Below are 144,179 nucleotides of genomic sequence, written 5' to 3' on the forward strand. Positions count from 1 at the left end.
TCTTGCTTGTGGGAATGGGGGCAATCTACAGCTGCATCTTAAAAGTAGATCGTCACAGATAAATCCAATAAAATCTGCAGGAGACGTTTTGTTGGTCAGATCAGTCAGTTTGCAGAACGTGCTGTTATCAGGGGTTTTTGGGAAAGTTAGCACAGATGTACAGTATTTGAGGGAGCTTTAGATGTCAGAAAGGGCACAGAGATCATATTAAGAGTTTGAAGCAAGGGAGGCGAAGTGTAAACACCAGCATGGCCTGTTTTTGTTCTGCTGATTTGATGCAATTTACCTTGCAGCGCTCACAACCAGGTATCGGATGTACCAGGCTATGAAGATGTTGTTAACTTAGCTTTGATACAACAAACTATTTTGCCCCATTGATGCTGTTGTGTGACCATGTTGATGCGTACTCCTGCAAGCAGTCTCTTCATTCAGAAGCGGTCAGACATTTCCATCGGGTCTTCAAGTGGAAGGAAAGGATGGCCTCTTGGTTAAAGACCATAGCTTCGTAAATTGTTCAAACCTCTATCCTCCATACAACTCCCTACCACCAACCAAACACATCGAAATATCCCCTGTGTACTGAGAGCAATGGGGCCACTGACCATTAGGGTGATGGAGTGATGACAAAATTGGTCAGACTGAACTCTCCAATACATGCTGTAGCACTAAATCTTATGATAACCCTCAATTTCTGTAATATTCAGTCTGTTAACCTTTCTGAAGCATTCACAGGTTCACATTTTCGAACATTGTATTCCATCTGCCAACGTGTGCCCATTGCTGATCCATTTCCAGATTCTTTGTTGAAAGATGCAAAGGAGGAGTAGAAGACAGCTGGGAGAGTGAGTAAACTGTTTAAATTACTTACGTCAGGTGTCACGGCCTCCATTTGTTGAGAGTTGCGGAGGAGAAGCAGAGTATGGCTGGTAAGGTGTGTTCAAACATTTTTTTTTCCTGAGTGCTGAGTAGAGAGGGCGGAGAGAAACGAGGGCTGCCGGAAAATTTTTAATTGGGTGATATCTAATCAGTGACGACGGAGAGCTAGTTTGGAAACTGAAAAGCAGGACGAGTTGGGTAGTGATCTCGGATTTGTTACCAGTGCTTCGAATGCAGACTAACACGTGGTTGCGAGGCTGATGCAGGACGGAGGGCTTCAGATAACTAGACCTTTGAGATATCGACTGGGGAAGGTGGGACCTGTACATGAAGAACAAGTTGCAACTGAAATGGACCGGCACAAATTTCCTGTGTGGGAGATTTTTTCGTGTCATTCAGGGGGTTTAAATTAGCCAACTGAGGAGTGGGAATCAGAGCTCCATGTCTGAGGGGGGCTGGCAGTTGTAGATGGAGCAGTGACATAATGTAGTGAATGTATTGGAAAGTTTCTCACATGATGAAACAAACGGATTGGTTAAAGTATGTCTGCTTTAAAGCAACGAGTATCAGAAGTAAGAGTGACAAACTTAGAGCATGGACCAGTACTTGGGGCTACTGTACTGTGGCAATAACAGAGATGTAGGGTTCACAGGGGGAGGAATGGTTGCTTGATTTTGCGGTTTAGAACATTTAAAAAGAACAGAGTGGGTGGAAAAACAGTAGGGGGTGCAGCATTGCTAATCAGAGAGTGCATGACAGCTCTAGAAATGAAGGTTGTTGAGGAACGTTTGTCTACTGAGTCAGCACGGGTGGAAGTTAGGAACATCAAGGGAACAGGCATCTCACTGGAGTTTTTCTACAGAACCCCTAATAGCAGTAGAAAGATCGAATAACTTATACACCTGCAGATTTTGGAAAAATGCAGATGTAGCAGGGTTGTTGTTATGGGTGGTTTCAACTTTCCCAATATCGACTGGAATCTCCTCAGTGCAGATGGTTTGGATGGAACCGTTTTAATCAGGTATGTTCAAGGAGGGTCTCCTTACTCAGTATGTCGACAGGCTTACGAGGGGAGAGGCCACTTTGGATTTGGTGCTCGGCAATGAGCCAGGACAGGTGTTAGATGTCTTCGGTGAAAGTGATCGCAACTGCCTCACATTTACTAAAGCCTTGAAGAGGGAAATTAGTGAGGGAAGATATTTAATTGGGGAAAAGGAAATTATGGCGCTATCAGACAGGATTTGGGAAATACAGACTGGGAGGTATTGTTTCGCAGTGAGGTAACAGCAAACATGAGGAGACTGTTTAAGGAGCAGTTGTTCCGAGTGATGCACCATTTTTGTTCGTCTGAGACACTAAGAAGGAGTAGGATTAAGGAACATTGGATGACGAGAAAAAGAGGAGTTTCTGTGCAAAAGGAAGAAGGTGGAGGAAACAATGATCTAGCGCAGCTTTCGAGGATTACAGGCTAGCTATAAAGGAGCTCAGAAATGGTCTGAGGACAGCCAGGAGGGGGAATAAAAAAAGGCTTTTCAGGAAGGATTAGGAAAATCCCAATGCATTTTACTCATATGTGAGGAATAAGGGATTGATCAGGGAGAAGTTAGGGCCGACCAAGAATAGTGTAGGGATATGGGGAATGGAGTTGAATCAGATAGGGGAAGCCCTATATGTATTTTTTGCTTCAGTTTTCACGAAGGAAATGAACTTTGTTGTGAATTCGAATTTTGAGGAGCTGAGGTACAGTGTGGTCCAGATCAAGATTGATGAAGTTGATGTGCTGGAAAGTTTGGAAAACATTAACATGATAAGTCCCCATGGTCAGACCAGATTTTTCCGAGGCTGCTCCTGGAAGCAAGAAAGGAGGTTGCTAAGACAGTGGCAAAGATCTTTGCCGCCTTACTCTCCCTGGGAGTCGAACCAAAGGATTGGAAGGAGGCAAATGTTGTTCCTCTTTTCAAGAAGGGTAATAGGGAAATCCCTGGTAGCTACAAATCAGTCAGTCCCAGTCTCTGGTGAATAAGGTTTTACAGAGAATTTTGAGAGACAGGATTTATGAGTATTTGGCAAAACATTGTGTGATGAAAGGCAGTCAGTATGGTTTTGTGAGGGGCAGGTTATGTCTCATAAATCTTATTGAGTATTTTGAGGAGATGAAAAGACAGGTCGACAAAGGTGGAGCAGTGGATTTGGTGTATATGACTTGACCCAGACATTTGATAAGGTTTCCCATGGTAGGCTCATTCATAACGTCAGAATGTATAGGATACAGAGAGATTTGGCTATCTTGATTCAGATCTGGCTGACTGAAAGAAGGCAGACAGTGATTGTAGATGGAATATTTTCTGCCTGGAGGATCCCACAAGGTTCTATTGTTGGCCTTCTGCTGTTTGTAGTTTTTTATAAATGACTTGGATGAGGAGTTTGAGGGGCGGGTTAGTAAATTTGCAGATGACACAGAGTTAGGAGTTGCCGTTGATCGTATCGAGGGCAATTGCAGTCTGCAGAGTGACAAACAGGATGCAGAGCTGGGCTGAGAAATGTCAGATGGACTTATACCTGGATAAATGTTAAATGATGCATTTTGGAAGTTCGAACTCAAGTGGTAAATACAGGATAAAAAAACAGGATTCTTGACTGTGTGGAGGAACAGAGGGATCTTGGTGTGCAAATATATAGTTCCTTCAAAGTTGCCACCCAAGTGGATAGGATTGTGAAGAAAACATATGGCTTTCAATAACAGGGGGATCACGTTTAAGAGTTGCGAGATTTTGGTACAGGTCTACGAGTCCCTGGTGAGACCACACTTGGAATATCGTGTCAAGTTCTGACCGCCCTGCGAGAGGAAAGATACAGAGGCTTTGGAGATGGTACAAAGAAATTTTACCAGGCTGCTGTCCGGACTGTAGAGCTTGCCTTATGAAGAGAGGTTAAACAAACTCGGACTGTTCTCTCTGGAAAGGAGGAAGAGAGGAGACATGATCGAGGTATACAAGAGAATGAGGGGAATGCATAGAGTCAATAGCCATAGTGTTTTCCCCAGGGCAGGAATGATTAGCATGAGGTGTGATAGATTTAAGATATTAGGGTAAAGGTATAATGGGGACATCAGAAGAAGGTTCTTTATGCAGAGAGTTGTGAATGCCTGGAATGAGTTACCAGTGTTTGCTGGTGAAAGCAGAGTCATTAAGGACATTTAAGCCACTGCTGGACAGGCACATGAATCGCAGTGAGTTGTGGGGTGCGTAGTTTAAGTTATTTTATTTTACATTAGGATTACCCTTGGCACAACAGCATTGGCAAAGAGCCAGTTCTTTGCGGTAACTTTCTACGTTCTATATTCTAAAAGCACAGGAACTTGCCAATCGGCCCGTTGTGTCCATGCAGTTCTTGAAATGATCTTTCTGACCATGTGCCATTTTCTTACATTTCTTATCATCAAATAATCATTTAATGCCCTTGATTGAAACTGACAAAACCATTGTTTCCTGCAATGACTTCCAGATCTAATGACTCTAGTGTCTTTCTCACATTCATTTCCTTCTCTTGCAATGTATTTGCAATCGACCTTCTTATTCTCAACGCTTCTACTACTGGAAGGGATTTGGTTGAGCCCAGTTATCTGAGTCAATGTTTTGCAGAACAGGGCGGTTTCAACAGTGGGTTTAATGCCTATTGCTAGTTTCAGGTTCCCATGAATTCTTTCCTTCTCAACTTCTTCCCTTGCCTGAGGTTTGCTGAACCTCAGATTAAATCATCACCAGTTGCTTTTCTCTTGAATGAGACAAAAGTCCCTGTGGTGTGGTACGACTATGGCTTCAGCATGGAGTCTTCTCTGCTTACATTATCTACTCCGGGTAGGTTGTGAACGATCTTGAAAACTTCTTTCAAATATTCTGTCAGCCTTCTCCGATCTCACTTTCTGACTGCAATTTCTTACTGCTGGAACCATTGATGTGAAGGCGGTTTTTCCAAAACCCCTAGTATTCCTTCTGCTCCTTCTCTTCAGCTGAAACTAAATTAACCCCAGAGCAGTTTCGTGGTCCATTCTGGTGCTTGAGTCTTTTCATGCTGATATACGAACTCCAATTTAACACCAAGAGGAATGAAGCCGTTATTTCCAGTCCCTGGTCCAACTTACATTCCTGAGCTACCTCATCGATCCCTCTCTCTTGTAACTCAATGTGATTTAGCCAGTTTGTTCACAACTTCGTGCTGCATTTGATTCAGAGAGGAGCTGCTGATCTCACACCAAAGGAAAAAAAGGTTTTATATACTCAGAAACTTCAGAACAGCTCATTGGTTTGATGACATTCATAATGGTAAAACACAAATTCAATTGGATTTTAATATCTGGGGCATAATTTAGACTGATTGGTCAAATTTGAATTTGACGAGTACTATGGCAACGTAGCTCCAGCTATTTATTACACAACCAAATGTTACATTTTGAAAAAATTTTCAGCACACTCTGTGACAAGAAGAAGTTTCAACTTCCTTAAAGATACAGTACAGTTTCAGAAACAAGAAGTCATGCTTCAACTAGACAAGACGCTTGTAGGCCAAACCTGCAGCATTGCATGAAAGGGTGTGGAAGCTTTGGAAAGTATTCAGAATGGAGTTATTACGCTGTTGCCTCGTATTGAAGGAATGTCTTTCGAGGAAAGGCTGAGGGAACTCAGACTGTTTTCATTGGAGAGAAGACTCAGAGATGACTGAGGCTTGAAACTGAGGCTACGACAAATTTAAGTAGAATATCAGGGGAAGTTTCTTTGCTCAGAGATTTGTAGGGTTTTGGAACGACCTGCCTGCACGAGGAGTAGACTGAAAGGCACTTAAATGGGCATTAGACAGACACTGATAATGATGGAATTATCTAGGTTAGATGTGCATCAGATTATTTTCACGGATCGATATAGCATCAAGGGCCGAAGGACCTCTAACATTCTATGTACTTTGAGTCACAAGAACATGAAACCCGATCATGGAGATAGTCTTCGAGGAGAAAGTGAGGACTGCAGATGGTGGAGATCAGAACTGAAAATGTGTTGCTGGAAAAGCGCAGCAGGTCAGGCAGCATCAAAGGAGCAGGAGAATTTACGTTTCAGGCATGAGCCCTTCTTCAGGAATGAAGAAAATGTGCCAAGCAGGTGAAGATAAAAGGTAGGGAGGAGGGACTTAGGGGAGGGGCGTTGGAAATGCGATAGGGAAGGAGGTTAAGGTGAGGGTGGTAGGCCGGAGTAGGGGTGGGTGTGGAGAGTTCAGGAAGAAGATTTCAGTTTAGGAAGGTGATGCTGAGTTCGAGGGTTGGGGCTGAAACAAGGTGGGTGGAGAGGAAATGAGGAAACTGGAGAAATCTGAGTTCATCCCTTTTGGTTGGAGGGTTCTAAGGTGGAATTTGAGGCACTCTTCCTCCAGCCGTCGTGTTGCTATGATCTGGCGATGGAGGAACCCAAAGATCAACATGCCCTTGGTAGAGTGGGAGGGGGAGTTGAACTGTTGAGCCCCAGGGTTGTTGGGTTGGTTGGTCCGGGTGTCCCAAAGATGTTATCTGAAACGTTCCACAAGTAGGCGGTCTGTCTCCCCAATATCGAAGAGACCACATCAGGTGCATCGGATGCAGTCAATGATATATTGTCTCTGCCTGTTTTAATTCTGAATATCCTGTGCAGACATGAACAATCTTATCAACATGATACTCTGCGATGAAAAAGTGTGTCTGTTAAAATATATTGCCTGAATCACATTTACAATTTTCCTGTTCTATTCAGACTATCAATTGACGTTCCATGTCTCAAATGTAATCTGCCTCCTTGATCTGCATTATATTTCATTCTATCTGTCAGAAAGAGTGATGTTTGAATACTGGTGACTGGAGGATATCATTGTACTCCTCTCCAGTCTCCACAGTCAAAACACCGTTCATCTGCATGTCCAAGGCAATGTCAAATTCATTCTGTCCCTGATCCCTTAATAAGTCACGTTTTAATAAACAAGATGTATGTACATGTTACATTTAGCTTTGGTCTAAATGCAAAGAGTGTAAATATTGCTGATTTCAAGCAAATAAACTGCAATCGGGTATTTTTTTTCAAAAGCTGAAGCACATTTTGTGGTGAAATTACAAAGTTGCCTTATAAAACAGTGAAAGAAACATGTAGGCAAAACCATACTTCCTGCGCATGGTCAGGGAAATTATGCCCAGTGACAATCTGTTGGCTGTCGTTTGATCCGAGTGATCAGCACAGGAACAACCCCTTGACTGCTGTTTTTGAGGAGGGCTGTTGGACGTAGCATTTTATATGAACAATATAACAGAATCGTGAGCAAAAAGGAAACGTCCATCATTCTCCCTCCTCACTGAGTTCACAAGAAGAGGTGGTATTGGGGGAGAAGACCAACAACCAGCAATACCAACATACTGTCCAGTCCAATTATTGTTGTGAACCGGAAGTGTGTATTGAAAAGGGGTTAACTGGAAATGTTTATTCAGTGACTGTGATTAATGTAAATCTCCATGGAATCTAATTGTGTAACTGGAGGCTTTCCCTCTACTATTAGTAAGGGCTTCTTTCGATGCATTATCCCATTGTTTCTGTAACTGCATCACATTTACCACTGAGATCAGCTAGAGACAGGTAAAGGAGAGATCAGAATCTGAGAACAATGGACTGAAAATTTCCAACAATGGATCGGAATCTGATAACCTTTGATTGGAATGTTCCAACAATGGATCAGAATCTGAGAACAATACCCTCAAACGTTACAAAAATGGACAGGAGTTTATCCTTGGGGCTTAACTTTCTTTCCTGGTCTTTATTATCTTTTCGGATAGAAGGTGTACTGCTGATTATCCAGGCAGGTTACTATCCCATCCTCGCTATTGTTGGTGTTCCTGGTAAGTCTCTTTATGTCTATCAATTTATGGATTCCCTAAACCATGTTGAACTCCATTTCTATTTCTGTTGTCTGCATTTGACAAGGAAAGAAACTTTTAAATTCAGTTTCAACTGAAACCTACTTTCATTATCCACAAATTTCAGACCCCTGCCTCACAAGCATCTGATACCGAGACTGCTCAAAATGTCGAGGCCCCTTTTTGCCCTGAAACAATTTTTAACTTGGTATTGTGTCCATCATTAAAGCTGTCCATTGCTGGCTCCATCATATCACCAGACTCCACCCACTATTTCAGCACTGTTGCTGAATCAACAATTATCTAAGCCTTGGTAAAATTCAGATTTTACTGCTGCAATTCTCTTTTAGTCACACATCCAGTTACAAATATTTATATCACAAACTTGTTTATGTCACTGAAGTAAATCTATAATATGCACACTGTGCCAGAGTATTAAAGCCACTGGCAGGGTAATTCAGAGCCTCAAGCTAATTATCTGAAGACACTCATTCATATCAAACAACTGATAACAGACCTTAAATTGAAATGACTAGAATTGGAAAAAAAATTGAATTTCACTAATAACAATCATAAGTCCCTCAGGATTTCGTCTAAAAACCGAACTGTTTCGCTGATATCGTTTGGGAAAGAAATCGAACATTCTTATCGGGTTTGGGTTAAATATGCCTTCAGACCTATAACATTGTGCTTGGCTCTATTCTGCCTTGTGGAATGGCCTCAGAGTCAAGGTCAATCAGTGATGGTCATGAAATGCTGTCATTCCCAGTGATGCCGACATTCCGATGAAATTAAAAAAAAATATTAAGAGTTAAATCAAACAAAGGAAGATGCTGCCATTTGTAAATAAAAAGAAGTGGTGGGGAAAAAGATGACAATTGCCTGACTGTGTCAAGAGAAAAAAATGAGTTCGTATTTCAAGTCCACTGGCCATACGTGAGAACTGAAAGCAGCTGGGAAATATTGCGATTATTTTAGTGACAGAATTGTTTGTTGTCAAAGGGACAAGGAATAAGTTGAACAGAAGGAGAGTGGGTTGGGTGGAGAGGGAGAGAAAGAGAAGCAAACAAAGGGATTCTCGATCGGCTGGGATGGAAATAAAATGTATCTGGATCCCTGGATTAATAGACCACAGCCTGGACCATCGCCTCCCCATCTCCCTTAATCACTTCCCCTTGCAAAATTGGTGCTGCTGTCATCGTGACTGAGGTACAGAAAATGGTGCAATTCTACTTCTTTGGCGGGTGGAACTGCAAATATTTCAGGTCATGGCGACACTGCAGAGATGTAACAGTTCATCAGCAACAGACAAGAATCTGAGAATGAAGGCATTTTCAACACAGAGTGGGTATGCCATGTATACGTGTATATGACCTGTTCCTGTCACTGAACATCAGTGAAGATTCTTTAAACGGTTTCCTCAGGTTTGTGTACCAGCTGCTGCATTCATTCAGGGAGAACTGAGGGTCTGGTGACCCCACTCTGAACACGGTGTGGGCAGGGCATTCACTGTGTATCGGGTTCTTCAACACAGCTAAGAAATGGAGCAGAGACTGCATAGAAGGGAAGTTGCTTCAATCTCAACACATAAAGGAACATAAAATCTTGCAGAAGTATTAGGGAACAGGGTGACTGGTGAAGATAAGGAAGTGCAGGAAATTTGAATTATTAAAGAGCAATTACTTGAAACTGCTTGCATTGAAGTGTGACAATTACTGCACCAAATGAGTAATGAATTTCAAGGACTGCGGAGATGGGGCTGCAGACGGAGCATGCTGGGAAGCTCTTTTGGGAGCCGGTATGGAGATGATGTGTCAATGGCCTCTTTTGGTCCGGTAAATTCCTTGATTCTATGAGGCAGTTCCATGACTATTCGGAGAAGTCAAAGTTCTTCAAATGCCTTTCGATTCTGGGAAAGATCATGGACAGTAGTGACTAGATGCTATGGCTGTAAATATTTAAAACTTGATGCAGAGGGAATTATTTGATGTCAGTTGGTAAAAGATATGAGCACGTGTTGTGAGGAAGGTGGTAACTGGATAATTGGAGAGTAATGATATGATTAAACAAAGCCAGCATACATTCAGAAATTATCTTGAATAAATCTGCTGGCCTTTGTGGAAGACGTTGTTTCTGACATCAACAAATGAGAACAGTGGGACTGGAATATTTCAATTTTCAGATGAATTTTGATACACTTGCGCACCGGTGAGTGAAGAAGGTTAGATCCCAGGGGTAAGAGGAGAATATACCACATGAATTGATTTACAAAATCGAAAGACTGCATGGTCACTTTAAGAAAGACGATGCAGTAACCATGATTTCGATGTTTGGCTGAAGGAGCAGCGGGTGTGGAGCTGGCAGTACTGCCAGTGCCACAACTTCCACCTGGTCACGGATTGGCAGCGTATCATGGCAGTGCAGAGAAGGCTTCACAAATAGCAGCAGCGGGAGGAGGAAATTGGGATAACCAGCCCTGTTCTTGGGTGGCAGACGCCAGAAAAACTACCCTCCTGCCACGGGGCAAACAACAGGCCAGCTCCTCAGCCCAGTGTTGGAGGGAGACACCTCTGTCTCGGATAAGAATAGCCTCTCAAAGGGGCAGCAGGGTAAACGGGGCAGTGGCGACAGGAACAACAGTCCGTCTGCCCATTTGGTCCACACTTCTGACTCCTTTGATCCTCCTCCTCAATACCAGGAGGTTTGAACTCGGTTTATCAAACGCAACTCCCCACTCTAGACAACAAACCGTTTTAATACAGAGATCTAGGCTCTCTGCTAATTAAAACCAACACCGCCTCAACTCGTAATCTGGTTTAAAAAACTGAGGGAGTGAAAACAAACTCCTGATTTCCACTTTTTAAAGAAAAATAACAATTTCATTTCCCTAACTCTAACAGTGAACACTAAATAACAAATCTGAGCCCAATTTTTCTTAACTAATCACTACTTGACTCCAACTCTTAAAATTCTCCTCCAATAACACAATTATTACCCATTAAAATAACTTAACCTCTCAAAGTCCATACAGACCCTTACGCTGTCTTCCTTCTATCCTTCCAATTTCGCTGTCATCTCCCTGGGCCGTCTTCTTACACATTTTTTCTGTTTTCACTGGAAAAGGTATGTTTGCTAGATAGTGCCTTCGGAGAGAGTTCTTTGAGAGGGTTAAGAGCCCCTTCAGATGACATGTGCTCTGACTAATGTTCAAAATGTCCTTTCTTTTAAATGTCCAAGACTCATTTGTTCAGATGTTGTCAATACAATTAAATTCACATTTTTCTTTAGTATCCTGGGCATAATTTAAATTCATTGATTAAATTCAAATCTGATTGCCTTAACATCAAAACACAACCACAAGCTACCCGTTTCATTTTCTCAATTTTCAGCACTCTCTGAAATCACAGGCACAAGGGCTGCCCCAATCTCTCAGCTTAGAAACACACCCTCTCTTTTAAAGTAACCGTACACTCTTTCGACTTTGTAACTACTGAGAATTGGTTAATGTAGAGAATAGAGGGAATCGTGTTCTGCTCTGGACTGAAGGTCATCACTCATGGGGTATCATCTGTATCAGTGCTTGGAGCATCGGGACACACAAGGCAAAAGAATGATTTGGGTGCGGGCAATAAATATCATCCTTCTGGTTTTGTATTGATTAGAAGGTGTGAGGTTGGGAAGTGCTGTTGGTGAAAAGGAGCTGAATGCCTTGGTCATGAGTCACGGACAGAATTCATACGGGGCAGCAAGCAATCAGGAAAGTTAATAGCATGATGTCCTTTTTCACAAAATGATTCAAGTATAGGAGTAAAGACAGCTTCCTACTGTTGTCGAGTGTTGGTGAGGCAGCATATGGGGCACTGTTTACAGATTTTCTCTCCTTTATGAGGAATAATTTCCTAGCCACAGACAGTTTAAAGGGGGTCCACCAGAATAATCTGACTCTGAGGAGAATGTGAAGTAAATGAGTATATCATCTGTAGTGTTGCGAGACAATAAGAGGTGGAAGTGCTAAACTGGAGGGCTATGGCCTACCAGCCATTACGTCCAAACAAATGACAACGAAAGCGTGAAAAATTGCACATTAATTTCATCCATGGTATGTGTTTCCTGATAGTTTAAATACCTCTGCAAAACATCCATGTTGGTTGAGAGAGAGCTCCAGGTTCTGAATGATCTCTCACCACCTCAGTGTGTGCTGCTCTGTGACCCTGCATTGAAAGTCACGTTGTTCACAAATCTGTCAGTAGCCACAATGCTTAGACCTGAAAGAGTTAGCCTTCCCAACAGCTTCTGACCTCCATCGAGAATGCCAGTCTGCCTTCTTGGAGATGGAAGCTGTGTCCTTGAGACTTGGCACAAACCATCCCCTTTCCCTCCTCACTCTAGGCAAACCTCGGTAACGTAGCACGTGTGTACCATTGTCAATGGAGCCACATGGGACTATATGGCGAAGTCAGTCTGTGCAGTCTCTATTTCATTGGTCTGTCATGTTGGAGCATCAATCACTTTCTGAAATGTTTGTATAAGCAGCTTGAGGGGGGTAAATGGCCTCTTCCTGCTGCTGTGTTAGAAATTCATGCAGTGATTTGGGGATCGACAGTGTGGTGCTGGAAAAGCACAGCAGGTCAGGCAGGTCTGAGATACAGGAAAAGCGACGTGTCGGGCAGAAGTTCTCACTTTCTCCTCAAAATGTGAGTTGTCCTGGTCCCATGGAAGAGGCTCAATGAGCTGATTGGGAAATCACTGGTTCCAGTTTAACAGCTCGATGTGCAGTACAGTCGTCTTTTTCTGGCCCTCTTCTTCTCCAGTTGTTTCAATGTTATTTTCCTGTGAAACCAGCTGAATGAGATCCTCTTCCTCTTCACTGTGGAAATGGGTAGTGTCCAGCAGTCCTGTTGCATGAGTGTTACAGGCACTTTACCAGCACAAGCTGAAATGTTGTTCAGCTCTTTCTAAACATGGCCACAGGAGCTGAGGGCTGACAAATTGTTTTGAACTTTGTGTAGTCTTCAGCGAACTTCCCCACTTCTGATCTTATGATGGGGAAAGACATTGACGAAGCAGCTGAAGATGTGCCGAGGAAACTATCCTGAGGGTCTCCTGCACTCATGTACCAGGACTGAGTGGATTGATGTTCATAGATCACAAAAATGTTCATTTGTGCTCATAATGACTCCAAACAGTCGGGAATTTACAACTCCTATTAAGTTTAGCTTTGTTTGCTTTTCTTGCTGTCATCCCCATTCAATGCCCAGATACTTGATATTAACTCGTCGCCTATATTCTTAGGATCTGTATCCCTCTGCTCACTGCCCGATCATGTAACTGGCTAGATACATGTTAAATGGCACTATTCTTCCCATCTCGACCATCTCCACTGGCAACGCATTCTAGGCACACACAAACCTCTGTATAAAGACCTTTCCAAGTACATCCCCTCAAAAGCTTTCCCCACTCACTTTGAACTGGTGACACTGAGTAATTGGGTTCTGCACTCTGGGAAAAGCTGCTTTCTATCCACTGTCTGCACCTCTCATGATTTTGTAGGCCTCTGTCAATTGACCCCTCACCTCGATCTTTATAAAAGAGTCATAGATTCATAGAGATGTACAGCATGGTCACAAACCATTCAGGCAACCCAACCACGCTGACCAGATATCCCAACCCAATCTAGTCAGCCTAAACCTATGCCTTCTAGTTCTGGACTCGCCCGCCACAGACTTTGCCTATTTATCTTATCTATGCCCCTTTAATTTTGTAAACCTCTATAAGGTCACCCCTCAGCCTTTGACACTCCAGGGAACACAGCCACTGCCTGTTCAGCTTCTCCCAATAGCTGAAATTCTCCAACCCTGGCAACATCCTTGTAAACCTTTTCTGAACCATTTCACGTTTCACACATCTTTCCGATAGAAAGGAGAGCAGAATTGCAGGCAATATTCCAACAGTGGCCTAACCAATGTCCTGTTCAGCCAGAACATGACCTCCAAACTCCTGCACTCAATACTCTGACCAATAAAGGAAAGGATACCAAACGCGTTCTTCACTATCATATCTCCATGCGACTCCACTTTCAAGGAGTTTTGAACCTGTAATCCAAGGTCTGTTTGTTCAGGAACACTCCCTAAGACCTTACCATTAAGTGTATTCGTCATTCTAAGATTTGCTTTCCAAAAAAAGCAGCACCTCGCATTTATCTGAATAAAACTCCATCTGCTACTTCTCCGTCCATTGGCCCACCTGATCAAGATCTTGTTGTAATCTGAGGGAATCCTCTTCGTTGTCCACTACACACCTCCAATTTTGGGGGCATTTGCAAACTTACTAACTGCACCTCTTCTGCTCGCATCCAAATCATTTTTGTAAATGACAAAAAGTAGAGGACCCTGCACCGATCTTTGTGGCCCTCCACTGGTCACAGGCTTCCAGTCTGAAAGAGAACCCTCCACCACCACCCTCTGTCTTCTACCTTTGAGCCAGTTCTGTATCAAAATGGCTAGTTCTCCCTGTATTCCATGATATCTAACCTTGCTAACCAATCTCCCATGGGGAACCTTGTCGAACGCCTTACTGAAGTGCATATAGATCACATTTTCCGCTCAGCACTCATCAATCCTGTTTTTGCTACTACTTCAAAAAACTCAATCAAGTTTGTGAGACATGATTTCCCACGAACAAAGCCATGTTGGCTATTGCAAGGTTTGTGAAGGTTTGTAGCTCAAGTTGAGATTTAGAGTGTAGGTTTGCTCACTGAGCTGTAGATTTGATGTCCAGAACGTTTAATTACCTGGCTAGGTAACATCAAAAGTGGCGGCATCCAAGTGAAGCGAAGCTGTTGTCTCCTGCTTTCTATTTATATCTTTCTCCTGGGTGGGGTTCCTGGGGTTTGTGATGATGTCATTACCTGTTCTTTTTCTGAGGGGTTGATAGATGGCATTTAAATCTATGTGTTTGTTTGTGGCGTTGTGGTTGGTGTGCCATGCCTCTAGGAATTCACAGACATGCCTTTTCTTGTTTTTCAACTGGGACAACGCATCTATCCTGGGACAGGCTAAGAAAAGGCGGTTCAATTCCCGCGTCAGGAAACTGTCTGTGTGGAGTTTGCACTTCTCCCTGTGTCTGCATGGGTTTCCTGCGGGTGCTCCAGTTCCTCCCAGAATGCAAAAATGTGCAGTTTAGGTGAATTGGCCATGCTAATTTGCCCGTAGTGTTAGGTGAAGGGGTAAATGTAGGGGGATGGTACTGGGTGGGTTGCTTTTCGGAGGGTTGGTGTGGACTTGTTGGGGTGAAGGGCCTGTTACCACACTCTATGTAATCTAATCTAATGTTGATGTCATCTGAAAACTTGCTGTTCAGGCAACCTATACCTTGCTCCAAATCATTTATATATTTCACAAACAAGAGTCGTCCCAACACAGATCCCTGTGGAACACGACTGGTCACAGGTGATAGTGAGGCCTGCAGATGCTGGATATCAGAGCTGAGAGTGTGTTGCTGGAAAATCTGGAGCTCCCAGCATTATTCCTGATGAAGGGGTCTGGCTCGAAATTACGATTTTTCTGCTGCTCAGATGTTGCCTGACCTGCTTTCCTTTTCGAGCAACACACTCCCAACACTTGTCACAGGTCTCTATTTTGAGAAACTCCTTTCCCCTACTACACTATTGCCCAGCCCGTTCTCTATACGTGCAGCTCGAACGCCCAGGAGACCATGCGACTTTGCCTTCTCCATCAGCTTACCATGGGGAACCTTATTAAATGCTTTACTAAATTTCATCAATATAGCCCTTCCCCCAATGTTGGCACCTCCTCAAAGAATTATCTTTAGTTTGTAAGACATGACCTTTCCCACACAAAACCATGCTAATTATTACTGATAAACCCATTTTCTTCCAAACTGAAATAGAAACTATCACTCAATATCTTCTCCAGCAGCTTCCCTAACGCTGACATAAGGTCTATAATTGTCTGGAGTTTCCCTGCTTCACTGCTTAAACAATGGGACAGCATTAGCAATTTTCCAGCCTTCCGGGTCCTCACCCGTGTTCGAGGATGCTGCTAAAGCCCCAACTATTTCTTCTCTCGCTTCCCTGAGTAACCTAAGGTAGAAACCATCTGACCTATGGACTTGGCTACCTTTTAGAATACCTAGAAGTCCCTCCCTCCTTAAGCTGACTTGAATTAGAGTACTCAAAGATCTATCCCTAACCTCAGCATCCATCATATCATTCTCCTTGGTGAATTCCAATACAAAGTATTTATTCAGAATCTCACCCATTTTCTCTGACTCCACACGTGACTTTCCTCCTTTGTCCTTGAGTAGACCAACCCTTTCTCTTGTTACCCACTAGTTTCTTATATATGAAAAAAAAGACTTTGGGATGTTACTTAACCGTATTTGCTAAAAATATCTCATTACCCGTTTTAACGCTCATAATTTCTCGTTTCAGATTGGTCCTAGATTCCCAATGTTCTTCTAAAGCTTTGGCTCTGTTCAGCAGCCGAGGCCTTATGTCTGCATCCTTTTTTCTGTTAGCTAGTCTCACAACTTCACTTTATATGCACAGATCCTTAATCTTGCCATTTCTATCCCTCATTTTCACCGGATCATACCTCTTCTGAAATCTAATCAACCTCTCTTTAAAGACATATCTCATGTGGATTTACCTTCAAACAGCTGTTCCCCAGGCCCTGCTGAATTTTGGCCTTCCCACAACTTTGCATTCTTCCTTTAGGACCACTTTCATCTTTGTCCATGAGAGTTCTAAAACTTCCGAAATTGTCATCACTATTCCTAAAATAATACCCGATTGAACCTTCAACAACCTGGCCAGGTGCATTCCACAACACCAGGTCCAGTAGTCCCTTGCCTAGTTGGACTATATGCATACTGCTCTAAGGAAAAAAACTCGTGGATGCTCCTGACATGCTCTAACACGAAGTTAATCAGAGTCATTGTTGGGAAAATTAAAATCTACCATCAGCACGATCCTGTTACTCCTCCATCTTTCCAAGATCCTTTTAATATTTGGTCCTCTATCTCCCGCTTGCTGTTGTGAGGCATGTATGCAGCCCTAACACTGTTACTGTACTATTCCTGTCTCTGAACTTTGTCCATATTGCCTTCCTCGAGTCTTCCATAGTGTCCTCCTTCAGTCCAGCTGTGACATTCTCTCTGACCAGGAATGCAACTCCTCCACCCCTTTTACCTCCCTCTCTATCCTGCTTGAACCATCGATATCTTGGGATATTTCACTGCCAATCATGCTCTTTCCACAACCAAGATTCAGTGATACCAATAACGTCATACTCCCAGATTCGTATCCAAGTTCTTAGTTCATCTGCCTTTTCTATGACACTTCTTGTATTAAAACAAATGCACCTCTGACCACCAGTCCCTTTATATTCATCATCTGCTCTCTGCCTCCTCTTCTCCTTCATCGTGCTGACTTCATTATCCAGTTTATTACAGACTTTAGTTACTACCTCCTCACTGTCAGTTTAAACCCTCCCCAACAGAGTTACCAAAAGGACCCCCAACGACATTAGTTCCAGTCCAGCCCAGGTGGAGACGGTCCAATTTGTAATAGTCCCACCTCCCCCAGAACCAGTCCCAATGTTCCAAAAATCTAAACCCCTCCCTCCTGCACCATCTGTCAAGCCACTCACTCATCCTGTTTATTCTATCCCTCTGACGAGCGCGTGGCACCGGTAGCAATATTGAGATTACACCCTCTGAGGTCCAAATTTTTAACATGGCTGCAGACTCCCTGAATTCTGCTTGAAGGCCCTCATCCCGTTTTCTTTACCACTATTGTTTGTACCTTTATGCACCACGACAACTGGCTGTCCACCCTCCCCCTCGAGAATGTTTTGCAACCGATATGAGACATCCCTGACCTGTGCACCTTGAAGGCAAAATATCAGTCGGGAGTTTCGTTTCCAACCACAGAACTGCCCACCTACTTCTTTACAAATGAATCCCCCCTGACTAGAGCCCTTCCACTCTTTATGCTGCCCTTCTGTACAGCACAGCCAGCCACGGTGCCATGGACATGTCTACTGCTGCCTTCCCCTGGCGATCTCTCCCCGCTCCCATTCAGCTCCTCACTCTCCCAACACTCACTCAGCTCCTCACTCTCCCCACACTCACTCAGCTCCTCACTCTCCCCGCTCCCACTCAGCTCTTCTCTCCACACTCCCACTCAGTTCCTCGCTGACCACGCTCTCACTCAGCTCCTTACTCCCAGCGGACCAACTCAGCTCCTCTACCTTAATGTTCCCACTCAGCTCCTCTCTCTTCCTGCTCCAATTCAGCTCCTCACTCTCCCCGTTCCCACTCCGCTCCTCACTATCGCCGCTCCCACTCAGCTGCTCATTTTCCCCGCTACCACTCAGCTCCTCACTCTCCCCGCTCCCACTCAGCTCATCACTCTTCGTGTTCCCACTCAGCTTTCGCTCTCCCACTTCCACTCAGCTCCTCTCTCTCCCCGCTCCCGCTGTTGTGGAAGAAAGGCAGCTGATGGTCGAGGTAAGTCCCTTTTAAGTGTGAAATATACGCCGGTCTTCTCTCTCTATCTCGTCCTTCCTGAAAATGCTCTCCCAATCTCTGCCTTGCACGAGGACCGGTCCCTCCCAGTCACTGCCCAATGCAATTGCCCTAACCAGTTCCTTTCCAACATTACTGTCCTCCCAGTCACTGCTCATTTCAGTTCCCCCAATCATTCCCTTTCCATCATCACCATCGTCCCAGTCACTGCCCATTTCAATTGCCCTAATCATTCTCTTTCCAATATCACCATCCTCCCAGTCACTGCCCATTTCAATTGCCCTAACGATTCCCTTTCCAACATCACCATCCTCCTAGTTACTGTCCATTTCAATTGGACTAACCATTCCCTTTCCAATATCTCCATCCTCCCAGTCACTGCCCATTTCAATTCCCCAACCATTCCCTTTCCGACATTACCACCTCCAATTGCTCTGGTTTCGTTGAACAATCCAGACGTGTGAAGATTGAATGAATTGGCTGTGCTAAGGTGCCCATTGTGTTCAGGGATGTGAGGCATGGGACATTAGTCTGGGGCAAATGACAAGTAATTCGGGAGGGGGATAGGTTTGTGTGGGATCCTCTTCAGAGTGTTGGTGTGGACTTGTTGGGCCAAACGGCCTGTTCCCACACCGAAGAAATTCTATAAATGATACAGAAATGATCTGGAAAAGGGCACTGATGAATGATCAGCAAGGTTGCAGATGACAAGAAAATTGTTGGGGGTAGCTGGAAAAATAAGGGACTGTCAAAGAATAAAGGAGAATATGGATAAACTGGAGAGTTGGGCGGAAAAGTGGTAGGTGGAGTTCAATCCAGACCCGGGTTTCCTCCGGGTGCTCCGGTTTCCTCCCACAGTCCAAAGATGTGCGGGTCAGGTGAATTGGCCAAGCTAAATTGCCCGTAGTGTTAGGTAAGGGGTAAATGTAGGGGTATGGGTGGGTTGCGCTTCGGCGGGTCGGTGTGGACTTGTTGGGCCGAAGGGCCTGTTTCCACACTGTAAGTCTAATCTAAGTCTAATCTAATCTAATCTAAATGTGAGGTGATGCATTTAGGCAAGTCTAATTCTAGACCGAATTATACAATGAATGGAAGAGCCTTGGGAAAGGTTGATGGGCAGAGAGATCTGGGAGTGTAGGTCCATTGTTCCCTGAAAGTTGCTGCACAAGTGGATAGAGTGGTAAAGAAGGCATATAGTATGCTTGCCTTCATTGGACGGGGTATTACGTATAAGAGTTGGCAAGTCATGTTAAAATTATACAAGACATTTGTTCGGCCGCATTTAGAATATAGTGTACAGTTCTGGTCACCACATTACCAAAAGGATGTGGATTCTTTGGAGAGGGTGCAGAGAAGGTTGACGAGGGTGTTGCCTAGTATTTAAAGTGCTAGCTATGAAGAGACGTTGAGTAGGTTAAGATTGTTTTCCTTGGAAAAAAGGAGATTGGGGGAGTCCTGATTGAGGTCTATAAACTCATGAACGGTATAGACAGGGTTGATAGAAATAAGTTTTTTCCAGGGGTGAAGGATTCAATATCGAGAGGTCACACTTTCAAGGTGAGAGATGAAAAGCTCAAGAGGGATACACGCAGCAAGTACTTCACACAGAGGGTGGTGGGTGGCTGGAATGCGTTGGGGCAGAGATGGTAGAGGCAAGCACGGTAGATTCATTTAAGAAGCATCTGGACAGATGCACCAGTAGGTGAGGAGCAGAGGGAAACATATGCTTAGGAATTGAACGACAGGTTTTGACAGTAGATTTGGATCGTCTCACTCTTTGAGGGCTGAAGGGCATGTTCCTGGCCTGTAAATGTTCATTGTTCTTCGCGTCGTTCTTTATAACTATACCTAATATCTCATCTTCTGCCTGGGCAGCCGAGCGCCCAGAGGACTCACAATTGAGTTTTTCAATTCCAAACGCCCTTCCTCCCCATCCCTCGACTCCCTTCCCAACCCTCCCCATCCCTTCCACTGCACCCTGCCACCAACCGGATTTAGTCCTCCCATTGACCAATCAGGTTGTACCTTTGACCTGTCTTCAAATAGCTCCACTTCAGCACCTTATCCCCCTTTCTCTGCAGCTGCCCCTACATCCCACCCCCAGTTCTGAAGAAGGGATACACCAGAAAAATCGATTTCTCCACCTCCTGACGTTGTCCGGCTTGCTGAGTTCTACCAGCCTCCAGTTTGGTTGCCATCTTCTCCCAGCTTATGGTGCCTGGGCTGTTTCTGTCATGGAGACTCAGAATCCCATGGAATGAACTATTTCAGCTGATGCAATACATTTATTCAATTTTCTCATTGTTCTTCAGACTCTCACTCTTCCAGTTAGTCTCACTCCATTGTCTTCTTCTCCACGTTTCCACAACATGTTCTCAGTTAATTAATCAACTGTGTTTGTCTTTAACATGAATCATTGTTTCCCTCTGTATCTTTCCCTGGCCTTGGTTTTTTAGCTCCGTAGTCTATCGATTGCTGCCATTGAGAAGCTCAGAAACAAGAAAATGGTTTGTGTCGGGCTGTTGTTCACTTCCCGATGTGTCCCATGTGACGCTCCATGTGGGACAGGTTTTTACAGCAGCTTTGACACAAATCCTTGAAACTTGATCTGTGCCTGTCTGCTGAAAGCCTGTGTTTGTTCTTCTCAGCTGATCATGCAGTCAGTAACACGGGGAAACCCCGCGAGTATTATTGTGAAGGAGTAGGTGTCTGACTTGTAGCTGAGGGGCTTCTACTGACTCCTGTTATTGAAACGTTAGTGGAGGCGCTGGGGATGGTTTGCTGGAGGTTGTGCTTTGAGCTGCCTCAGTCATTCAGGGAGGCAGGAGGATTTGGTGACCAACTCTGGAAGGCGTATGGGGACTGTAGTTACAGCATCTAGGTCTGTAACATGATCAACAAATGGAGCAGGGGCTGGAGAGGGGGGAAGCTCTGAGTGCGTGTTGGTTGGGAAAATGATCTGCCATACCCACTCCAGGTTTTCCAAGAACAGTTTCCCAAGCGACACTTAACCCAGGAGCAGAGAGTGAGGGGACCCTGATTGATCACGGAGCTGGTCACAGAGCAATGTCACCTCTTTCAATACGACCTGCAGCTTTACACCAGGGAAGGACGGTGCTGATAGTGGCTGTTAGGGTCACAGCGCCATTCAGCCTCTGGGAGCCGGAACTTTTCAGGCAGGCCTGGGGACATATCCATCATCACCCAGTATGTCGAAATCACTGTCACCATTCGGTGACGGAGGAGAAATGTGGTGAATGAGGTGAATACAATCTTTCCTCCCTCAACAGGGAGCTGCCAGGTCTACACTTGTTTTCCCAGTATAGTGGGATTCCCGATGGTGTTTGTGTCTCTGCGGGGTCCCCCTGTCAATGGGGAGAGTTAGAGGAACTGAAGGACCTCTCACTCCATTAGTGGTGCAGAGTGACCATGCACAGTCCATCATGTTGGTGAATACCCACTGTTCTGGCAGCAGCCACAGCCTCTTCTTTCAGAAGCAGTCAACCATTCCTGTCGTCTTCAGGTGCCCGCATGGAAAGAAAGAATCGCCTCTCAGATGAGGCCACCCCCTTCGGACACGGTTCAAAACATCCTTCTCCTCACCATTTCCCAACGCCAACCAAACACATCAAAATATCCCCTGCGTACTGAGAGCAATTGCTCCACTGGGAACATCAGGGATCAGACCATCAGTGAGATGGAGCAACACTTCCGATGTTTGAACTAGGTCCTGCAATCTCGCTCCATTTATGGAATGTATGGCCTTGTATTCTTCCTGATAACTTCACAGGTTCACAGTTAGCCACGCTACATTCTATCTGCTAAATGGTTGTTTCCGGCTTATCCCTTTACAGATCCACCACCTCCTCTTGATGACTTTGTTTCCTTCCTATCTCAGCATCAATGCCGAATTTAGTGAGAATATATTTGTTCCATTTATCTAAACCGTTGATATAATTTGCAAATCGTTGAGGACCCAGCAGGTGTCTGTGCTGTTGTTATTTTCTTTTAAACTGGTAAAAGACTGATTTATCTCAGGGGATGGTGTCTTCAATATGGGGCTGAGCCTTTCTCTCCAGCAGAACTGTGTGCTGGCTGGTGTGGAGGTGGGAAATGTCCATCATCAGGTGCTTTCCTTGACCATCTGTAACCTGCCACCATGATCTTTCTTGACTGTACAGCATCGCGCCATCACTCTTGGTGAGTCTGTCCTGCCGTTGGGACAGGATATACTCAGGTATGGTGATGGGGCTTCGTGAAACATTAAACATCAGGTTTGAGTCTGTGTATAATGACAATGTCAGACTGTTTCCTGCTTGGTCAAAATGTGGAATAAAGGTGAGAATGGAGGAGGGAATAATGATTTAAAAAGCTGAATGAAAGACACTCTATCTGAATGGATATTGTCGTCTCAAAAATGATTGAGGAACTCAATGCACACATTGAGATAAATGGATACAATTTAATGACATGATAGAGTCCTTGCTACAGGGTGTCTGATTATAAAACATCAAGGACCTTTTATATTTGGGGACGTAATACAAAATATAAAACGAGGTGTGGTAGATCTCCAAGTAAAAGTTGACATCTGCATGATTGTTTACAGAGAATCGTATATCAAACCCTCAAGTTTTTGCCTTAATCTTATAATTTCTGTGCGGAAAGTGCCAGTTGAGTTGGGTTTGGAGAAAGATTTTCACCATGACGCTGAGTGGATTTCACCAAACTTAATGGACAGAAGGGACTTAGTGATGCGGCTTTTTATGACGCTATCACATTCTCAAACTGATATTCTCTGCAAAATTCTCTAACCAACATTCCTCCGGAACAGTCTATGACTGACATTCTCCAACACATTCTACAACTATCATTCTCCGGATCATTCTATAAATGGTATTTTCTGGAACATTCTACAAGTCACATTCTCTGAATATTCCATCACCAACATTTCCAGAATATTCTATTATTGACATTGTCTTAACACATTCTATAACCAACATTCTATGGAACATTCCATAAACAGCATTCTCCAGAACATTCTCTGACCCTCCTTCCCTGGAAAAATCTTTTTCCAGCATTCTTCAGAACATTCTTTTTACCAACATTTCTCGGAAAATTCTACAACCTACATTCCCCGGAACATTCTGTAACTGACCCCTGAAAATTTTATATCCAACATTCTCTTGATCATGCTATAAGCAAAATTCTCCACAACATTCTAAAACTGACATTATTTGTGAACATCCGGATGACATTAAATTGAAAGAAAATAAAATCCCAAGGGCAAAGATCCCATTCTATAGCGAAGAAAACAAAGTTTCGAAGTCTCCTCAGGCAGTTAAAGGGCTTTCCCATACATTTACATTTCTTCACCTCAGAGAATCGATCGACCACAATTTAGACTGAAAGACTGGCATTTCTAACGTCCGTTTGTCTTCAAAGAAGTGGAAGTGAATTCGTCAGGACGGCAATGTTTACTCTCTGCCTTAGGAACTGTAAGGAAGTGACCTGTCTGCTTTTGAGTGATCAAGTGTATGGGATTATTCTGGAAACCATTGTTCTGATAGATGCATGTCTGTGCGTTTCGGGAGGTAGGGTTTCTTCTATATTACATCACATTTCTGTCAGTAATTCAGAATTTACCATATGTTCTTCCATCTACAACTACAGCAATAAATCTCAGAACATTTCATCTTGAAAATCTCACTCCGATCTCAATCAATTGTAAAAAATTCTTCAGGTTGATGTCTAAATTGTTGGTTTTCCTTCCTCACAGTTAACGTCATGACGATCTTCGTTCTGCATTATAAAGATTGTGGATTGTCTCCATGTGTCAGACGTTACCTGGGGGCAATGGCAGTGACGGATCTACTGGTCATTATCCTCGACCTGATATTGAGACACATTCCCATTGTTTATTGGGAGCAGTTTTATTTCCTGGGGGAAATGCCCGTGTGTAATATCCACGCCGTCCTGCTTTATGCAGCTACTGACTGCTCTGTCTGGTTCACCGTCACTTTCACTTTTGATCGATTTGTAGCCATTTGTTGCCAGAAGCTGAAAAATAAATATTGCAGTGTGAAAACGGCGGTTGTGGTTCTGGGAACAGTGACTGTGCTGAGCTGTTTAAAGAACATTTTCTGGTATTTCATGCTCACAGGTCTTTATCGGTCAGCAAACGCTCCCTGGTTTTGTTACACAATGAACGGTGTTCTATCTTCTCGTGTCTGGGTCACAATCGAGTTCCTCCATCACGTTCTAACTCCAGCTCTCCCATTTCTCCTGGTTCTGTTGCTCAATGTTTTCACCATCAGACATATTTTAGTGACCAGCAGAGCCCGCAGGAGACTCCGGATTCACACCAATGGGGATATTCACCATGATACAGAAATGCAAAATCGAAAAACGTCTATCATTTTATTGTTTGTGATCTCGGCCAATTTCATCCTGTTATGGTCAACATTAATGCTGTATTCGATATGGAATCGGATGTATAATTTGGCATATGCCTCTGTGTATCTGCATCGCTTTGTGCAGGAATTGGGCTTCATGCTGCAGCTCCTCAGTTGCTGCACTAACACTGCGATTTACGCTGTTATCCAGACTAAGTTCAGACAACAGCTGAAGAATGTGCTGAAATATCCCTTTACCCAAATTCATCAATCGATCAAACTTACTCATTAGTCAATCCATCCTAGATTTTCTCATATCAGTTGAATGCTCCAGCAACGAAACAGCCTGTCACTTTGCTAACAGATTGAGGGCAGTGTTGGTTTTCCAAGCGTATACAATATTGGTTTACAGGGACACATTTCAATGTTTCTCTACTCGGGGATCAGTGATAAAAGGCACCATTCCACTGAATGTATCTATCACTTCTATCTGTAAAAATAAAATTCTTCATTAAGAATTACCAAGCAGCATAACAAACCATTTTGTTGTTTGTGTTGAAGCAGCTGAACTGGAGAGAGACAGACTCAGCCCCAGGTCTTGGTCATTAGGGAAGGGGAGCGAACCAGTGACCAGCTCAGGAGTTGGGTTTAAGAAACTCTGACCTTTAGTTTCACCTCAGGATCACTGACTCTGACCTGGCTTCAGCAGATTTCATCTCTGTCTCCATATCCAACTCTCATTCTCATAATGTCTCCCTCTTTCTCTCGACCTCTCATTTTTGTTTCTTTTTGCTCATATCTCGGATGCAACATCGGTCGGCCAAAAATGTTGTGTCACCAAAGAAATTGTTTGAAGAATAACATAATTGTGTAACATGAGAGATTCACAAGCTGTGATGCTCTCACCACAGAAAAGATCATCCACTCACTTAGTGGCACGTCGAGACCCAGCAGAGGGTGGCATTGTATCACATTAAATACAATCGGCTTGTGCCGGGGTGGGGAAGGGAGGGGATGTGCAAAAGAGACTCAGGCTTTGAGGTATACTTATTCATTAAAACTTCCCTCCAGTCCCATTGCAACAAGAGACAGATCCACAGGCACAAACGTATAGAGTCACACATTTGGAGATACAAACCAATAGGGAATTGTATCACTTTACACACAAGATAGACAGACCGAAGGAAAGAGGAAAGAGAGGTAAACACCATTTCAATGTATTCACCCCCAGAATAACAGAGATCCCACTGCACAGTGACACAGACTTAGGGACACACTGAGACAAAGAGATGCACATTAATACACAAACACATCTACAGCAGCTGATGTGCACACAGCAACAAAAAGAGTAAACATAGATCAGTGGAGACAGTTCAGCACAGATACGCACAGAGAGAGAGAGAGAGAGAGAGAGACAAATAACAAAGAATATTTACAGCCCAGGGACAGACCCTTCGGCACTCCAAACCTGAGTCGATCCAAATGTACTGTCTGAACCTGTCTGTCAATTCCTAAGCATTTGTATCCCTCTGCTCCCCACCTACTCATGCATGTGTCCATACGCATCTTAAATTAATCTACCGTGCCTACCTGTACCACCTCTGCCGGCAACGCGTTCCAAATGCCCACCATCTGCTGTGTGAGGTATCCCCTTAAACCTTCCAGATCTCCCGTTGAAAGCATGACCTCTCGTTATTGAATCCTTCACCCTTCGAAAAACCTTGTCTTTATCCACCCTGTCTATACCCTTCGAGATTTTGCAAAACCTCAATCAGGTCCCCCCGACTCACCTTTTTTCTAGTGAAAATAAACCTAACCTACTCACCCTCTCTTCATAGCTAGCACCTTCCATACCAGGCAACATCCCCATAAACCTTCTCTGCACCCCCTCCAAAGCGTCCAGATCATATTGGTAATGTGGCAACTAGAAATGTACGCAGTATTCTAAATGCGGCCAAAGCAAAGTCTTGTGTAAGTTTAACATGACTTGCCAGCTTTTATACTCAATACCCCGTCCAATGAAGGCAAGCATACCATATGCATTCTTGACCCCTCTGCACCTGTGCAGCAACCTTCAGGGTACAATGGACCTGCACTCCCAGATCTCTCTGCCTATCAACTTTTCCCAAGACACTTCCATTCGTTGTATAATTCGGTCTAGAATTAGACTTACCTAAATGCACGCATCACATTTGTTTCGATTGAAAGCCATCTGTCACATTTCCGCACAACTCTCCAGTCTATCTATATCCTCCTATATTCACTGACAGTCACTTATGCTTTCTGCTACTCCACCAATCTTTATGTCATCTACAAACTTGCTTATCATACCAACAGTGCCCTCTTCTAGATAATTTATGTATATTACAAACAACAGTGGCTCCAACACTGACCCCTGTGGAACAGCACTGGTCACCGTTCTCCATTTCGAGAAACTCCGTTCAACTACTACTCTCTGTCTCCTGTTGCTCTTTATTCACCTAGTGAGAACAGCCTGCGTACAATGTGACTTCACATTCTCCATTTGTCTACAATGGGGAACCTAACCAAACGCCTTATTAAAGTCCATGTCTATGACATCAACAGCCATCACCAAATAACTTGGTCGCTTCCTCGAAGAACTCTATTAAGTTGGTAATAGACATGAGCACCCTTCCAGTCCTGCAGCACTTCTCTGCCTATTCATCCCTTTATTAATGTTATCTTCATAATTCTTACAGTCTCCAGTGTCCACCTCGCTGTCTTCTTGTTTTCTCTTATGGTTCCCAGTCCACTGCCACATTAGTTTCAAACCTCCCCAACAGCGGGATCAAAAAGTCCCCCAAGGACTTAGGTACCGGTTTGATTCAGATGTAGACCGTCCCTTTTGTAATAGTCCCACCTTCCCCAGAACCGGTTCCAATGTCCACCAAATCTGAACTCTATCCTCCTACACCATCTCTCAAGCCACCTGTTCATCCTGCCTATTTTTTCATTTCTGCACTGCATAGCACTTGGCACCGGTAGTAATCCAGAGATCACTACCTTTGAGGTCCTCCACTTTAACCTCTCTCCTCGATCCCTGAATTCTTCTTTCAGGACCTCATCTAGCTTTCTACTTATATCGTTGGTGCCTGTATGCACCAAGACTACTGACTGGCCACCCTCACCTTTTAGAATGCTCTGCAGCCGATCAGTGACATCCCTGACCCGAGCACCTGGGAGGCACTATACCATCCGGGAGTCCTGTTTTCTGCCACAGAACCGCCTATCCACTCCCCTCACAGTAGAATCCTCTGTGACTATGGTCCTACGAGACTTCTTCCCGCCCTTCTGAACAGCAGTGCCCACCATGGTGCCATGATCCTGGCAACTGCTGCCCTCCCCTGGTGAACCATCTCCCCCAACAATATCTAAAACAGTATACCTGGTTTAGAGGGAGATGACTGCAGGGGACACCTACACTGCTTGTCTGCACATTTTCTGTCTTTTGGTCATCCATTCACTGCCTCCCTCAGTAATCCTAACCCGTGGTGTAACCAGTTCACTAAACGTGTTTTCCACGATCTCCTCAGCATCGCGGATGTTCCACAGTGAGTCCATCCACAGCTCCAGAGCCGTCATGCAGTCAAACAAGAGCTACAGCTGGACACACCTTTTGGAAGTGTAAGAGCCTGTTATGTTAGACACGATCCTAACCTCCCATATCAAGCAAGAGGCACATGCCACGGCTATGAAGTCCCCTGCCCTTGTAAGCTTTGCTTTACATGAACCAACTAAAACCAAACAATGCACTTAAGTAAATGGAATAGAAAAATAAGAAATAAAAGCCTTACCTTACAGGTTCTTTATCTTCTGGTTCGAGGAGGGGTTCGGGAGGCAGATATGATACATGTTTAGCCACTGCCCAAATATAAATTAAGCCCTTACCTTCCCTTCACTCCTCCTTCAGTCCTCGCCGCTCTGGCAAAATGGAGACCTGAATCCAACACAAACGCACACACACACACATACACAAACACACGGATACACACACATGCATATACACACATACACATGCATACATACACAGACACACACAGGTACATACATACACACACAGATACACACAAAAACACACACAAAATACACACACACAGATACACACACGCAAACATACACACAGATACACACACATACACACACATATATACACACACATATACATACATGCAAACACAGATACACACACATATACACAAACACGCAGATACACATACACACACAGACACACATACATAAACACGCCTGCACTCACAGATACACTCAAACACATACATACACACACACATACAGATATACACACCCACATATATACGAACACAGATACATTCACATATACACATACACACACACACATACGCACAGATACACACGCAAATATCCGTAGGCACACACATACATACACACAAATTCAGATACACACACACGCACACACAGATACATAAACACAGATACACACGCACATACACACACAAATGCACACGGACACACATGCGCATAGGTTCACACACAAGCACACAGATACACACAGACTTACACACACACCGATACAAACACACACGCACTCACACAGGTACACACACGTACACAGATACAAACATCCATGCATACACACACACGCACACAGATACACACACACGCACATACACAACATGCACATGCACCAACACAGATAAACACACACTCACAAATACACACCCCCACACACGCCTCCACACAGATGCACACACTCACACAGATGCACATATACACACACGCACACAGATACACACACAGATACAGACAAACACACACATCCATATACACTACCTCACAAACGCATCGCTACAAATATGCAGAGATAGTTCAATTGAGATAGACACGCAGACAGTTACATGGAGAGAATCAGATACAAAGAGACACACACAGGCACATTTATGCAAACAAACATACAGACCAACATAGATTCATACATACACAAAAACAGGAACAGACACAAATTGAGGTGCACAAGTGCAAACATACTTTTATACTGACACAGACAAACACACAGAACCATACAATACAAACGCACTCACACGCCGAAACATGCAGACATATATTGTTATGGACCATGCCAGACCATGTCAAAATATATTGAGAAGGTAGCGTAGATCTTAACGTTTTATTTTAAAGGCAGGTGGGAAATCAACATTCCAGCTGTGATGCAGCTGGTCAGACCACTCACCTTTCAGCAAAACAGAATTTATTACAACACAACAGTATAACAAAAGAAAATCGAATTTAAAATAACGTCGTTATTGGAAAACGTCACCACCCAGATACAGCAAATAAATGAAGGGACTGTTCCAATCCAGACATCCCAGAACACACACTTTACTAAAATAGTTAAACTGAAACAGATTCTTGAGGGCAGGAGGGAACAATACCGAACGCAATTGAGAGCGAAAGTAAGTTAGGATTCATCTGCTGAAGATTGGCATCTTTTCTGGGATCCAGCATCTTGTGACTGCCACAACTAAACCAAACTGGAAAGAAAACACTGAACTGGGAGAACTGGCCAATCCCCTGCCACTGTTAACCTCGGCTCTTTCAAGCCCCTTCAACACGTCTGACTTTACAACCTCTCTTATCCGTGTCGATGGAATTGAGGAACTGCATACCATAAACAAAATCATAGTTGAAGATATATACAGGTCTTCAAACAGTCGTCACGAGATGGGGCGCAAGATAAAACTGGTGATGCAAAAGATTTGCCGGAAATGCAAAGTTACAGTGATCATTGGGGATTTCAATATGCAGGGAAAATCAGGTTAGGCACAGATCGCAAGAAAGTGAATTTGTGGAATGTCTGAAATCGCTTTTTGGACCAACTTGTGGTGCAGCCCAGTAGGGAAAAGGCAATCCTGGATTTAGAGATGTGTAATGAAGCAGACTTGATCAGGGAGATTAAGGTGAAGGAATCCTCAGCAGACAGTGATCATAGTATGTCTGAAATTACTCTGCAATTTGAGAGGGAGATTTTGGAATCAATATTAACAGTATTACAGCTGAATAAAGCCAACTATAGAGGCATGAGAGAGGAGGTGGGTAGAATTGACCGGGAGAGGAATGTATCAGGAAAGGCAGTGGAACAGCAATGGCAGGAATTTCTGCGAGCAACTCAGGAGACACAGCAGAGATTCATCCCAAGGGAAAAGAAGCATGGTAGAGGGAGGATGAGGTAATCATGGCTGACCAGGGAATTCAGCGATATTGTAAAAGTAAGAGAAAACAGATCATTTGGGGAAGGACAGTGGGAAACCAAAGCATTAGGCACTTGCAAAGACCAATGGAGGGCAACAAAAGAAATAAGGAGGATCACAATGAAATATGAGGGTAAGCTAGCCAGTCATAACAAGCAATACCGTAAGAGTTTCTTTCGACAAATGTAGGGCAAAAGAGAGGAAGAAGTGGACATTGGGCCTCTGGCAAATAACGTGGAAAGATAGTGGTGGGGAAATGGAAATGGCTGAAGAATTGAATAATTATTCTGCGTCAGTCTTTATTGTGGAGGACATGATTAATATCCCAAAAAAAATCACGAGAGGATCGGGACAGAGCTAAATGTGATGGCCATCACCAAAGATATCAACTTCATCAATCTTGATCTGTTCAAGCCTGTTTTCCAGATCCTCAAAGTTCTCATTCACAACAAGGTCCCTTTTCTTAGTGAAAACTGAAGCAAAAAAAAACTGATTTAAGACCTACTCTATCTACTTAGATTCCACACACAAGTTCCGTACGCTATCCCTGACTGACCCGACATTCTCTTATTCCTCACAAATGAGTAAAATGCCTTTGGGTTCTCCATAACCCTTCCTGCGAAGCCTTTTTTATGTTCCTTCCTTGCTATCCTTCTGATCTCCTTTCCAGAAAGCCTGTAATCCTCTAAAGCTGTTCACGATCCTTACTTCCTCCACTTCACATAAGCTACCTTCTTCCTTTTAACTAGACGCTCCTCTGTTCTTTCATCCAAGGCTTCTTAATCTTACCTATTCTTGCCTGTGTCAGTGGACAAATTTGTACAACACTCGCATCAACTGCTCCTTAAACACTCTCCACATGTCTGTTATGCACTTTCTGTGGATCAATTGCTCCCAATCTGTCCTTCCCAACTCCTGTCTGATAGCATCATAATTTCCTCTTCCCGAGTTAAATATCTTCCCTTGGTAACTGCTCCTTTCCCTTTCGAAGGCAATGGTAAATGTGAGGCAGTTGTGGTCACTGTGGCCAAACTTTTCTCCCACCGCTAGATCTGACACCTGTCCTGGCTCATTACCGAGCACCAAATCCAAAATGGCCTTTCCCCTCGTCGACCTGTCCTCATACTGAGTAATGAAATCATCTTGAACACACCTGACAATAATAGCTCCATCCAAATCATCTGAACTAAGGAGGTTCCAGTCAATATTGGGAAAGTTGAAGTCACCCATAGTAACATCCCTGCTCCATCTGCATTTTTCCAAAATCTGCTAGCCTATGAGTATTTTGATCTCTCTTCTGCTATTAGGGTGTCCGTAGGAAACCCCCAATGAGGTGGATGCTCCTTTGCTGTTCATACTGACTCAGGAGACAAACCTCCCTCAACAGCCTTTCTTTCTTTTGCTGTGATGCACCCCCGGATTAGCAATGCTACAGCCGTCCTCTTTTTCCACCCACCCTGTTATTCTTAGACGTTCTAAACCCTGGAACATCTAGCAAACATCCGTACCCATGTGAAATCCACGTCTCTGTTATGGCCACAACAGCAGAATCCCAAGCGCTGATACACGCTGTCAGTTCATCACTCTTATCTCTGACGCTCCTGGATGGACTGGCCCTGGAGTCTGTTCAGAGAACGTTCACGAGAATGGCCCCAGGAATGAAAAGCTTAACGTATGAGGAATGTCTCAGAACTCTGGGTCCGCACTCGATGGGGTTCAGAAGAATGAGTAGGGATCTAATTGAAATCTGGAATACTGAATGTCCTGGGCAGAATGGATGTTGGGAAGATGTTTCCATTAGTAGGAAAGACTCGGACCTTGGGAACAGCTGTAGTGGAAAGGGAAGACATTTTTAAATGGAGTCAAGGAACAAATGAATCAGCCAAATAGTGATGCATCTATGGAATTCACTGCCTCAGAAAGCTGTGGAGGCCAGGATTTGAATATATTTAAGATGGAGTTAGATAATTTCTTAACTGTCAAGTGGATCAAGTGTTACAGGGAGAATAGGGATGAGAAACGTAGCAGCCTTGATTGAATAGTGGAGCAGGCTCGATGGGCTGAATGGTCTAACTTCTGATTTTATGTCTCATAGATGTTTTAAAAATATGAAGGACAAAATAAGCTTGTAAAAGTGACAGCATTGTCACATTCAGATGCACTGACAAAGACATACATACAGATACACAGAAACACACACCGACACACAGACAGACACAGAAACATGCACACATACAGACACACTGACTCGCATATCTATACAGATACAGAGAACATGCGCACACACAGACACACTGACTCACTCATATATGCAGACACACAGAAACATATACACACACAGACTGCGTGTGAGTAAATGACACTAGCCTAGGTTTAACCATTGAGTGAGTAAGACAGTGCTGTGATGTGCCTCAAGCGTTATCAGGGAGGCGGTGAATGCGTCTAACACACTCATGATCAGTTGTATAAAAAACAAACGCTCACTGTTACAATAGATTCATTAGTCCTTCGTGTTCATCTGTCAAATAGTTTGATGTTCACTCTCATAAACTCGCTAAATTTACTGGTTAAGTTTATTCCACTCACACATGTGTTCGTCTGTGTGGAAATACGATGTTTTCCTGTGGGACAAAATCTGTATTCCTTGACTGCAGAAGACTGTTCCCTTGTCTGAATAAAAGCGCTTTGTTCCTGGTTTGAAACGGCAGCCTTGTCTCTGTGTGGATCTCAGGTCTGGGGAGTGTGTGTGTGTGTGTGTGTGTGTGTGTGTGTGTGTGTGTGTGTGTGTGTGTGTGTGTGTGTGTGTGTGTGTGTGTGTGTGTGTGTGTGTGTGTGTGTGTGTGTGTGTGTGTGTGAGAGAGAGAGAGTACTGCTGGAAGCTCAGTTCCAGTTTTGAACCTTTGCCAACCCGTTCCTGAAACAGGCCCTGCCTGAAGTGAATCCCAGGAGCAGTGTCTATCCCTGATGGGAGCGAGGGAGTGTGAGAAATCAGCGAGAGAGAGAGAGAGCTGGGACCCACAGTAATTGTGAGCATCACCTTTTCCGACTGCGTCTTTCCTGATTCCATGCCTGTCTCTCAATGACTTCCTGTCTCTTTCTCACATTGTCACTTTATGTCTCATTGTTTCTCACTTTGTGTCCCTGTATCATTCTCTCTAAGTCTCTCCTCCTTTCTCTCTTTTGGTATTTCTGTCTTTCCCTCCTGCGTCGTTGTCTGGCACACTCTCAACTCTTTATTTCATTCTCCCTCTGCCTGTCCATGCCCTCCAGCTGTGTGTCACCCACCCCTCTCTGTCTGCATTTTTAATGTCCCCTATCTCCACCTTTCTGTCCCTCCCTCTCTGCATTTTTTCTGCGCCCCTCCAATTTTTACTCTGTCCAAAATTGCTGAACATGACTCCCTGGCAAATGTGACCTCTCGAACGTTGTGTCATCCAATTTTGAAACCCCATACACACCCCATTTCACACCCTCAACTTCTCCTTTTTGTCCCAGCAGATATTCCCTCAACACGTTTCACTACATCCCACTTTTGCCGTTGTCTTTACCCCACAACATTGCCCCACCATCACTGTAATTTCCCCATTCCAAAATCTTGAGTCAACACAAAAGAATATTACCCTTCCTCAGATGTTGCACACCCCCCACACAAATATTTCGCCCAACGTCTGCCAAATATTGTCTCCTCAAATGTGGTGTTGCCATCAATTCAGTTCGCCCCAAATATTATCCTAAAGTTTGTCCTACATCCCAATTTTGGATATTTTATGGGAAGACCCATGCTCTTTGTGGCAGGCTGCCCAAACCTCTCAACAGATACAACACTACCCCGACACAGGAGGCTTTGTTGGATTAGGGCCAAGCCCTCATTAACTTTCACCATGATTTGATAAAGGCAGCGAGGCCCACACCCATCAGGAGCCACCTCATCCGTTCCTACCTGGGCACTATATAGTGTTCAAATCACTGGGAAAAAGATTCTGTCTCTCCTCGGCGGAAAATTCCATATTTGGTGCCTCTGATAACCCCGACAGCTGACAAAATAAAGGCAAAACCTAATTGGACACACGGTACCTGCTGCAAACGAGCTCCGCCCCCAAAAGACAACAATCAAGAAGCACAGCAAACGACAGTTCCACACCCCGTGGAAAATCCAGCTAACCGCCACAGCCATCACCATCCTTATACTTCCCCCGAACATCCTGCCACGGGAGGACTGGACCCAGGCTCATGCAGTTAGACACCTTACCGTTCGCGAGTCACTGGTCAATACATTCCTTTATATGACTTGTGTGCATGCTCAGAGGGTCAGCCAGAGTGGCTATTGGCTTTGTGGTCATGTCCCTATGCACTCCCAAGGGGACATTCCCCTGAGAGCCATCCCCTTTAATGAATCAGGCATGGCTGAATGGTGGGTGGGACGGGACCGGGCCCCTGAAGTGACCTCTCTCAGCCTACCGTCGTGAATGGGATCTAACAGAGGTAATTCTCGAGCCTGCTGGATATCCGCAGAGTACCCGTTAAACAATTTTAAGGGATGGTTCTATCACTCATACAATCTTTCCCATGAACCCCGGCCCTACTCCTCACAGACACTCCCGGACAGGGAACACCTATCAGATCGATCTGCCTGAAAAACAGCCATCCATTCAGATGGAATGCTCGCGCCAACTTGTTGCTCCTGGTCCCCTCAGCAAGTCAGTCCACAGCAGAAGGCAGGACACTGAACCTTCGCAACCTCATCAGTAACAGGCAAAACCCCACTTTCACCACCACCTGAACAGGAACCCAAACCGACCGCCTGAGAACATATGATGGCACTTACTTTATTTACAATCACAAAGCTTCTCCTTGTTTCCTGTTATCCTGGACCAGGAGATGCTACGTTGTGTACGTGGACCCATTTGTATAACATTCCCAGTCTTCTCCCTTCACTAAGCCACCGTCTCCCAGGAAGTGAACCCTCAACACCCTTGAACAGATTCTCTGTCTTTTCACCCACCTGTGCAGCCAATCGATTGTAAATAGAAGCCCAGCTGCTGGCCATCCCCTTGGAAGAGGTAGCCAATGCTACATCCAAAAAGCATACCCAGATAAATGCGGAAGTTGTTGCCGTTCACACTGTGACCCAATATAACAGATCTGCCCTGGATTATCTGCTGGGGGAGAAAGGGGGCACATGTGCCCTCATCGGCTCTGATTGCTGCACTTACATACACGGGCCCAATGGGAATATTACTAACTCAGCCCAGCATATCCAACAGGCTCCCGCTGTACTGCACAACCAAAAACCAAAATGTAACCCATGGAACTGGGAAAGCTCCTGGCTGGGCTCCTGTGGCACGGCCTTGTTCCAGGGTCTCATAGTCCTCACTACTTTTATTGTCGTTATTGCAGTTCTTGTCATGGCTATTACAATGTGCTGTCTGAGCTTGTGCTCAATGCTGCTACCCTCCTGCCCTGACCTTACCACCCAACACGTGAAGGTCCACTGGTATAATAACTTTGTGACCGAGACAAAATATTTGGTTTCAGACTCGGACTCCGAATCAGACCCCACTGATTCCGATCCTGCACTGCCTCTGGATACATTCCACCCCGCCCGCCTTCACCTCTACGCCTAACTCAGCGCTTCCCTGACAAAAACAATAAAAGGTGAATTGTAGGAGAAAAAAATAAACCACTGCCTGCCCATACTTGTTCACAGAAACCATGTCTGTTCTTAACGAAACAGAGCATACCCATAATCCCTCAGCTTGACTACAACCAGCTCAGCAACTAATCAGCAAAACAAGACATTACCTAAACAGCTTCCAGACTGAAGGAATACACTCCTCTGATGATATGATAACAGACTTCCTACCTCTCAATAGCATCACTGCTCCTGCAGCCCTGAGGGCATCCATCGTGCTCTCAGGTACTGAAGCTCCACAAAGCCTCCCTAGACTGAGTGGCATTCAGATACCTGACAAGATTACGTATCACCCTGCAGACCCATTGGAACCAGACTACTGGACATTAGCACCTGCTCTGGCAGAGGAACGGCAAATGCTGTTACAGTTATTACCTGATTGCTACGACAGGCCAGCCGATTGTATTCCATTGAATGTAATTTAATTCATCTTGTCTTGTACTTAACACTACACTACTGTAACACTACTGTAACACGATAAAAACTGTATCTGCAGCTTGGGGAAGAGAATCCTTGACTTAACTGTGCAAAGTGTCAGTTTCGTATCAGTCTGGTCAATTACTCATTTCCACGATATCGTGAGAAATAAACTTGTGTTTGTCAATTTCACAATATCGGTGTGTGGCCTCTATAAATGTTTAGAAAGTGAGGACTGCAGATGCTGGAATACCAGAGTTGAAAAATGTGGTGCTGGAGAAACAGCAGGCCAGGAAGCATCCAAAGAGTAGGTGAATCGACGTTTCGGGCATAAGCCGATCTTCAGGAATGAGGCTGGTGTGCCATGCAGGCTGATATAAAAGGTAGGGGGAGGGAATTCAGGGGAGGAGTGCTGGGAATACGATAGGTTGAAGGAGGTGAGGGTGAGGTGATAGACCGGAGAAGGGGTGGGAGCAGAGAGGTCGGGAAGAAGATTGCAGGTCAAGAGGGCGCTGCTGAATCCGAGGGTTGGGACTGAGATAAAATGGGGGAGGGGAAATGTGGAAGCTGGAGAAATCTACTTTCATCCCGTGTGGTTGGAGGGTTCCTAGGCGGAAGAAGAGGCGCCCTTCCACCAGGTGTCGTATGGCCAAGGTCTGGCGATGGAGGAGGTCAAGGGCATGCATATCATTGGCTGAGTGGGAGGGGTAGCTAAAAAGTTTAGCCACGGGGCGGTTGGGTTGGTTAGTGCGAGTGTCGAAGAGGTGTTCCCTGTAACGGTCCGCAAGTAGGCGGCATGTCTCACCAATGTAGAGGAGACCACATCAGGTGCAGCAGATACAGTAAATGATGTGTGTGGAGGTGCAGGTGAAGTTGCGAATTTATAATTGGTCGAATCTCCAACAGTGCCCTATATTGCAACAAGTGGCTTAGGGTCAAAATGTCATTTACAGAGGCTGTGATTTTACATTTTCTTTCTCTCTGTGTCCTGCTGTGTCATTTTCCTTCTGTCTAGACTCCCTTAGTCGTGGGTCTTCCTCCCCTTCTCTCCAGGCTATGTGAGGACTGCAGATGATGGAAATTAGAGTCCAGATTAGAGTCATGCTGGAAATGAACAGCCGGTCAGGTAGCGTCCGAGGAGCCCTTCATCTTGATTTTCTGTTTCTCGGATGCTCCCTTTCTTTCTGTCCATCGTCTGACCATTTCTTTCTCTCTCCACATCTGTCTCTCGCTCTCTTCCTTTCTGCCTCTCCATCACAATTCCTTTGTCTGGCATCTTCACCCTCCTCCCCTATCAAATTCTCCAGACTGTTCCATCATTATAAGCTGTCAAGGCTGTAATGTTTCGGGTCAGGTTTACAAAATGACAGGAGCCCCAGCATTTCAGAAACAAAGGTTTAAATCGGAGAGTGTTTTTATTATTCATTTGTGGGACTTGGGCGACCGTGGCTGGCTAACATTGATAGCCCATCCCTCTTTGCCCTTGAGAAGGTAGTGGTGAGATGCCATCTTGAATGACTGCAGTCCCCTTGCTGTGGTTGACCCACCATACTGGAGGGAGGGAATTGCAAGATTTTCACCCAACAATCGTGAAGGAATGGCGGTATATTTCCTCGTCAGGGTGGTGAGTGGCTTGGAGGGGAACTGGAAGGTGGTGGTGTTCCCAAGTACCTGCTGCCCTTGTCCTTTTAGATGGAAGTGTTGGGGATTTGCAAGATGCTGTCTCAAGATCTTTGGTGAATTTATTCAGTGCATCTTGTAGGTAGCACACACTGAGCGCCGATGATGGAGCAATTGAATGTTTGTAGATGTGGTGCCAATCCAGCGGGTTGCTTTGTCCAGGATGGTGTGAAGCTTCTTGAGTATTGTTGGAGCTGCACGCATCAAGCCAAGTGGGGACTATTTCATCACACTCCTGACGTGTGCCTTGTGGAGAGTGGACAGATTTTGGGGTGTCAGGACATGAGGTACTTAGATTAAATTACGTACAGTGTGGAAACATGCCCTTCAGCCCAACAAGTCCACACCGACTATCCGAAGAGCAACCCATCCAGACGCATTCAACTATATTTACCCCTTAATCTAACACTACGTCCAATTTAGCATGGCCAATTCACCCAACCTGCACATCTTTGGACTGTGGGAGGAAACCGGAGCACCCAGCAGAAACCCATGCAGACACGGGGAAAATGTGCAAACTTCACACAGACATTTGTCTGAGGCACGAATCAAACCCGGGTCTCTGGCGCTGTGTGCCATCAGTGCTAACCACTGTACCACCACTTGCCTCATCTCTGACCTGCTCTTGAAGCTACTGTGGTCATGTGGTGAGTCCAGTTGAGTTTCTGGTCAATGGTAACCGAAGTAAATTGACAGTGGAGATTCTGTGATGGTAAAACTGTTGAATGTCAAGTAGTGGTGATTAGAGTGTCTTTTATTGGTGATGGTCATGGTCTGGCATTTGTGTGGCGTGCATGCCACTAGCCACTTGTTGACCCAAGTCTGGATATTGTCGAGATCTTGTTTCATTTGAACACAGATTGCTTCAGCATCTGAGGAGACATGAATGATGCTGAAAACTGTGCAAATATCAGGAAACATCCCCTCTTCTGACCTTATGAGAGAGGGAAGGTAATTGATGAAGCAGATGAAGATCATTGGGCCTAGGACACTACCCGAGGGACTCCTGCAGAAATGTTCTGGAACTGAGATGACTCACGCTGCACAACCGCAACCATCTTTCTTTGTGCGAAGTATGACTCTAACCAGTAGAATGATTGTCCCTGGTACCCATTGGTTCCAGTTTTGCCATGGTTCCTTGGCAACTACCCGTTCAAATGCAGCCTTGATATCAGTGTCTGTTACTCTCAACTAACCTCTGGAATTCAGCTCTTTTGTCCATGTTTGAACCGAGTCTGCAATGAGATCAGGAGCTGAATGACCCTGCTGAAACTCAAACTGGGCGTCACTGAGCAGGATATTGCTGTTTGATAGCCCTGTTGATGAACCCTTCCATCACCTTACTGATGCTGGAGAGTTAATTGACTGGCCGGGTTGGATTTGTCCTGTTTTGTGTACAGGATATTCCCTGGGCACTTTTCCACATTGTCCGGTAGATGTCAGTGTTGTAACAGTACTGGAAAAGCTTGGCTCGAGGAACGGTAAGTCCTGTAGCACGCTTCTTCAGTACTATTTCCAGAATGTTCTCATCCAATCTATACCATTCCATGATCATCCATACATTTATCCATTGAGTATTTAAATGCCCTTAAAGTAGGCAAGTTTGTTACTTTTCCAGGCAGGGCATTCCACACCCTTACCAATCTCTGAGCAAAGAAACTACCCTGACCTCTGTCCTCTATCTTTCACCCCTCAATTTAAAGTTATGTCGCCCCATGCTAGCCATCACCATCTGAGGTAAAAAGTCTCTCACTGTCCAACATATATAATCATCTCATCATCTTATATGTCTCTATTAAGTCACCTCTGAACATTCTTCTTTCTAATGAAAACAGCCTCAAATCCCTCAGTCTTTCCTCATAAGACCCTCCCTCCGTACCAGGCACCATCCTGGTGAATTTCCTCAGCACCCTTTCCAATGCTTCCATATCAATTTGTATAATGTGTTGCCCAGAACTGTACGCAATTCTCTCAAGTGCGTCACTACCAGAGTTTTGTACAGCTGCAACACGACCTCAACCTCAATCCCTCTAAAAGGTAGCATACCGTATGACTTCTTAACAACCCTATCAACCTGGGTGGTAACTTTCATGGATCTGTGTACATGGTCACCGAGATCTCTCTGCTCATCCACACAGCCAACAATCTTACCATTACCATAATCTGTATTCCTGTTACTCTTTCCAAAGTGAATCACGGCATATTTTCCCACATTAAACTCCATTTGTCACCTTTCAGGACAGGTCTGCAGCCTATCAATGTCACTCTGTAACCTGCAACATCGTTTGGCACTATTCATAACTCCACCTTCCTTAGTGTCATCCGCAATTTACGATCCCATACTTTCACGCCCTCATCCAGGCCGTTTTTATAAATGACAAAAAGCAATGACCCCAAAACAGATCCTTGTTGTACACCACTACCAACTAAACTCCAAGATGAGCATTTCGCATCAACCACCACTCTCTGTCTTTTTTCAGCGAGCCAATTTCTGATCCAAACCGCTAAATCACCTACTCCCGTGATTCATTCAACAGCCTTCTGGGGGAACCTTATCAAACACTTTACTGAAATCCATATCAAAAGCTTTATCTCATCCACCTGATTGGTCACGTTCTCAAAGAACTCAATGAGTTTTGTGAGGCATGACCTACCCTTCACAAAACCGTGTTGACTGTCCCTACTCAAATTATTCATTTCTAGATGATTATAATCTTATCGGTAATTATCTCTTGTAATCCTCTCCAACATTTTACCCACAACAGTATAAGTCTCACTGGTCAATTATGACCAAGATGTTCCCTTCTTTAACAAGGGGGCAACATTTGCTATCGTCCAGTCTTTTAGCACTATTCTTGAAGACAATGACAGCATAAAGATCAAAGCCATAGGCTCTGCCATCTCCTCTCTAGATTCCCAGACAATCCCAGGATAAATCCCATCTGGCCGAGTGCATTTATCTATTTTTAAGTTATTCAGAATTGCTAACACCTCCTCCTCATGACCGTCTTTATTAATTTCGTGTCTCTCCTATCTCCGTGGACTCCGTGCACAACTTATCACTGCTGTCCTTGACTGGCCTATAGAAAGCTGTTGTGTTCTCCTTGATCCTACCTGCCAAAGAATTCTCATGTCTCCTCTTGGCTCTTCTCAGCTCTCTCTTTAGGTCTTTCCTGGCTAACCTGCAATCCTCGAGACTCTCAAGCGAGCCTTTATGTCTCATCCTCACATAAGCCTCCTACTATATCTTGAAAAAAGATTCAACTTCTACAGTAAACCATGGTTCTCTAACTCGAACACTGCCTCATTGTCTGACAGGTACATACTTATCAAGGATACACAGTAGCTGTTCCTTGAACAAGGTCCACATTTCAGTCGTGCCCATCCCCTGCATCTTCCTTCCCCAAACTCTGCGTCCTAAATATTGCCTAATTGTACCACAATTGTCTTTCCCACAGCTATAACCCCTGCCTGCGGTACATTACTATCCCTTTCCATCACTGAAGTAAACATAACCAAATTGTGATCGATATCACTCAAGGGCTCACCTCCCTCCAGATCTAACACCTGGCCTGTTTCATTACCCAATACCAAATCTAAAGTGGCATCTCTTTTTATTGGCCTATCTACATGCTGTTCAACTCCTCTCCATTCTTATTACTCACCTTGCTAGCATGTGTTATGGTTAACAAACCAGAGATAACAACTCTATTTGTCTAGCTCTAAGCTTCCACCACAGTTCCCTGAATTTCTGCCTTAAATCCCCATCCGTTCTTCTAACTATGTTATTCGTGCCGGTAGGGATCAAAACTTGGGGCTGCTCCCCCTCCCACCAACACCCCCTACCCACGCCGCCCACCACCCCACACCACCGACCCCCCACCCTAGGATTCCGAAAAAAAAAATGCAAGACATCACTAACCACGGCACCTGGGAGGCAACACAACAAATGTGATTAAGTTGGCAAGATATGTCCTTCCCTGCACAAAGCTACGTTGCTTATCATTCATAAGCCCATTTTCTTCCAAATGGCAATATATCCAATGTCGTTGGTTCCAATGTGGACAATGACCTCCTGCTGGCCCCTCTCCCCCGTGAGAACATTCTGCACCCTCTCTGAGACATCCTTGATCCTGGCACAAGAGAAACAACACACCACTCTGATTTTTCTCAGTTGGCCACAGAAAGGTCTGTCTGTACCTCTGATTGCAGAATCCCCTAACACAATTGATCTCTTGGAAGCCGACGTACCCCTCGTTCCATACAGCCAGTCTCAATACCAGAAACTTGGCTGTTTGTGATACGTTCCCCTGAGAATCCATCACCTCCTACATTTTCCAAAACAGCATACCTGTTTGAAATGGGTATATCCACAAAAGACACCTGCTCTAGTTGCCTAACTTTCTTAATTTTCCTGGAGTGAAGGTCCATAGCTCCTTGAAAGTGGAGTCGCAGGTAGGTAGGATAGTGAAGAAGGGGTTTGGTATGCTTTCCTTTATTGGTTAGAGTATTGAGTACAGGAGTTCGGAGGTCATGTTACGGCTGTACAGGACATTGGTTAGGCCACTGTTGCAATATTGCGTGCAATTCTGGTCTCCTTCCTATCAGAAAGATATTGTGAAACTTGAAAGGGTTCAGAAAAGATGTACAAGGATGTTGCGAGGGTTGGAGGATCTGAGCTACAGGGAGAGGCTGAAAAGACTGGGGCTGTTTTCCCTGGAGCGTCCGAGGTGGAGGGCTGACCTTATAGAGGTTTACAAAATTATGAGTGGCATGGATAACATAAATAGGCTTATCCATGGAATGAGCTGCCAGAGGAAGTGGTGGAGGCTGGTACAATTGCAACATTTAAGAGGCATTTGGATGGGTATATGAATAGGAAATGATTGGAGGGATGTGCGCCGGGTGCCAGCAGGGGGACTAGATTGGTTTGGGATATCTGGTCGGCATGGACGGATTGGACAGAAGTGCCTGTTTCCATACTGCACAACTCTATGACACTATGACTCTATCCTATCCCGCAGTTTCTTTTCTAGTAACTTGCGACCACTGATTTCAGGCTCATCTGTCTATAATTATCTGAATAACTCCTGCTACCCTCTTTAAACAAGTGTCAACTTGAGCAATTCTGTAGTCCACTGGAACCTCTCCCATGCTTAATGATGCTTTTAAGGGTTTGGCTATTTTCTCTCTCGCTTCCTGCATTTACCATCTGGACCTGGGATTTGTACATCCTCATGGCCTTTAGAATATCCAACACTTCCTCCTTCCTGTTGATGCCTTGACCTAGAGTACTCATAGATATATCCCTAACCTCAATATCTGTCATGTCTCTCTCCTCGGTGAATACTGATGCAAAGTTCTCATTAAGAATGTCATCCATTTTCTCTGACTCCACGTATAACTTTCCTCCTTTGTCCTTAAGTGGGCCAACCCTTTGTCTAATCACCCTCTTGCGCCTTAAATATGAAAAAAAGTCTGTATTTTATAAAGATATCTTATAACCCCTTGTAACCCTCTTAATTCCTCATTTCAGATTTGTCATACAATCCTGATATTCTTCCAAAACTTTGTCTATCCCCTAGACCTTATGTATTCTTCATTTTCCCTCATAGCTAGTCTCACAATTTCACCTGTCATTCATGGTTCCCTAATCTTGGCATTTTTATCCCTCATTTTCACAGGAACATGTCTCTCCTGCAATCTAATCAACAACAACAATCTGCCATTCCTAGATGTCACTGTAGAGCTGACACTTATTTGGGAACTTCAAATGTGTATCGACAGGAAAACAACACACACGGACCAAATACTGAACAATGGAAGGAATCATCTGAAGACCCATAAGTGAAGCTGCATTCGGCCATTATTTTAACGAGCCGGCGCACGCTACAGCACCGAGGAACTACGAAGAGCAGAAGAGAAGTACCTATTCACCTGTATTCAAAAAAAGATTGGGTAGCCAATAAACACAGTCTGCCACTTCCTCAATATCAAACCCAAGCAAGCAGACACAACACGCCCAGAAAACCTCGCCAGTTTACACTACATAAAAGAGATGTCTGAAATGACTTCCAGATTATTCAAACCTCTTTTCATCATTGTACCCCACAAACCTACCAACACAGTTAAACAGTGGATAAGGAACTTAAAAGACTCTGTACAAACAATCAGCAAAATGAATGCGATTTACAAAATACCTTACAAGGACTGTAGTAAACACTATATTGGACAAACAAGCAGAAAATTAGCTTCAAATCTAAAGTTAACCTTGCTGACTCGATATTAAACTACTCCCGAAAAAAGCTCATATAAACTCTGCTGCTTCACCAGTAAACTAGTTTCGATCAAAAGTAAAAATAAACTTGCTGCCTCTGCAGCAAACTACTCTCGAACAAAAGGAATAATAACCCTGCTGCCTCATTCATAAATTTCTCCATAACAAAACTAATAATAAACCTGCCGCCTCGAGAGTAAATAGCACCCAAACAAAACTAATAATAAGCTGCCTGCTTGAATTGTAAACTGCTCCAAACAGAACTCATAACAATCAATAGACTTTTGGGGCAGGAGCAGGCCATTCTGCCCTTCGAGCCTGCACCACCATTCATTATGATCATGGCTGATCATCCTCAATCAGTATCCTGTTCCTGCCTTAGCTCCATAACCCTTGATTCCACTATCATTGAGAGGTCTATCCAACTCGTTCTGAAATGAATCCAGAGACTGGGCCTCTACTGCCTTCTGGGGTGGAGCATTCCACACACCCACCACTCTCTAGTTGAATAAGTTTCTCCTCATCTCTGTCCTAAATAGCCTACCCCTTATTTTTGAGCTGTGTCCTCTGGTTGGGGACTCGCCCATCAGCGGAAACATAGTTCTTGCCTTCAGAGTTTCCAATCCTTTAATAATCTTATACATCTCAATCAGATCCCCTCTCAGACTTCTATACTCAAGGGTATACAAGCCCAGTCGCTCCAATCTTTCAACATAAGATAGTCCCGCCATTCCAGGAATTGACCTCGTGAACCTACACTGCACTCCCTCAATAGCCAGAATGTATTTCCTCAAATTTGGAGACCAGACTGCACACAATTTCCAGGTGCGGTCTCACCAGGACCCTGTACAGCTGCAGAAGAACCTCTTTGCTTCGATACTCAATCTCTCTTGTTATGAAGGCCAGCATGCTATTAGCTTTCTTCATTACCTGCTGTACTTGCATGCTTGCCTTCATTGACTGATGTACAAGAACACACAGATTTCTTTGTACTGCCCCTTTATCTAGCTTGATTCCATTTAGGTAGTAATCTGCCTTCCTGTTCTTCCCACCAAAGTGGATAACCGTACGTTTATCCACATTAAACTGCATCTGCCATGCATCTGTCAACTCACCTAACCTGTCCAGGTCACCCTGTAATCTCCTAACACCCTCCTCACATTTCACCCTGCCACCAAGCTTCATATCATTAGCAAATTTGCTAATGTTACTATTAATATTAATATTAATAATATCCCTGCTGCTTCAACATGAATCTACTTCCTAACAAATCTAATAAGAATCCTGCTGCCTCTCCAATAAACTACTCCCCGACAAACTAATAAAAAACTTCCTGCCTCAACAGTAAACTACTCCCTCACGAAGTTAATAATAACTCTGCTGCCTCAACAGGAAAGTAGTCCATGGAAAATCTAATCATATCCCTACTGCCTCTGAAGTAAACTCCTCCCGACGAAAGCGAATAATAATCCTGCTGCTTCTCCAGTAAACTACTCACTAACAAAACTATTAATAACCCTGCTGCCTCGACAGTAAGCGACAGCCAAACAAAGCTAATAGTAACCCGGCTGCCTCAATAGTAAACCAAAGACAAAAAAAACTAATAATAACCCTGCTGCCTCATCAGTTAACTACTCTTCAGGAAATCTAATACCAGCCCTGCTGCCTGATAAGTATGCTACTCCCAAACAAAGCTATTAATAAAACTGCTGCCTCTCCACTAAACTCATTTCTAATAAAATGAATAATAAACTTGCTGCCTCAACAATAAACTAATCGCGAACAAAACTAATAACCATACTGCATCTATTGTAAACAACTTCCGAGCAACATTACAATGGCCCTGCTGCCACAACAGTAAAATACCCACGAACAAAGTGAATAATAAACTTGCTTCCCCTGTGGTAAACAACTCCCGAACAAAGCTAATCATAATCCCGCTGCCTCAGCAGTAAACTACTCCCTAATAAATATAATAATAACCCTGTTGCCACTATCAGATACAACTGCACAATAAAATTAATAATAACCCTGCTGCCTCATCAGTAAACTACTTCTGAACAAAGCTAATAATATCCTGATGTCTCAACAGTTAGCCTTTCCATAACAAAAGTAATAATAACCCTGCTAGCTCTGTCATAAACTACTCCTGAAGAAAACTGATAATAACCTACTACCTCGGCAGTAAACTAGTACCGATCAAAACAAATAATAACACTGCTGCCTCCTCAGTAAACGACTCTTGAACAAAACTCATACCAGCCCTGCTGCCTCATAAGTAAACTACTCCCAAAAGAAGCTCTTAATAATTCTGCAAGTCTCTCCAGAAGAATAATACTAATCCTGCTGCCTCGATCGCAATCTGCTCCCGAATAATGCTAAAAGTAACCCTACTGACTCTACAGTAAACTAATCCCAAAGAAAGCTAATATAAACACTGTTGCCTCTCCAGTAAACTACTCCCGAACAAACTTAATAATAACACGGTTGACGCTACAGTAAACTACTCCCGAACAAACTTAATAATAACACGGTTGACGCTACAGTAAACTACTGCTGAACAAAACTAATCCCTAATAAAATGAATAATTAGCTTGCTGCCTCCTCACTTACTACTCCCTGTCAAAAATTATAATAACCTCGCTGCCTCAGCAGTAAATGACTGCATAATGAAAGTAATAACAACCCTGCTGCCTCCTCCGTAAACTACACCTGAACAAAACTAATAATAAAGCTGCTGCCTCTATTGTAAAGTATTTCCAAAAAAATAATAATTCTGACGCCTATCTAGTAAACCAATCCATAGTAAAACTAACAATAACCCGGCTGCCGCTATCAAAAACTAAACACTACAAAACCTAATAATAACTCTGCTGCCTTTTTTGTAAACTACTCCCTAAAAACGTTCCCTCCTTTGTCCAGAGTCAACAATTCCATAAATTATTAGTTTTGTTTGGGTGTAGTTTACTATCGAGGCAACAGTGTAATTATTTGTTTTATTCGGCAGCACTCATAATAACCCAGCTGCATCAACAGTAAATTACTCCAGGACAGAGATAATAGTATCCCTGCCCTCTCAAACGTAAAGTACTCCCGAAAGAAACAAATAACCCTGCCAACAACGCCCAACCAAAACTATTAAAAAGCCTGCTGCCTGAACAAATCTAACAATAACCCTGCCACCTCAACAGTAACTTACTCCCAAACAAAACTAATACTAACCCTGGTGCCTCTATCGCAAACTGCTCCCGAATAAAGCTACAATTAACTCTTCTGACTGTACAGTAAACTAATCCCAAACAAAACCAACATAAACCCTGTTGCCTCTCCAGTAAACTACTCCCAAACAAACTTAATAATAATACGGCTGACTCGACAGTAAACTACGGCTGAACAAAACTAATAGTAACCCTGCTGCCTCATCAGTAACGGACTCCCGAAGAAAACTAATAATAACACTGTGGTCTAGATAGTAAACTACTCCCAAACAAAACGAACAATAACCCTGCAGCTTCTCCAGTAAACTAATCCTTAATAAAATGATTAATAATCCAGCTGTCCAAACAGCAAGCCACCCCTCAACAAATTTAACAATACTTAATTAAATTACTGAATTAATAACTAATTAAAGCTAACAATTGTCCTGCTTTCTCTCCAGTAAAATACTCCCTAATGAAACTAATAATAACTCCGCTACCTCAGCAGTAAACTACTCCCTAACAAATATAAGAATAAGCCTGTTTCCACTATCATAGAGTCATAGAGATGTACAGCATGGAAACAGATACTTCAGTCCAACCTGTCCAACCCGACCAGATATCCTAATCCAATCTAGTCCCACATGCCAACACCTGGCCCATATCCCTCTAAACCTTTCCTATTCATGTACCCATCCAAATGCCTCTTAAATGTTGTAATTGGACCAGGCTCCACCATATCCTCTGGCAGCTCATTCCATACAAGTACCGTCCTCTGCATGAAAAAGTTGCCCCTTAGGTCTCTTTTATATCTTTCCCCTCTCACCCTAAACCTATGTTCTCTAGTTCTGGACTCCCTGATCCCAGGGAAAATACTTTGTCTATTTATCCTGTTCATGCCCCTCACAATTTTGTAAACCTCTATAAGGTCACCCCTCTGCCTCCGACACTCCAGGGAAATCAGCCCGAGCCTGTTCAGCCTCTCCCTATAGCTCAAATCCTGGAAACACCCTCGTAAACCTTTTCTGAACCCTTTCATTTTCATAACACCTTTGCGATAGGAAGGAGACTAAAATTGCATGCAATATTCCATCAGTGGCCTAACCAATGTCCTGTATAGCTGCAGCATGATCTCCCAACTCCTGTACTCAGTATACTGACCAATAAAGGAAAGCATACCAAACGCATTCTTCACTATCCTATCTACCTGCGACTCCACTTTCAAGGAGCTATGAACCTGCACTAAAGTCTTTCTGATTAGATTAGTTTCCTTACAGTGTTGAAACAGACCGTTCGGACCAACAAGTCCACACTGACCTTCCGAAGCGCACCCACCCAGACTCATTCCCCTAAATTTATCCTTGCACCGCACACAACCGGCAATTTAACATTGCCAATTCACCTAACCTTCACATTTTGGACTGTGGGACGAAACCGGAGCACCCGAAGGAAACCCACGCAGACACGGGGAGAATGTGTGGGAAGTGAACCGGGGTCACATGGTGTTCTGAGGCAGCAGTGCTAACCACTGTGCCACTGTGCCGCCCTCAGCAACACTCCCTAGGACTTACTATTAAGTGTATAAGTCCTGCTAAGATTTGCTTTCCCAAAATGCAGCAATTCGCATTTAGCTGAATTAAACTCCATCTGCCACTTCTCAGCCCATTTGCCCATCTGGTCTAGATCCTGTTGTAATCTGAGGCAACCCTCTTCGCTGTCCACTACACCTCCAACTTTGGTGTCATCTGCAAACTTACGAGTTGTACCTCTCATGGTCGCATCGAAATCATTTATGTAAATGACAAAAAGTAGAGGGCCCAGCACCGATCCATATGGCACTCCACTGGTCACAGGCCTCCAGTCTGAAAATCTCCACCACTACCCTCTGTCTTCCACCTTTGAGCCACTTCTGTATTCAATTGGCAAGTTCTCCCTGTATTCTATGAGATCTAACCTTTCTAATCAGTGTCCCATGGGAAACCTTGTCGAACGCCTTACTGAAGTCCGTATATATCGCATCCACTGCTCTGCCCTCATCAATCTTCTTTGTTACATCTTTAAAAAACTCAATCAATTTTGTGAGACATGATTTCCCACACACACAGCCATGTAGACTATCCCGAATCAGTCCTTGCCTTTCCAAATACATGTACATCCTGTCTGTCAGGATTCCCTCAACCAACTTGCCCACCACTGAGGTTTGGCTCACTGGCCTATAGTTCCCTGGCATGTCCTTCCCACTCTTGTAAACCAGAGGCACCACGTTTGCCAACCTCCAGTCTTTTAGCACCTGTGACTATCGATGATACAAATATCTCAGCAATAGGCCCAGCAATCACTTCTCTAGCTTCCCACAAAGTTCTTGGGTACATCTGATTAGGTCCTGGGGATTTATCCACCTTTAACCATTTCAACTCCTCTGTAATCTGGACATTTTGCATGATGTCACCATCTATTTCCCTACGATCTATACCTTCAATATCCTTTTCCACAGTAAATACTGATGCAAAATATTCATTTAATATCTCCCCCGTTTTCTGTGGCTCCACACAAAGGCCACCTTGCTGATTATTGAGGGGACCTATTCTCTCCCTCGATACCCTTTTGTCCTTAATATATTTGTTAAAAACCCTTTGGATTCTCCTTAACTCTATTTGCCATGACCCCATTTTACCCTCCTGATTTCCCTGTTAATTATACACCTACTTTCTTTGTACTCTTCTAAGGATTCACTCGATCTATCCTGCCTGTACCTGACATATGCCTCCTTCTTTTTCTTAACCAAACACTCAATTTCTTTAGTCATCCAGCATTCCCTCTACCTCCCAGCCTTTCCTTTCACCCTGACAGGAATGTACTTTCTCTGGATTCTTGTTATCTCCTTTCTGAAGGCTTCCCGTTTTCCAGCCGTACTTTTACCTGTGACCAACTGCCACCAATCAGCTTTCGAATGTTGTTGCCTAATACCGTCAAAATTGGCCTTTCTCCAGTTTAGAGCTTCAACTTTTAGATCTGGTCTATCCTTTTCCATGACGATTTTAAAACGAATAGAATTATGGTCGCTGGCCCCAAAGTGCACCCCCACTGACACCTCAGTCACCTGCCCTGCCTTATTTCCAAAGAGTAGATCATGTTTTGCACCTTCTGTAGGAGGTATCTCCACATACTGAATCAGAAAATTGTCTTTTACGCACTTAAGAAATTCGTCTCCGTCTAAGCCATTAACACAATGGCAGCCCCAGTCGATGTTTTGAAAGTTAAAATCCCCGAAAATAACGTCCCTATTTTCTTACAAACAGCTGATATCTCCTTACAACTGAAACTACTTCACAATAGAGGTAATGATAACCCTGTTACCAAAACAGTAAACTACTCCGTAACAAAAGTAATGATAACCCATGCTGCCTCTCCAGTAAACTACTCCCGAGCAAAACTATTATGACCCTGCTGCCACAACAGCAATCTCCTCCCGAACAAAGCTAATAATAATACTGCGGCTTCAATAGTAGACTATTCCAGAACAAAACTAACAATAGCCCTGCTGCTTCGCCAGTTAAGTACTGCCTAAAAAAACTAATAATAATCCCGCTGCCTCAGCAGTAAACTAGTCCCTAACAAATGTAATAATGACCATTTTGCTACTATCAGAAAATACTCCATAATAAATATAATAATAACCCTGCTGCCTCTATAGTAAACTCCACCAAAATAAATCGATAATAACCCTGCTGCCTCTGTCGTAAACTACACCCTATCAAAACTGCTAATATCCCGTCTGCCTCTGCAGTGAACTACTCCCTATCAATTCTAATAATAACCCGACTGTCTCAACAGTTAACTGCTCCCTGCCAAAACTCATAATAACCTTGCCATCTCGAAAGGAAACTACTCCTGAACAAAGCGAATCATAACTCTGATACCTCAACTGTGAGGTACCCCCTAACAAAACTAATTGTAACCCTGCTGCCTCTACCGTAAACAACTTCCATACAAAACTAATAATTACCCTGCTACCTCCAGGAAACTACTTCGAAGCAAAACTAATAATAACCCTGCTACCTTTGCAGTAAACTATTAGCCTGTCTGCCTCATGAATAAACTACTCCCGAAGAAAACTAATACCAGCTCGGCTGCTTTTACAGGTAAGTACCCCATAAATTACCTGATGAAGGAGCGGCGTTCCGAAAGTTAGTCTGCTTCCAATTAAACCTGTTAGACTATAACCTGGTGTTGTTTGATTTTTAACTTAATAATAACCTTGCAACATCAACAGAAAAGTACCCGCTAACAAAACTATTAATAAGCCTGCTGCCTCAAAAGTAAGCTACTCCCTAAAAACACTAATAATCTTGTTGCCTCATCAGTAAACGACTCCTTAACAAAGCTAATAATAATCCTGCTGCCTGTATAGTAAACTACTCCAGAAAAAAACTCAATAATGACACTGCTGCCTCAAACGTAAACTGCTACCGAACAAAGCTAATAATAACCCTGCTGCCCCTCCAGTAAACTGCTCCCAAACAAAAATAATAATAACCCTGCTGCTTCGACCATCAGCTACTCCTGAGCAAAACTAATAAGAACCCTGCTGCCTCACATGTAAACTATGAAATAAAAAAGGGAATAATAATCCTGCTGCCTCAATAGTAAACTATTGCCGAGCAAAACTAATAATAACCGCCCTGCTTCATCATTAAAGTACTCCGGGAAAAATCTAGTAATAACACCGATGCCTCAATAGTAAACCATTCCCTCACAAAGCAAATAATAGACCTGATGCCCCGATAAAAATCTCCCGGAGAAAAAAAACTAAAATAACTCTGCTGCCTCTCCAACAAACTATTCCATAATAAAGTTACTAATGACTCTGCTGCCTCTATAGTTATGAACTTCCAAACAAAACTAATAATAACCCTGCTGCCTCAATAGTAAACTAATCCAAAACAAAAGTCAAAATTATCCTGCTGTTTCTATAGTATGCTACTCCAAAGCCAAAAAACCCTGCTGCCTCAAGAGTAAACTACTCCATAATAAAATTCTTAATAAACCTGCTGCCCCAACAGTAAACTACTCCTGAACAAAACTATTCATCACCCTGCTGACTTTAGCGTAAACTGCTCCCGAACAAAACTATTCATTTCCCTGCTGCCTCTGTAGTAAACTACTCCTGAACAAAATTATTAATAACCTTGCTGCCTCAACAGTAAACTACTCCCGAACAAAACTATTAATAACCCTGCTGCCTCAACAGTAAACTACTCTTGAACAGAGTGAATAATAACCCGCTGCCTCAAAACTAAACTACTCCTTAACAAAATTATTAATAACCCTGCTGCCTCTATAATAAATAATACCCGAACAAAACTATTAATCACCATGCTGACTTTATCGTAAACTGCTCCCGAACAAAACTATTAATAACCCTGCTACCTCTACAATAATTTACTCCCGAACAAAACTAATAATAACTCTGCTGACTTTATCGTAATATGTTCCTGAACAGAACTATTAAAAACCCCGCTGCCTCAACACTAAACTACACCTTAAGAAAGCTATTAATAACCCTGCAGCTTTGAGAGTAAGCAACACCCGGACAAAACTAATCATAACTGCCTCTCCAGTAAACTATTCCACAACAAAACTTATAATAACCCTGGTCCCTCTATCGTAAACTACCCCTGCACAGAAATATTAATAAATCTGCTACCTCTATCGTCAACTACTCCAGAACAAAACTAATAATAACCCTACTGCCTCCGAAGTAAATTGCTCCCGAACAAATTTAATAACATCTCTGTTGTCTCTCCAGTAAATTACTGTCTAAGAAAACTAATAATAATCCTGCTGTCTCAACAGTATCAAACCTAATCCAGCATTCACTGCATCAGCAGTCAGATCGATTTTCCTTCATGTGAATCCGCGGAAAGCGATGAGACCAGACGGAATACTAGGCCGTTCACTTAGAACATGAGCATATCAACTGGCAGCGGTGTTCTTCGACATCTTCAAACTCTCTCTGAAGCGGGCCACTTTCCCTGCCTGTTTCAGGAGGGTCAACCTCATCCCTGTACGTAAGAAGGTTCCCGCAGCATGTCTCAATGACTACTGCCCAGTGGCCCTAACTTCCGTGGTCATGAAGTGCTTTGAAAGGCTGATCGTGGCATTAATCAACTCCAGCCTCACCACTACTCTTGACCCACTCCAATTTGCCAATCGGACCAACAAATCCACGTCAGATGCCATATCAGTTGCCCTGCAATCCTCCTTAGAACATCTTGACACAAAGAACAGCTATGTAAGAATTCTACTTCGTGACTACAGTTCAGCCTTCATCACCACTATCCCCTCAAGACTGATTAGTAAACTTAGTGATCTAGGACTAAATCCCACTTTCTGCAACTGGATCCTTATTTTCCCGACCCACAGGCCAGTTAGTGAAGATTCGGTAAATATTTCATTCGCACTAACACTCAGCACTGGAGCCCCCAGGGATGTGTATTCAGCCCCTGAGTATACTCACTGTACACCCATGACTGTGTCGCCAAATACCAGACTAAAACCATTTACAAATTTGCTGATAACACCACCATAGTCGGTCGAATCTCAGATGGTGACGAAACAGACTACAGACAGGAGGTGGAAGATCGGTAAAAATGGTGCACTGAGAGCAACCTAGCTCTCAATGCCGGCAAAACCGACGAACTCATGATTGACTTTCAGCAGGATGTGACCCATGCCCTTCTACACATTAACAGCACAGAGATGGAACGAGTGGAGAGTGTCAAGCTCCTGGGTGTGGTCATCCCTGGACTCATCATTTGGACACCCCGGTTACAAAGGCCCAACAACGTCTCTCCTTCCTCAGGTAGCTGAGGAAATTTGGCATGACAGTGAATACCCTTGCCAATGTTTATGGGTGTGCCATCGAGTGCATTCTGTCTGGATGTATCACTACCTGGTATGGTGCCATACCATTCAAGATTAGAGACGGATACAGAGAGGGGTGAACTCAGCCTGGAAAATAATAAAGGCCAACCTCCCATCAATAGAATCCATCTGCCAAGTCCGCTGTCAAGGAAAGGCTGCCAGCATTCTCTAAGATCCATCCCACCCTGGCAATGTTTTTCTACATTAGGGAGAAGTTACAGAAGTCTGAACACACGCACCAGCTGGTTTCATAACTGTTTCTAGTCAACTGTTGTTCGGATACTGAATGGACTCACAAACTCTTAACATTCGCTTGTACCTGTGCGTTTGTTTTTGCCACTGTTTAACTATCAGTTACCTATCTCTGCTACTTTGTTGTGTGATCTGCCTTTGCTGCTAGCAAGGCAAAGATTTTCACTGTGCCTCGGTTCACGTGACAATAAATTCAATTCACTTCAATTCAATTACCAAACAAAACAAATATTATTTGCCTCTAGAGTCAACTACTCCCGACCAAAACGAATAATGACCCCGCAGCCTCTATTGTAAATTACTCCTAATCAAAACTAATACTAATCCTGCAGCCTCGTCAGTAAACTACGCCCAAACAAAACTGATAATAACCTGCTGTCTCTATAATACACTACTCCCTCACAAAATAATTGCGCTATTGCTTCTATCGTAATCTACTCCATAACAAAGATAATAATAATCCCACAGCCTCTGTCATAAATTATTCCTGACCAAATATAAGAAAGAAACTGCTGCCTCTCGAATGAACTATTCCCAAACAAAGCAAATAATTGCTTTGCTATCCACTCGCAAACAAAGCTTACAATAAACCTCCTGCCTCAAGAGTAAAGTACACTCGAACAAAAACAACACTAACCCTGCTGTCTCTATATTAAAATACTCCCTAACAAAACTAATAATAATCCTGCTGCTTCATCAGCAAATTACTCCTGAACAAAACGAAGAATAACCCTGATGTCTCGAATATAAAATAATCCCTAACGAAACTAACAATAACTCTGCTGCCTCTACAGTAAATCACTCCCTCATAAAACTAACAATAATCCTGCAGCCTCTGAAGTAAATTACTCCCTCATAAAACTAACAATAACCCTGCTGCTTCTATTGTAAACTACTCCCGACCAAAATGTAACAATAATCCTGCTGCCTCATGTGTAAACTATTCCAAATCAAAATGAATAATGAATCAGCGGCGTCTACAGTAAACTACTCAATGACGAGAATAATATTAACCCTGCTGCCTCAACAGCGCACTACTCCTCAATAAAACTGATAATACGCCTGCTGCCTCAATCGTAAACTACTCCCTAACAAAGCAAGTAATAGCCCTGCTGTCTCTACAGTACAGTACTGTCGAACAAAGCTAATAATAATCATGCTGCCTCTCCAGTAAGCTACTCCCAATCAAAACTAATAACAACCCTGATGCATCTACAGTAAACTACTCCCAAGCGAAACAAATAATATCACTGTTGCCTTGATAGTAAACTACACGCAAACAAAACTAATAATAGCCCTGCTGCCTCATCAGTAAATTACTCCAATACAAAACTAATTGTAACCCTGCTGACTCAACAATAAACTATTCCATTGCAAAACTAATTAAAATCCTGCTCCTTCGACAGTCCAGTACTCCCGAACAAAAACACATAATAACCCTGATAACCCTGCTGCCTCAACAGTGAACCACTCCCGACACATCGAATAATAACCCTGTTGCCTCAACAGTAAACTACTCCTTCACAAAATCAAGAATAACTTTGCTGTTTCATCAGTGAGCTCCTCCATAATAAAACTAATCACACCCCTGATGCCTCTATCGTAAACTGCTCCCGACCAAAACGTATAATCTTCCTGCTACCACTACAGTGAACTATTCCAGAACAAAACTAATAACAATCCCGCTGGCTCGATCGTAAATTACTTCCCAACAAAGCTCATGCAAAACCCTGCTGCCTTTATCGCAAACTACTCCCTAAGCAAACTAATAATATCCCTGCTGGCTCTATTGTAAACTAATTCCGAACAAAACTAATAATATCCCCGCTGGCTTTATCGTAAACTACTCAGAAACAAACCCAATAATAACCCTGCTGGCTTTCCAGTAAACTACTCATGAATAAAATTAATAATATCCATGCTGCCTCTATTGCAAACTACTCCCGAACAAAACTAATAATAACCCCGCTGCCTCTGTCATAAACTAATCCTTAACACAGCTAATCATCACCCTGCTACCTCTCCAGTAACCTACTCCCGAACGTAGCTAAGATAACTCTGTTGTCACAAGAGTAAATGACTCCTGAATAAAACTAATAATAACCCTGATGCCGCTATTGTCAACTACTCCTGAACAAAACTTATAATAACTCTGCTCCCTCTCCAGTAACCTACTCTCTAACAAAAGTAATAAAAGGATACTGGGAAATCCAAGATGGAGGATGGGAAAAATTTCTGGCTGTAAGAGCTGTGCCTTTTTTTGAGGTATTTTAGATGTTGGAGGTGATTTCCTGGAATTCCAGGAGCACCAATTAGTGTTTTATTTGATGTTGCATTGTTTTGGAACTTTGGGGAAAAAAGTCAAAACAACAACAGTTTAAAAGGAAGAAGAGCAGGCAAAGGAAGCACATGGTGAGGGCAGTGCAGGAGAGAGAGAAAACCGGCACTGTTAATGCCTTTGCTGTTTGAATTCGTGAATTACTGGACATCAGAGTGCATCTTGGAAAGTTAACAAACAGTGAAAATAACAACTTACCTTGTAGGAACTTTTGAGTGAAGTTCACAGCACAGAATCAGATAAGTTAATTGTTGTTTTAAGTCTGTTCAAGAGAAAGGCTGCAGTCGTGGGTACAGTGTATTCATTCTTGATTATATGTTTTTGGAGATAAGTCTCTTGATTAAAGTTAAAATATAAGCGATAGCTATTAACAACCTGGGGCAGTGTTTGCAGAGGAATAAGACGGTGTTATTTTCTGGGTCTGTAGATTGTGAAGGAGCAAAAATGGCCTTTGCAGTGATATGTAGTTCTTGTCAGATGTGGGAGTTTAAAGAGAGTTTAAGGGTTACTGCGGATTATATCTGCCATAAATGCTGTTGGACGACAATTTTATCAGATCGAGTGGATCAGTTGTAGAGACAAATAGAAGCGATGAGGAATTTGCAACAGCAACAGTATGTGATGGGTGGCAGTTATAGGAAGGGGGGAAAGTCTCAGATACAGTCACTTAGATGGGTAAACTCCAGGAAGGGTAATAGAGGTAGGCAACTAGAGTAGGAGTCTTTTGTGGATATACCCATTTCGAACAGATATGCTGTTTTGGAAAATATAGGGTGTCATGGATTCTCAGGGGAATGCAGCACAAACAACCAAGTTTCTGGGATTGAGACTGGCGCTAACGCAACGATGGGTATGTCGGCTTCCAATAGATCAATTGTGTTAGGGGATTCTGTAGTCCGAGGTACAGACAGACGTTTCTGTCGCCAGCAGAGGTCTCAGAGAGGGTGCAGAATGTTCTCACGGGGGAGAGGGACCAGCAGGAGGTCATTGTTCACATTGGAGCCAACGACATTGGAAGGGAAAAGGTTGAGATTCTGAAGGGATGTGACAGAGAGTTAGGTAGAAATTTAAAAAGAAGGTCCTCAAGGATGGGAATATTTCGATTACTCCCAGTGCTACGAGCTAGTGAGGGCAGGAATAGGAGGATAGAGCAGATGAATGCATGGCTGAGGAGCTGATGTAATGCAGAAGGATTCACATTTTTGGATCATTGGAATCTCTTTTGGGGTAGAAGTGGCCTGTACAAGAAGGACGGATTGCACCTAAATTGGAAGGGGACTAATATACTGGCAGAGGCATTTCCTGGAACTGCTTGGGAATATTTAAACTGGTAAGGTGGGGGTTGGGTGGGGCACCCAGGGAGATAGTGAAGAGAGAGATCGATCTGAGACGGGTACAGCTGAGAACAGAAATGAGTCAAACAGTCAGGGCACGCAGGGACAAGTTAGGACTAATAAATTAAACTGCATTTATTTCAATGCAAGGGGCCTAACAAGGAAGGCAGATGAACTCAGGGCATGGTTAGGAACATGGGACTGGGATATCTAAGCAATTAAGGTAACATGGCACAGGACTGGCAGCTTAATGTTCCAGGATACAAATACTACAGAAAGAATAGAAAGGGAGGCAAAAGAGAAGGGCGAGTGGCATTATTGTTAAGGGATCGCATTACAGCTGTGCTAAGGGAGGGTATTGCTGGAAATGCATTCCAGGAAGTTGTTTGGGTGAAACTGAGGGGATTTTAACTTTCTAAACATCGACTGGGACTGCCATAGCTTTACAGGATTAGATGGAGAAGGATTTCTTAAGTGCGCACAAGACAATTTTCTGATTCAGTATGTTGATGTACCTACTGGAGAAGGTGCAAAACTTGACCTACTCTTGGGAAATAAGGTAGGGCAGGTGACTGGAGTGTCAGTCGGGGAGCAGTTTGTGGCCAGCGATCATAATTCTATTCGTTTTAAAACCGTGATGGAAAAGGATAGAGCAGATCTAAAAGTTGAAGTTCTAAATTGGAGAAGGCCAATTTTGACGGTATTAGGCAAGAACTTTCAAAAGCTGATTGGAGACAGATGTTCGGAAGGTATGAAGGGTAGCTGGAAAATGGGAAGTCTTCAGAAATGAGATAACAAAAATCCAGAGAAAGTATGTTCATGTCAGGGTGAAAGGGAAGGCTGGTAGTTATACAGCAAGCTAGATGACTAAAGAAATTGAGGGTTTGGTTAAGAAAAAGAAGGAGGCATATATCAGGTATAGACAGGATTGATCGAGTGAATCCTTAGAAGAGTATCAAGAAAGTAGGTGTATCCTTGATAGGGAAACCAGGAGGGCAATTAGTGGGCGGCACGGTGGCATAGTGGTTAGCACTGCTACCTCACAGCGCCAGAGACCTGGGATCAATTCCCTACTCAGGCGACTGACTGTGTGGAGTTTGTACATTCTCTCTGTGTCTGCGTGGGTTTCCTCCAGATGCTCCGGTTTCCTCCCACAGTTCAAAAATGTGCAGGTTAGGTGAATTGGCCATGCTAAATTGCCCGTAGTGTTAGGTGAAGGGGTAAAGGTAGGGGTATGGGTGGGTTGCGCTTCGGCGGGCCAGTGTCGTCTTGTTGGGCCGAAGGGCCTGTTTCCACAATGTAAGTAATCTAATCTAAAAAAGGGGACATGAGATAGCTTTGGCAAATAGAGTTAAGGAGAATCCAATGGTTTATACAAATATATTAAGGATAAAAGGGTAGCTAGGGAGAAAATACGGCCCCTCAAAGATCAGCAAGGTGGCCTTTGTGTGGAGCCACAGAAAATGGGGGAGATACTAATTGAATATTTTTCCATCAGTATTTACTGTGGAAAAGGAAATGGAAGATATGGACCTTTGGGAAACAGATGGTGACATCTTGCAAAATGTCCAAATTACAGAGGAGGAAGTGCTGGATGACTTGAAATAGTTAAAGGTGGATTAACCCCACAGGACCTAATCAGATGTACCCAAGAACTCGGTGGGAAGCTAGAGAAGTGATTGCTGGGCCTCTTGCTGAGATATTCGTATCATCGAGAGTCATTGGTGAGGTGCCGGTAGACTGGAGGTTGGCAAACGTGGTGCCACTGTTTAAGAAGGGTGGTAAGTACAAGTCAGGGAACTATAGACCGGTGAGCCTGACCTCAGTGGTGGGCAAGTTGGTGGAAGGAATCCTGACGGACAGGATGTGCATGTTTTTCAAAGGTATGGACTGATCTGGGATACTAAACATGGCTTTGTGCGTGGGAAATCATGTCTCAAAAACTTGATTGAGTTTTTTGAAGAAGTAACAAAGAAGATTGATGAGGGCAATGCAGTTGATGTGATCTATATGGAATTCAGTAAGGCGTTCGACAAGGTTCCCCATGGGAGACTGATTAGCAAGGTTAGGTCTTATGGAATATAGGGAATACTAGCCATTTTGATACAGAGCTGGCTCAAAGGTAGAAGACAGAGGGTGGTGGTGAAGGGTTGTTTTTCAGACTGAAGGCCTGTGACCAGTGGAGTGCCACAAGGATCGGTGTTGGTCCCTCTGCTTTTGTCATTTACATAAATGATTTTAATGCGAGCATAAGAGGTACAGTTAGTAAGTTTGCAGATGACATCAAAATTGGAGGTGTAGTGGACAACGAAGAGGATTACCTCAGATTACAGGATCTGGACCAGATGGGCCAATGGGCTGAGAAGTGGCAGATGGTGTTTAATTCAGATAAATGCGAGGTGCTGCATTTTGGGAATACAAATCTTAGCAGTACTTATGCACTTAATGGTAAGGTTCCAGGGAGTGTTGCTGAACAAAGAGACCTTGGAGTGCAGGTTCATAGCTCCTTGAAAGTGGAGTCCCAGGTAGATAGGATAGTGAAGGAGGCGTTTGTTATGTTTTACTTTATTGGTCAAAGTACTGAGTACAGGAGTTGGGAGATTATGTTGCGGCTGTGCAAGACATTGGTTAGGCCACTGTTGGAATAATGTGTGCAATTCTGGTCTACTTCCTATCTGAAAGATGTTGTGAAATTTGAAAGGGCTCAGAAAAGATTTTCAAGGATTTTGCCAGGGCTGGAGGATCTGAGGTACAGGGAGAGGCTGAACAGGCTGGGGCTGTTTTTCCTGGAGCATCGGAAGCTGAGGGGTGGCCTTATTGAGGTTTACAAAATTATGAGGGGCATGGGTAGGATAAATAGACAAAAGTATTTTCCCTGGTGTCGGGGAGTACAGAACTAGAGAGTATATGTTTAGGGTGAGCGGGGAAAGAAACAAAAGAGACCTAAGGGGGAGCTTTTTCACACAGATGGTGGTACCTGTATGGAATGAGCTGCCAGAGGAAGTGGTCGAGGCTGGTACAATTGCAACATTTAAGACGCATTTGGATGGGAATATGAATAGGAAGGGTTTGGAGGGATATTGGCCGGGTGAACTATCCAGTGGTGAAGGCAGCAAACCTGAGATCACATCTCTACTCGTCCTGCTCTTCGGATTCCAACCTAACTCTCTGTAGTCACTTTTCACATCCTCATCCCTTTCCTGGCTACATCATTGGAGACAATATATACCACGATTACTGGCTGCTCTCCCTCCCCGTTCAGAATCCTTTAAACCCGGTCAGCGACATCCCAGACCTTGGCACCAGGGAGGCAACATGCCTTCTGGGAGTCCCTTTCCTAACCACAAAATCTCCTGTCAATCCGTCTAACTATTGAATCCTCTACCACGAGCGCTTTTCTACTTTCCCCACTTCCCTTCTGAGCCACAGTGCCAGGCTCAGTGCCAGAGACCTGACAACTATGGCTTTCCCCTGGTAGGCTATCCCCACCAGCAGTATCCAAAATGGTGTACTTATTGATGACAGAAACGGCCATAGGTGATCTCTGCTCTGACCGTCGGTTCCCTTTCCTCCCCAGCTAACAATAACTCTGCTGCTTCTGCAGTAAAACATTCCACAGTAAAACGCCTGCTGTTTAACACTGCAGCCTCGTGGACCTCTGTGGACAAGAAACAAAAACCGGCGATGAGGATAAGGAAGCTGCTTTGAGATTTACCAGGTCAAACAATGGATTTGAAAAAGGTTCATGTCCTCATCACAGATTGCAATCGTTCAACAAAAGAAAAGCAGCTACATTACTCTACAAGCACCACCATAGACTGTTTTCTACACCAAATGTTCGGTTCCTCTTTCTGTTCCATAATCAGACTCAAAGTGCCAGTCTATCATACAGAGACACATACACAACAGAGGCTGCAGTGAAAACATACTGTTACCATTGGAACTCTGGGTCGAAAAGCAGCTATCCAGAATAAATGCTTACTTTTGACAAAATGATCACTTGCAGATGAGATGAAAGCACGCCTGCTCTGAACAATAGCATCTGCTTGTTGCACCAAGATGGATAGTTTGAGACCTAAAGAACTACTTACATTCTAGCGTCACACCCAATGTTGTCATACAGACCACCGTTTCATTGGTTCAACGCTGAATTTCCATTTCAAGCCCAAGCCAATGAACAGACCCAGAGACACCTCAAATTTTGAGTTCGTGATCACAAGGCTCACTTTGCAGAGGTAGGCATTAAACCATCTTACAGACTAGACTGGAATACTCCAATCTCATGACTGAATCCATTCTAGAAGAACTCTGGGAGCACAACAAAGTACTGGATACTTTGAATAAAGTCACTGGACACATACAAGAACAGTGATTGGTCTGATGAAACAATTCAGCATTTACCCTGAAATATTATCCATTTTGTAAAGGTTCAACACCAAGTTACCAACGATGTTCAATCTTCTCCCAAGTCACTTATTTCGAATGACATTCAGTTTTAAAAAGAGCCAAAGGTGAGTGTTGAAGTTTTCATCAACACGTACTCGAAACTCGATACTCAAGTCACATGCTAAGGAACACATGTTGACATCTTGGAACACTGTATTGAGAAGGGAATGTAGATATAAAGACTGGTAGAAGGAAGTGAGGAAAGCATATGCTGCAGGTCAGAGTTGAAAATTGCGAAGCTGGAAAAACACAGCAGGTCAGGCAGCATCCGAGGAGCAGGAGAGTCGATGTGTTGAGTATGAGGTCTTCATCAGAAATGAGGTTTGTGGGCCAGGAGGCTGAGAGATAAATGGGAGGAGTGTGGTCCAAAGGGGAAAGTCGCTGGGAATGCGTTATGTAGATGACGGTTGGGAGTGATGGTGATAAGTTGGACTGGAGGGTAGATCGAATAGGTCAGAAGGAAGATGGGGAGGTGAGACAGTTAAAGAGGGTGATAGCGAGTTCGAGGGTTGGATTTGTGATAAGGTGGGGGGGGAGGTGAATTGAGGAAACTAGTGAAATTGATATTTTTCCTGTGTGGTTGGAGGAAGATGAGTCATTCTTCCTCCAGGCGTCGGGTAGATAGAGTTTGGTGGTGAAAGAGATCCAGAACTTGCATATCCGTAGCAGAGTGGGAGGGGACTTGAAGAGTTTGGCAACAGAATGGTGAAGTTATTTAGTGCATGCATCCCAGAGATGTTCCAATGTCGGAGAGACCACATTGGGAGCAATGGACAATGTGTGGAGGTTCAGGTAAATCATTGTTGGATGTAGAAGGATCCTTTGAGACCTTGGTTCGAAATGATAGGGCAGGTGTGGGCGCAGATTTTGCATTTTTTGCAGTGGCAAGGGAAGTTGATGAAAATGGGGGATGGCTTGGTGGGGGTTATGGACCTAACAAGGGTGTCACAGAGGTAATAGTCTCTGTGGAATGCAGATAGGGGTGGGGAGGGGAATATATCTCTGTTTGTGGAGTCTGTTTGTCAGTGGCAGAAATGGCGGAGGATAATGCATTGTATTTGGAGGTTGGTGTGGTGAAAGTTGAGGACTCGGGCTGTTCTGGCTTTGTTGTGATTGGATGGGTGGGGTTCAAAGCCAGCTGTGTGGGAAGTGGAGGAGATGTTCTGAAGGGCATTATTGACAACATGGGAGGGGAAATTGCAGTTCTTGAAGATGGAGGCCATTTGGGATGTTCTATTGGTGGAATTGGTTCTCTTGGGAATAGGTGTGAGAATAAGAGATAACATTTTTACAGAGGGCAGGGTGAAAGGAGATGTGGTCCAGGTAGCTGTGTGGGAGTTGGTGGATTTGAAGTAGAAGTCCATGTTGAGTCGTTTGCCAGAAATGGAGACGGAGAAGTGCACAAAGCGGAGGGAGGTGTCCGAGATGGTCCAGGTGAACTTGAGGTCTGGGTGGAAGATGTTCGTGATGTTGATGAAATTTTCAACCTCCTGGTGGGAGCAGGAGGTGGCGTCGATAATCATCGATGTAGCGGAAGACAAGTTGGCGAATTATGCCAGTGTAGCTGCGGAAGGTGGACTGTGACTGGTGGAACACAAATAGCATTCAATAATGTAGAAAGATTGGGATGCTTACTACTGACTGAAACATCTTATTGAAAACGATTGGGCAACAGGTCTTGATAGAATGGCCCTAGATTCCTGCTTACTCATATAAACATGCTGCTCTGCATGAAGTCTGGTTGGTAGGACATGAACTTTTCATTAACTTGTTGTATGGTTGGTGTGGTTCTGTTCGCCGAGCTGGGAGTTTTTGTTGCAAACGTTTCGTCCCCTTTCTAGGTGACATTCTCAGTGCTTGCTAGCCTCCTGTGAAGCCCTTCTGTCATGCTTCCTTCTGCATTTATAGTGGCTTGTCTCTGCCACTTCCGTTTGTCAGTTGCTGTCCGCTGCAGTGGCCGGACAATGTGTTTGTTGATAGAATAAGTGGATGAGTGCCATGCCTCTAGGAATTCCCTGGCTGTTCTTTGTTTGGCTTGCACTATAATAGTAGTGTTGTCAGTTGCTACGAAGGATAGCTGGTCGTGTCATTTCGTGGCTAGTTGGTGTTCGTGCATGCGGGTTGTTAGCTGTCTTCCTGTTTGTCATTTGTAGTGTTTTTTTTTGCAGTCCGTGCATGGGATTTTATACACTACGTTGGTTATCCTTAGCAGCCACACACACAGTCGACAAACAACATGGACACACTACTATTATAGCGCAAGCCAAACAGAGAACAGCCAGGGAATTCCTAGAAGCATGGCACTCATCCCCTGATTCTATCAACAAACACATTGACCTGGACCCAATATACCGGCTACTGCAGCAGACAGCAACTGACAAGCGGAAGCGACAGAGACAAGCCATTATGAATGCAGAACGAAACATGACAGAAGAGCTTCATAGGAGGCTCCCATGCACTGAGGATGTCACCTAGAAAGGGGACAAACGTTTGCAACAAAAACTCCCAGCTAGGCGAACAGAACCACAACAACGAGCACCCGAGCTACAAATATTCTCCCAAACTTTGTTGTGTGGTTTTATCCCCTTTATATCCAACATAGAACGTAACTCTTCGAAGGTAGCCTTGGTGCAAATGAAGATGCAGCCACCAGCATTTCCATATCCAAAGTTCACATCCTTTAGAGCTACACAAAAATATCTCACGAACCTTTTCCTGGAAATTGTGAATCGGTTTACAACAGTAATCTAACATTTTTACTCTTAAATCTAGATTTGATAAACTTAATGTGATATTGCAGTCAAACTATCCTCTATGGAGCACTTAAATTCCAAAACAAATAGTATTCATTGAGGTATTCTTATCCGAATATCTGGCCAAAGAAAATCTTCCAACTCACAATTTCTTGTCACATAATAACATTCAAATATATTAAGTCATTAATGTCATTGACAACAACAGTTCAAAAGCAAAAAGTCTCATTAAATGCTGCTTCATCTTATCAGACAATATTATAGTATCAATTCTATGCAGAATTTGGTCTTGTATAATTATTCGGTCATTACAGGGATATTGTTATGAAGCGCAAGTTGATACCCGAGTAGATTTGTTTGGGGCATCTCTAATTTAAGAAATATGAAAGAGTTGCCTTTATCCCAATTAATCGGGTAATCCTGGTTGTACATTCTTAACATGGATTTCAGTGTCTGGTGTCACCCTTGCACGCTGCCTGGGATTCAGGATGATATACACTTGACTTAAAGTGGTGTATGCCTAAATTATCCATTAGTTCCTTCAATAGTCTACAGTAAAATTAGTTCCTTGATCTGACTGAATCTCCCTGGATAGTCGAAACCAGGTAAAGAAATCTACCAGCTCTTTCTGATTCAGGAAATCTGGAAGACACATCCATTACGGTTAGCAAATACAGGTTGCCACTTTTAGTTTTAGGGAGTGGACATACAAAATCAATTATAACCCACATGAATGATTCTTTGAATGTGAAAATTGGTAACAAACGTTCCGGTTTTATGACTGCCTGTGGCTTACCAACTATTTTGCACATATGACACATATGGCAACATTCAAACACATCCTTATGCAGTCCAGCCCAATAGAAGTGCTTTTGTACCTTAGCCTGAGTTTTTCTCACACCGAGGTAATTCATGTGCTACCTGTAACCATTCCTGTCTGTATGCTACAGGCAGGAGGCTGGAAAGAACATAGAAAGACAGGAAGCATCAGTAGATGGCGAGGTCGGTATCTCGGGTGTAACACTTCATCAGGACCTCGGGTGCGTGTAGAGGGGAGCTGCAGAGCTGCATCTGTCATTCGCTCCCACTGTTACTTATCCCATTCTTGGCTCTCCAACCTGATCTTACACAAGGAAACTCTAAATTTCAATTCCACAAATTAAGAACCTCTCGGGTAACATGTTTGAAATAATGCAAATGCTTTCATCTCATACTATTAGAGACTGACCAATAGCACTTAAAATTTCAAATTCTTTCCCTTCTGTCATGGATAAACTTTAACGACAGAGGTGAAATCTTAATATCGATCAGGCATTAACTCAATCCCACTCTCCTGCAGCAGCTCGACTTTCCTTGAGGTTTTCTTCACTCCTTCCACTAATCCCACTATTTTAACCTTTTTACACATCCTTTCCTACAGCTTCGTTCTTCAATGACAAGCACTGTGACTGAGTCTGTCCCACCTTATAGCAGCGAAGACACTTTTTTCCCAGTGCGTCTCTTACACTACAGCTACTGGAATTTCAAATGTCCTACTGTATTACAGTGAAAACGCTTGAGGTCTTTCATCTCCTTTTCATCTTCTTGAGCTTCTTTTTTCACCTATGGTAAACTATTCCCAGTGCGATCTATTCTTTGTTTTGGAGTGAAGGTGATCTGCTTCTTCCAATTTCTGTCCACACAAGATGAAATTCCTGTTGGAAGCTCCATTTCACCTTATACACCAATGCATTTTCATCTCCATTTCTGCTGCTCTCGTTACTTCTTGAACTTCCTGTTCACCTGCATAAATTCTTATCATCGCTGGATGTGAGTTCTTAAACTTCTCCAGCAGAATAATCTCTGTTCGAGCCTGATGGGTTTTGTCTATTTTTTAAGGCCTACACTAATCTATCTAACTTGCTATGGTTAATTCTTTCCAACAGTACATACGTTTGACTGGTTCCTTCTTTATCTTTCTGAACTGCTGCCTATATGCTTCTGGTACCAATTCATAAATACTCAAAACAGCCTGTTTGACACTGCAAAATCTCTTCATCCCGCTTCTGACGGTGCTACGAATATCTCACAAAACCTGCCAAACACCTTAGTCTGAACTAGCATTACCCACTAGTTCTCTGGCCACTCTGTCTTCCTCGCTAATATTTCAAATGAATTTTTTAAAACATTCTTTGAAATCTTTCTCATTGAAATGTAGCTGCATTTTAATATACTTGAAAGCATCCTGACCATCTTCCTCATCTCCGTCCTGTTATCTAGACTTCCCTGACTAATTCTCTACTTCTGAAGTTCAAATTGTCTCTCTTTTTCTCTTTCTTCTCTCTCTTTCTTTGTTTATTCTCTCCCTTACTCTCCTTTCTGTCTCTCTGTGTGTCTCTGTTTCTTTTTGCTCAAGCAAAAATCTTCCCTCCCTTTCCTTATCTTCTGACATGGCTCTTTTTCTACCTTTCTTTATCTTCTACCTCCAGTTGCATCGTTTGCAATTTAAGTTTGTCCACCTTCAATGCACTTGTCTGTTTCTCTGATGTACCTAAGTACTTGACCAACAACTATTATGTCCTTGGCTAAATCCAATTCTAACCTGTTCGCTAATTCTAAAAACATGTCATTTCTCAACTTTCTTGGCGAACGTGGGGAATGTCTTAAAACCCTAGAACCACTTTAGCAATGTTAGAGCCTTTTCCCTCACTGTCAATTTAACTAACCGAAATTAAACAAATTTTCTCACCCAAGTTTTATGTGAAGATCTAAGACATTAATTATAACTTTTTTCTGGATCTCGGATCAGTTAAACACAGCAAATTTCCTTCCCTGAGTGATATTAGGTAGTCAGTTGGATATCTTTGACATCGGCATTTGTTTCTGTCCATTTAATAGTCCTGTGAGAATAACATCAGACCATTGCCTGTTCCACATCTAGCCCTCTTATCACAAAATATTGATACCAGTGCACCATGAATCAAAACACCTTCTTGCTACACCGCTGTTCAATTCTGACACCTTCCAGCACTCTGGTGTTATCACTCAGTATATCTCCATGTAGTATCCCTCACTGTGCAAGTCTCATTGCTGCCTCTGTCAGTGTTTCTGACTCTTGCAGCTCAATCAGATCCTGAGCAATCAGAATTCTCTGCTCCAGAGTGATGAAGCAACACAGGCCAGGGATGGAAACTGGCATTTTCCAGATCTCTGTGAGAGTCAGTAACATTCTATATGTGCAATTCTCAATTCATCTATCTTATTCCTGAGTCGGTCTATTTTTCTGTCACCTGAGGTAATTGACAAGTACCTAACTCAGCAAAATTCCTACTCCTGTATCATGCATCACCCATTGAAGATGGTTGTTCAGCCAGAGAGACAAAGGGCAGGAAAATCTGGAGATTTCAATAGATCCTGCAACGAGGTAAGTTCACTCACAGTGAACAGAGTAGAGAGCAATTCAAAAGCTTGAAACATAGACCTACAAGACACGATGGAGATACAATGCTGAAGGAGGAACACAGTGATAAATGTCCCAGGCTCAATCACAACTTCTTGTGAGAGGCTTACTTACAGCTCTGTTTTACTGAGTCTTCCAGAGACAGCATAGGAAGTTCACAGTTTTCAATCCCGGCCTGTGCTATTTTGTCAATATCAATACAGCAAATGTGAAACCACGTTTTTCTCAAGAGGGTGTTAATGCTGTTTGGGATCTTTCTGTTCCATGTTCATTCTCCAAAATTGCATCAATTTTTTGTCATTGAGTCACACAGCAAGGAAGCAAGTGGCTTTGGTCCAAATTATTTGCACCAGCGCCATGGGTCCTTCTACCTCCAAGAACAATAGCTACATTTGCAACTTCCTAACTTCCCTACAAATCTTCTGCATATTTGAAACCAACGTCTCTATGTCTGTACATTGCTCCAGTTTTGATAACATGCCTGATCTCAATAATAGAACATAGAACATGGAACAAAGAACAATACAGCGCAGAACAGGCTCTTTGGCCCTCGATGCTGCGCCGACCTATAAACTATTCTTAGCTCATCCCCCTACACTATCCTATCATCATCCAGTGCTTATCCAAGGATTGTTTAAGTCTCTCTAATGTGGTTGAGTTGACTACATCGGCAAGTAGAGCATTCCACGCCCTTACCACTCTGAGTAAAGAACCTGCCTCTGACATCTTTCTTAAATCTATCATCCCTCAAGTTGTAGTTTTGCCCCTTCGTATAAGTTGACATCATCAACCGAGAAAAAAGACTTTCACTGACTACCCTATCCAATCCTTTGATCATCTTGCATGTCTCTATCAAATCCCCCTTACCCTTCTTCTTTCCAATGAGAACATATTGATAGGAAACTTTAATTTTCCCAACATTGACTGGAATTCACTTAGTTCTAGAGGTCTGGATGGAACAGAATTTGGAAGGAGCATCTGAGAGGGTTTTCCAGAGCAGTATGTAAATAATCCAACTCAGGAAGGGGCCATACTGGACCAGGCATTGGGAAATGAGCCCAGCCAGGTAGTTGAAATTTCAGTAAGGAATTACTTTAGGAATAATGATCACAATTCAGTAAGTTTTAGAATACACATGGACAGAGGCAAGAGTGAACCTAAAGGAAGACTGCTAAATTGTGGGAAGGGCAACTATCCCAAAATTCAGCAGTAGCTGAGGAATGTAGATTGCAAGTCGCTGTTTGAAGGTAAATCCACATGCAATATTTGGGAGGCTTTTAAAGAGCGGTTGATTAGAGTGCAGCAGAGATATGTTCCTGGGGAAATGTGATAGAAATGGCAAGATTAGGGATTTATGGATGAGAGGTCAAATTGTGAGACAAGCTAAGACTAAATCGGATGCATACGTAAGTTCTCGGCAACAGAACACAGATGAAGGCTTGGAAGAATATCGGGAATGTAGGACCAAATTGAAACGAGGAATTAGGAGGGCTAAAATGAATCATGAGATATCCTGAGCGAGCAGGTTTCAGGAAAACCCAAAAACCTTTTATTCATATATAAAGAGCAAGAGAGTGACTAGCGAAAGGGTTGGCCCACTCCAGGACAAAAGAGAAAAGATATGCGTGGAGTCAGAGAAAATAGGTGAGATCCTTAATGAATACTTTGCATCAATATTCCCCGAGGAGAGGGACATGGCAGATGTTGAGGTTAGGGATAGATCTTTAATTAATCTAGGTCAAGTCGGCATAAGGAGGGAGGAAGGATCAGGTATTCTTAATAACATGAAGGTGGACACGTCCCCAGGTCCAGATGGAATGCATCGCAGTTTATTGAGGGAAGAGGGAGAGGAAATAGATGGGCATTTAACGGATATAATTGCAGCATCCTTGAACACGATTTGGCCGGGGGCGGCGGGTGTCCCAGAGGACAAGATATTTGCTAATTTTGTCGCCTTATTTAAAAAGGGTAGAAGGGATAATCCAGGAAATTACAGACATGTGAGCGTGCCATTAGTGGTAGTTAAGCTACTGGAAGTACTAAGAGGTATGATACATACACATTTGGAAGAAAATGAGCTTATCCGTGATTGGCAGCATGGTTTGTGCAGGGTAGGTCATATCTTAGAAACCTGATAGAATGATTTGAAGAGGTGACGAAGTTGACTGATGAGAGAATGGATGTAGATGTCATATACATGGATATGTCCAATATGTAAACTGCAGAATTGGGCTGAGAGGTGGCAAATGGTGTTCAATACAGATAAATGTGAGGTGACTCACTTTGGGAAGAATAACAGGAAGGAAAAATACTGGGTCAAAGGAAAGACTCTTGGTAAAGTGTATATGCTGAGGATGGTTGGAGCTCAAGAGGGATTACGCAGACTGGAGAACGGTGAAGCCCCTGTTTGAATCTCCAGTGGACTGGTGGGAAACGGTAAAATGGAGCATCAAGAGTTTCTTAATCCTCAAAGATGTTCAAGAGGCGAGAGATAGGTGGGGGGAAGCTGTACCAACTCCAGGAAAGTATGCAGAACGTACTCCTGCTGCAGACGATGGGGGTCGATGTCACAGAGGACCTCCGGGATGTGAAGGGCAAGCGAGCGTCGCTCTTTGCCTCAGAGGCCTCCAAGATAATCTTCCGGTCCAGGGTCCGCTCCGTGGAGCATGACGAGACGTGCTCACGTTTCTTCTTCCAGAAGGTGCACAAAGACAGCTCCATGCTCAGCAGCCTGAAGGAAGAAGATGGCTCGATAACGTCATCTCAGGCTGACTATATGAGGATCAGCAAATCCTCTATGCCAGTCTGTATGACTCACAGACAACGAACAGCGTCGCCTCGCAGTCGTTCCTCTCCTCTATCACGGAGGTCTTAGATGACAGAACACGCGAGAGGGTGGACCAGTCGCTATCTCTGGACGAGCTGACCAAGGCCCTCGAGTCCTTCGAAAAGAATAAACTCTTGTAAGCGACGGCTTACCGGTCGAGTTCTATTCTGCTCTGTGGGACTTGATTTGCCAGGACCTGCTGGAGGTGTATGTCAGTATGATTCGGGCAGGTACCATGAGTGAATCCATGCCGAAAGGCATCATCACCCTCATCTACTAGCGAACGGGAGAGAGGGAGGTACTCAGAAACTGAAGACCAATGCAGATTACAAAATCTTGGCAAAGGTTATCACCAACTGGGTCAGGTCTGCTTTGGGGTTGGTGCCAGCTCAAAAGATCGCTTAGATTCTCGCACTCCTCAGGGATATGATCGCCTACGGGCAGGACAGAGGGTTAGACACCTGCCTCATCAGACTAGACCAGGAAAAAGCCTTTGACAGGATATCACATACGTGTACGAGAGATATTCTCTTCAAAAAGGGCTTTGGGGAGGGAATCTCCGATTGGATCAGATTTGACCAACATTGTCAGTGCAGTCTCCATCAATGGGTGGGAATCAGATAGCTTCCCAGTCAGATCTGGAGTCAGGCAGGGCGGTTCTCTCTTTCTCCTGCCGTGTTTGTGTGCTGCATTTGCCGAGTCCATGAGGAAGGATGCGAGCCTGAGAGAGGTGATTATTCCTGACAGTGGGGGTGGGGGGGGGGGGGGGGGGCTGCAGGTTAAGGCCGTTTTCGGCTCGGATCCGCTGTCCGTGCACATACTTCTGTGCATATGTGACTAGTTCGAACGGACCTCGAGGGCCAAGGTAAACCGAGGCAAGTGTGAAGCCATGCTCTTTGGGAACTGGGCCGACCAATCCTCGATCCCCTTCATTGTCAGGACCGACCACCTGAAGGTGCTGGGTATTTGGTTCGTGGGGGCTAAAGTGTGCGCCATGTCTTGGGGGAGGGTATAAGGAAAGTGAGGCAGAAACAGGGCAGATGGATGATGCGGTCGCTCTCCATCGCGGGGAAAAACCTGGCCATCAGGTGTGAGGCACTGTCAATGTTATTATGTGTGGCACAAATCTGGCCTATTCCCTGGACTTGTGCAGTCGCAGTCACCTGGGCCAGCTTCCTTTTTATATGGAGATCAAAGATGGTCAGGGTCTGAAAACACTTGATGTACAAAACTCTGGGCAACTCTGGGGAAAAAAAACATATCCAATGCCACCCTCACCCTGATAGCCACCTTTGTGTGTGGCTACATCAAGCTGTGCGTGGATCCCCGGTACGTAAACACAAATTATCACGATGTACTGAATTTCTACCTGTCCCTGGTGTTGTCAACGATGGTCCTGGCCTTGTTGCCGCGAAACGCTCCAAGTAGTTGGACTGTTCTGTATCACCTGTCTTTCCCAGGGAAATTTATGAAGAAAAACACCTTTTACCACAAGTTCATCAGGAAGTGGTCAGCACATAGTGCCCTTGAGACCCTTTGGGAAAAGGAGATGGTGGATCCTGTTGAGAGGTTCCCTGGGCAGACTGTCAAAGTTATTTGGCAAAATGCTTCATCGCCAGAACTTTCCAACAAGCACAAAGACATGGCTTGGCTGGTGGTGATCAGGGCTCTGCCTGTCAGATCCTTTATGCAGGCCCGGACTCTCTGCCGAACTGCACACTGCCCTCGAAGTTACTGTTACACACCTTCTTCTGGAATGTGCCGATGCAAAGGAAGTCTGGAGAGGAATGCAGTGGTGTTTGTCGAGGTGCGTCCCGAGCAACTCCGTGACACGTGCTCTACAGTGTGTTCCCTGGGACCTGTGCAGTCGCAGTCACCCCGGGCATCTTCCATTTTATATGGCGATCAAAGATGGTCAGGGTCCGAACATTAACTTTGCCTGGAGGATAATGATCTCGCTCAAAGACGTTCTTTGGTATGTCCGAACCCTATTGATCTTCCAGCTGAAGGAGCTGCCCCCGACTGAGTGTTGCAGATTGGCACATTCCAAGGTCCAGGATTTCGTGTTGAGGGATACACTGAAGCTTGGGGCAGCTGCCGCCAAGGTGTGGTGGGGAAAGACCACCATGTAATGTCTGTCTGTCAAAGAACAGGGGCCCCACGCAATAAGTGGGGTCCGCTGACGCCTCAGCTAAATATATGAATGGTAAACATACAGACCTATGTGTATGATTGATTACTCGATCTCTGTATGCAAAGGAATGGAATGTTTATGCATGTATGGCATGATCAATTATACAGAATAATCAAAGTATTTTTATGAATAAAGCATATTTTTGAAATAAAAAAAGAGGGATCTTGGAGTCCATGTACATAGATCCCTGAAAGTTGCCATCCAAGTTGATAAAACTGTAAAGAAGGTATACAGTGTGTTGGGTTCTTTTGGTAGAGGAATTGAGTTCCGCAGCCTTAATGTCATGCTGTAACTATGCAAAATGCTAGTGTGACCCCACTAGGAGAATTGTGAACAGTTCTTGTCGCCGCGCCACAGGAAGGATGTGGAAGCATTGGAAAAGGTGCAGAGGAGATTGCCCAGGATGTTGCCTGGTCTGGAGAGAAGGTCTTATGAGGAAAGGCTGAGAGACTTGCGTCTGTTCTCATTGGAAAGAAGAAGGCTAATTTGATAGAGACATACAAGATGATCAGAGGATTAGATAGGGTAGACAGTGAAATTATTTTTCCCTTGGATGATGACGTCAGCTTGTACGAGGGGACACAACTACAAACTGAACAGTGATAGATTTCAGACAGCTGTCAGAGGCAGGTTCTTTGTTCAGGTAGTGTTAAGGACATGGAATGCCCTACCTGCCAATGTAGTCAACTAAGCAACAATAGTGAGATTTAAACAATCTTTGGATAAGAATGATGACGGGATACTGGAGGGAGATGGGCTCAGATTAGTTCACAGGTAGGCACAACATTGAGGGCTGAAAGGCCTGTTCTCTGTTGTACTGTTTTATGTTCTATGTTTTGCGTTCTCTCTCATCCCATTTGCCAGTACATGGCTCATATCCTTCTGAACCCTTACTATGCATATACCCATCCACATGCCTTTTAAATGCTGAAATTGTGCCAGCCTCCACCATTTCCTCTGGCAGCTCATTCCATACACACACTACCCTCTGCGAGAAAATGCTGCCCCTTCGGCCCCTTTTATGACTCTTCCATCTTACCCTGAACCTGTGCCTCTAGGTCTGGACTCGCACTCCCCCAACCCCACCTTGTCTGTTTATCCTCCAATGCCCCTCATAATTTTAGAAACCTCTATAAGCCCTCACGTCTATCGTCTGGAAGGTGTTAGAAAGGATTCTGAGAGATAGGATTTATGACCATCTGGAAGAGCATGGTTTGATTAAATGCAGTCATCACGGCTTTGTGAGCGACAAGGCATGCCTCACAAACCTTATCGAGTTCTTTGAAGATGTGACTAGACAAGTTTATGTGTGTCGAGCTGTGGAGATGCTGTACATGGACTTCAGCAAGGCATTTGGTAAGGTTCCCCGTGGTAGGCTCATTCAGAAGCTCAGGGGGAATGGGATACAGGGAATTTAGCTGTGTGGATACAGAAATGGCTGGCAACTGAAGACAGCGCGTGGTAGTAGAAGGGAAATATTCTGCCTGGAAGTCAATGGCGAGTGGTGTTCCACAGTACAGTCCGTTGGCCTCTACTGTTTGTAATTTTTATTAATGACTAGGATGAGGGGATTGAAGGATGGGTCAGCATATTTGCAGACGACACAAAGGTTGGGGGTGTCGTTGCCAGTATAGAGGGCTGTTGTAGGCTGCAGTGGGACATTGCCAGGATGCTGAGATGGGATGAGAGGTGTCAGATAGAGTTCAACCTGGATAAATACGTGGTGATGCATTTTGGATGGTCGAATCTGAAAGCTGAGTACAGGATTAAGGGTAAGATTCTTCGTAGTGAGAGGAACAGCGGGATCTTGATGTGCAGGTACATAGATCCCTTAAAATGGCCACCCAAATGGACAGGGTTATTGAGAAAGCATAGGTGTTTTGGCTTTCAATAACAGGGGGATTCGGTTTAAGAGATGTGAGACCTTGTTGCAACTCTATAAAACTTTGGTTAGACCGCACTTGGAATACTGTGTCCAGTTCTGGTCGCCCTATTATAGGAAAGATGTGGATGATTTGGAGAGGGTTCAGAGGTGGTTTACCAGGACGCTGCCTGGAATGGAGGGCTTATCTTCAGAAGAGAGGTTGACTGAGCTCGGACTTTTATCATTGGAGAAAAAGAGGAGGAGAGGGGACAAGATAATGACAGGCATAGATAGAGTTGATAGTCAGAGACTATTTCCCAGGGCAGAATTGCCTAACGCGAGGGATCATAGTTTTGAGCTGATTGGAGGAAAGTATAGAGGGGATGTCAGAGGCCTGTTCTTTACACAGAGAGTTGTGAAAGCATGGAATGCTTTGCCAGCAGCAGTTGTGGAAGCAAGGTCTTTGGGGACATTTAAGAGACTGCTGGACATGCATATGGTCACAGAAATTTGAGGGTGCATACATGAGGATCAATGGTCTGCACAACATCGTGGGCTGAAGTGCCTGTTCTGTGCTGTACTGTTCTATGTTCTATGTTCTATGTCAACTTGTGTCAGCCTCCAACACTCCAGGGAATACAGCCCTACCCTATTCAACCTCCCCGTATAGCTCAAATCCTCCAACCTTGATAACATCTTTCTAAATGTTTGCTGAACCCTTTAAAGTTTCACAACATCCTGCCGATAGAAAGGAGACTCGAATTGCACACTATATTCCAAAGGTGACCTCACTAATATCCTGTACTGTCACAACATGACCTGTCAACTCCTAAACTCACGCTCTGACCAATAAAGGAATGCATACCAAATACCGTATTTACTATCCTATCTAACTGTGATTCGACTTTTGAGGAACTATGAACCTGCACTTCAAAATCTCTTTGTTCAGCAACACTCCCCAGGTCCTTACCATTGAGTGTATAATTCATGCTACGATTAGCTTTTCCAAAATTAAACTCTATTTGCCATTCATCAGGCCATTGGCCCTTTTGATCAAGATCCTGTTGGAATCTGAAGTAAACTTCTTCACTGTCCACTACTTTTGGTGTCATCTGCAAACTTATCAACTGTACCTCCTTTGTTCACATCCGATTCATTTGTATAAATGACGAAAAGTAGCGGACACAGCGATCCTTGCGCACTCCAATCGTCACAGGCCTCCAGTCTGAAAAGCAACCCTCTTCCACCTTCTTCTGCCTTCTAGCTTGGAGCCAGCTGTGTGTCCAACTGGCTAGTGCTCCCTGCATTCCATGAGATTTAACCTTGCTAACCAGTCTTTTGGAGAATAGTTCAATTTCAAATAAAGCTTGTACGCAGACCTTGTGAAATTCACACTTTTTTTTATTTCATGCTATTGTGGGAAGAGGTCAATGGCCGCTCGGCACAGATTCATTGCTCTGCACTGATGAGTCATTACTTCTCCATCCAGGTTCAGGCATATGCAGTTTATAAAGGGTTACAAGAGAATAATAGTTCTCTGCAAGGCAATGCAGTTCTAAATACAGGTAACAGTTTCAATAGTATTGAAAGAGGGCTAACAATGCTAAGGGTCGGACAATACTGATCAGGTAAACATTGGAAACAGGAGGTTAACAAATCTGAGAACATCGATTGAAAAATGAGGAGCATACTGTTTATCATGCATCCTAGAGCTGAGGCCATCCATATTGAATAGCTTGGTTACACCTTGCCTGCTGGGGTATGGAGAGAGAGAGAGAGAGAGAGAGAGAGAGAGAGAGAGAGAGAGAGAGAGAGAGAGAGAGAGAGAGAGAGAGAGAGCCTTCAGGCCTTCTGGTTGTGCAGTGTCATTGTGAGTGAGAGAATCCCATTAGCGGGTTATTTAGATAACGGGTTTCCTCACATTATTTCTCCCATACAGTCGTCCATGAGTACCCTTGCCGAATGCTTTAGTGAAGTCCATGCAAATCACACCCAATGCTCTGCTCTCATCGATACTCTTTGTTACTTCTTCAAAAAAAATTCAATCAGTTCATGCGACATAATTTCACATGCACAGTCATGTTGAATATCCCTAAATGATCCAGGATTTAGATGGTGGCAACTAAATGTTCCAGGATAAAGATGCTTCAAACAGGACAGGGAGGGAAGTAAAAGGAGGGGATGGAGTTGCATTGCTGGTCAGGGATGATATCACGGCTGTGCTAAAGGAGGACACTATGGAGGGCTTGGGTAGTGAGGTATTATGGGTGGAGCTGAGAAATAAGAAGGGTACAGTTACATTGTTGGGGCTATACCACGGGCCTCCCAACAGTGAGCGTAAGGTAGAAGAACAAATAGGTCAATAGATTATGGAAAGATGTAGATGCAGCAGGGTAGTGGTGATGGAAGATTTTAATTTTTCCAACATTGACTGCGATACATTTAGAGTCAGAGGTCTGGATGGGGTAGAATTTGTAAGAAGCGTCCAGAAACGTTTTCGAGAACAGCATGTCAATAGTCCTACGAGGGAAAGGGCTAGATTGGACCGGGTATTGGAGGATGGGCCAGTACAGGTGGTAGAAGTTGCAGTGGGGGATCTTTTTGGGAAGAGTGACCACAATTCTGTAAGTTTTAGATTACGCGCAGTGAAAGATGAGAGTGGTTCTAAGGGAAGAGTACTGAACTGGGCTAAAGCCAATCACATCAACAATAAGCAAGAGCTGGGAAATGTGGATTGGACACAGCTATTTGAAGAGAAGTCCACATTTGATATGCAGGGATCTTTCAAAGGTAGGTTAAATATAGTGCAGGATCGGCATGTCCGGTTGAAGGCAAGGGATAGGAAAGACACAATTCGTGAACCGTGGATGATAGGAGAAATCGTACAACTAGCCAAATGCAAAAGGGAAGCGTAACATGGTCCAAGCAGCTAAGAACATAACGGGCCCTGGAGGAATATTGGAAGAGGAGGACTAGTCTTAGCGGGCTAAAAGGGGTCATGAAATACCTTTAGTGAGCAGAATTAAGGAGAATCCCAAAGCCTTTTATTCTTATATAAGAAGCAACCAGGTAACTAGAGAAAGGATTAGTCCAATAAAGGATACTGAAAGAAGACTTTGTGCAGAACTTGAGAGAATGGGTAAGATTCTGAATGAATACTTTGCATCAGTGTTCTCTGAGGAGAGGAACATGATGAATGTTGAGATTAGAGATAGAAATTTGAATGGTCTGAATCACGGTGATGCAGAGAGTGGTAAGGGCGTGGAATTCCCTACCTGCTAATGTAGACATCTCAGCCACATTAGGGAGATTTAAACAATCTTTAGATAAGCACATGGATGATTATCGGATAGTGTAGTAGGACAAGCTGAGAATAGTTCACAGGTCAGCGCAACATTGAGGGCAGAGGGGCCTGTTCTGCGCTGTATTGTTCTATGTTCTATGACATAAGTAGGGAAGATGTATTGGGTAGGCTAAAGGTTACTAAGGTGGACCAATCCCCAGGACGGATGGCATCTCTCCCAGTTTGCTGAAGGAGACGAGGGAGGAAATAGCTGGGGCCCTGACAGATATCTTTGAAGCGTTCGTAAACATAAGTGAGGTGCCGGGATTGTGGAAGGTTGCTCATGTTGCCCCCCACCCCCGTACAGGAAGGATACTCCAGGTAACTACAGACCAGTGACTCTGACGTCAGTGGTTGGAAAGTTGCTGGAGAAGGTACTGACGGATAGGATCTACATATATTTTAAAAAAGAATGGGCTTATCAGTGGTAAGCAAAATGGTTTTGTACGGGGTAGATCGTGCCTTACCAATTTAATCGAATTCTTTGAGGAAGTGACCTAGATGATAGATGAAGGAAGGACTGTTGATGTCATATACATGGACTTTAGTTGTGGAGCAGTAGAAAACATAAGGGACTGTAAGGAATGCAGAAGAATATAGATGTACTGAAGAGCGGTGGAAAAGTGGCAGATGGAATTCAGTCTCAACAAATGTGAGGTGATGCACTTAGGAAAGTCTAATTCTCCACAGAATTATACACTGAACGGAAGAGCCTTGGTAAAAGTTGATGAGCAGAGGGATCTAGGAGTGCAGATTTATTGTACCCTAAAGGTTGCTGTATAGGTGGATTGAGTGGTCAAGAAAGGATATGGTAAGCTTGCCTTCATCGGGCTGGGTATTGAGTAGAAGAGCTAGCAGGTCATGTTAAAATTGAACAAGAAATTGGTTCGGCCGCAATTGGAATATTGTGTACAGTTCTGGTCGCCACATAACCAAAGGATGTGGACACTTTGGATAAGGTGCAGAGAAGGTTTAAGAAGATGTTGCCTGGTATGGAAGGTGCTCGCAATGAAGAGAGGTAAAGTAAGTTCAAATTGTTTTCCTTCGAAAAAGGAGATTAAAGGGGGACCTGATTGAAATTTACAAAATCATGAAGCGTATAGAGAAGATAGAAAGAGATAAGCTTTTTCCCAGGGTAAAGGATTTAATAAAGAGAGGTCATGCTTTCAAGGTGAGAGGTGAAAAGTTTCAGGGGATACACGCGGCAAGTACTTCACACAGAGGGTTGTAGGTGCCTGGAATGTATTGCCAGCAGAGGTAGTAGAGGCAGGCACAGTAGATTAATTGAAGATGCATCTGGACAGATGCATGAGTAGGTGGGGAACAGAGGGATACAGATGCTTAGGAATTGGGTGACAGGTTTAGACAGTAGATTTGGATCGGCTCAGGTGTGGAAGACTAAAGAGCCTGTTCTTCGGCTGTAAATTTTCTGTGAACTTTGTTCTAATCAGTCCTTGCCTTTCCAAATACATGTAAATCGTCTCCCTCAGGATTCCCTCCAACAGACTGCTCACTGCTGCTGATACAGGGGTAAAGAAAGAGAGGGAAGGGAGAGAGTAGCAGAGAGAGAATGCTTTTGAGATACGTGAGGAAATGACAGAGTAAGGGGGCTGGGGTTGTTCGGGAGGAATGAGGGGGAAGGGTGAGAAGGCGAGGAAAGGGGCGAAAGAGTATGTGGGGGGAGAGTGAAGGGGAGAGCAACCGAAGGGGAGAGTGGGAAATGGAAGAGAATGAGGGGAAGAGGGTGGGGAGAGATAGATTTACCCACTGCAGAGAGAGAGAGTAAGGAAATGAGAGAGGGAGTGAGAGAGAGAGAGAAGTGGTGAGACATAGAAAGAGCGAATGAGTAATCGAAAGGGATAAGCGACAGAAAACAGTGGAATGGTGAGGACAGAGGGGGAAGAGAGAGAGGGTTGGGTTTAAAGAGCAAGAGAAAAAGAGTGAAGTTGAGAAAGAGGGATAGAGAGTATATGGGGAGAGATAGCAAACAAGAGGAATGGAAAGAGTTGGCAAGAGGAAAAGGGGAACAAAGAGACGTGAGTGAGTCAAAGAGAGAGGCAAGATAGGGAAGGGAGAGAGAGACAGAGAGAAGGTTGTGAGAGACATTAGAGGGGAATGGCTGGGATTGAACCTGGGACCCTGGTGCTGTGAGGCAGTCAGAGAGGTGTGTGTGTGTGTGTGTGTGTGTGTGTGTGTGTGTGTGTGTGTGTGTGTGTGTGTGTGTGTGTGTGTGTGTGTGTGTGTGTGAGAGAGAGAGAGAGAGACATAACGATGGACAAGGATACAATAGAGGGGAGACTGGCATGTGAGTGATGGAGGGGAAGACACTGGGGGAGAGAGGGGAGATAAAGAAAGAACAAAAAAGAATGCGGTGAGAGAGACGGAGATGGGTGTAAGAGAGGGAGCAAGAGAGATAGAGAAGGAGAGAGACAAAGATGGGGAGAGGAAGAGCAAGAAACGGGGAGAGAAATGGAGAAGTGGCAGTGACAAAGAGGAAGATAGAGAGATGGAAGAGAGTGTGGCTGTAGGGGGAAGTGGAGAGGGCGGATGTTGGGGTGTTGGTGAGAAAAAGAGAGGGGAAGGAGAAAATGAGAGGGGAAGGAGAAAGTGATAGAGAGAGACAGATGAAAAAGAGAAGGGAATGATGAAAGATGGGGAGAGTGAGAGAGAGGGGAGACAGCGGGGAAGGTGAGAAAGGGAAAGAGAGATGTTGTTGATTGAAATAGATGGTGTTTGCAAGCAGGGAGATTGATACAGAAAGGACGGGAGTAAGAGAGAGAGAGAGAGGTGGATACGGAAAGGGACAAGAGGGAGTGGGAGAGAGAAAGATGGAGACGGAGAAAGAGGCAGATGGAAAGGGGGCAGGGAGGGTCGTGTGAATGGGTAAAATTTCAAATGGGCAGCCATGCTCTGTATATCATCCCGTGATGTACCTGACATTCATTGTTTTATTCTGTATCGAACACTCTGTTTCAGATTACTGGAAGTGTTTGATAACAACAGTGTAGACTGAGATTTAATTATTATTGAAGTCCATGCTGTCCTAGTCCAAGACTGTCAGATTAGAACATTGAAGACGAGATTTCATTTCTCTGTAAACTGCACTGTATTTGTCATGGAGTGATTGCTGGGGTACATGTCAAAGGGAGCATTAATTTGTAGCAAAACCCATGCTGTGCCAGTCCCAGGAGCATTATATCGGGACAGTAAACGACACATTCTAATGAATATCTAAATGCAAGCTAAACATATCATGGGAATTCTCAAAGTGTTCGTGTGTGCGCGGGAGGGGTGTGGGGGTTGCTCTCGATCTAAACACCTTATGTGCCTGTACTCAGTGTAGACTGAGTTTTATTCTTAGCCAATTTACCTGACTTGCTCATCTTTGGACTGTGGGAGGAAATCCACACAGACACAGGGAGAATGTACAAACTCCACACAGACAGCCGCCCGAGGTTGGGATCAAACCTGGGACGCTGGTGGTGTGAGGCAGCAGTGTTAACCACCGAGCCACTGTGCCAAAATGCGACTTGTCTATTGGAGTGTTTACTGGGGACAGTGGGCGGTGAGACTTATTCTGTACCGAACGCCGTTATGTACCTGACCTGAAGTGTTTGATGGGACATTGCAGAATGAGTTTTATTCCAGAGCTAATCGCATGCCATCCTGTCCTGGAGTTTTTGATGGGGACAGTACAGAACAATTACTCTGACTCCTGCACTGTGCTGTACCTGTCCTGTGTCTGTCTGATAGAATATACTGTTGATGCAGCTTTATTCTCTTTCTAACCCCGTTCGAGAACTCTCTTTCTGTGTTTGATACTGTTTAGCGACAGGCAGCATGGCTTTGTGCGGGGAAACCCTTGCCTCACAAACTTAATAGAGTATTTTGAGGAAGTTAAAAAATAATTGCTCAGATCATAGGGCGGTATGATGTCTACACGGACTTCATAACTTGGAGGAGCCTGTGTTGGACTGAGGTTGACAAAATTAAAAATCACATTACACCATATTATAGGTTAATTTGGAAACACGAGCTTTCGAAACACTGCTTCTTCATCAGGTGGCTGGACTCAGGACTTAATGTGACAACCACCTGTGCTTCCAAATAAACCCGTTGTTCTGTCACTGGCCACTCGGGTGTTTTCCTATCTTCCTGGTGGTGGAAATTGAATAAAGATTCGTACACCTTGTGTCTCTCACTGTGTTTCACACCTGCACACACACACCATGGGTGCTAGGGGAAAAAATAAGCACTACTGCAATTAGGCGGTTGTGTGGGGGATTATATAAAAAAAAAATCAGGAACTTTGCCCTTTAAAAAAAGTAAAGTAAAAAAAAAAAAATAAAGCTAGACTATCACGTGTACAAGGACTCCCCTGCTAAGAAAAAAAGAAAAAAATAAACAGGAGATTAACAAGCACTACTGCAATTAGGTGGTTCAGAAAAAGAAAAAAATAAAATAAAATAAACCTATTGGACTATAACCTGGTGCTGTGTGAGTTTTAACTACATGGACTTCAGCGTGGCCTTTGACAAGTTTGCTTGTGGCTAATACAGAAGGTGATTTCAAATGGTTTCGGTGGTGATCATGTAAGATGGATACAAAACCGACTTCATCGTTGAAGACAGAGTCGTGTTGGAAAGATGTTTTATTGACTGGAGATCCATGACGCAGTGATTCAGTGCAGAGTTCAGTGCTGGGGCTGTTGCTGTTTGTCAAACAGATAAATAATTTGGAGGAGAATATCGTGGTCAGATGATAAAAATGTGAACGACACTATGTTTTGGAGAGTTGTGGATATTGAAAAGGATTACCAGAGTTTACGGCAAGGTGTACATTGGCTGGAGATTTCAGTGGCGAAATGGCAGATAGAATTTAATCTGGACAAATATGAAGTAATGCATCTTGGAATATTTAATGCAGGAGGCAAAGTTACAACAAATGGCAGAACCATTAGTAGCATCACCATGCAGAGTAATCTACTCGGGTTACAGATACACAGTTCTCTGAACGTGGCAACCTCGAGACCATGTTCTCCTTCATCAATCTGTGCACAGATTTATTATGGACGAGGATAGACCAGTCAAAACATTCTGAAATAAGCAGCCCAGACCGCTACTTTGCAATTTGTGTTGGGAAATGTACAGTGAGAATTAATCAGAGTACGTTAGCTAGGTTGGTTACCAGGTTTTAAAACAAACACAATTTATTAACAACAATACAGATGAAACAGAAAGAACATCGTCTGCAGCAGGAGCAGATTTCCTGGAGTTGGGACAGTTTTGCCCGCCTCTTTCTCCTCTCGTGAACACCTTTGAGGATGAAGAACCTCTTGATGTTACCTTTTACTGTTTCCCACCAGTCCGCTGTGTACTCAAAGAGGGGCTTCACGGTTCTCCAACCTGCGTAGTCCCTCTTGAGCTCCTCAATGTTTCCCGGGGTCAACCGGTTGGTGTTCAGTTTGCACATTCCCTAACCAGCCCATTGCTCGTCAGAGATCAACACCGGCTTGAGTTCGGTGGATCTCACCGAGAACGTTAGGGATACAAATAAGTAATCTATCCTTGAGCAGATAGACCCATTTGTCCGTGACCAGATGTATCTGCGTTGCACTCCATCTGAAGGTGTGCTGAAGACGTCGTGCACCTTCGCATCTTTGACAGTTTCCATCAGGACTCTGGACGTGATGTCCAGTTTACTGTTCCCCCACACCACCCCCCTCCCATCCCCCCGCCGTATCGTCCATCTGCATCAATGATACAGTTGAAGTCTCCGGCCAGAATGACTGGCCTGGACGTAACCAGCAACAGTGGTAGGTGCTGCAGGACAGCCAATCTTTAACTTTTACCCGTTGGCGGGCACACATTAATCAGTCTCAGGGGAGAGTTTCTGTGCATGACATTAGCGACGAGGAGGCGCCCGCCCACCACTTCTTTAATCTTGGAGATGGTGAAGTCGCCTCCTCGCAACAGGATACCCAGACCGGAGGCGCGACTATCGTTGCCCCCCAACCAAACTGACGTTCCAAGGGCCCACAAGCTTGACCATCTCCTGTAGCTGCTGAGGTGCAGTATCCCACACACCTGCAGAAACAGGAAGTCAGCTTTAACGTTGGCCAGCAAGGCCAGAATAGACACACATCGCATAGCAGATTTAATGCTTTGCACATTAACACTGGCAATTTGTATCCCCATTACAGCTGTTTATCAGGTTATCATTGTCCATTTTCTGTTGGTCCAGCCTCTCTGGGGTCGCTATCTGCATTCCTGTGGTTAACACGAACTGCTGGACACTCGCAGAGCTGAGGTAGCCGTCCGGCTACACACTGCAGACACCTGCTCTGGTGTCTTCGGGTCAGATCAAGTTTCACACAGTCCCGTTCTCTGTCTGACAGCGAGGCTGTCCAAGGATCGCTGCTCCCAGTTACCTGGAGTTGTGGGACGGTGCGTACCTCCTGGTTCTCACCAGGTGGGGAGTGGTTTTTACCAGCCCCCTCAGAGGGTTTGTCATTTACTGTTTAGGGGGTGCTGCCCTCCTTTCTCTCCACGGCGCGCTGTCTCTTCCTCTGGTGTCAATCCTCCATATGCCCGTCCTCACCATCTGAAGAGCTGCCTGTATCCTCCTCGTGCAGGTGTCTTTCCCCCTATGATGGATGGCTTTGGGGCCTGTCCAGGTTTCTTCTTCCTGGTTTTTACAGGAATGCACTCCTTTGCCTCCTTTTTTTCCTCCTCCTCCATTTCCTCCATCTGGCCTGGATTGGCTGTTGCACCTCCTCGCTGGCTCCATCCTTCTGGGTGCCCCCAGACAGGATTCTATGATTCCATGATTTCTTCATAAAAAGGATAGTCGGTGCCAGGATCAAGCATGCTCAGGACATATTGAAGTGGGAGGGTAACAACCAGTGGTTGTGGTTCACATTGACGCCAATGACATAGGTATGAAGAGTGAAAGGTTGAAAGATCCTGCAAAGAAAAGGAGTTAGGAGAGAGTTTAAAAGCAGGATATCCAGGATTATATTTTTGGGATTACTCCCCGGCATCTGGAATTGAGACAAGGAAGAGGAAAATAGTCGAGTTGAATATGAAGCAAAGAGTGAGTTTGGGAGGAGAGTTTTTGATTTTTGGATGATTCAGATCGCGTTCAGGGCAGGTGGGAACTGTACAAAAAGGAAAGTGTACACTTTAACTGGAGCGGCCCCAACATCCTGGAAGGGAAGTGTGATCGCGCAGATTTAAGCTAATGATAGAGGAGGATGGGAACCAAAGAAGCAGGTCATATAATGAGCAGAAAGTAAAGGTTTGTTAAATAAACACGCAGAGCCATTTTAATGACCATGCTGAGGGGACAAATGACAACAACTTTAAAAACGTGAGTTGAAAGTTGGAGTAAATGATAGGCTCACTAAATAAGGAAGGAGCGCCTGTGCACACAGGTGCTAAAAGAAAAAGATAAATCCATAGAACTCATGTTAAAACGTTTTTTTCACTAAATGTGTGCAGTATTTAGAATAATATGAATAAGCTGATAGCGCAAACACGTATAAATAAGTATGGCATGGTGGGCATGACTGAAATGTGGTTACATGAAGGTCAGGACTGGGGTGTTCATTGTCTGGGCTACTCAGTATTCATATAAGAAGGAACAGCAGGTGGAGTGCCTGTATTCGTTAAGGATCATGTCAAGGCTGTATTAAGAAATGATATTAGCACGTGGGACAAAAAAATGAATCAGTCTGGTTTGAAATAAACCCCATTGAAAGAAACGTATTGGTAGGAGCATTTCCAGCCCACAAACCACCTCCCCCACACTCCCTCCACCCCCCCCACCCACGATAAATTACTTTCAAAGTAGGGAATAGCATGAACCAGGTAATACGATGGCTTGAGGCAAGAGCACAAGAGTGATTATGGGAATGTGAGCATGCAAATTGACTGGATTAATCAATTTGGCAACGGGAGCCTCAAAGAACGATTCGTCGAATATATGACGGATTATGTCTTTGATTAACATGTAATGGAACAAACCAGAGAACTGGCTTTTGGTATTACGTAATGTGGAAGGAGTGATAAATCATATTGTAGTACAGGACCATCTTAGAAAGTGTGACCACAACATGCTGGAGTTTCACATTCAGACTGTAACAAGGAAGATAGAGTCACATGGGGGAGATTGAGTGTTGGACAATTATAATTTTACTGGCCTAAGGAAGGGCTTGGCCGGAGTGGACTTGTCAAAAACATTAAAGAGCAAGACATTTGAAGAACAGTGGCAACTACTGAGGGATATAGTCAAACCCCCTCAAATAAAGTGTAATCTTGAGTGGAAGAGAAATTGTAAAAAGGTGAAAAGCAATCCATGTCTTAACAAGGAAGTCAACAATAACGTGAAGGTTCTTGTCTGATGGTATTATCGCTGAATGCTGATCTAGATAATGTTCTGAAGACATGTGTTCAAATGCCGCCACAGCAGATGGTGTAATTTAAGTCCAATATGAACCTGGAATTTAGAGTCTATTGATGGTAACGAATCTATTGTTCATTGTTAGAAACACCCATATGTTTCATGAATGCCCTTTAGGGCAGAAAACACCGTCCTTACCTGGTCTGGCATACATGTGACTTCAAACCCACACAAATCTGGTTGACACTTAACTTCCCTCTGGGCAATTAGGGACAGACAATGAGTGCTGTCTAACCAGCGACACACTCATCCTTTAATGAATTGAAGAAAAACACTGTAATTGTCAGCAAACGGCTACTAAAAACATAATCAAAACGGCTGTGAAGGAAAATGAGAAGAAAACTTAAGCAATGATTAAAGAACACTTCTCTGAGTAGTCACAAAGTTTAAAAATGCTGAAAGCAAATGTTGGCCTTTGAGAGGATGAAAATGGCGAGGTAATAATGGGAAACTCAGAAATGGCAGAGGCAAAACCAACACTTTCTGTTTTCACAGTGCAAGATAATTTCTTCCAAAATGTAAAACAACTGCAAAACATCGTGATGGAAGTACGATGACGAGGAATAAGATATTAAATACATTGATGGGATTATAAGCAGGTAAGACCCTGCAGTCTATCATATTATAGGATGTAACAGCAGAGATAGTGGATGTGTTAGTTAGAATATTCAAAAAATCCTTGAATTCTGGAATGGTACCGATGTATTGGATAATTAATAATGTAGTACTCGCTCCCAAAACAGGAGATAGGCAAACATTCACAAACTGTAGACCAGTGAGTTTAACCTCTGTAGTGGGGAAGTTTCTTCAGTCAACTGTAAAGTATGAAATAACTGAACACTTGGAAAAACAAAGATCAATTCACCAGTGCCCATTGACATGGGCAGTATCAATTCACCTGCCCATCATGAAACATCCCAACCAGTTTCATGATGGGCAGGTTGTGCTTGACAAACCTGCTGGAGGTCTTTGAGAATGTAACCAGCAAAGTGGATAATGGGGATGCAGCAACTTTTGTATATCTGAACTTCAGAAGGCATTTGACAAGGCGCTGCATAAAGCACTGATCTAGGCGGTTAGATCTGAGGAGTTAAGGGTAAGGTATTGAATTGGATAGAGGATTGACTGACAACAAGCAAGCTGAGCATCGGGATAAATGGTCTTTCCCTGGCTAACTGAAACTAGTGAGGTGTTGCAAGTGTTCAGTTCTCAGACCTCAATTGTTTACAATGTGCCCAAATGACCTGGAAGGAGAAACAGAGTGTAGCAACTAAATTCACAGATGTCATTAAACTAGGTGATAAAACAGGCTGAAATTAGGAGCTAAAGGGTTTACAGATGAATAATGGTAGGGTTAGAAAATGGAGCAGATTGCTATATCGGGCAGATGGTGCTTAATGTGTTTATCTGCACAGTTGAATTTCCTACCGCCACACATAATTTCTATTTTCTTGTGTTGCACCATCTACAGTTCTTTGGATTTTATTCACCATTGGTGGCTGGGATCACAGGAGTCGAGAGGTTTGGTTGAGGGAGGTACAGGTTGCTCTGTGTGTACGGAACAAGACATTAATGTGGAGAAAAGAACACAGTCAGGCATTGTTGATTCCCACAGCAGGCCTGGCAACCAGATGGCCTATCCCTGTTCTTACCTCCTGATGTTTAATTGCCTGGAGTAATCCACATCAAAATGTTGCAGTCAGATAGACAGTACGTAATTAATATACCCATTTCATAATAAAGGGACAAATGACCACTTAGATCAGAATTAAAGACTTGGAAATTCTTTTGAAATTTAATGACTATTTTCTGCAACTTCAGGCTGGAACTGGATGATGGGACAACAAAACACGTCAGCATTGTTGCAAATTTATAAGTTTGATATTGAGTAAAAATATTATGTCATTAATTCTATTCGAAAGTGTCCATACTCTATATCTTATGAAAAATGTGTTGAAGGTATTGTTGGAGAATACAAACATTGAATTGATTAGAAAAGGAAGATGTGAAGTTGATATAAGTCATAGAACATAGAACATAGAACAATACAGCGCAGTACAGACCCTTCGGACCTCGATGTTGCACCGACCTGTCATACCAATCTGAAGCCCATCTATCTTACACTAATCCATGTACGTCCATATGCTTGACCAATTACGACTTAAATGTACTTAAAGTTGGCGAATCAACTAGCGTTGGAGGCAAAGCATTCCATAACCTTACTACTCTCTGAGTAAAGAAACTACCTCTGACATCTGTCCTATATCTATCACCCCGTAATTTAAAGCTATGCCCCCTCGTGCTCGCCGTCAACATACTTGGAAAAAGGCTCTCCCTGTCCACCATATCTAACCCTCTGATTATTTATATGTCTCTATTACGTCACCCCTGAACCTTCTTCTCTCCAATGAGAACAGCATCAAGTCCCTCAGCCTTTCCTTAAAGACCTCCCCTCTATACCAGGCAACATCCTGATATCTCCTCTGCAACCTTTCCAAAGCTTCCACATCCTCCTCATAATGTGGTGACCAGAACTGTACACAATACTCAAAGTATGACCATACCAGACTTCTGTATAGCTGTAGCATAACCACATGGTTCCGGAATTCGATCACTCTATTAATAAAAAAAAACTAAAACACTTATGCCTTCTTAACAACCCTGTCAACCTGGGTGGCAACTTTCAAGGACCTGTGTACCTGGACACCGAAAACTCTCTACTCAACTCCACGACCAAGAATCTTACCGTGAGTCCATTACTTTCCATTCCGTTTAGTCGAACCAAGGTTAATCAGCTTTGTCCACACTAAACTACATTTGCCACCTCTCAGCCCAGCTCTGCAGCTTATCTATGTCTCTCTGTAACCTACAATATCCTTCGTCACTATGCACAACTCCACCGACATTAGTGTCATCTGCAAATTGACTAACCCACCCTACTATGCCCTCATCCAGGTCATTTATAAAAATGACAAACAGCAGTGGACCTTACACCGACCCTTGCGGTACGCCACTAGTAACTGGACTCCAGGACAAACATTTCCCATCAACCACCACCCTCTGCCTTCTTTCAGCAAGCTAATTACAGATCCAAACTGCTATGTCTCCCACAATCCCAGTACTCCGCATTTTGTACAATAGCCTACTGTGGGGAACCTTGCCGAACGCCTGGTGGAAATCCATATGCACCACATTAACCAGTTTGTTTTCATTTCTCCTGTCTGGTCACCTTCTCAAAGTACTCAATAAGGTTTGTGGGGCACGACACCCTTCACAAAACCATGCTGAATATTCCTAATCAAATTACTCCTTTCTAGATGATTATAACTCAAAGCTCTTATAACCTTGTCCAATACTTCACCAACAACTGAAGTAAGGCTCAATGGTCTATAATTACCAGGGTTATCTTGACTCCCCTTATTGAACAGGGGAACCACTTTGCCTTCCTCGAGTCGTCTGGCACTATTCCTGTAGAAAATGATGATTTAAAGATCAATGCCAAAGTCTCGTAATCGCCTCCCAGGCTTCCCAGAGGTTTCTAGGATAAATCCAATCCAGTCGAGGGAACTTATCTATTTTCACATTCTGCAAGATTTCTAATACCTCTTCCTTGTGAACCTCAATCACACCTCGTCTAGTAGCCTGTACCTCTGTATTTTCCTCGACAACATTATTGTTTTGTGGAGTGAATACTGTCGAAAAATATTAATTTAGTTTTTCCCCTATCTCCTCTGACTCCACACACAATTTCCAACTACTATCCTTGATTGGCCCTAATCTTACTCTCGTTATTCTTTTATTCCTTAAATACCGATAGAAAGCCTTAGGTTTTATGTTGATCCTATCCACCAACAACTTCTTATGTCTCCTCCTGGCTCTTCTGAGCTCTCTCTTTAGATCTTTCTGGACTACCTTGTAAGCCTCAAGCGCCCTAACTGATCCTTCACATCTCATCCTAACATAAGCCTTCTTCTTCCTCTTTACCAGAGATTCCACTCCCTTCATAAATCACGGCTCCCACGCACTACAGCTTCCTTTCTGCCTGACAGGTTCATACTTATCTCGGACACTCAGGAGCTTTTCCTTGAATAAGCTCCACTTTTCTAATGTGTCCATCCCGGCAGTTTCCTTCCCCGTCCTATGCTTCCTAAATCTTGCCTAATCACATCGTAATTGCCTTTCTCCCAGCTGTAAATCTTGCCCAGTTGTATACCCCTATCCCTTTCTATCACTAAAGCAAACATAACAGAATTGTGATCGCTATCACCAAAGTGCTCACCTACGTCCTTTTCTAACACCTAGCCGGGCTCATTACCCAGTACCAAATCTAATGTGGCTTCGCCCCTTGTTGGCCTGTCGATATACAGTGACAAGAAGACCTCCTGCACACACTGGACAAAAACTGACCCATCTATGTTTCTTATACCATAGTGTTACCAATCAATATTTGGAAAGTTGAAGTCCCCCATGACAACTACCCTGTCTCTCTCACTAATACCAAGAATCATTTTTACTATTCTGTCCTCTATATCTCTGGAACTATACGGAGGCCTATATAAAACTCTCAACATGATGACATCTCCTTTCTTGTTTCTAACCTCAGCCCATTCTACCTCAGTTGACGATTCCCCAAACATCCTTTCTGCAACTGTAATACTGTCCTTGACTAACATTGGCCCACCTCTTCTCTTTTAAATCCTTCTCTGTTCTTACTGAAAGAGCTGAATCCTGGAACCTGCAACAGCCATTCCTGTCCCTGCTCTGACCATGTCTCCGAAATGCCCACAACATTGAAGACCCAGGTACCAACCCATGCTGCAAGTTCACCTACCTTATTCCGATTCTCCTGTCGTTGAAGTAGACACACTTCCAACCAACTTCTTGCTTGCTAGTTCCATCTTGCATCCATGAAACTTGATTTCGGACCTCCCTACTCTCAATCTTTTCTATACTCGAACTACAATTTTGATTCCCATCCGCCTGCTGGATTAATTTAAACCCACCTAAATAGCCTTAGCGAATTTCTCCCCCAGGATATTTGTCCCCCTCTGGTTCAGATGAAGACCATCCTTCTTGGAGAAGTCCCACCTACCCTGGAAAGAGCCCCAAATATCCAAGAATCCAAAACCCTCCCTCACGCATTTCCCTGCAGCCACGTGTTCAATTCCTCTCCCTCCCTGTTCCCCGCCTTACTAGCACATGGCACGGGCAACAAATCAGAGAAAACAACTCTGTTCGTCCTAGCTTAAGCTTACATCAAAGCTCCCTGAATTTCTGGCTGAAATCCCCATCTCGCTTCCTACGTATGTCGTTGGTGTCTATGTGGAACGCGACTTGGGGCTGCTCCCCCTCCCCTTTAAGGATCCCAAAATCATGATCAGAGGCATCACGAATACCGGTACCTGGGAGGCAACACACCAATCGTGAGTCTCTCTCGTCTCCACAGAACCTCCTATCTGACCCCTAACTATGGAGTTCCCAAGAGTTCTCTGCTCCCCTTCCCCCTGACCTTCTGAGCAGCAGGGATAGACTCTGTGCCAGAGCCCTGTGCCCCACTGCCTTCCCATGGTAATTCCCCCCCCCCCACCGACAGTATCCAAAATGGTATACTTATTGTTGAGGTGAATGGCCACAGGGGACCCCTGCACTGCCTGCCAGTTCCCTTTCCATCTCCTGACCGTAACCCATTTGCCTTTACTTATACATGAGGAATGACTACCTCCCTGTAACTCTTCTCAATAACTCCATCTGCCTCCCGATGTTCCGAAGTTCATGCAGCTCCAGCTCCAGTTCCCTAACGCCGTTTTCGAGGAGTTGGAGTTGTGTGCACTTCCCGCAGATGTAGTCAGCAGAGACACGAGTGGTGACCCTTACCTCCCGCATTCTGCAGGAGGAACATTCCACTGTCCTCATCTCCATTCCCATTATTCTAAATTCCCAAAGAGACTGTTGAAAAATAAGGAATAAAAAATAAACTCGCAACCTAACCAATCTGGCGCACAGTATTTTTTGGTCAGAAGAGGAGATGGATGGGAGAAACTACTTGTGTAGTGTTTCGGGTAACGCAACCACACAAATATATGACTTCCCAGAAGTCGTTCACTCCTCCCTCACACCTCTCAGCAAATGAAGGCCCAACTCCCAAGGTAAGTCCCTTTTAATTGTTTATATAGGTCTTGGCATGTCAAGGAACAGGCAAATATTGGTCCACACCCCCCACCAACCCAACCTCCACCCCCGGCACCTTCCCCTGCAACCGCAGGAAATGTAAAACTTGCGCCCACACCTCCACACTCACTTCCCTCCAAGGCCCCAAGGGATCCTTCCATATCCGCCACAAGTTCACCTGTACCTCCACACACATCATCTATTGCATCCGCTGCACCCGATGTGGCCTCCTCTATATTGGTGAGACAGGCCGCTTACTTGCGGAACGCTTCAGAGAACACCTCTGGGCCGCCCGAACCAACCAACCCAATCACCCCGTGGCTCAACACTTTAACTCCCCCTCCCACTCCACCGAGGACATGCAGGTCCTTGGACTCCTCCACCGGCAGAACACAACTACACGACGGCTGGAGGAGGAGCGCCTCATCTTCCGCCTGGGAACCCTCCAACCACAAGGTATGAATTCAGATTTCTCCAGCTTCCTCATTTCCCCTCCCCCCACCTTGTCTCAGTCGGTTCCCTCAACTCAGCACCGCCCTCCTAACCTGCAATCCTCTTCCTGACCTCTCCGCCCCCACCCCACTCCGGCCTATCACCCTCACCTTGACCTCCTTCCACCTATCCCACCTCCATCGCCCCTCCCCCTAGTCCCTCCTCCCTACCTTTTATCTTAGCCGGCTTGGCTCTCTCTCTCTTATTCCTGATGAAGGGCTTATGCTCGAAACGTCGAATTCTCTATTCCTGAGATGCTGCCTAACCTGCTGTGCTTTGACCAGCAACACATTTGCAGCTGTGATCTCCAGCATCTGCAGACCTCATTTTTTACTCAAATATTGGTCTTTGGAACATATTAGGAAAATGTACCTGTGTTTGAGCACAGTGACGAGTGGAATGGAAAAACAGTGTATTATTTCAATGAATTTAGTTCACTGAATTATTTCCTCATTATTGAGCCTTCGAGTAAAGGGAAGAAATACTCTTTGTTTTCCTTGTCTAGACCCCTCATGTTGTTAAACACTCCCATCAGGAGCACCTCTCAGCCTTCTTTGCTTAAAAATAAAATCAAGTAGACCCAGCCTCTCTTCAGTTTGAGTACACTCTTGTCATGTAACTTGTGAAAGGTATCAGTGTTAAATTTCATTAGCGATTGACCTGTCCACCTGAACAATCGGTTTCTTCCCTCCTGTTCCCTCACACGTTCCTCCTCACTGTGACCCACCAGCTCATCTTTGCGTCATCCACAACATTATTTGTCATTCCCTCCAAACTCCATCCCTCCCATTCTCATCATCATCATTTATGAAGTTCACAAATAAGCCCTGATTTTCTCATGGTCTTCAGTTGTTGTTCACAGGGAAAGCATTGAGAATTCCATTCTCTTGTTTTCTTCCTATTTTGGTGAATTTACAGCGTGATGCAGTTGAACTCTTTTTTTACGAGGGAGCCACAAATTTTATTTTGGACATGGAGCTAAATTCTACTTTCATACTATGTTCCTCTGTATGTTTTATTGATTAGCTTGTACGTACTTAGTGTTAGATTAGGTTTAGATGGCTTTCAGTGCAACATTTGTGTTCCACGTGGACCTGGAAAATGTTCTTTCTATCGTTCCCTCAACAGTCAGAGCTGAAGCAAGTTTCTGTCTCTACGATCGTGACAGATTCATAATTTTGTTTGAAATAGTTGGAGTGATGAGGATAAAGATTCAACTAAATTCTATATATAGACTTACAGAAGGAGATCAAATCATATCGTCAAGTCCACCTTGAACTGGAAACAAATTAATAAATTATTTGCCCACTTATCTTCCTATTGTGAAAGCATTTTCAAAAAATGTTCTCAGAGCAGCGTGGATCTTCTAGCGGCTCCTGGGAATGCAGGCAGTTAAATATTTAATATAGTCTTTTTGCAGTTGACATTATAGTTTATTAATTTAATATAATTATTTCCATTTTGTTTTATTAACATTCAAAAACAAACAAGACAGCAAAAAAACTCATCATTTTCTTTCAACTGAAATTTTTTTTAAAAAAAGAGTTGTTTAAGGGTGGTTTCCGAAGAAAACGAAAAGTCTATTTTTGTTATAAAATGTTTATTTTATTATACTGCAGAAGTTTTTATTGTTTTGTAAAATTAATTAGTTAAAATAAGGAAGTGTACATTCATTCTGGAGAATCCTACACATTTTCAGCTCCGGAGAAGACTATTTTCTTCTCGGAACTTATTGAAGAGGAATATATTTATTAACTAAATTAATTAAATGGTTGATTTTGCTTAATTTTTCTATGTTTGATACATATATGTATATATTTTACAATTTTAACATTGTCTGTAGGTAATTAAAGGTAACGGAAGGTGCCATAAAAAAGTTCTGATTTTAGTAATATTATTATGGTCTCATATAAGGCACAGAGAGGACGGCTGGAAGATTTGGAAAAAAAAATATCCAGCAAATCTGTCATATAGATGTGTGGCTCTCAAGAAAAATAAAAAAAAGTTCAAAATTCTCCGTTGGCTATTCCTCTACCAAAATGCTTTTCAGCTTTTAGAACAGCTGAAGGGGATTGTCTCTCTGAGGAAAATGGGAGAGCAGTCAATTATTGGACACTTGGAATGATTCTTATGTTCAGCAGCTTTTGAGGAGATTTAGTAGAATTATTGATACAGTGAACTTTTCTATCAGGGGCACTAACACAAGATCCTGTGGCAGTGGCCGTTAATTCAGGATGCTTTGTTTATTTTCCTGTGCTAAGATTAAGAACGTCGCGAAACATTTCAGGCACGTTGTTCAACGTGAGATTGAGTAGAGAAACATTACTGTAGATATTGGCAGGAATGATATTTTTAGGGAAAGATTAAAGCAGTACAGAGTGAATATAAGAGGTGAGGTAAAGTATTAATAATAAAACCCTTAAAACAATACTTTCTGGTTTACTCCAATGCCAAAACCAACTGGGAAGGAACAAAAGGTTAACAGATAAAAACAAACGTCTGAAGACCTACTGTGTTATTGAGGGATTTCGATTTTTGGGAAATTGGAATCTATTTTAGAATAGATATGATCTGTTCAGAAGGATTGATCAAATCTAAACTGGAAATCAGCCAATATCTTAGCAGGGAGATTTGCTTCTTCTATGTAGGGAGACTTTATGTTGATAGAGTTGATAAGGGGGATATTTCAAGTAAAATTATAAATGGTAGGATGGATGGAGAATTTATGATTGTGAGGAAGGCACAGCAATTAGAAAAGGAAAACGAGAGAGTCAAAAGTACACAGGAACTGAGGAAGATATTTCTGAAAAATTATCCAGTTAAAATATACAGCTAGTATTAAAAATAAGAAAATAAAGTTCACTTTGAACAGATTGCACTAAATGCTTTTTTGTGAAAATCCGTCCAGTGAAAATATATTGGTCAAAATTAAAAAGAAGCAAGGAAAGAACACGTTGATTGTATTGTACCATATGCTCTCCAACAGTAAGAAAGAAATTGAGAAACAAACATGAAGGGAAATCTCGGATATATATAAGCTTAATAAGGTTGTAATAATGGGGGGGGGGGGGGTAATTTTCTTAAGTTGATTGGAACTACCACAGTGTTAAAGGGTTGGATGGTGAAGAATTTGTCAAATATGTTCACGAAAATTTTCTTCATCAATATCCGGATGATTCTAACAGAGATGGACCAAAACTAGGCCTTCTTTTGTGCATAAGGCAGGGCAAGTGACTGAAGTAAACCTGAGGGAATGTTTTGGGCATTGCAATCATAATTCTATTAGTTTCATAATGGTTATGGAAAAGAATACGCCTTTCATTTTTTTTTATTTAATTAGAGTACCATAAATGTTAATGGAATGGAACAAGGACTTATCAAGTTTGACTGGAGTAGACTGTTAGCAGGTAAAACAATGTCTGACAAGTGGGAGGCGTGCAACAGAGTGACGACGGGAGTTGAGAGGCATTATGTTTCTGTTAAAGTGAAGGGAAGATTAAGGAACAATGGACAACTACAGTTATTGAGCTTTTATTCAAGAATCAAAGACAACCTTAGTTTAGATATAGACAACTTTATTCAATTTAATCTCTTAGTCAATATAAAGAGTGTGGGGCATTACTTCGAGAGAAATCAGGAAATCAGAAAGGCGATATGAGATAGTATGGGCAGATAAGGTTAAGGATAATTCAAAAATATTGTGCAACTACATCAACAGCAAGACGTAACCATAGAGAGGGTTACGCCTTTCAAAGATCATGAAGGATATCGATGTTTTGACCCAGGAGATGGGAAATAAAATCATCCCATTCCTGGTGCAACAGACTTCAACAAACACACACTATTGCCTGCACCTCACGTTCATCCAGCTTGAACTCTATCTGTTATCTGTCAGTCTATTGAGCCATTTCATCAAGATCCTTTTGCATTCTTAGAAAACAATCTTCACTGTCCACTGTGCCAACAGTTTTGGTGTCATCCACAAACTTATGAATCATGCCTTCGATATTCTCATGCAAATCATTTGCATAAATGACAAACAAAGAAAACTCAGAACCAACCTCTGTGCAACACTGCTGGGCACAAGCCTTCAGTTCGAATAGCAACCGCAAACCATTCCTCTGTTTCCTGCCATTGCACCAATTGAAAGTGCTGGAGAGAACCCCACTGTTCAGACAGTCTCGGAGCAGAGAAAAATGGAATTAACTTTTTTTGAGTCCAAAGTAACTTGTTCAAGAGAGGTTCATATAAGACTTGATAACTCTGTTTCTCTGCCCAGATCCTGTGTAATCTGTTGCTTTTCTCCATCATTTTGCATTTCCATTTCAGATTTCCACTTTTTCTTGATTGGTCTGGATGTAGGTTATATTTGGACAGTATGCCCCATTCCTGTTCCCATTACTTGTGCCAGTGACACATGTCTTACACTGGAGTCTGTTTCTTCTTTAAGTTCTGAAAATAAATGCGTGGATCTCACCAATGTGATTTTGATTTAAAATACCTTTTAGAGACAGCTACACTTGATGAAAAGTTAGAATAGTTTATTAATAACGATATTGCCTGTGTTTATAACTAGACTTGTCTCCTCATTCACTGAACATTTTCAACACGTTTCTCTGAATAATTACAAAAAAGATGGTTGCTATGCAGCCCATCATCTCTGTACCAGTACAGTATGAGCTGTGTCTTCACTCTTACTCTGCTGCAACTCACTGTAACCCAACACATTTCGTAATCTGTGTCTGTTTTTATTTCCGTAAACAATCTTAACAACCTTCATAACCTGTGATTAACTAGTCTATATATAAAATATAATGAAGTGCATCACATTTAAAATTGTCCTATTCCATTCAAATTGTCGTTTAACATTCCATGCACCAACGGTCATCTGTTATCTTGCTCTGCACTGCATTTCATTCCATTTGTCAGAGACAGTGATGGCTGAATACTAGTGACTGGGAGATATTACTGCATTCCCCTCACATCTCTTCAGCCACTGGCCGCAGCCCTTTCTGTTTCAAAACCATTATCATATTCATTCCATCCCTTTCTCATTAATTCGTGACTTTTAATAAACAAGGTTATTGTACATGGTTATGGACCAGGCCCGATCACTCAAAACATTCTTAAGCACGTAGCCCAGTCCGCAATGTTGCAATTTGTTGAAGGTAAGTGTATAGTGGATATTCCCAGAGCGAATTAGTTGGTCCGACTACCGACTTTTAAACAAACAGCATGTATTTGTAAAAATAAGGAATGAAACACAACTAACCGAAAACACCGTACCTGAATAATTCATCCTATCCGAAACTGACAGGCTACCTCGAATTAAAAATGCTGATCCAAATTATTTGCAACAATCCCAATAAACAAACCCCTGAGCACAAAGAGTAAAAATTACACAAAAAGCTTATAGTTTACGAAGTCAGAGGACTGAAGGAGGTGGGGAGCGTCCAGTTTCAACAGTGAACCTGACTCAACTCACCCTCGAACTGAACTGACCTGTGCAGCTGGAGAGCTGGCCACATCCCCTTGATTACAGCAGTTTCATTAAAAGAGTTGAAAACCTTCTGCCCGAGGCATTATCTATTAGGTAAAAGAAAACAAAGGATCCCAATGAAGCATTCAAAATTGAGACATGTTGGAACATTGGGTCGTTTAGAACCTCTCTGAAACACTTTTTGGACAACATAACCTTGTAAAGATACCACCTGTGTGACAACTCCCCCAATATAAAACCGAATTTTCAATATCCAAGATGGCTTCAGTTTTCAAAACTCCCAAAAATAGTAGTTTGTACTCTACAATGCACACATACATACGTTTACTGTAAACATGCAAACATGCACAACTACATCCAGATTCAGTGCGTGATGCTTCCATCATTGGGTGCGTCCATTTGTAACTCAAGTCTCAACAATATATTGGCAATCATGTTTGCAACACCTGCCACGTGCACAATTTTCAAATTGCATGGCTGTAGCAACAGGCTCCAGCTTAACAGTCTTGCAATTTTGTCCTAACAATTCTCAAAAAGACTTCATTGAGTTATGATCAGTGTAAATGGTTGTCTCTGATACGTTGCTGTTAATATAAACAGTAAAATGTTGTCATACCAACACAAAGATCACAGTCTCTTTCTCAACTGTTAAATATTTCTATTAATGATGATTCAACTTCTTGGAGGAATACCCAATAGGACTCTCTGTCTTCTCGTCGTCTATGGACAGACGGCATTTGGCCAGCTGTAAGCTGTTTTGGACACTATCTCTGGAGAAAGATCTGCTGGTGTTGGAGGTGATCCGTCCTGGGGATGACAGCTTGTCATATGAGCGGCAGTGAGTGTACATGATGGAATGTAGAAGAATGGTGGGGGTTGGGGGGTTATGATTGAAACTAATGGATTACTGAAAAGATTGATACAGTCAGTGTATAGAAGATACTTTCACTTTTCAGAGACACAATGACAAAATGGCACAATATCAGAGTGAAGGAATGGCCTGAATGGCCTAAATCTATTGCTATATCTCATGCCGAATAGGTCATTGGGTCTATTATTAAGTATAGAATTGTAAGTCTCTGACCTGCTTTTGTAACCGTTGTATTTGTATGTTGATTTGACTTCACGTTCTGGTCAATGGTAACCCTTGTCATATGGACGGTGGGAGGATTCAGTGTCAGCCAGTATTCCATTAATATTTTGAATATGAGCTGCTAACAGTGAGTCTCATCTGGCGGGAGTACATTCTCTCTACAATGATTGTCATTTTCTGTCTGGTATTTTCGATGGATTGAACTTGTTACGCCAGTATTGTTGATTTAACTAAAACAGATGCAATTTACCACCACGCTCAGCAAAAATAAGTCATCGAATACTGAACACTCTTCTAATATCAGAAAAGTTGAAAATGTTCAATATTAGAAAGACTGTTTTCCTGGTCGTGTTCAAATCAGATAACCTGTCCCATCGAGATGCTCGACTTGTAACTATTTAAAAAACATCTTATTTGGATATGGGCATTGCTGGATGTGCCCAGCATTTTTTGCCCGTCCCCAGTTGCCCTTGAGAAGGTGGTGCTGAGCTGCCTTCTCGAACTACTGCAACCTACCTGCTGTGCGGTGACCCACTAGTGATTGAAGAGGGAATTCCAGGGTTTTCACGCAGCAACAGTGAAGGAACGGCAATGCATTTCCAAATCAGGATGTTGACTCGTTTGGAGGGGAATTTGAAGGTGGTGGTGTTCCCAAACGTCTACTGGCCTTGTCATTCCAGATGGAATTGTTCGTGAGATTGGAAGGAGCTGTCTGAGGATCTTTGAGTATTTCTCCATTGTGTCTTGTAGATAGTGCACACTGCTGCTCCTGAGTGACCATGGTGAAGGGAGTGAATGCTTGTGGATGTGGTGCAAATCAAATGGGCAGTTTTGTATTGGATTGTGTCAAGCTTCTTTAGTAGTGCTGGAGCTGCACCCATTCAGGCAAGTGAGGATATTCCATCTCATTCCCGACTTGTGCCTTGTAGATGATGAACAGGCTTTGGATAGTCAGGAGGTGAGTTTCTCCTGCAGTATTCCTAGCCTCTGATCTGCTGTTACATTCACGTGGCGAGTCCAGTTGATGTTCTGGTCAATGAAATTCCACCACCTCCTCCCCCACCCCACCACCACCACCACCACCAGAATATTGATAGTGGGGGAGTTTAGTGATGATAATGCTGCTGAATACAAAGTGGTTATATTGTTTCTTATTGATGACAGTTTTTGTCTGAATTTATGTGGCGCAAATGTTACTTGCCACTTGCCAGCCCAAGCCTGGATATTGCACAGATATTGTTGCTTTGGGCATGGACTGCTTCCGTATCTGAACATTTGCGAACGGTGCTGAACATTGTGCAGTCATCTTCGAATATCCCCACTTCTGACCTTATGATGGAAGGAAGGTCATTGTTGAAGCAGCTGAAGATGTTTGGACCGAGGACATTATCCTAAGGGACGTCAACAGAGATGTTCTGGAGCTGAGATGACTGACCTCCAACAACAATGACCAACTTCCTATCTGTCAGGTATGACTCCAATAATGGAGTGTTGGCCCGTGATACTGTTTTTGCTTGGGGTCCTTGATGTCACATTTGGCAGAATGCAGCCTTGATGTCAAGGGCTGGAATTCAGTTCCTTTTTCTATGTTTGCAGCAAGGCTGTGACGAGGTCAGGAGCTGAGTGACCCTGGCAAAACCCAAACTAGGCGTCACTGAGCAGTTTAGTTTTGAGCAGATGCTGCTTGATAGCACTGTTGATGACGCCTTCCATCATTTTACTGATGATGGAGAGTAGACTGATTAGGCGGTATTTGGACTGTTCGAATTTGTCCTGCGTTTATGTACAGAATATACTTGAGCAGTTATCTCCCCATTGTCGGTTTGTAACTATACTGGAACAGCTTGGCTAGGAGAGCGGGATATTCTGAAGCACAAGTCTTCAGGACTATTGCCGGCATGTTATCAGGGCCCATAGCCTTTGCAGTATCCAGTGCCTTCAACCGTTTCTCGATATCAGTTAATCGAATTTGCTGAAGACTGCTATCTGTAATGATGGGCACCACCGGAGGAAGCCAAAATGGATCATCCACTCAAAACTTCTGACCGAAGATTGCAACGAAAGCTTCAGCCTTATATTTTGCACTGATGTGCTGGGCTCTTCCATCATTGAGGTTGGGGATATTTGTGGAGACTCCTACTGGATTAGACTTACATTAGATTAGACTTACAGTGTGGAAACAGGCCCTTCGGCCCAACAAGTCCACATCGACCCGCTGAAGCGCAACCCACCCATACCCCTACATTTACCCCTTACCTAACACTACGGGCAATTTAGCTTAGCCAATTCACCTGACCCGCACATCTTTTGGACTGTGGGAGGAAACCGGAGCACCCGGAGGAAACCCACGCAGACACGGGGAGAACACACTACTCTGGTGTGTTGCTTAATCGTTCTGCCACCCTTCACGATCGGATTGGCAGGACTGCAGAGCTTAATTCTGATGCATTGGTTCTGGGATAGCTATACTCCGTCTGTCCCTTACTGTTTATGCTATCTGGCACGCAAGTATTTCTGTTTGGAAGCTTCAAAGATGAACATTTTATCTTTATATATTCCTGGTTCTGCTCCTGACATGCCCTCCTGCATTCTCCATTGAACCAGGGTTAATTCTCTGGTTTGATGGTAATGGTTGAGTCGGGGACATGCTGGGCAGTGACGTTACAAATTGTGCTGGAGTATAGTTCTGCTGCTATTCATGTTCAATCGTTTCTTATGGACGCTGAGTCTTGAGTTGCTAGATCTCCTAAAAGTCTGGGCCATTTAGCTTGGTCATAGTGCCACTCAACACAATAGAGTTTATGGAGACAATAGACTTTGTCTCCACAAGGACAGTGTGATGGTCACGTTTACCGATACTGTCATGGACATATACATCTGCAGTTGGTAGGTTGGTAAGGATGAGGTCAGGTATGTTTTTTTACACTCTCGTTCATTCCCTCACCACCTTCTGCAGACCCAATCTAATAGATATGTCCTTTAGGACCCGACCAGCGTGATCAGTCGTACTGCTGCCAAAACCATTCTTGGTGGTCGACTTTGAAATCCCCCAGCCAGAATACAGTTTGTGCCCTTGCCCCAGTCAGTGCTTTATCCAGTGTTGTTTAACATGGAGGAGGACTGATTCAGCTGAGGAACAACATTACGTGGTAATCAGTGAGAGACTCCTTTGTCCATGATAATTTCTGTAATTTCCGTAAGGTATGATTCCGTGAGTATGGCTATGTCAGGCTGTTGCTTAACTAGTCTGTAAAGCAGTTGTTCCAATGTTGGCACTAGACCTCAGATGTTAGTAAGGAAGACTTTGCAGGTTCTACAGTGATGCTTCTAATGTTGAATTTTTCGGTGCCCCTTTCGATGCCAGGTGGTCCATCCCGTTTCATTTGATTGAAACTTTGAAGCGATTGAAACAACTGAATGACTCCTTAGACCGTGTCAGAGGGCGATTGGGAGTCAATGACATTGCTTTGGGTCTGGAGTTGCATGTCAGCCAGACCAGGTGAGGATGGAAGATTCCTTCATTGCAGGATATTGGTGAACTAGATGGATTTTTCTGACAATCGGCAATGATTTCATTCTCATCAGTAGATTCTTAATTCCACCGATATTTTTACATTGTTGAATTGAATTTCCACCATCTGCAGTGGCGGGATTCAGCCTGGATCCACAGAACAGGAGCTTATTTTTCTGGATTGATAATCTATTGGGAATACCATGAGACCTACTTGGAACCACACGTTGTACTCAGCTGCCATTTCTTATGTTACCCTGTTTTCCATCATTTCTTATGTTATTCGGGAATCTCATCCTTCTTTAAATCCTGATTGAAATACACAGTCATGAACGTCTTCGTGACTACTCGAATTTCATTTAGTCTGTTTTGTTTGAACAGACATTTCAAGGCAGCTGTACACCAGAGAAGAGCAGGAAAATCTGACAGGTGATTGTGCAATGTACCTGTCACCGGACCAGCATGTCTGTCCAGGATGTATTTATTGTGGGTCAGAGAACCTCAATTATTATTGCATGGATGGGGGCAATTAAACCCGTGGTGGAGTTGCAAGCTCTCCAACTGCACAATTGGAGACAAAGTGAGTGTGTGAAGAGAGATTGTGTGAGAGAGAAATAAACAAGAGACAAAAAGTGAAGGGAGATAAACTCAGAATGTATAGAAAGGGGAGCGACTGAATGAGTGAGAGACGAAGAGGCATTAAATGAGAGTGAAGTTAGATAGATCAGAAGACTGCATGATGGTAGATAAATATGGACAGAGAGAAGTTAGAAGCATTATTTAGAAATTCCTCTGGACGGCAAGCCTTTTGTCTGGGCGCCATACACTGTGAGTACTGTGCTGATACTGGCTGTCATGCCAAATTATTTATTTCCAGCAATATAACAGAGCTGGGTTACTGACAGCTAAACAGAACCCATTAGTCCAATAGGTTGGTTCCATGGAGAAAGAAGAGATTTTAAATAGACTGTGCCAAGAGTAGCAGGAAATGATAACCACCACCCTGCCTCCACGACAGATCCCCCACACCACCCCCCTCCCCCCTCACCAATACTGTATGAGACGCCAGAGAATCTCAGTGAGGGGATTCACTGACAGAGGTGAAATCACGATCTTAGCTGTGGATCAAATAATGATTGATAAAGATTGCACCCCACTTTATTAGTTAGGTAATTCACATTTCATTTTATGTAGCTCAATATCAGGAGTGTATTTTAACAACCTCTTCTGTTGTAGTTCTGATTGCCGAGCTGGGAATTTGTGTTGCAGACGTTTCGTCCCCTGTCTATTTGATATCCTCAGTGCTTGGGAGCCTCCTTTGAAGCGTTTCTGTGATGTTTCCTCCGGCATTTATAGTGGTTTGCCTCTGCCGCTTCCGGTTGTCAGTTGCAGCTCTGTGCTGCAGTGGTCGGTATATTGGGTCCAGGTCGATGTGCTTATTTATTGAATCTGTGGATGAGTGCCATGCCTCTAAGAATTCCCTGGCTGTTCTCTGTTTGGCTTGTCCTATAATAGTAGTGTTGTCCCAGTCGAATTCATGTTGCTTGTCATCTGCGTGTGTGGCTACTAAGGATAGCAGGTCGTGTCATGTCCCTTTCAACTCAGGCTGTGCCCTCGGATTCTAGTCCAATGGAAACATCTTATCAAAATCGACTCTCTCCAGGTCATTCAGTATTCTGTCTATTTCAATGACATTCCCTCTCATCCTTTCAAACTTTATCAAGTATAGACCCAGAGTACTCAAACATTCCTCATGCAATAAGCTTTTCATTACAATGACCATTCTTGTGAAAATCTTCTGAACATGCTCCAGGACCAGTACATCCTTCCTGAGGTATGGAGCTCAAAAACGAGCACAATACTCCAAATGTGGTCTGCCCAGAGCCGTATACAGTCAGTTCTTATATTCAATTCTTTTCGGAGTAAATGCTCCCTGTCATAATTGCAATTGCTCTCCTAACTACTGCCTCAACCTACAAGCTGACCTTTAGAGAAAAATGCACTAGAACTCCCAAGTCCCTTTGCACTTCAGATTTCTGAATTTTCTCGCCGTTTAGAAAATAGACCATGCCTCTATTCTTCGTGCCAAAGTGCATGACCTGACACTTTCCAAAGTTGGAATGCATCTGACGATCTCTTTACCAGTCCAAATCCTTGTTCAGCCTCTCTGCTTCCTCAATACGACCTGTACATCTGCCTACCTTTGTATCGTCTGCAATCCTAGCCAGAGTGCCCTCAATTCCCTCATTTAGATTGTTAATGTAACAAGTAAAACGTTATGAGTCCAACACTGAGCATTCTGGATCACCACTTGTCACCAGCTGCGATCCTGAGAAGTACACCTTTATTCCCACTCTCTGCTTTCTGCCAGACAAACAAGCTTCTTTCCATGCTACTCTCATGCCTGTAACACCATGGAACCTTATCATACTCAGTAATTTCCTGTGTGACACCTTGTTAAAGGCCTTCTTGAATTCCAGGTGGATAACATCCATTGGCTGTGCTTGGTCGAGCCTGCTCATTTCCTCTTCAAAGAATTTCAATAGATTTGTCAGGCATTAACTTCCCTTGATGAAATCATGCCGACTTTGCTTTATTTTACCAAATACGTTCAAGTGTTCAGAAATCTCATCCTACAAAATGGATTCCAGGATCTTACCCACGACAGAGGTTAAACTATTCATGTTTTTTTTTGTTTTTTTTCCTTACTCCCTCGTTAGTTGGTTTCCAGTGCTCTGGGATCGTTCCTTACTCTAGTGATTGCTGAAAGATCACCACGATTGCCTCCACTCCCTCTTCAGCGATCTCCCTTATAATAGTGGGATTAGTCCATCTGGTCAAGGTTATTTAACCACCTTTGGGCCATTACATTTTTCTCCAGCATGTTCTCCATGGTGGGGGCCATCATACTCAGCTCTGGCCCCTCAATCTCTTGAATGTTTAAGGTATTACTCGTGCCTTCCACCACGAAAGCTGATGCAAAGTAATTATTCAGTTCCTTGGCCATTTTCTCGTTCTCCGCTGCTATCTCTCAAGTATCATTTTCCAGCAGTCCAGTATTCACTTTTGCCACTCTTTTGTACTTTATATATCGAAAGAAATTGTTAGTCTTCCTTGATCTTACTGGCTTGCTTACCCCACATTTAATAATCTCCCTCCTTATTTGATTTTGTTTGCCCTCTGTTTTGTCTTTGTAAGCTTCCCAATCCTCAGGTTTCCCACTGCACTTTGCCACATTATATCATTTCTCTTTTGCTTTTATGCTATACCTGACTTCCCCACTCAGCTATGGTTGTCCCATCCTCCCTATACAAGCCGCCTTTTCCTCAGGATAAATCTCTGTTGTATCCTGAATTACTCCAAAAATCTCCTGACATTGCTGTTGCACTGTCTTTCCTGCTGGGCCCGTCTCCCAGTCAATTTTACCCAGCTCCTCATTCATGTCTGTGTAATTGCCTTTATTCAGCTGTCATACCGTTACTTCTGATTCGAACTTCTCCATTTGAAATTGCAGAGTAAATTCAATTATATTATGATCACTGTCACCTTAAGCTCCCCTCATCTAGTCTGCCTGCACAAGCTGCTCCAAAAAGCCATCTCGTAGACATTCCACAAACTCCTTTTCCTGCCAACCGCTATCAATCTGAAATCCTAGTCCATCTGTATAATATAATCCCACATGATCACTGTAACTTTGCCTTTCCTACACATATTTCTAGCTCCTGTTGTATCTTACATCCCCTCTCCCTGTATATAACTTCAACTGCATTTTCTCACCTTTTTGATTCCTCAATTCTACCGACACAGATTCTACACCATCTGACCTATTCACTTCTTATTATTGATCATTGATTCAATTCCATTCTTAATACTGAGACAACTCTATCTCCCTGCCTACCTGCCTATCTTTTCGACAGGATGAATATCCTTGAATATTCTGCTCCCAATCCTGATCCTCTTGCAGAGATATCACTGTAAAGCCCACTATGTCATACCTGCCAATTTATGGATGAGTCACAAGCTCATTTACCTTCGTCCTTATACTGCATAGATTCCGATATAATAGTTCCGTCCTGTATTACCCGTCGCTCTTCTCATTGTCATTTGTTTGTCCAGCCGTTAGTATCTACACAGACCCTGAGCACTGGATCATTCCCCTCCCGGTCCAAGTGCTGCAACCCAGATCATATATCCCAAACCCGAGCACCATGTAGGCAATACAACCTTCAGAACTCTTAATCCCGATAACAGTATCTATGCTTTTAACTATACTATCCCCAATTATCCATCTTTGGGCAGCATGGTGACACAGCAATGCTGCCTCACAGTGCTCGGGACTTGGGTTCATTTCTAATCTCTGGACCCTGTCTGTGTGGACTCTGTAGATTCTTGCCGTGTCTGCATTGGGAACATTAACTCTTTTCTCTCTCCACAGTACGTCTCTGTGTTTGCTTCAGATTTCTACCACGTACAGTATTTTTGCTTTTGGTCGATCGAGAAATGCAGCAAATGTGCCAGGTTTTTGAAAAAGCAGCCGTGGTTCGCGAGTTCCTCTGGGTGTTTAGGAATCTTGCCTGGCCACTTGTCTGAGTGCAGTGTCCCAGGATGCCCATTCCATCTCTCTCAGTTCCCTCCGTCCATCGTCACTACATACAGCCTTTCCTTGTGCCATCCCTGGGACTCCCCACACCCCATTGCCTGGCACTGGATACTCCCTTCAGAGGACAGTGCACACAACGACACTGGGAACTTTCTGACCCGCTGGGGATGCTGGGTAAAGACCCTGCCATTGAAAGGAACAGAATAACTAGAATCCAATTGAATAGCAAAGCTGAATAAACAGACTGAATTACACCCATCTGCTCTGACATTTTCTAATCTTCTGTTTATCCTCGTCCATCTGCAAGTAGATGGTCCATATGTTTACTTTGTCAAACAGATTTGGTGGCAGGGATAGATATCAGATCTGGTGGTCATTGGACTGATTCAGTGGTTTCACGTTCCTGACGTCACACTTAAGTTTTTATTATCAAGTCTATCCAGATTAAGGAAAAGGCTTTGCTGGAGTGGTGCTGAAAGGATATTTGAATTTTGGAGACATTAGAATATGTCACGTGTGAGTGAGGTGAGGAATCGTAAGGTATCACAGTTTAATACACGATCAAAGAGCTGGTCGGGGATGAAGCACTTCCAATATGTGGATCATTGTGATTCCCGAGTCGGGAGGATATACACAAAAATGATGGTATGAACCTGAACTGGCAGCAATTTATGATATGTGGATCATTGGGATTCACGGGTTGGTAGTATATAAACAAGATGGACGGGATGGACTTGAACTGGCAGCAATCTCCTAGCAGGCAGGTTTGTTATCGTCCTTTACGAGGATTTAAACTAGTGTGTGGCGGCGGTGGGGAGGGGTGTGTGGAACCACAGCAGTAGGTCCACAGGTACAGTGACTGAGGAGGAGTTGGAGACTAATCCCAGTACAGCTAAGACCAACAAAACAAAACAGAGGGTACTGAACACAATGGCCAGGCAGTCTGAAGTGCGCTGATTTTAATGAGGAATCTGTTAGTTTGAACAGATATATCGATGTTGCTGCATGACAGAAAATATAAAGAGATAATGGTTAATTGTCCACTGTGTCCTTCACTGGACCAGCTTGTCTCTTCAGGCACCAAAACTTGTTACAGTGGGTCAGAGAACTTCAGAATTAATACAACACAGAAGGAGGCCATTCAGCCTACCATGCGTCCATGAGCTCTCCAACTTGACAACTTGAAAATAGAGGGAATGATCGGAGCTAGACTGAGAGGGAGAGAAATAAACAGAGAGAAAAACAGTGAAGTGAGATAAACAAAGTGAAAAAAGGAGCTACAGAGTGAGTGACAGCAAGGGGTGTCAGACGAATGTGATGTTAGATCAGGAGACAGCATGAGGAGAAATACACAGAAACTTTTCTGAGAAACCCTCACAGATTGTAAGCCCTTTGCCTGGTGCCATACCCTGTGAGCACCATGCTGATATTGGATGTCATCCCAGATTATTTATCGCCAATAACATCCCAGAGCTGAGCTGCTGACAGCTAAACACAATCCAATAGACCAATAGATTGGTTCCAGGGAGAAGGTGGATTAATTTAAATATTCTGGGCCAACAGGAACCTGTAGCCCCTCTAGAAACTGTGTGAGAGGCAGGGTGGAATCTCAGTGAAGGGAATCACTGGCAGAGGGGAAATCAGGATCTCAGCTGTGGATCAAATAGTGATTGACAAAATTTGCACACTATTTCCATGGTTTTGTAATTCACGTTTCAATTTATATAGCTCCACATAGTAAGTGTATTTTAACAATATTTTCTTTTTGTAGTTTTCATATTTTGGTATGTACTGAAAAGCTTTTTTATCCTTGTATTTTGTGTTGAATAAACACATTTTCTTCCTGAGGGACGGTCAATGCAGGACTGAAGGTGTTACAACTGAATGCATGCTTGTAAGGAATAAGGTGAATGAGCTTGTGGCACAGAATTGAATCGGCAGGTATGAAGCGATGCGCATCACGGAGATGTGGCTGCAAGGGGATTTGAATATTGAAGGATATTTATCCTATCGAAAAGATAGGCAGGTGGGCAGAGGGAATGGGTTTGCATTATTAGTAAGAAATGAAATTATATCAATAGTAAGAGAGGTAGTAAGGTCAGATGGTGTAGAATCTGCGTGGGTAGAATGGAGGAACCACAAAGGTAAGACAAACACAGTTGAAGTCTTGTACAGGGCTCCAAAGAGTAGTCAGGAGCTGGGGCACAAGATGCACCAGGAGATAGAAAAGATGTGTAGGAACGGCAAAGTGCAGTAATCATGGGTGATTTTAATATTCAGGGGAACTGGGAACATTAGACGGTACTGGTTCGCAAGAAAATGAATTTTAGGAATGTTTATGAGATGGCCTTTTGGAGCAACTTCTAGTGGAGCCCACTCGGGAACAGATGATACTGGATTTAATGACGCAGGATTCGTAAGGGAGATTAGGGTGAAGGTAAACTTCGGAAGCAATGATCAGAACATGGTTGAATTTATTCTGCAGTTTGTGAGAGAGAGAAGATAGAGTCAGATGTATCGGTATTTAAACGCAACTACAGAGGCATAAGGGAGAAGCTAGGTAGAATTGACTGGGAGAGGGGTCAAGCATGAAAGACAGGGGACAGCAATGGCAGCAGATTCCAAGATTAATTCAGGAGTCACAGCAGGGATTCTTGCCAAGGAATAGAGGCATGGTACAGGGAGGACGAGGCAGCTAGGGCTGACAAAGGAAATCAGGGATTGCATACAATCAAAAGATCAACCGTATAATGTAGTGAGGGGCAGTGGGAAACTAGATATATAAAGTGCCTCAGAGAGGCAAAAGTGAATATGGACCACTGGAAAATGATGCTGGAGAGACGGTAGTGGAAAACAAAGAAATGAATGAAGAACTAAGCATCAATGTTCATGGTGGAAGACACGAATAATTTCCCTACAACTGAAGAGAGTGAAAGGGCAGAGCTGAGTATGGTGATCATCATCAAGAAGAACATGCGAGAAAACTGAATGGCCTGAATTTGGATAAATCACCTGAACCATATGAACTACACCCCAGCATTGTAAGGGAGATAGCAGAAGAGGTAGTGAAAGTCAAAGTGGTAATCTTTCAGGAATGAATAAAATCAGGAAAGGCTGGAAAATTGCGAACGTGACACTCCATTTAATAAGGGAATTGGGCAGAAGATGCAAAATTACAGACTAACCTAGTATTACAGACTAATGATTAGCCTAACCTTTGTTGTTGGTAACATCCTGGAATCCTTCGTGAAGGATGGGATTTCTGAATACTTGGAAGTACTTAGTAAAATAGTGCCAAGTCAGCATTGTTTCATCAATGGGAGGTCATGCCTGACAAACCGGCTGGAATATGTTGAGTGAGTAATGAGCAGATTTGATCAAGGAGAACCAGTAGATGTTATCCACCTGCTTCTCTAAATTCCTTTGATAAGGTGCCACGCAGGAGGCTATTGAGAAAGATGAGGTCCGCTGGTGTTACAGGCAAGGTGCTAGCTTGGATAGATGCATTGCTGCATGACAGAAAGCAGAGAGCGGGGATAAAAGTGTCCTTCTCAGGATGGCATCCAGTGACAAGTGGTATTCCTCAAGACTCAGTGTTAGGACCACAACAATTCGCTTTGTGCATTAATGGTCTACACGAAGGAACTGAGGGCATTCTGGCTAAGTTTTCAAACATTACAAAGATGGAATAGAGGGATAAGTAGCATCGAAGAGGTGGTTCGGCTGCAGAAGGGTGCAGTAGCAACCTCTAGCACGCCTCTGATCGTCGCCTTCCGGACCACCAACCTCAGGATACAACGCATCATCCGTCGCCATTTCTGCCACCAACAGTGAGAACACACCACCAGAGATATACTTCCCTCCCCAACCCTATCAGCATTCTGCAGAGATCATTCCCTTCATGACTCCCTCGTTAGGTTCACGTGTCCCCCCTCCCATACCCTAACAAGCCACCTTCCACTCCCGGCACCTTCCCTTGCCATTGCAAGAGGTATGAAACCTGTGCCAACAACTTCCTCCTCACCTCCATCCAAGGGCCCAAAACATCCTTCCACATCAGGCAGAGAATATCCTCTGCATCCAAACACCTCATCTACTCTGTCCATTGCTCCTGGTCTCCTCTACACTGGGGAGATAGGACATCAACTTGCAGAACGGTTCAGTGAACACTCTCCGTCACACACACAACAACCCACTTCCCTGTGGCTGAATACTTCGACTGCCTTTACCACTCCGTCAAGGACATGCAAGTTCTTGGCCTCCTCCACTGCCACATTGGAGCCACCAGACGTCTGGAGGAAGAGCGCGTTGTCTTCCACCTGGGGACACTTCAACCACACGCTATCCAGCGCAATGTCACCAGTTTCCTCATGTCCCCTCCCTCCACCTTATCCCAGATCTAACCCTCCAACTGAGCACCACTTGTTGAACTGTCCTACCTGTTTATCTTCCTTCCCATCTATCCACTCCACCATCCGCTCTCACCACTCACCTTCATTTTGCTATCGCCTTCCAAGCTACCTTTCTCCCAGCCTCTCCCATTCATCTCTCAATCCCTTTCCGCCCACCCACTTCATTACCAATAAAGGCTTTATGACTAAAACGTCGAATATCCTGTTCCTCAGAGTCCACCTGACTGGCTGTGCTTTTCTAGCACCACACTTTTTGACTCTGATCTCCAGCATCTGCGGTCCTCACTTTCTCCTGCTGAAGGATTTGCACAAGTTAGGGGAGTGCGCAAAGAAGTGGCAGTTGGAGTATAACGTGGGCAAGTGTGAGGTCATGCAGTTTGCCAGGGAAAGTGAAGGCATGGACTATTTTCTAAATAGTGAGCTTGTTCAGAAGACTCGGGGTGGGGGTTGGGGGTGGTGGTGGTGGTAGGCTTCTAGTCCAAGGATCTTGAAAGGTAAACCTGCAGGTTGTCAGCAGTTGGGAAGGCAAATAAAATGATTCCATTGATTTCAAGAGGGCTTGAATATAAATGCAGGGATGTACTTCTGAGGCTCTATAAGATTTTGGCCAGGCTACAGTTGGATTATTGTGCACTGTTTTGGGTCCCATATCTCAGGAACGATGTACTGGTCCGCGAGCATTTTCCGATAAGATTCACGAAAGTGGTCCCAGGAATGAAAAGCTTAACATATTAAGAACATCTGAGGGCTCTGGGTCTATATTTGATGGAGTTCAGAAGAATGTTAGAAGGTCTAATTGAAACTTACAGAATATTGAATGTAATGGACAGGGTGGATTTTGGGAAGATATTTCCAATGGAGGGGGGACTAGGACACAAGGGGACAGAGTAAAGAGAAGACGTTTTCAAACACAGATAAAGACGAACCTCTTCAGCCAGAGAGTGGTAAATCTATGGAATTCACTGCTACAGAAGGCTGTCGAGGCCAGGTCATTGAGTATATTTAAAAGTAAGACAGATAGGTTCTTGATTGTAGAGGGGATCAAGGGTTACAGGTAGAAAGCGGGAGAATGGGGTTGAGAAGCTTAACAGCCATAATTGAATGGCGGAGCAGACCCAATGGGCTTAATGTCCAAATTTCTGCTCCAATGTCTTGTGGTCGTATGGTTATTATTGGATCTCCTCACTCCTCATTGGAGATGTATCCTGGAATTTGATTTTCTTATGATATATAAAGAGTAACATCCCAATACTGATGACTGGGAAATATCATGTTCCCTCCCTCCAGTCCCCAATATCATAATCACACTTAAATTGAAAACCAGTGAATGGTACTTAATCACAGCTGATTGGCATCGACAATATTAACAGCATGACCTTCACCTGCCCTCTCTGATCCTCGACTAATCATCTGAATTGTGTGTCATATCATATTCTCTCTTAACATATCCATGTCATTTGTCTGTTATAGCTCATGTTGTCAAAGGCACATTTGCCTGTCAGATAATGGACTAGAAATGTTCTCTCCATATTTTACTGACATTATAATCACTGATCAGTAGTTACAGACTGCATGATTCCATTTATAAATGAGAAACTTGTTTATATTCTGACAATCCTTTGACATTACGCCCATATCCAAGGCAGATTGAATGATTACACGCAATCAATCTACCATCTCCAATATTCCTTCCCTCCGCCACCCCCACATATCCCAAGCTAAATGAGTAAACTTGAAACGTCCTTTTGAATTTTAATAAAATCAATATTGAACTCAAAGAGGTTACATTGAGCTTTTTGTTCAGTGACTGTAATTAATGTAAGTCTCCAGGGATCCTAATTATCCCAGTGGAGAGTTTCCATCCTTGAAAGCTAAATAGACTCTGTTCAATGTGCTAACCCATAGTGTGAGTAGGAGCATCACTTACATCACTAACAGGGATCAGCAGCTCGAGAGAGAGAGGGGGAGGAGAAATCAGAATCTGAGAACATTAGACAGGAACGTTATAATAACGGTTCGTCATCTGAGGACCATGGATTAGAATGCTCCAACAATGGATCCGAATCTGAAAACATTAGACAGGAATGTTCCAACAGGAGTTTATCCTGGGGTCTTTACTGGCTTTCTCAGCCTCGGATATCATTAGCATATCGGATCCAGGATAGCTTTTGGATTATGCAAGGTGGTTACTATCCCATCCTCGCGATAGTTGGTGTTCCTGGTAAGACATTATATTTGTCTACTAAACTGTGTTGAACTGAATTTCGCCTCATGATATGTACACTTTGGAAAGTGCAAGTCAATATCTTCAGTTCCAAACAAAAACTCATTCCGTTATATATTATAACTATCAAACTACCCTTTCTAAATTACTCACTGATATGCGAGAAGGAACCAGACTCTTCTCAAACTCCTTAATCCATTTTGTCCTTCACAGATTTACATCTCCATGTCCTCCCCACTCACCAATTCTGTCCAATATCACCATCATCATATCCTAGTCTCGTCCTCAGTCTCAGTGCAATATCTGTTTCTGCCTTTGTTCAATCCGGATGCCACAGTTTCACGTTCCTTCTAACCACATGTCCGTCAGTAAATAATTGCTATTGAGAATGTTTAACTTGCACTCTGCACATAAGGAAAGACAGTTTATGGTGGTCAAGTCATTGACTCATAATCTCGAGCCACACAATAATGGTCTGCTGATATCGCATGAAGGAAATTGTGATGTTTAAAAGCAACCATTATCATTTGTTATATAAAAAAAATCTGCTTGCCTCAAGACCTTTAGGGAAGTTAATGTGTCATGATTCCCTCCTCAGGTTTCCATGTGACTTCTGTGATGGATACGTGGGCGTACTGTACCTTTTATAGAATTAAAAGCCAACAATAATGTCCTGACAGCACCAAGAGTTCTGAAAAAATAGATATCATGTAACATTTGGTCGAACAACCCGATTAGCTCATTGTCTCGAAACAAATTCAGCAAAACATTTTAAATTATACCCCAAAATACCCAGCTGAAACCAAGCTTCAATTTATTATATTGACAATCTTAACAGCCAATGACACAATCCAATAGTTTGGTAGTACAAGACCATGGAAAATTGAACAATTGTGAGGAGACCTGCCAAGCTACCAGCATGCAAAGACAGCCTGAAAAATAGCTCTCGCACAGGAACATTTATTGATTAGTAACTGGTGAAGCAGAGTCCCCAAGAAGAAAAGAAGACAGGAATATGGAGAAGAACCAAAAGCTTCCTGGTTTTGAGATAAGAAGTTTTGTTTTGTAAATCTTAATTCGGAGTCTTATTGGACTAGTATTGTGGAGGGGGAAGGTCAAAGTCAGGTTAGAAGAAGAAGCTGTAAATAGTCGTTTGTTTATTATTCACTGTTATACTTTAAGAAATAAAGTTGTTATTCTTTTACTTTAAATAGATTTGGACTCTAGAATTATCACAGATTACTGCATGGGATAAATCTTTTCTTCGTTGCTGGTTTTAATTAAGCAGGAAGATTTATCCTGCGCTGTGACGCTACAAATCCATGGCTATGATTTTTACTCTTTAAGGTACTGTGGAACAGCTGAACCAGCCACTCAGTTCAAGATCTGCATACCATGCTGCCCTGACCAAGGCTTCATACACCCTGTGAGAGAAGAATAAAGGTAAACATAGCTCCCTTTCTCTGCCTGTTCTCTGTAATGCGACATCTCATTTTCATTCAGGTACATGATCATTGACTATTTTACGTGTATTCAATATCATTGAAATTCTCCACGAGGGTGATGCACATCTCCATAGGTATCTCTGGTGCTGGCTTTATTGATGCTTACGTACAGATGTAAGAGACTGACATATTCCATGTCAGTCGTAGTGCATGGAGAAGGAATGGCTTTTTGTGGCACAGAAAAGAAATGGCAATGTCTAAGTGAGAGAAAATATGTCTTTTGACAATCGCTGAGTGTTGTTGAGGCAGTGTTTGGGTTACTGTGGATAGCCTTTCTCTCACGTTTCACCAGACTAATCCCTGGGATGATGACACCATGAGCAGTGAGTGATGCTCAGTGAGAGAATAAGAGGTGATTGCATTGAACTTTAAGGGGGTTGGACAATCACTCATGATGTTCTAAACAGACACTGACACGGTGATAAGTTCCATGGCTTTTTTCCACTCAGATTACATGATTCTCGATAGTTTAAGACCCTCTGAGATGTCCCACTCAACCACGCCCACTCCCTATTTCAACTGAGACAGAGAGAGAAAGAGAGGTGAAAGAGAGAGAGAGAGAGACAGAGAGAGACACAGAGAGAGAGAGAGACAGAGAGAGAGAGAGACAGAGACAGAGAGACAGAGACAGAGAGACAGAGACAGAGACAGAGGTTCAGGCTTTTGAATAAACTCTCCCAACATTAATACAGTCCAATTGGTGCATCATCCTGCCATGAACGTCATGTTATCTATAATCCCGACAGCAGCAACAATACCTTCATTATAAAAGTGTTAACCCTTTCCAGCATTATAGTGAGAAGGAAAGTCTTTTTACACCACAGGAAGAAACGAAGATGTCTTAGAGGAAAAAGAGTTATTGTGATCATCGCTGAGAGTGTTGTTGAGGCAGTATTTGGGATATCGTGGACAGACTTTCTCTCCTTTATAAGGAATGATCGCGTTGCCACAGAGAGAGTGCAATGGAGTTTCACCAGACTAATCTCTGGGATTATGGTACCATGAGGAGACAGCGAAGATTAATCTCTGGCATTGTGAGAGAATGAGAGGCGATTGCATTGAAACTTGAGGGGGAGGGAAAGTCATTCACGATGTTCTAAATAGACACTGATACGGTGAAAAATTACCTGGCTTCTTTTTTACTCGGGTTTCATGATTGTGGATAGTTTGAGAACCTCTGAGAATATTTCCCTCACTCCACACCCAATTCCCATGCCGCATGTGAGAGACAGAGGGCCAGTGTTTGAATAATCTCTCCCCACATTAATACAGTACATTTGGTGCATGGTCCTGCACTGAAAGTCTCGTTATCTGCAATCCCTACAGCAGCCACATTACCTTCATGGTAAACCAGTTAACTATTCCCACCAGATTCTGACGTCCATGGAGGCGATGAATGTATCTTATCAGCGATGGAAAATGACTCCTTGAGACTTGGCACAAATCATTTGGCTTCTCTCCTCATTGCCAGCAAACTATTTTAAAGCAGCACACGCTCTACAAACAATGGAACCACGATTAACATCATGGAGTCCTCTATCAGTGCAGTCTCGGTTTCATTGGTTTGTCATGTTGGAATATCAGTGAAACCCTCTTGTTCCTGTATAACTGTCTCATGGGGATGAATAGCCTCCTCCTGGTCTCATGGAACAGGTTTAAGGGTCTGATGGGGCTCTGCCTGTTCCTGTTTAACAGCTCGATGTACTGAACAGACCACTCTTCTTCCGGTGTAACAGGCAGGAGTATTGAATCTGCTGTCACTCTTCCTGTTCCTGAATGCTAGCTCATACCCGTGTATGAGATACCAGCTTGAGGTGCTGAATGAGCTCCTCTTTTAACTGTGGAAATGTGCAGTGTCTGGCTGTGCTCTTACATAAATGTTACCGACACTTTAACAGCACAAACCGGAATGCTGTCCGGGTCTTGCTGCACAAGGACACAGAATGGTTCAGGAGCTGATGGGGGACAAAATGTTCTGAATATTCTGTGATCTTCAGTCATCATACCTACTTCAGATCTTATGATGGGAAAATACATTGATGGAGCAGCTGAAGATGTTTGTGCTGAGGAGGCTAACCTGAGGATCTCCTGCAGAGCTGCAGAGATGTCCTGGGATGGAAAGGATTGTTGGCGACTGACCCCAAACCTTTTTATTTGTGTTCTGAAAGACCCCGTCCAGTGGGAAGGTTACATCTGATCCACATTCAGATCAAATAAGCAGGTGGTCCCGATGCCATCCTCAGTCAAATACTGTCTTGGAATCAAAACCATTCGCTCTTTCCTGAGCCCCTGTGTTCGCCTCTTGTTCATATCAATAGGTGACGGTGTATATTTAGGAAGTGCTTTCCTCTCACAGAAGGTAATCACTGTCAGGAATGATCTGGGCGAGAGTGCTAGTGCAGCTATATCACTGAAAGCATTTAAGGAGGAGGTAGATGGATTTTTCACCAGTCAGAAAGCTAAGGGGTGAAGAATTGGGCATTAAAGAGGAGTTAATGTCAACAGTAGATCAGCCATGATATTATGCAATGGCTTGATCATCCGAATTACCCGATCCTGTTCCTTTTGTCCTCATATTCAGTGATTGCAAAGTTAATGGCTGTAATTTTACTGAATGTTCTTTTATTGAACTTCGCAATCAGAGAGAGTAAAGTATTTTGTGAGTCATCTCTGATTGAGTTATGGGGACTGTATTCACAGTGAATCTGGGTCAATAATATCACCAACAAATGAACCACAAGTTGCAGAGAGGAACCACTCTGTAAAGAGACGAGAGGCGTCTTTCGAACCAAATAACATTTTCCAACTGACACCAAACCATGTGCGACAGTCTTGAGGAACTGAATGTGATCCTGTGTTACTGTTGGCCAGGTATTTGGAGCAAGTGGCCTCCATCTGCTCCTTGCAGGAGCTTGAGGAGTTGAATACAACATAGCAACAAAGGACTGAGCAGCAGGAGTGGGCTATTAGATACTTTGTCAGAGCTCCATGTGGTTTTGGTCTTAGCAGCAGGTTTCTCTCTGTATAACATTTTACTCCATACAAAAACAGCTTTGAATAAACGCAAGCATCAAGGCACCACAGTCCTCTGGGGAAAGGAATTTCCACTTGAACAGCCCTTTGAGAATTTCTCATTTGTGTTCCAACAAATGTTGGAGCTGATCCAAATGTACTGTCTATACCTGTTGGTAAATTCAGAAGCAGTTGTATCCCTCTGTTCCCCTCCTACTCATGAATCTGTCTACACGCATCTTAAACGAATCTGCCGTGCCTGCCTCTACCAACTCTGCTGGCAATGCGTTCCAAAAGCCCACCACCCTTTGTGTGAAGTACTTACTGCGTGTATCCCCCTTAAACTTTCCACCTCTCACCTTGAAAGTGTGACCTCTCGTTATTGAATCCTTCACCCTGGGAAAAAGCTTGTCTCTATCCACCCTTTCTAGACCCTTCACTATTTTATGAAGCTCAATTAGGTCCTCACTCAATCTCCTTATTTCTAATGAAAATGAACCTAACATACTCAGCCTTTCTTCATAGTTAGCACCTTCCATATCAGGCAACATCCTCGTAAACCTTCTCTGCACCCTCTGCAAAGCATCCACATCATTTTGGTAATGTGGCGACCAGAACTGTACATAGTATTCTAAATGCGGCCGAAACAATGTCTTGTCAGCTGTGATACTCAATACCCCGTCCAATGAAGACAAGCATACTTCCCGCCTTATTGACCACTCTATCCACCTGTGCAGCAACCTTAAGGGTACAATGGACCTGTACCCCCAGTTCTCTCTGCTTTACTTTTCCAAAGGCTCTTCCATTTATTGTATAATTCGCTCTAGAATTCCTCTTGCCTAAATGCATCACCTCACATTTGGCTGGATTGAAATCCATCTGCCACTTTTCTGCCAAACTCTCCAGTCTATCTATATCAAAAAGGAGAAAGTGAGGACTGCAGATGGTGGAGATCAGAGCTGAAAAATGTGTTACTGGAAAAGCACAGCAGGTCAGGCAGCATCCAAAGAGCAGGAGAATCGATGTTTCGGGAATATCTTTGATTCCTGAGGACGGGCTTATGCCCAAAACGGCGATTCTCCTGCTCCTTGGATGCTGCCTGACCAGCTGCGCTTTTCCAGCAACACATTTTTCAGTTTATCTATATCCTACTGTATTCTTTGACAGTCCCTTATGCTTTCTGCTACTCCACCAATCTTCGTGTCATCTGAAAATTTGCTGATCATACCAACAGTGCCCTCTTCCAGATCATCTATGTATATTACAAACAAAAGTGGCCCCAACACTAACCCCTGTGGAACATCACTGGTCACTTTTCTCCATTGCGAGAAACTCTCTTCAACTACTGCTCTGTCTCCTGCTGCACAATTAGTTCTTTATCCATCTAGCGAGAACATCTTGCACACCATATGACTTCAATTCCTCCATTAATTTACCATGGAGAACCTTATCAAACGCCTTACTGAAGTCCATGTATATGACATCAACAGCCCTTCATTCATCTATCACTTTGGTCACTTCCTCAAAGAACTCAATTACCTTGATCAGGCACGATCTCCCCCGCGCAAAACCATGTCGCCTATCACTGATGAGCCCATTCTTTTCTAAATATAAATAGATGCTATCCCTCAGTACTCTCTCCAGCAACTTTCCCACCACCGAGTCAGGTTCACTGGTCTGTAGTTACCTGGAATATCCCTATTACCCTTCTTGTACAGGGGGACAAAATGAGCACCCCTCCAGTCCTCTGGCATTTAAGGATGCCATAAAGATATCTGTCAGGGCCCCAGCTATTTCCTCTCTCGCCTCCCTCAGCTATCTGGGATAGATCACATCCGGTCCTGGGGATTTGTCCAAGGTAATAACCTGTAGACTACCTGACACATCTTCCCTATTTATGTCAATGTGATCCAGACTAATCAAACTTCGATCTCTAATCTCAACATTCAACATGTCCCTCTGCTCAGTGAACACTGATGCAAAGTAATCATTCAGATTCTCACCCGTTCTCTCAGGTTCGACACACAGCCTTCCTTCATTATCCTTTAGTGGACCAATCCTTTCTCTAGTTACCTGCTTACTTCTTATATAAGAATAAACTGCTGTGGAATTCTTCTAAATTCTGCTCGCTGATGCTGTTTCATGACCGCTTTTATCCCGCTTGATTCTTTGTTTAAACTTGTCTTCCTCTTCTGATATTCCTCCAGGGCCCGTTCTGCTCTTAGCTGCCTAGACCTTACGTTTGCTTCCCTTTTCCTCTTGGCTAGTCGTAGAATTTCTCCTATCATCAATGGTTCATGAATTTTGACCCTCCTATCCTTTGCCATCAACGGGACATGCCTATCCTGCACTATCTTTAACCTATCTTTGAAAGCCTCCCACATTTCAAATGTGGTCTTCCCTTCAAGTAGCTGTGTCCTATCCACATTTCCGAGTTCCTGCCTAATTTTGATACAATTGGCCTTGGCCCAGTTTAGTACTCTTCCCTTAGGACCACTTTCTACTTTATCTGCAAACATTCTAAAACTTACAGAATTGTGGTCACTCTTCCCAAACAAATCGTCCACCGCAACCTCTACCACCTCCTGGCTTGTTCCCCAGTACCAGGTCCAATATGGCCCCTTCCCTAGTCGGACTATTGACATACTGCAGTAGAAAACTCGCCTGGAATTCTTCCAAATTCTACCCCATCCAGACGTTAAGTGTATCCCAATCAATGTTGTGAAAATTAAAATCTCCCATGACCACTCCCCTTTTGCCTCTACATCTTTCCATAATCTGTTTATATCTTTGTTCTTCTACCTCACACTCACTGTTGGGAGGCCTGTAATGTAACTGCCCCAACAATGTAACTGCGCCCTTCTTATTTCTCAGCTCCACCCATAATGCCTCACTACCCAAGACCTCCATTGTGTGCTCCTTGAGCATAGCCGTGAAATCGTCCTTGACCAGCAACGCAACTCCACTCCACCCCCCTTTTGCTTCCCTCTCTGTCCTGTCTGAAGCGTTTATATCCTGAAACATTTCATTGTTAATCATCATGCTCTTCCTTCAACCAAGTCTCTGTGATTGCAATTATGTCATACTCCCAGGCACCAATCCCAGCCCTAAGTTCATTTGCCTTACACATTATACTCCTTGCATGAAAGTAGATGCATTTCATGCCACCAGATATTTGCGCTCATCTCTGCCTACCCTTCCCTTTATTAATGCCATCTTCACAATTCTTACAGTCTCCAGTTTCGACTGGTTCCCAGCCCCCTGCCACATTAGTTTACAAACTCCCCAACAGTAGGATCAAAAACTCCACCAATGACGTTGGTTCCAGTCTGGTTCAGATGTAGACCGTCCATTTTGTAGTAGTCCCACCTTCCCCAGAACATGTCCCAATGTCCAACAAATTTGAATCCCTCCGTCCTACAGCATCCCTCAAGCCACGTGTTCATCCTGCCTATTCTTTTATTTTTACACTGGCAATACGTGGCAATACTGGTAGTATTCCCGAGATCACTACCCTTTAAATTCTCTCCTAGCTCCCTGAATTCTTCTTTCAGGACCTCATCTAGTTTCCTACTTATATCGTTGGTGCCTATATGCACCAAGACAATTGGTTGTTCGCCCTCCCCTTATAGAATGCTCTGCAGCAAATCGGTAACATTCCTGACCCGAGCACTTTGGAGGCAACATACCATCTGGGCGTCCTGTTTTCGGCCACAGAACATCCTATCTAATCCCCTTACAATAGAATCCCCAATGACCATGGCCCTAAGAGTCTTTTTCCCGCCCTTCTGAATAGCAGTACCCGACACGGTGCCATGATCTAGGCAACTATTGCCCTCCCCTGGTGAGTCATCTCCCCCAACAGTATCCAAAATGGTATACCTGTTTTGGAGGGAGATGACCGCAAGGGACACCTGCACTGCCTTCCTACTCTTTTTATGCCTTTTGGTCACCCATTCACTGTCTCCATCAGCAATCTTAACCTACAGTGTGTCCAGTTCACTAAACGTGCTGTCCACTACCTCCTCAGTATCGCGCATGCTCCACTGTGAGTCCATCCGCAGCTCCAGGGCCGTCATGCGGTCAAACGAGAGCTGCAGCTGGACACACGTCTTGCAGGTGAAAGAGTCAGGAATGTCAGACATGTTCGAAAGCTCCCACTTCAAGCAAGAGGCACGTGCCACGGTCTGAGGTCCCCTGCTAGGGGATGCATAGCTTTATATTAACTAACTAAACCCAAACAACGCACTTAAATATATGACAAAGAAAGATAAGAAAAAAATAAAAGCCTTACCTTGCTGAGTCTTCCCCTTCCGGTTAGAGGAGGTGAGGCGGGAGGGTGATGCTCATGTGCAGTATCTCGGGTTTAGCGACTGGCCAAATATAAATCAAGCCCTTACCTTGCCGGCAGCCCTCGCTTCACTGCTCCTTCTCCCCTCACCGCTCGGTCTCAGTGTTCAGACGTGTGTTTTTTCTCATCGTTTAATTTGAAAAGCAGAGGGGTTACTCACTTATCAAGAAAAATCTTCCATTTCAACTGTGAGACCAAATTAAGAATGAATATGGGTGATTTTTTGATTCGTAAAGTTTTAATACTTGGAAATATGTATGGGAATTTAAATGTATCCTGCGCCCAGCACATTACCTCAAATTTTTAACAGATGCCCTTTCCGGGTTACTGGCCCTTGGGGCACGTCATACAGAAATAGGAGGAGACTGTAACCGACTTATTAACCCCGACGAGGACAGGATGCGTGGGGGTCTTGCGGGTACGTCCCCGCAATCCAGGCAGTTGATGTACCTGAACAGGGAGCTGGGAATGGTGGATGTGTGGAGTTGTCCCCACCCTGAGGAGAGGCATTTCATCTTTTTGCTCTCAGCCACGTAAGTGCTTTTCGAATATTGACGTTTTTTTGCCCTGTTGACCTTTTTGAATTCGGTGCTGTCCTGCAGAATTTGGAAGATAGTCATTGCTGATCATGCAGCAGTGTACATAGAGGTAAAGGTCGGTGGTGATGGGGCAGGCTCACGGCACTGGCACATGGCTCCTTTCTTCCTGAAGGATAGCAAGTTTATTGAATATTTTTTGTGGGAATTTAAAAATTTTTGGAAAGTAATTTGGGTACGGTCAGTAATACGTCGGTGATCTTGCAGACTGCCAAGGCCGATGTGAGGAGTTTGATTATTTCTTACTCGGTGACCCAGAAGTGGCAGAAGGCAGAGCAGCTGCATATGCTCGAGGCTTGCCTGAGGGCAGCTGAAACAGCATACCTTGACAGACCGTCTGTAACCAAGTTGCAGCAGATTACAGCCCTCAGAGCTAGTTTGAATGCTGGGCTCACCCAGACAGCAAAGAGGGAAATCTCCCTTGTGAAACAGAGGTTATTTAAGTATACTGATAAATGGGGTGGATATCTAACATACCTGGCCAGAAAGAAGAATGCCCCCTAATCTATCACATCCATTAGAGAGTGTTGTGACTCTTACTTGCGATGCCAAAAATTACTTTCGAATGAAACCAATTAATTTGGACCATGCCCAGGATACCAGAAACAACTGGAAGATAAACTTTATTGTTTTAAAATCTGGAAACCAATCAAACAATGAGAATTGAATATGTCATGGGGAGTGTATAAACCTGGTATTTTGAAAATTAATGTGAAAGCCAACTGGACAGCTAACGTTTTGTTCTCAAATTAGAAAAAAGTATTCTTTCCAATATACTTGATTTACTTAAAAAAAAACAGAAAGAAGGTGACCCAGGGAGATCATCAGCTGGAAGACTGAAGACAATGGGAAAGACTGTGCGATGTTGAGACTACGTTAATGTAATGTTCAATAAGTGGGTTCGTGGAACAGCATATTTTTGGAGTTGTAGTCAGATCGTAAGTAGTTAAGAAAAGGTTGTCTTGTACATATGAATAGTTGTTGTTTGATGTTCACTATTCGTGTTAATAAAATATATCGTTATTTTTCTTTGAATGGTGGAATTTGGGAGTTCTCTGTCACTCATGTTTTAATAGATTACTAGGCGAGGTGAGTTTTTTTTGATGTTTGGTTTTTATTAACAGAGCGTTTCGACGTTGATGTCATAACAGTTTGGAGGCTTGTCATTCAGGATTGGGACATATGTGAACAGATTAGGTGTACAAAAGATCTCAGCAGATTCCAACTTTTGGCAATTATTGTCAAAGATCTTTTAATAAAACTTGGGTCGGAAAATATGTTTAGTTTTGGTTACATGTGGATGATTAAATGAAAAGTGTGAGAAATGGGATTTAACATTACCAAAGAGGTTCTGGGGTTTGAAAACGATTCCAAATTTGCCAAGAAAGTTTAGAAAGACAGAGGAAGGGCGTACATTTAAAATCAGAAAATAGGTTAGAATTGGGTTTAACCAGGGACAAAAGGAAAGTTGAAATTGCAATGGAGTTGGTCAACACTTTTGTGTACGGGAGAAACTGACAGTGAGTGCAGTAGAGTTAGAAAAAAAAGATTGCAAATGCAGTAACTGGAGTTAGAAGATTAAAGATTGAGGCAAAAAGAAAGAGATAGGAAAGAGAAAGCGAGGTAGAAGTGAAAGAGAGAGAGAGAGAGACAGCAAAAAAAAGAGAGAATTTGAAGTTGAGAAGTTGCGAATTGGTCAGCAAAGTCAAGTTACCAGGATAGAGATTAAAATAGAAGTTAGGGCTATCCTATGTGGCTGACTTTTTTATTTCACTTGAAAAATTGGATAGACAGACGGAGTGGTCAGAGAACTTGTGGGTAATGCTAATTCAGACTAAGCTGGCAGGCAGAGCTAGTGAGGTATGTGCAGCGCTGTCAGATGAGGGGTCAAGAGGTTATGCAGATGTTAAACAGGCTATTTTGAATGCTTACAAATTGGTACCAGCAGTATATAGAGCGCGATTCATAAACATAATGATGGAACCAGGTCAGACTTATATTGAGATTGAAAGAGTAAAACATAGTAATTTTGATAGATGAGCATGGGCCTTAAAAATGGACAAGACATATAAGGCTCTGAGACAGATCATTTTGCTGGAGGAATTTAAACACTCACTTTCAGAGATGATCAGAGTTCATGCGAATGAACAGCAAGTTCGAGAAGTGAGAAGCACGGCAGAGATGGCATCTCAATATGCATTGGTGCATGCGCTGCAATTTAGCTTCGTGTAGGATCTCCCTCCTGTGAGGGATAGAAATTGGGAGAAGGGGAGATCCTACTCTACAAAACAAAGATCGAGAACACACTGGGAATGGTTTATTTAGATTAATAAATAAGCCCAAGAGTGTTGAAAGGAGGTGAAAAGCCTCAGGTATTTTCACAATACCGGAATGTAACACATGGAATTACAGTGCAGGTGGTTTAAGAAGGGCACTGGGAAAAGCTGTCTTTACTGCAATAAGTGGGATAGACAAAGTCACAATGCAAGTCGTTGAAGAAAGGCCCTGTGGTTAAAAAAAAATGTGGTAAAAGAGGCTAAGCCAGTGGCGTTAGTGGAAGTAGTAAAGGAACCCCAAGAAAAGTTGAAGAGCTGCAGGAGAGTGCTCAGCTTAGGCAGGGGACGGGTATGGAGTTAGTACGTGATCTCTATAAAGAATTCACTTCTGTGGGGAAAGTTTACTCAGAAAGAACAGGGGTGAAGGATAACAAGGTATAATTTTATGAGATACGGGATCTGCTCAGTCTCTATTATTCAAAAAGTGTGGCGCTGGCAAAGCACAAGAGGTCAGGCAGCATCTGAACATCGACATATCATCTGGAAAGTGGCGGGTAGGGGGTGAAAGGGGGTAAAAGATAAATAGGAGGGTAGAAGTGGGGCTGAGGGGAAGGTCAGTGGGAAGGAGATAGGAAAATGAAGGCGTAAATGATCGTGATAAGTCAGAGAGGAGGGTGGAGTGGACTTGTGGGAAGGAAAGTGGACTGTCAGGAGAGATGATGAAGGCGATGCTGAGTTGAAAGGTTGGATCTGGGATGAGATTGGAAGAGGGGAGAATTGGAAATTGGTGAAGTGGACGTTGATACCGTCTGGTTGGAGGGTCCCCGCTGTCCTACTACCATCCACTTCACCCAGTCCTCTGACATCTCACCATCGCCCCACACCTACATTTACCTATCACCTTCCAAATTACCTTCTGCCCAGTTCCTCCCCCACCCATCTCCGTATCTCTCAGAACTCTTTACCCCCATCCACAAGTTGCCTTATGAAGTGGTTATGCCTGAAACGTCGATTCTCCTGTTCCTTGGTTGCTGCCTGACCTGCTGTGCTTTTCCAGCGCCACACCTTTTAACTGTGAGTTCCAGTATCTGTAATCCTCACATTCTCTCAGCCTCTGAGAGTAAGTGATGAAATTATTTGTACTCTTTCTGACATGTTACCTGAGAGAGTGATCATTTGTGGAATGGGAACAGAAATTTAGTGCTCCCCTGCGTAAGATCGGGGTGGAGATCCAAATCAAGATTGGGGACGTAACAGTGGGAGTGAGTGAGAGACCGTCAGTTTCAGAAATACCGTTTTATTCTTGAGAACAATTTAGCAGGATCAAAGGTGGGACTGACACCTCTTGTGGTGGAGAAATCAAAGGAAGACCGGGGAATTGATGAGTTAAAAGACAAATACCCAGGAAATTTTCCAGACTGTGTAATAACAAGATCTTACTGTCATAGGTTACAGCAAGAAGCAAAATGTAAAGAGAAAGACAAAGGAGTGGAAGTTTCATTAGCTGGCCCTCTGTTCATGTAATAGTGCATGAAAAACCTGTACAGGCAGAGGGTCAGGCAGAGGTGTTTAGTCCTGAAAGGCGAATGGCCTTACAACAGAAATTTACATAAATTGATGTATAGTCAGAAAAGGAATCACAATATATTGTCGAGCGTTAGGAACTTTAAGATAGAGTCCTAAATGAAAATGGAGACCACAACAGATTATTGCACAGGAGAAATGTGCAAAAGTTGACCGATTGTGTTGGCGGTTTCATACAGACAGGAAGTGTTACGGGGATCACATGAACTATCTGCAGGAGGTCATCTGGAAGGTACAGGCTAATGTATGAAAGCATTTCTACTGGCCTGGAATGTACAGTTATTCTTTACTGTATGTGTCATACATGCCGAATGGTAGGTACGCCACAGGCAGGACGAAAAACCAGAGTCTTTGTTGCCAATTCTTGCATTCGACGGACCTTTCAGGTGGGTTCTGATTATTTGTGTAGGCCCTCTTTCCAAACTAACAGCGAAATTAATTCTTCCTAAACATAATGGATGTGTCTGCCAGATTACCAGAGGCACTTCCATTACAGATTATTAAGCAAAAAAGGGTGGTGGAGGGGTCCGTATCTTTCCTTACTCAGTACGGGCAACCCAGGAAGTTCCCATCAGTCCAAGCGAGTCATTTTGCGATTCGGCTGTTTAAGTAAATCATGGATAGCTTAGGCATAAAGCACTTCAAATCAAGTGCGTCCCATCCTGAATCACATGGAGCCTTGGAAAGTTGGCATCAGACGCTGAAGACCATGATAACAGCGTACTGTCAGGGTTGGCCAAATGATTGGGATAAAGGTGACCCATTAAATTGTTTGCCATTAGAGATGCCCAGATCTACTCAATTTACTCCCTTTGAGTTAGTATTCGGACATGAAGTGTGAGGTCTTTTGGAATTAATTAAAGAGAAATTAACGGGACCGAAGTCAGAGATCTCACACTTGGAATATGAATCTGAGGTGAGAGAGAGATTAGAATATGTGAGTTAGCTAAACAGCATATGAAGAGGGTAGAGCATAGAAGGAAGTAAGTGGAAGGTACAAAGTATGAAATTTGATGTTTTTTTTCGTGGGGTGCCACCAATAGTGGGAAATCCCTTCAAATGCAGGTTTAGTGTCCCCTTCCAAATGGAGAAGAAGTAGAGTCAGATAAACTATCTGTTAAAGGTGCTGGATATAAACAAAGGTAGCAGGTATGTCATGTGAATACATTGTAATATTACTAATATTGGGATAAGGAACTGGGGAGACAGCTGTTAGTTACTACCCTGCAGAGTGAGGGAACAAATACGGATGTCATGGAGTTTGATGTGACGCACAATCCTTTAATTAACAAGGAAGTCCTTGAGGAGTGGGAGACGATAGCGAGCTGTCTGTTGCAGGAGCAATGAACCCAGTTGATTTTCATTGCAGCAGTCTGAGGGCATTTGCAGAACCATTATGGGACGACTTACGATTTTGTGCATGGGGTGGAAGTAGAGAATGCTGTTCTGATAAACAACACTCCTGCAGGCTTAATCCTCACAACGCCACCGAGGTCCAGAAGATGTGGATGCAATGCTCATCGAAGACATCATTGAACCTAGTCAGAACAAGTTAAGTACGCTGATTCCGTTATTTCCCAAACCTGATGGGGCCCAGCGATTTTGTGTCCACAATCAGAAGGTCAACACATTCAGACTCCTATCCAATATCAAGATTCGAAGACGGCATACATAAAGTTTGACAAGTGACACACATCACAAAGTTGGACTCACTGCATGACTATTGGCAGGCAACTTTATCATAGAAAGTGAAATACTTTGCTGCGTTTGTCACCTTAAAGGGCTACATCAATTCAAAGTGATGCTCTTTGGAATGAATAATACACCATCCACAATCCAAAGACTCATGAACAGAGTAGTGCCCAGATTAACAAATTGAGCAGTTTATCTGTTAGATGCAGTGATCTTTAGCAAGTCATGGAAAGATCACATGTTACAGTTGGCAGAGCTCGTGGAACGATTGCAAGAAAGAAAACTGATAATACGCGTAAAGAAAACAGAATTTGCGAAGGCAGAGGTGAAATTCTTGGGGCATTACATTGTACATGGAAAGTTGACCCCATGAAACACAAAGACGAAGGTCTTTGAGGAATTTCCACAACCATCCTCGATGAAAGAGGAGCTTCTATTTTTGGGACTGAGTGGATTCCATTGGAAGTTTGTTCAAAACTTTAACAGCGTTGTGAAACTGCTGATGGGTTTACTTAAAAAGATGTAAAATGTTGGTGTATAGAACAGTTGCAGCAGGCATTTGAGAATTCAAAAGCAGCATTAACTACCGCACCAGTTTTAGCTACACCAAGTATTTTGAAACCCTTCAAAATTGCAATTGTTGCTAGCGATATGGGGGTTGGAGATGTATTGATGCAGGAACATGATAATGGAATGGAATGGCCAATTGGCTACCTGTCAAAAAAACCGAACACCCACCGGAAAGAAAATGCTCCATTATTGAAAGACGATTACTGGGTTTGGCACTGGCCTGACAATACATGATTGTTTATGTGACAAACGGGTTGTTGGAGATGAATGTATAAAACTACAATACTTTTGCATTTTTGAAAGATTTAAAGACTAAAATATGTAAATATTTCTGTTGAGTCTGACGTTATCAACTTTTAAATGTCAAAATATACATGTTGTGGGCCATACAATTGTAATAGCAGATATGTTATCGCAGATTTAAAGGAAAAAGTGCAGATTACATTTTAATATTGCAATGTTACATATGTGTGCAGAATTAATATGAAAGGTATAAGTTAGATTAATTACTTTTGCATTTCGTAGTTTTGGGATTCATCTTTTCATTCTGATCTTTCATTTATTTTTCCTGAAAAGGACGGGGGTGGGGAGAAGGTGTTATGCCGTTGAAAGCATGTCTGGTCACTTTCAGACAGAACTTATTTTGCTGATTATAATGTACAGCCAGAACTGCCAGCTAATGTTAAGGTTTTTCCAAATGTAACAATTGTCTGGTAAATTGATACCAAAGTTTTGGTTGCTGTTATGATAAGAATTAATTTAAATAATGCCCAGGATACCAGAATACAATGGTATTTGAATATCATTGTTCTGACACGTGGAAATAATAAAAATATGAGAATTAAATGTGTCGTGAGGAGTATATGCACCTGGCACTTTGAAATCTAGAAGGAGAGCAACTGCCAATGAACAACAGAGCAACTGCTGTAGAGCCGGAGAGGTAACTGGCCACCTAACACACTCTCTAAGATACCTTTTCATGCAAAACCTAGTTGCAGTTAAAAACAAAGGAAGATGACCTATGGATGTCAGCAGCTGGAAGAGTGAAGGCAGCGGAGGAGGCAGAGACTGTGTGGTCTTGAGATTAATTGAATGATATGTTTCAGACGTGGGTTATAGGAACAGCGTTTTTCTTCGAGTTGGAGTCAGATAGACATCAGTTAAGAAAAGGGGATCTTGTATTTGTGGATAGTTGTTGTTAGTGATGACTACTAAAGTTAAGAAATAAATTGCTATTTTTAATTAAATAGTTTCATGTCGGAGTTTTGTCAATCATATTTTAACAAATTACGCGGCAAAATGAGCTTTTCTGGGTGTTTGTTTTAATTAACAGAGGGGTTCGACCTCCACGTCGTAAATGTCAATCCACACTCACCCACTTCCTTGCACTTGGTCCATATCCTTCAAGCCCTTTCCTATCCATACATTTGTCCCAATGCCTTTTAAATGTTGTTAATGTACCCCCCTCAAACGCATCCGCTAGCAGCACTTTACATCTGCATACCAGCCTCTGTGTAAAAACGTTGCCCCTCAGGTTCCATTTTCTCCTTCCATCTCACCTTAAACTGATGTCCTCTCGTCCTTGATTCTCCAAACCTTGGAAAAAGACTGAGAGCATTCAACATATCCATGCCCTTCATGATCTTATATACCTCTATATGTTCCCCATACAGTCTCCTCTGCTCTGAAGAAGAAAACCGAGAATGTCCAAACACTCCCTTTAATTCAGACTATTGAGTTGTGACAACATCCTTGTAAATTTCTTGTGCATTCTTTCTAGTTTAATAACATCCTTCCTATAACAAAGTGACAAAAACTGAACACAATACTTCAAGTGTGGACTCGCCAAAGCCTTGTATATCTGGAACATAACTTCCCAGCTTCTATACTTAGTGCCCTGACTGATAAAGCCAGTGTGCCAAAAGCCTTCTGTCTACCTGTGACTCCATAAGCCGTAGTTAACTCTCCCCACATTAATAAGCAGTCAGTGTTTGAGCCTGCACTGAACGTCATGTTGTTCACAATCCCCAACAACAGCCACCATACCTTCCATCTGAAACAGGTCGGCATTCCCACCAGCTTCCACCCTACAAAGAGAAGACCAGGCTGGCTTCTCGGAGATGGAAGGTGCCTCCTTGAGATTTCACGCAAAGCATTTTACTTCCCTCTTCACTTCCCTGCGTAAGAGCGTTGAGCGGCTAAATGGTCTCCTCCTGCTCTCTCTGTGCGACTCACGGGGCAGAATGGCCTCCTCCTGTTCATATGTCAGTAACTGAAGGGGCTGAATGTCCGTCTGTTGATCCAGCATAAGTGAATCAAGGAGCTGAATGGCCTCCTCTTGTTCCTGTATAATGTACTCAAGGGGCTGAATGGTTTCTTCCTTGTCCGATTGGACAGGGCCAAGGGCCTGACTGGGTTACCCCTGGTTCCTGATTAACAGCTCGATGTGCTGACAAGTGTGATGATGCTGTAGCTTTCAGATGTTATTTTGTCCTGGTTTCTTTTGAGAGACAGATTGAACGATCGTTAACAAGATGCTTAGTTAAGACCACCGTTTAAACAGCTAGAGAGGCCTTGTATTTATTCTAATGCAGCCTGAATGGGTGTGGCCAGCTCTCACAGATTAGGATCTCTGGGTTTTGGTTTCTCAGTAACATCAGAAACTATTGGGGTCTCCACAGAGTTATAAGCTTCAGTGACTATCTCCTGGCTGCTACTCTCTCTGACCTTTTTTACTGATTGCTTTTCCCTCCTGGAAAACTGTATGTGAGAATTTGTTTTTTTTTGCCAAGTGGTTCTGTTTATGGGATATGACTATATTGGTACAGTTAGTTAGTAATAGGATTGTATCTACTATTCTGTTAAGTTTTTGAATCGTGTTGTTATTCTTTGATTATATTTTAATGATCGTGCTCAAATAAACTGTTTTGCTGAACATCGAGTAGTTTCACCAATCACATTACATCTGAACCAGTTGTTATATTTGCCTTTAGAATAACATAATGGTTGAATTTAAACTATAACTTCAAACTATTTTTAAGGGGCTCTGGCCTGGTCCGTAACACTGGACTCCTTGCTTCCTGTGTAATAAGCAGGTGGATCTGAATGGGCTATCCCTCTTCTTGTTCAGTAGTTTCAATGGACTGAATGGCTTCCTCATATTCCTGTGAAGTGAGCTTGAGTTGCTGAATGACTTCCTCTGTTCCCTGTGGAATGAAGCAACATCTCACAGTACTGTTACATGAATGCTACATATTCTTTCACAGCAAAATCCTGAATGTTGCCTGGGTCTTGCTGCACATGGACACAGAGTGTTTCAGGAGCTGACGGGGGGACACATTGTTGTGAACATTGAGTAATCTTCAAGAAACATCCGCTCTTATATAACTTTGTGTTCTCATCATATGTTCATAGCAACAGGTCATGGTATAGGAGCAAGGAATGCTTATTTCAAACAGAGGGTATTGAATGTAAGCAATTCGCTTTTCCATCGTGTTAGGAGAGCTAGATAACAAAATAGTTAAAGAAAGGGTAGATGTATTTGACCAGACAGAGAGTTAAGGGCTATGAAGATTTGGACATTGAAGAGGATTTCAAACCTAGAGCACATCAGCCATGATCTTAGTGAAGGGCAAGGCAGGCTTGAGGGGGATGAGTGTCCTGCCCCTGTTTCTGATGCTCTCACATTCTATTATTGGAAAGTAAGTGAATGTTATTTTGTTGGCAGGGCGGTTATTGATGTTGCAGTCAGCGATTTGAGCCATCTCTGAGTGAGGTATGAGGACTGTATTCTCAGTTAATCTGGGTCTACACATGACCAATAAATGAAGCACAATTTGCAGAGAGGGGACGCTCTGTAAAGAGAGATGAGGGGCCTCTTTCATACCCAGCTTGGGTTTTCAAATTACATTTCCCAAATCACCTCAAACCGTGTGTGATAATATTGAAGGGCTGAATGGTCTTCATGTTTCTGTGCACCAGTTGATAGCAGTAAGTGGCCTCCAATTGCTCCTTTCTTGCAGGTTCGAGGGGCTGAATGGAAGACAGGAACATCGGGCTGAGGAGCAGGAGTGGTCATTAGACACTTTGAGCCTTCTCCAAAAGGCACTAAGATTGTAGCTGATCAGGTTGTGGTCTCATCCCCACTTTCCTGGCTGTATCCTATTATCCGTGACACAGTTCCCTCTCAAGTGTTTAACTAACTCAGCCTTGGATCAATGTGGACATAGACACACGATAAACTTCCAGTGAAGAGAATTCTAACCTGAAAGGTCGTTTCAGAATTTCTCTTCATTCCTCTTATAGAATCAAAGAGTCATGCAGAACGGAAACAGACCCATTAGTGCAACCTGTTCACTCGGACCAGATAACCAAATCTGATCTAGTCCCATTTGCCAGCATGTGGCCAGTATCCCTCGTCTTTCAGACACATTTTAAATGTGCAATTGTATCGCCTTCACCACTTCCACCCACTGCACTTTATGTACACACATTACTGTCTGCGTGAAAACTTTTGCTCCTGAGTTTGCTTCTAAATTATTCCCCTCTCGCCGTCAACCTATGCCCTCTTGTTTTGGATTCCTTATCCTGTGAAACAGATTGTGACTAATCAGCCGATTCATGCACACTTTTGTTTTTAGCTGGCACACATTTTTGTGATGAGAAACCGTGAGGGAAGGTGGGTGCCGTATAGGCCACTCATTCTCTGACAGGTCCCATTTTCCTCCTCTCTGAGTTGAGTCACACAACAATATCATCCTCGCCCAAACTGGACTATGTGAGGTTTCCTTCAACATTGTCCGAACTATGCCTCCATCACATTCCCTGCTCCATGGAGGTGCATCGTTGCTGCTTTTTCTAAGCAGAAAATAATCAATTTGAAATGTGTTTATAGGTGCCTGCGTCATTTAAAAATGTATAAATGTTTATGCATTCAGAGTACTTGTGATAAAATGAAGGCATCTTATTTCTTAACAAATGCAGAAATTGTTGCAAAACCTCAGCAGGTCTGTCAGGATCTAGGTGCCTTTCAAATGTTATAATAGGACCAGCCTCCACCACTTCCTCTGGTAGCTCATTCCTCTGCGTGAAATGCTTAGGCCTCTTCCAAATCTTCCCCCTCTCACTTTCAACCAATGGCCTCTACGTTTGGGCACCCTTAGCCTGGGAGGAAAGCTTGACTACGCACCCTATCCATAACTGTTATGATTTTATAAACGGCTACTGCTGCGGAATGTGATTCCAACCAACACAAATCTGCTCACTGTCTTCCCTGGGCCTCAATTCTGAAATTCAATACTGACACCTTTTCCTTCTCCATCAAGATACAATTCTAACACAATTTTCATCAGTCTGTCTAGATGTATTATGAAGCATCTCTGTGAGATTTGTACCTGAAACTTTGTGCCTGGAGATAGAGACACAAGCACCAATCAGCAGTAGTCCCTAAAGCTGCAACATGATTCCTCTGTGTGTCTGTTCATCAGCCTATTCAGACACACTGTAACACACCTCCACAACAGGCAGGACTTGAATCCAGATCGTTTGGTGCAGAGCTAGGGACACTACCACAGAAGTTTAGGATTTGGAATCAAATCCAGGGATCTGGCTCAGAGGCACGGGTACTACCCATGTCATAAGATCTAAACCATTCCCAGACTATGGGTCACATTTGAAGTGCCAGCTTTTACCTCGGGATGGGATTTCTTAAAAATCTGGTTAACATTACTGAACTACATAAATATTTTTCATTGCTAAACAACTGCAAAGGTATTTGTCTCAATTGTCAGATTGTTCACGTACTGGGCCATCGGGATAAGCCATAAACATCGTTAACTGATTATCTGCAGGCTGCAATATTAGGGAAATAAATCCTGCAAACATACTCTGCACAATGACGGGTCACAAATAGACATTTATTACTAAATATCAATGACAAAAAAATACGTTATTTCTGGCACCAAGACACCAATAACGTGTGTTACTGAACTCTTCCTAAAACCATAAAATGATACCAGGGCACTGATTACTGTCCAGTCTCCCCTCCCCAGTGACTGTGTCTGCAATCTGTCCCTCGTCTCCTAACTGCACAAGGCATACCAAACTCAGGGTCTTTGTTGAAAATAAAGGCCAGAATGTGCATGCCTCTTGGAGAGTGTGAGGGTATTTTAAAATTGAAGAGGGAAAGTGAGGAGGCAATAATATCACACACTGGGCTGACGGGTGGCAGATGGAGTTTAATTTGGTTTAATGTGAGGTATTGGATTTGGCAAATAAAACAAGAGCAGGACCTATACAATTAAAAGTAGGGCCTGTGGCAGTGTTGTAGAACAGAGACTTAGGCCGTCAGGTAAAGTACATTAAAATTTGCATCTCATATAAATAGTGGGACTAAGAAGGTGTTTTGCACAGTTGTCTTCATTGGTCAGACCTTTCAATATCGAAATTTGGACGTCATGTTGAGGGTGTACAGGACATTGGTGAGGTCTCTTCTGGAATACTGTGTCTAGACTGGTCATCCTGCCCACTCATTCCATAGCACACCATCCTTTGTGCAAAAAAAATTGCTCCTGAGCTCACATGTAGTTTTTTTTTCCCCCACTTACTTTAAACTTATGTCCTCTGGTTTTGGTAACTCCCACCCTTAGAAAATACCTTCACTATTCACTTTGATTTTACTGACCTTGATATTATTAAGCTGGGGAGGGTTCAGAAGAGAATAACTTAGTTGTTGTTGGGAATTGAGGGAGCAAGCTATAAGGGGAGACTGAATATTCTGGGACATTTTTTCACTGGAGAGTATGAGATTGAGGGTTTGACGTTACAGAGGTTTACAAAATCATGAGGGGTACAGAAAAGCTGAAGTGCCAATGTCTTTTCCCTAGAGTCGAGGGTTCAAGCCTGAGGGATATTTTAAGTCAGAGGAGAAAGGTTTACAAAAGTCATGAGAGGTAATTATTTTAGACATAAGCTGGCTTGTGTGTGGAAAGAATTTCCAGAGTAAGTGGTGAAAGCGGGGACAGTTACAACGTTTAACGTACATTCAGATCAGTACATAGATAAGACATCAGTTTGGATGGTGCTGTGAGTAGCTGCCCTCTCCCTCCCCCTCTCTCAATGGATCTCTGTTGGTTTTCACCCTCTGCCAATGCCTGTGCAGTATCGTGGAGAGGCCAGCAGAGGGAGGCATTGCATCACTTTAAGCACCACAGAGACTGCCAGACCTGCCCCACACGGAGACTGCCAGAACTGCCCCACACAGATACACACACAGGAATTGTTAGGGCACTGCGTGAAGCTCATCTGGTAACTTAAATGAAACATAAAGAAATGCTCAATTCGCCTCGTAAGCTGTTAAAATATGACTGACAGATCTGCCAAATTCCACTGTTTAAATAAAAACATCGATTTATTTTTCATTTTACATCAACTATTCACATCTCTGAGACCCTTTTCTCTTAACTGCTTATTAACGGACTCCAGCTCTACAGCAATATACTGTTTCTGGGTCTGCCATCCTCTCATTCTCTGGGGCTTGTAAGCTCTCAGTTCAGAACAGCATTCACCTTCTCTTAAAGGAACATTACACAGTTTCATCTACATCACATTATACCCTGATGAATATAGATAAGTGGAATCTATCTGATTTCTCTTGCTTTGTGGTTTGTCAATATTTCGTCTACTCTGTCTCGTATGTTGCTCCATTGACAGCATGTCATTATTCGACTCTGTACATGGGAATATATCAGTATTTCACTAGCTCACACTCGTGTGTGTGGGGCAGGATTGCAGTTGTTTCATGAGGAGTGTGACACTGACAATCTCAATGTTTGTAAATGGCACCGAACCTGGAAGAACTTAAAAGTCTATGGAGGACAGTGTGGAACTCTAACAAGACAGTGACACGCTGGTGTGGTGTTCAGGTGTAAGGCAGATGGGGATCAGTGCAGAGCAGTGTGAGGTTATACAGTTTCGTAGGAAAGACAAGGAAAGACAGTTATAAAGGGGCTGCAGGAGCAGAGGGCACTGTGTGTATATGAGCACAGATAGTTGAAGATGTCAGGACAAGTGGGGAGAGCAGTAACTATCACAGATTCGTTTCAGTATCTGAGCTGTTTACAGGGGGAGGTGTAGGGGGGAGTCCCCGTGCTCCCTTCCTGGAGGTGGTGGTGACGATGTGTTGTGAGCCCACCCTCCTGCCCACCGAGACCGTGGGGATTCCATTTGTTTCAGCTCGACACAAAAGGGAGATGGCATCAGGGCCATGGCTTCTAAGTTGTGCCGGAGGGAAATGGAGCTGCCAGTGGGTTTAAAGTGAGAATTGCCCTTCACTGAACATTGCTCCTTACTCAGTCAGTGAGACGTGGATGTTTCAGAATCCCCACACGAGGCACCACGGTCCTCTCCGGCTCCAAGCAGGGTCCTCCCCACATGGCGGGGTGAAGGGGGTGGGGGTGTGAGGGAAACGGATATCGGGCACTCCACCATCCGGCTTGGCCCTTTCTATAATTTCCAGGCTGTTTCTCCTGGAATGGGAGGAAGGAATGAGGGAGGGTGGGTGGGTAGGGCTGTTCCTGCTGTTAGCGCCTGTGAAAGTTGGGGACAGGTTCATGGTGAGGTGTCCGGATGGAGTAAGTCCACAGTGTTCTATCCATGCAGTGTTATTCGTGTGTGTGTTGGGTGGGGGGGTGTAAAGTGGAGGGAGAGAGAGAAAAAGACAGAGACAGACAGAGACAGAGAGAGACAGAAATAGATAGATAGATAGATAGAGAGAGAGATAGAGAGAGAGAGAGAGAAGACGCTGCATGCAGCAATGAGAGTGATGGAGCAGGAGCCTTGTTCGGTGGTCGGTGCTATAACAGATATACAGTGAGTGTGAGGGAGCAGAGAGTATACGGTGACCGTTGTCCTGACAGAGCAGGGAAGGTTATTGATGCTTGTCCTGTATTGCTGGACATTTCTTCAGACCGCAGATACTGCACTGAGCTGGGTGGGGAGCTCAGACCATGCTCGGTGGGTCTGCTGGCGTGGCCCACTCTAGGAAGAGAATGGTCCCCCTCTGTACTAGCTCCTCCAACAGGACCTCCATGCCCCAGAGGACAAACCATGGTGTAATTGCCCCTTATTTGCCATGCTCGGGTTAAACTGAGCAGGGCAGCTCCTAAAGGAGAAAGCTCAAACTTGTGCCCATTGTTCTTTTAAAGATGGCGCCAGTGATAGGGATCATGGAATATCCAAAGGAACCCTACCATGGTAATTACCTCCAGCCATGATGGGTGGGAGTATCGGGCTGGTATTGAATGAGCGGGAAACCATGGGATGGGATGGGTAGTTAATGAGGTGAGTTCGATACGATAGCACCAGGAAATTATCTCTGTCTCATGCAGACAATCCCTCTGTCACACTCAAGGAAACTCAAACAAAGATAAATTAATGTTAGAATCTGCCCAATGAGTCATAGATTCTGTTGAAACTAATTCCAGTTACAAAGATGCAGAACAAATGCTCATCTGACTTCACACCAATATCCCTTTTTTCCATCTTTGCTGGGAAGACTGGCTCATGTTACAGGATGTTATCGAAGTGTCTACATTTCAGCATTCTGAAACCTGGGAACACATCCTTCCATGACACTGTCTTTCAGTCTCCCGCTCTCTGTCTATTTCCCAAACCCCTCCCATGTGGTAACATTTAAACTGATTCCCGTGCCATCTCTCTGTGTCGTCATGGCACAATGGAGATTAATGTGCTGGAAGTGGAAGGGAGCTGCACACAGTGCTACATGCTGGGAGGGTAACAGCTTCTGATTGCAGTTCAATACAATGGAATGGTGTACACAGCTCGACATGCTGGAAGGGAAACTGCTCCTGTGTTATAGATGAATGCACAGGGGTGGGGCACACAGCTCTATATACTGGGAGGTTAACTGCTCCTGGTTTACAGATCAATGCACTAGGGTGGTGTACACAGCCCTACATGCTGGGAGGGTAACTGCTCCTGGTTTACAGATCAATGCACTGGGGAGGTGTATCAGTCCTACATGCTGAGAGGGTAACTGCTCCTGGTTTACAGATCAATGCACTGAGGTGGTGTGTCAGTTGTACATGCTGGGAGGGTAACTGCTCCTGGTTTACAGATCAATGCACTGGTGTGGTGTACACAGTCCTACATGCTGGGAAGGTAACTGCTCCTGGTTTACAGATCAATGCACTGGGGTTGTGTACACAGTCATACATGCTCGGAGGGTAACTGCTCCTGGTTTACAGATCAATGCACAGAGTTGGGGCACAAAGCTCTATTTACTGGGAGGTTAACTGCTCCTGGTTTACAGATCAATGCACTGGGGTGGTGTACACAGTCCTACATGCTGGGTGTGTAACTGCTCCTGGTTTACAGATCAATGAACTGGGGTGGGGCACACAGTCCTACATGCTGGGAGGGAAACGGTTCCTAGTTTTCAGATCAATGCAGTGGAATGGTGTACACAGCTCTACATGCTGGTAGGGTAACTGCTACTGTGTTACAGATCAATGCACTGTGGTGGTGTATCAGTCCTACAAGCTGGGAGGGTAACTGCTCCTGGTTTACAGATCAATGAACTGGGGTGGGGCACACAGTCCTACATGCGGGGAGGGTAACTGCTCCTGGTTTACACATCAGTGCACTGGGGAGGTGTACGCAGTCCTACGTGCTGGGAGTGTAACCGCTCCTGGTTTATAGATTAATGAACTGGGTGGTGTAAACAGAGTCCTACATGCTGGGATGGTATCTGCTCTTGGATAACAGATCAATGGACTGGATTCCTGCACACAGTGCTACATGCTGGGAGGTTAACTGCTCCTGGTTTACAGAACAAAGCACTGGGGTGGTGTACACAGCCCAACATGCTGGGAGGGTAACTGCTCCTGGTTTACATATCAATGTACTGGGGTGGTGTACACAGTCCAACATGCTGGGGGTGTAACTACTCATGGTTTACAGATCAATGAACTGGGGTGGGGCACCAAGTCCTACATGCTGGGAGGGTAACTGCTGCTGGTATACAGATCAAAGCACTGGGGTGGTGTACACAGCTCTACATGCTGGGAGGGTAACTGCTCCTAGGAGGGTAATGCTCCTGGTTTACGTATCAATGCGCTGGGGTGGTGCATCAGACCGCCATGCTGGGACGGTAACTGATCCTGGTTTACAGATCAATGCACTGGCGTGGGGCACACTGTCGTATATACTGGGAGGGTAACTGCTACTGGTTTACAGATCAATGCACTGGGGTGGTGTACACAGTCCTACATGCTGGGACGGTAACTGCTCCTGGTCAGCAGAACAATATACCAGGGTTGTGTACGCAGTCCTACATGCTGGGAGGGAAACGGTTCCTAGTTTTCAGATCAATGCAGTGGAATGGTGTACACAGCTCTACATGCTGGTAGGGTAACTGCTACTGTGTTACAGATCAATGCACTGGGGTAGTGTACACAGTCCTACATGCTGGGTGGTTACCTGCTCCAGGGTTACATTTTAATGCGCTGGGGTTTTGTACACAGTCCTGCATGCTGGGAGGGTAACTGCTCCTGATTTACAGATCAATGCATTGTGGTGGTGTACTCAGTCCTACATGCTGGGAGGGTAACTGCTCCTGGTTTACAGATCAACGCACTGAGTTGGTGTATCAGTCCTACATGCTGGGAAGGTAACTGCTCCTGGTTTACATATCAATGCACTGGAGTGGTGTATCAGTCCTACATGCTGGGAGGGTAACTGCTCCTGGTTTACAGATCAATGCACTGGTTTGATGCACACAGTCCTACATGCTGGGAGGGTAACTTCTCCTGGTTTACAGATCAGTGCAGTGGAATGTTGTACACAGTCCCACATGCTGGGAGGGTAACTGCTCCTGCTTTATAGATCAATGCGCTTGGCTGGGGCACACTGTCCTACATGCTGGGCGGGAAACTGCTCCTGGTTTACAGATCAATGCATTGTGGAGCTATACACAGTCTGACATGCTGGGATGGTAACTACTCCTGGTTTACAGATCAATGCACTGGGGTGGTGTACACAGTCCTACATGCTAGGTTTGTAACTGCTCCTGGTTGACAGATCAATGCACTGGGGTGGTATACGCAGTCCTACATGCTGGGAGGGTAACTGCTCCTCAGTTAAAGATCAAT

This window comes from Hemiscyllium ocellatum, chromosome 46 (genome assembly GCF_020745735.1).
Source record: "Hemiscyllium ocellatum isolate sHemOce1 chromosome 46, sHemOce1.pat.X.cur, whole genome shotgun sequence".
Taxonomy (NCBI): Eukaryota; Metazoa; Chordata; class Chondrichthyes; order Orectolobiformes; family Hemiscylliidae; genus Hemiscyllium; species Hemiscyllium ocellatum.